The 144,179-nt window shown below is 41.5% G+C and overlaps 6 protein-coding genes, 1 long non-coding RNA gene and 1 other non-coding gene across 10 annotated transcripts; 4 read left to right on the top strand and 4 right to left on the bottom strand.

The window, feature by feature from the left end:
- The first annotated feature begins 12,227 nt into the window (after window positions 1-12,227).
- On the top strand, window positions 12,228-15,310 carry LOC120052165 (NXPE family member 3-like). The gene is made up of 5 exons (XM_038998997.1): window positions 12,228-12,320; window positions 12,764-13,545; window positions 13,693-13,763; window positions 14,050-14,262; window positions 14,382-15,310. Exons 1-5 carry the CDS (start codon window positions 12,228-12,230, stop codon window positions 14,921-14,923), a joined length of 1,701 nt encoding a protein of 566 aa, XP_038854925.1. The 3' UTR covers window positions 14,924-15,310.
- A 13,581-nt stretch (window positions 15,311-28,891) lies between these two features.
- ufsp2 (ufm1-specific peptidase 2) lies at window positions 28,892-46,816 on the top strand. Its single transcript, XM_038998827.1, has 12 exons — window positions 28,892-28,992; window positions 36,485-36,554; window positions 40,321-40,504; window positions 41,311-41,374; window positions 41,573-41,727; window positions 42,120-42,312; window positions 43,440-43,586; window positions 43,669-43,833; window positions 44,352-44,476; window positions 44,659-44,735; window positions 45,130-45,254; window positions 46,532-46,816. The coding sequence occupies exons 1-12, from the start codon at window positions 28,990-28,992 to the stop codon at window positions 46,616-46,618; spliced, it is 1,395 nt and encodes a 464-aa protein (XP_038854755.1). The 5' UTR covers window positions 28,892-28,989; the 3' UTR covers window positions 46,619-46,816.
- A 208-nt stretch (window positions 46,817-47,024) lies between these two features.
- On the bottom strand, window positions 47,025-50,355 carry ankrd37 (ankyrin repeat domain 37). The gene is made up of 4 exons (XM_038999877.1): window positions 50,223-50,355; window positions 49,538-49,687; window positions 48,689-48,780; window positions 47,025-48,333 (listed from the first exon to the last, which is right to left on the bottom strand). The coding sequence occupies exons 1-4, from the start codon at window positions 50,247-50,249 to the stop codon at window positions 48,090-48,092; spliced, it is 513 nt and encodes a 170-aa protein (XP_038855805.1). The 5' UTR covers window positions 50,250-50,355; the 3' UTR covers window positions 47,025-48,089.
- An 11,235-nt stretch (window positions 50,356-61,590) lies between these two features.
- Window positions 61,591-66,281, bottom strand: LOC120051948. Of its 3 annotated transcripts, none has more exons than XM_038998824.1 (8): window positions 66,121-66,281; window positions 65,328-65,450; window positions 63,750-63,869; window positions 63,320-63,539; window positions 62,884-63,098; window positions 62,483-62,627; window positions 62,270-62,379; window positions 61,591-62,163 (listed from the first exon to the last, which is right to left on the bottom strand). In XM_038998824.1, the coding sequence occupies exons 4-8, from the start codon at window positions 63,417-63,419 to the stop codon at window positions 61,894-61,896; spliced, it is 840 nt and encodes a 279-aa protein (XP_038854752.1). In that variant the 5' UTR covers window positions 63,420-63,539; window positions 63,750-63,869; window positions 65,328-65,450; window positions 66,121-66,281; the 3' UTR covers window positions 61,591-61,893. The 3 variants fall into 3 exon arrangements, with proteins under 3 accessions (XP_038854752.1, XP_038854753.1, XP_038854754.1); XM_038998825.1 differs by having other exon boundaries at window positions 63,750-63,862; XM_038998826.1 differs by lacking the exons at window positions 65,328-65,450; window positions 66,121-66,281 and having other exon boundaries at window positions 63,750-63,969.
- Window positions 66,282-67,593: 1,312 nt separating this feature from the next.
- On the top strand, window positions 67,594-68,299 carry LOC120052256. The gene is made up of 3 exons (XR_005477357.1): window positions 67,594-67,671; window positions 67,939-68,050; window positions 68,237-68,299. It is a non-coding gene; the product is annotated as an uncharacterized LOC120052256 (long non-coding RNA).
- Window positions 68,300-74,382: 6,083 nt separating this feature from the next.
- Window positions 74,383-107,102, top strand: cfap97 (cilia and flagella associated protein 97). Its single transcript, XM_038999874.1, has 8 exons — window positions 74,383-74,597; window positions 75,485-75,838; window positions 76,748-76,929; window positions 78,273-78,441; window positions 79,176-79,569; window positions 79,792-80,084; window positions 104,130-104,298; window positions 106,078-107,102. The coding sequence occupies exons 2-8, from the start codon at window positions 75,518-75,520 to the stop codon at window positions 106,206-106,208; spliced, it is 1,659 nt and encodes a 552-aa protein (XP_038855802.1). The 5' UTR covers window positions 74,383-74,597; window positions 75,485-75,517; the 3' UTR covers window positions 106,209-107,102.
- Window positions 83,790-83,881, bottom strand: trnar-ucu. Its single transcript is given in 2 exon segments — window positions 83,790-83,825; window positions 83,845-83,881. It is a non-coding gene; the product is annotated as a tRNA-Arg (tRNA).
- An 849-nt stretch (window positions 107,103-107,951) lies between the features above and the next one.
- Window positions 107,952-110,495, bottom strand: slc25a4 (solute carrier family 25 member 4). The gene is made up of 4 exons (XM_038999875.1): window positions 110,310-110,495; window positions 109,028-109,514; window positions 108,756-108,896; window positions 107,952-108,577 (listed from the first exon to the last, which is right to left on the bottom strand). The coding sequence occupies exons 1-4, from the start codon at window positions 110,418-110,420 to the stop codon at window positions 108,420-108,422; spliced, it is 897 nt and encodes a 298-aa protein (XP_038855803.1). The 5' UTR covers window positions 110,421-110,495; the 3' UTR covers window positions 107,952-108,419.
- Window positions 110,496-144,179: the final 33,684 nt, after the last annotated feature.

Genomic DNA, 144,179 nt, shown 5'->3' with positions numbered 1-144,179 from the left:
CCAAAAGGGTTACTTCACTAGAATTGTTTAACATACTATGAATAGTCAATGTCTCTACCTCGGAACTGCAGCTCAATTTCTTTCTTTCTTTCTTTCTTTCTTTCTTTCTTTCTTTCTTTCTCTCTTTCTCTCTTTCTCTCTCTCTCTCTCTCTCTCTCTCTCACTCACTCACTCACTCACTCACTCACTCACTCACTCACTCACTCACTCACTCACTCACTCACTCACTCACTCACTCACTCACTCACTCACTCACTCACACACACACACTTTACTCACATACTGGAGAGACTTAGGTCACTCTGTTTTCATGAATATATATTCTGGGTCTATAAGTGTTGAACATCCAAAATATTTTCAGAAAATAAGCTCAAGCACCAATGAGATAAGATAGCATGTGTGTTACATAAACTGCATAGTTTATTTACAAAAAATGTAATTGACAAAAAAACACTGCAATTTGACATACAGTTGAAGTCGGAAGTTTATGTACACCTTAGCCAAATACATTTAAACTCAGTTTTTCACAATTCCTGACATTTAATCCTAGTAAAAATTATCTGTTTTAGGTCAGTTCGGATAACCACTTTATTTTAAGAATGTGAAATGTCAGAAAAATAGTGGAGTGATTTATTTCAGCTTTTATTTCTTTCATCACATTCCCAGTGGGTCAGAAATGTACATACACTCAATTAGTATTTGGTAGCATTGCCATTAAATTGTTTAACGTTTCAGGTAGACTTCCACAAGCTTCCCACAATAGGTTGGGTGAATTTTGGCCCATTCCTCCTGAGAGAGCTGGTGTAACTGAATCATGTTTGTTGGTCTCCTTGATTGCACACACTTTTTCAGTTCTGCCCACAAATTTTCTATGGGATTGAGGTCAGGGCTTTGTGATGGCCACTCCAATACCTTTACTTTGTTGTTCTTAATCCATTTTGCCACACCTTTGAAAGTATGCTTGGGGTCATTGTCCATTTTGAAGACCCATTTGCAACCAAGCTTTAACTTCCTGACTGATGTCTTGAGATGTTGCTTCAATATATCCACATAATTTTCCTCCCTCATGATGCCATCTATTTTGTGAAGTGCACCAGTCCCTCCTGCAGCAAAGCAACCCCACAACATGATGCTGCCACCCCCGTGCTTCACTGTTGGGATGGTGTTCTTCGGCTTGCAAGCCTCCCCCTTTTTCCTCCAAACATAATGATGGTCATTATGGCCAAACAGTTATATGTTTGTTTCATCAAACCAGAGGACAATTCTCCAAAAAAGTACGATCTTTGTCCCAATGTGCAGTTGCAAACCGTAGTCTGGCTTTTTTATGCCGGTTTTGGAGCAGTGGCTTCTTCCTTGCTGAGCGGCCTTTCAGGTTATGTCGATATAGGACTCGTTTTACTGTGAATATAGATACTTTTGTACCCGTTTCCTCCAGCATCTTCACAAGGTCCTTTGCTGTTGTTCTGGGATTGATTTGTACTTTTCACACCAAAGTACGTTCATCTCTAGGAGACAGAACGCGTCTCCTTCCTGAGCGGTATGATGGCTGCGTGGTCCCATGGTGTTTATACTTGCGTACTATTGTTTGTACAGATGAACGATGTACCTTCAGGTGTTTGGATAATTGCTCCCAATGATGAACCAGTCTACAATTATTTTTCTGAGGTCTTGGCTACTCAATCAAGGGTTTTTCTGTATTTTTTTTCTTCTGTATTCATATATATATTTCAATGGAGAATTTAAGTGTTCACGTTTCCTCCAAACATTTGTTTTTTTTTGCAAAAAGTTCAACATATTTCAATTATACTGCCAATTTGTTGGCAATTATACACTGAGTTTACCAAAAATTAGGAACAGCCTTTAGAACAGCCTCAATTTGTTGGGACATGGACTCTACAAGGTTTGAAGAGTTCCACAGGGAGGCTGGCCCATGTTGACTCCAATGCTTCCCACAGTTGTGTCAAATTGGCTGGATGTCCTTTGGGTGGTGGACAATTCTTGATGCACATGGGACATAGTCGCGGGAAGTAGCGGTGCTGAAGTAACCCCTGATAATATATATATATATATACATTGTAGCATTCAAAAGTTTCTACACACCTACTCAATCAAGGGTTTTTCTGTATTTTTACTATTTTCTACATTGTAGAATAATAGTAAATACATCAAAACTATGAAATAACACATATGGAACCATGTAGTAACCAAAAAAAGTGTTAAACAGAAATCAAAACATATTTGAGATTCTTCAAAGTAGCCGTCCTTTGCCTTGATGACAGCTTTGCACACTCTTGGCATTCTCTCAACCAGCTTCACTTGGAATGCTTTTCCAACAGTCTTGAAAGAGTTCCAACATATGCTGAGCACTTGTTGGCTGCTTTTCCTTCACTGTGGTCCAACTCATCCCAAACCATCTCAATTGGGTTGAGGTCAGTTGATTGTGGATGCCAGGTCATCTGATGCAGCACTCCATCACTCTCCTTCTTGGTCAAATAGCCCTTACACAGCCTGGTATATGATAGTACCACTAAGCGCAAACTAGATGAGATGGCATATCGCTGCAGAATGCTGTGGTAACCATGCTGGTTAAGTGTGCCTTGAATTCTAAATAAATCACAAGACAGTCACCAGCAAAGCACACCATCACACCTCCTCCTCCATGCTTCACGGTGGGAAACACAAATGCAGAGATCATTCGTTCACCTACTCTGCGTCTCACAAAGACACGGCGGTTGGAACAAAAAATCTCAAATTTGGACTCATCAGACCAAAGGACCGATTTCCACCAGTCTAATGTTCATTGCTCGTGTTTCTTAGCCCAAGCAAGTCTCTTATTATTGGTGTCCTTCAGTGGTGGTTTCTTTGCAGCAATTCAACCATGAAGTCCTGATTCACGCAGTCTCCTCTAAACATTTCTGTTGAGATGTGTCTGTGAAGCATTTATTTGGGCTGCAATTTCTGAGGTAACTTTGGGTCTTCTTGCGACTGCACTTGAAGAAACTTTCAAAGTTCTTGAAATTTTCCGGATTGACTGACCTTCATGTCTTAAAGTAATGATGGACTGTCATTTCTCTTTGCTTATTTGAGCTGCACTTGCCATAATATGGACTTGTTCTTTTACCAAATAGGGCTATCTTCTGTATACCACCCCTACAGTATCTTGTCACAACACAACTGATTGGATCAAACGCATTAAAAACCTCTAGCGAACAGCTAGCGGGACACCTTTCGACAACATCCGTGGAAATTGGAGCTCGCCAAATTTAAATTACAAAATCGGAATATTAAACATTCATGAACATACAAGTGTCTTAAACCACTTGCCAAAACTATAGTTTGTTAACAAGAAATTTGTGGAGTGGTTGAAATATGAGTTTTAACCAGTTTTGGCTGCAGCCCGACGTCGGTACACTTATGACAACATCCAGCTCAAGTGCAGGGCGCGAAATTCAAAAGATATTTTTTTTTAATATTTAACTTTCACACATTAACAAGTCCAATACAGCATATGAAAGGTACACATCTTGTGAATCAAGCCAACATGTCCGATTTTTAAAATGTTTTACAGGGAAGACACAATATGTAAATCTATTAGCTAACCACGTTAGCAAAAGACACCACTTTTCTTACTCCATCAGTTTTTTACTCCATCAGTAGCTATCACAAATTCGACCAAATAAAGATATAAACAGCCACTAACCAAGAAACAACTTCATCAGATGACAGTCTGATAACATATTTATTGTATAGCATATGTTTTGTTAGAAAAATGTGCATATTTCAGGTATAAATCATAGTTTACATTGCAGCTACAGTCAGAAATTGCACCGAAAGCAGACAGAAAAATTACAGACACCAACGCCAAATAACTAAATACTCATCATAAAACATTTCTGAAAAATACATAGTGTACAGCAATTGAAAGACAGGCATCTTGTGATTCCAGACAATATTTCCGATTTATCAAGTGTTTTACAGCGAAAACACAATATAGCGTTATATTAGCGTAGCCACAATAGCCAGAAACACTTGGGCGCCGACGACCAGTTCACATGCACGACAGATATTAGAAATAGCATCATAAAATGTTTCTTACTTTTGGTGATCTTCCGTCAGAATGTTGGACAAGGTGTCCTTTGTCCAGAACAGTCGTTGTTTGGATCTGGAACGGCAAATTTCCCTCTTGATTTAGCATGGGCACTTGCCAAGTGGCACGGATCTCTCCAACGTCAACAAAGTCAGAGAACGGAACACGGCAAAACTCCCGAAAAAATTTCAATAATCTGATTAAACTATATTGAAAAAACATACTTTACGATGATATGGTCACATGTATCAAATAAAATCTAAACCGGAGATGTTAGTCGTCCATAACGACAGCTAAACAGAAGGCAAATCCATGTCCCCTTTCGCGCGCTCCAGAAACAGGAAATGGACGGTCACGTCATACAAAGAGCTTTAATTCCACCTCAGACCAAGATAAACACGAAATTTCTTCTCTCACCGCCTCTTGACAACCAGGGGAAAGTGTATGAAGTGTACGTAGACTCTTACGTATCATGCCCATGTATAGGCAGGAAGTTGAACAGAGCATCGATTTCTGACATTCCACTTCCTGGTCAGGAAATGTGCTGCAGAATGAGTTCTGTTTCACTCAGAGAAATAATTCAAACGGTTTTAGAAACTAGAGAGTGTTTTCTATCCAATAGTAATAATAATATGCATATTGTACGAGCAAGAATTGAGTACGAGGCCGTTTGAAATGGGCACGATTTAACTGGCTACTCAATACTGCCCCTTGCAGCCATAACAGGTTTTAATGACCCCAACCTAAGTGTATGTAAACTTCAGGCTTCAACTGTATCAAGCAGAAATGGACATTAAAAATAATTTGTGCCCATCAATATTACAAATTTACAGTATCATATTTATAATATCTAATAGCAAAGAGAAGTTTTGGAATTGGCCTAATCAAGACCAAATTAAATCTGTGTGACATGATACCCTTTGGATTTATCATTTTAGAATTCAGTGTACTAGTTAGTACACAGTGCAGGTTTTAATCATGACCAGAGGGACCGCCTTAATGCCAAATTATCCTAGTAAGATTTAAAACAGCATAATTCTGCGATTCTGGTGAGAACTGGCAAAATGTTTCACAAACTCATTCATGTTGAGGGAGCGTGCCCTCCTTGACTCAACACTGAGAATTCCGAGGTGACTTAACCTGTCATTAACCATTTTTAACGGCTTTCTTCTGTGGACGAAGGTGAGGACCAAAGCGCAGCGTGGTTAGTGTTCATCATGTTTAATAAAGACAATAAACGTGAACACTACAAAATACAAAACAACAAATGTGAAAAAACCGAAACAGTTCTGTCTGGTGCAGACACACAAAGACAGAAGACAACCACCCACAAAACCCAACACAAAACAGGCTACCTAAATATGGTTCCCAATCAGAGACAATGACTAACACCTGCCTCTGATTGAGAACCATATCAGGCCAAACATAGAAACGGGAAAACTAGACACACAACATAGAATGCCCACTCAGCTCACGTCCTGACCAACACTAAAACAAAGAAAACACAAAAGAACTATGGTCAGAACGTGACACCATTGTTGTCCTAAGGTGGGTTTTAATCCGTTTTAAAGCTGAGAAGCTTCTCTCGCAAGAAGCACTGCTGACTGGTGTAACAACAGAAATCTTACAAAGTCGAAATAGCTCATGGGAGACCTCTTTATAAGGTTCTAGAAACACAACAAAGTCAAGGAGAGTAGACCGTCTCTCCCTTCCACTTTTCTCTCTCCTATCAAGAAGCCACTTGGTTTGATGATCCTCATGTTTGTGGTCCTCTAAATCTGACTCAAAGGTCTGAGCAAAGGCGAACAGAGGCTCCTCATTCAAGAGTGTTGTACTCTTTGGGTTTTGCATTATCTCGCAATTCTTCTTTGAAAAACGCCTCTGCAGCTCAGCTGTAAGACTGTCAAGCACTTGATAAATAATAGCTCTTTGGAAGCTCTCACCATCACTTTGGTCACTTTTTCTGTCCTATAGTGCTCATCATCAATGAGTCATGAAATCTTTAGCTTGTTTTAGGCTGTCTTTTACACACAAATTGAGGCTGTTCTGAGGGCTGTTCCTCATTTTTGGTATACTCAGTGTACAATTGCCAACATATTGGCAGTACAATTGAAATATGTTGAACTTTTTGCAAAAAAAAACAAATGTTTGGAGGAAACGTGAACACTGTTAAATTCTCCATTGAAATATATATATAGATACAGAAGAAAAAAAATACAGAAAAACCCTTGATTGAGTAGGTGTGTACAAACTTTTGACTGGTACAATATATATATAAAAAAGTTTTGATTTGTACACACCTACTCAATCAAGGGTTTTTCTGTATTTTTTTTATTGAGTACTGCCATACTCACACTACTGTACACTCACACTATTTATCTGCCATTTTTAGGTTAATGATTAAGTCACATAGTTGTGCATATCTTTCATGCTCAGAGGGTTGTAAACATAGGGATATGGAAAGATCCTTGTAATGGACGTGTTTATGACAGCATGAGCAGCGCCATTGGGAGCAACTGTATCTCCATTTTGTAGTACAACATTTCTTCTCAATGGCCCTGCCCATGGTAAAACTGTTTTTGTTTCAAGTGCACCCTATATCTACATGTATGGTTATTAAAGACATCTGATTGCTCTTCAAACAGACCGCTTCAAATAACAGTGGACAGGACATTAACTTCGTTAAGTATTTATTCTATACAAAGAGAAAGAGGGACCATACATAAACAGTAAGCCACAATAGCACAACTAACACAATCATTCAGAACAGGAACCACAGGAACATATTTTGCATGTTGGTACAGAGTGCATTTCATTGGTATTTTCCTGCTTCCTCTTACTCCGTTCTTCAATCTCTTCCTGCTCTAAACATCTAAAAGAAGTCAGCAGAGGAGTCGACCAGAGTGAATGTGGAATCAAGGATTGGAAAATATATATTTTATAAGAAATGACAAGTAGTTCGGGCTAGTCTATAATTTTAGCTTTGTCTGTTCCTTGACGGGTTATTGATTTATGTGTTGTTCATCAGTGTTTGCAGTGGCTTGCAGCCAAATGTGTATCAAGGCCATTTTTTTATTTCACAAAACAATATGGAAACAGAAGTAAAAGGCCCACTGTACAAAACATTCTCTAAGATGGTCAACATACGATTTCCAAATTCTGTCAAATGTGTCTGGTTTATGTTTGATTTTATAATTAATAGAGTCTAATGGGATGTAGCTAGATAGTTCAGTCCTCCAGTTTGTTATTGAGGGTGGATATGAGGCTTTCCAATATGGGTCCACATCTTTTTTGTTGCAGCAATTACACCTAGATTACAAAACGTTCTTATATTGATCGACAATATTTACATTTCTCAATGATAGCATATGCATTATCGCAGAATGGTATTTGTCACAGGCAGTGGTGGAACTAGAGATGTATACATGGGGTGGCCAAGGCTACTTCAGGGGGTCCATAGACCATGACAGAAAATGAGTGTGTAACCCTAACCTGGCATCTAAGGAGCATGAATGAATCCTATGATTGCTGATTAGAGGTAGAAGTGATCATTCACTTGACCCGGAGTTCTTCAATGTGGCAGATAGTGTGGTCCAAAAGGGTTACTTCACTAGAATTGTTTAACATACTATGAATAGTCAGTGTCTCTACCTCGGAACTGCAGCTCAATTTCTTTCTTTCTCTCTCTCTCACACACACACACACACTGTACTCACATACTGGAGAGACTTAGGTCACTCTGTTTTCATGAATATATATTCTGGGTCTATAAGTGTTGAACATCCAAAATATTTTCAGAAAATAAGCTCAAGCACCAATGAGATAAGATAGCATGTGTGTTACATAAACTGCATAGTTTATTTACAAAAAATGTAATTGACAAAAAAACACTGCAATTTGACATACAGTTGAAGTCGGAAGTTTATGTACACCTTAGCCAAATACATTTAAACTCAGTTTTTCACAATTCCTGACATTTAATCCTAGTAAAAATTATCTGTTTTAGGTCAGTTCGGATAACCACTTTATTTTAAGAATGTGAAATGTCAGAAAAATAGTAGAGTGATTTATTTCAGCTTTTATTTCTTTCATCACATTCCCAGTGGGTCAGAAATGTACATACACTCAATTAGTATTTGGTAGCATTGCCATTAAATTGTTTAACTCTGGTCAACCGTTTCAGGTAGACTTCCACAAGCTTCCCACAATAGGTTGGGTGAATTTTGGCCCATTCCTCCTGAGAGAGCTGGTGTAACTGAGTCATGTTTGTTGGTCTCCTTGATTGCACACACTTTTTCAGTTCTGCCCACAAATTTTCTATGGGATTGATGTCAGGGCTTTGTGATGGCCACTCCAATACCTTTACTTTGTTGTTCTTAATCCATTTTGCCACAACTTTGAAAGTATGCTTGGGGTCATTGTCCATTTGGAAGACCCATTTGCAACCAAGCTTTAACTTCCTGACTGATGTCTTGAGATGTTGCTTCAATATATCCACATCATTTTCCTCCCTCATGATGCCATCTATTTTGTGAAGTGCACCAGTCCCTCCTGCAGCAAAGCACATGTTACGGCTTTCTTCCTGGGATGAAGGAGAGGACCAAAATGCAGCGCAGTTAGTGTTCAACATGTTTAATTAAACAATAAACGATGAACATTAACAAACATTACAAAACAACAAACGTGAAAGCCGAGACAGTCCTATCTGGTGCAGAACATAAACACAGAGACAGGAAACAACCACCCACAATCCCCAACACAAAACAAGCCACCTTTATATGATTCTCAATCAGGGACAACGATTGACAGCTGTCTCTGATTGAGAACCATATTAGGCTGAACACAGAAACAGACGAACTAGACACACAACATAGAATACCCACCCCAACTCACGCCCTGACCAACTAAACACATACAAAACAACAGAAAACAGATCAGGAACGTGACAGCACCCCCACAACATGATGCTGCCACCCCCGTGCTTCATGGTTGGGATGGTGTTCTTCGGCTTGCAAGCCTCCCCCTTTTTCCTCCAAACATAACGATGGTCATTATGGCCAAACAGTTATATTTTTGTTTCATCAAACCAGAGGACATTTCTCCAAAAAGTACGATCTTTGTCCCAATGTGCAGTTGCAAACCGTAGTCTGGCTTTTTTATGGTGGTTTTGGAGCAGTGGCTTCTTCCTTGCTGAGCGGCCTTTCAGGTTATGTCGATATAGGACTCGTTTTACTGTGAATATAGATACTTTTGTACACGTTTCCTCCAGCATCTTCACAAGGTCCTTTGCTGTTGTTCTGGGATTGATTTGCACTTTTCACACCAAAGTACGTTCATCTCTAGGAGACAGAACGCGTCTTCTTCCTGAGCGGTATGACACCTGCGTGGTCCCATGGTGTTTATACTTGCGTACTATTGTTTGTACAGATGAACAATGTACATTCAGGTGTTTGGAAATTGCTCCCAATGATGAACCAGACTTGTGGTGGTCTACAATTATTTTTCTGAGGTCTTGGCTGATTTCTTTTGACCATGATGTCAAGCAAAGAGGCATCGAGTTTGAAGGTAGGCCTTGAAATACATCCACAGGTACACCTCCAACAAATTATGATAATTAGCCTATCAGAAGCTTCCATGACATAATTTTCTGGAATTTTCCAAGCTGTTTAAAGGTACAATAAACTTAGTGTATGTAAACTTCTGACCCACTGGAATTGTGATACAGTGAATTATAAGTGAAATAATCTGTCTGTAAACAATTGTTGGAAAAATGACTTGTGTCATGCACAAAGTAAATGTCTTAAACCACTTGCCAAAACTATAGTTTGTTAACAAGACATTTGTGGAGTGGTTGAAATATGAGTTTTAATGACCCCAACCTAAGTGTATGTAAACTTCAGGCTTCAACTGTATCAAGCAGAAATTGACATTAAAAATAATTTGTGCCCATCAATATTACAAATTTACAGTATCATATTTATAATATATATTATAAGATATATTATATTATGTTAACTAATAGCAAAGAAAAGTTTTTGAATTGGCCTAATCAAGACCAAATTAAATCTGTGTCACATGATACCCTTTGGATTTATCATTTTAGAATTTAGTGTACTAGTTAGTATACAGTGCAGGTTTTAATCATGACCAGAGGGACCGCCTTAGTGCCAAATTATCCTAGGTAGATTTAAAACAGCATAATTCTGCGGTTCTGGTGAGAACTGGCAAAATGTTTCACAAACTCATTCATGTTGAGGGAGCGTTCCCTCCTTGACTCAACACTGAGAATTGCGAGGTGACTTAACCTGTCATTAACCATTGTTGTCCTAAGGTGGGTTTTAATCCGTTTTAAAGCTGAGAAGCTTCTCTCGCAAGAAGCACTGCTGACTGGTGTAACAACAGAAATCTTACAAAGTCGAAATAGCTCATGGAAGACCTCTTTTTAAGGTTCTAGAAACACAACAAAGTCAAGGAGAGTAGACCGTCTGTCCCTTCCACTTTTCTCTCTCCTATCAAGAAGCCGCTTGGTTTGATGATCCTCATGTTTGTGGTCCTCTAAATCTGACTCAAAGGTCTGAGCAAAGGCGAACAGAGGCTCCTCATTCAAGAGTGTTGTACTCTTTGGGTTTTGCATTATCTCGCAATTCTTCTTTGAAAAACGCCTCTGAAGCTCAGCTGTAAGACTGTCAAGCACTTGATAAATAATAGCTCTTTGGAAGCTCTCACCATCACTTTGGTCATTTTTTCTGTCCTACAGTGCTCATCATCAATGAGTCATGAAATCTTTAGCTTGTTTTAGACTGTCTTTTACAAACAAATTGATACTTTTTGAACCAACACAGGCTTCACAAAAGTCACAAATAGCGTTAAAATAAATCACTTACCTTTGAAGATCTTCCCCTGTTTGCAATCCCAGGGTTCCCAGCTACACAATGAATATTCGATAAAGTCCTTCTTTATATCCAAAAACGTCCGTTTAGTTGGCGCCATTGATTTCAGTAATCCACTCCTTCAACATGCATACAAAGGAATCCAAAAAGCTACAGGTAAACATCATCCAAACAAGTCAAACAATGTTTCTATACAATCCTCAGGTACCCTAATATGTAAACAAATTATAATATTTCAGACGAAAAGAACGGTGTTCAATAGGAAAGGAAAATAACGAAGAGCTCGCCCTCATTCACAAGCGCCAAAAGCCTGAAACCCTGTATAAAGACCGTTGACATCTAGTGGAAGCCATAGTAACTGCAATCTGGGAGCTATCTTTTATATAGCCCATAGGCTTGCATTGAAAAGGCCTGTGACCTCTAAAACAACATTTCCCGGATGGATTTTCCTCGGGTTTTCGCCTGCCATATCAGTTCTGTTCTCCTCACAGACATTATTTTAACGATTTTAGAAACTTCAGAGTGTTTTCTATCCAATGCTACCAATTATATGCATATCCTTGCTTCTGGGCCTGAGTAACAGGCAGTTTATTTTGGGCATGTCAGTCAGCTGGAAATTCAGGATACTGCCCCCTAGCCTTAAGAAGAAGGAAATAAATTCCACAAATTAACTTTTAACAAGGCACACATGTTAATTGAAATGCATTTCAGGTGACTACCTCATGAAGCTGGTTGAAAGAATGTCCGGAGTGTGCAAAGCTGTCATCAAGGAAAAGGTTGGCTACTTTGAAGAATCTCAAATATAAAATATATTTTGATTTGTTTCAATGCTTTTTTTAGTTACTACATGATTCCATGTGTGTTATTTCAACGTTTTGATATCTTCACTATTATTCCACAATGTAGAAAATAGTAAAAATAAAGAACAATCCTGGAATGAGTAGGTGTGTCCAAACTTTTGACTGGTACTCTCTCTCTCTCTCTCTCTCTCTGTCTGTCTCTCTGTCTGTGTGTGTGTGTGTGTGTGTGTATATATATATATATATATATTACTACCCAACTTTAGCAGCCCAATTGTAACTGAACAGGATTTGAACCCAAAGCATCCTGTGCTCCACAAGACTGTTAGCCGCCTAAGCTGAAGTAATGCATATTTTCTAGTTCTGCTCTACTTCTGTACATATGCGAACTGGCAAACTGTTAACAGCTTTTTTGTGTCAACATCAGGGGAATTGACAGAGGACAGCACGATGTGGAGGAGCCTGTCCAAATATGTCTGTGTCTTCTTCCTGCTGTCCCTGTCAGGCCTGTTTTTCCTGTTAAGCATCATCAACGTTCTGGAGGTAAGGGAAGCCATCTGCACTCATAACAAGTCCAACCTCCTTTATTGCCCCCGAGTGGCGCAGCAGTCTAAGGCACAGCATCTCAGTGCGTCTCAGTGCAAGAGGCGTCACTACATTCCCTGGTTCGAATCCAGGCTGTATCACATCTGGCCGTGATTGGGAGTCCCATAGGGCGATGCACAATAGGACCAGCGTCGTCCGGGTAGGCCGTCATTGTAAATAAGAATTTGTTATTAACTGACTTGCCTAGTTAAATAAAAATACAAAATTATAAAAATATTCTTCCCACATTGCTTCCATCACCATCTACCTCCTTTACCTCTCGCCGAGCCGTGCTGTTTAAGCCCAGTTTTCATTGAAATTAATGGGAGCATTGCACGCTCTGCAAAAGTTACACTTTATGCAGCATGCCTGTTAGTGACCTTTACTTTTCTCCTTAGCAGAATCTGAACTGCCAAACAGTGTCAACATTATACCAGCTCCAGAGCAGCATCCACACAGCTTTCTTTTCAGAGGCCCCTTTTCCTCTGGACCGCAACCATAGCTACTGTGGCCTCCTGGGCCAGGAGCCCTCACCCGAGGAGGCTCTGGAAGAGCGTTACCTCCTGCAGTCCATCGCCTGGCCAGAGCCTACGCACCATTCTGAGAGCGTGTCCCTGGACCACACCAGTGATCCTGCACACAGCTTTTTTGTGATCCTGCCAGCAAGGGGCAGGAGTGAGTGGTATGTGGGAGACCAGCTGGAGGCTTTTGTCCAGATGTACGATTTTCAGGGGCATCCCAAGAGCCATGGTGGAGACTTCTTGCTGGCCCGACTGCACTCCTCTGAATTGGAGGCAGGTGTTGCAGGACAGGTGCTGGACCACAGGAATGGGACCTACTCTGCCATTTTCCCATTACTATGGCAAGGGTCTGCACAGGTGGAGATGACACTGGTCCATCCAAGTGAGGCAGTTCATGTTCTACGACGGTTACGAGAGGAACGGCCCGACCGGGTTTTCTTTAAGAGTCTCTTCCGCTCTGGAAAACTGTCCCAGACAACTTTATGTAACTTGTGTCTGCCAACAAGCCAGAAGCCGCTGTGCAATTACACAGACGCCCACACGGAGGAGCCCTGGTACTGCTACAAGCCCAAGCTGCTGAGTTGTGACACACGGATCAACCACGCAAAGGGAGGCTATGTGAAAGATCTGCTCACCAACAAAGAGAAATTGCTCTTCCAGAGGTTAGTAAGGTGTACAGTATGTGAGTGAGTGAGTGTAAAAGTGTGTTTCATTTAATCACAGACTTTGTTTTCCGACGTATCAGATTTCTTGTTGCAGTGTATTTATTTAACATTAACTGCTGTGTATTTATTTTATTTTTTTCTCAGTGGTGTAAACATCAAAGTTCACATTCATCCTTCAGGGTCTGACAGTGTCACTGTGCTGCCTGAGAAAAAAGGTAGGCGAGCAAGGAGATGCTACAGTAAAACTGTGTGTTTATCGGTTTTGTACTTCCTTGCCAGCCTACCTGCTATCCAGCTAGCTGCTATTAACTGCCACGTGGCTGTATACTTCAACCCTGGAGAGGTTCTGCGTGTGCAGGATAGTATTCCATCCCACTACTGCATCTACAGTAATGTAAGGCAGGGAAGCGCCAGCACCTTTGTTTCCATTGTGTTGAGTACCTGCAAAGTGATGATGCTAGCTGGTGCATCATGCTTGTGTTCCTATTTCAGACAAAGCAGACGTGGAGAGAAGCAGCATGAAGATGGAACCTACCAGAATCACTCCTTCCGGGTATTACTTCCAAGGGTCATGGCAAGCGCTGACTGGTGGTGTAATACGCCAGTTTAACGACACCTCTGCCATTACTCAGTGTCTGAAGGGCAAGGTGGTGTACATGTATGGAGACTCTACTGCCAGACAGTGGTTTGAGTACCTCAACGACTTATTACCAGGTGAGTGCTGTAAGTAATGTGACATCTCTCACTCTCTGCTGCCTCAAGTGCTTTCTAACTCTATCTTCTGTCTTTCCCACTCCCAACCCTCCACTCATATCCCTCCATTGTTGTCACAGAGCTGAAGCAGTTTAACCTTCACAGTCCTAAGAATGTGGGGCCCAACATGGCGGTGGACAGCACCCACAACACCCTTCTGAGGTATCGTTGTCACGGTCCTCCAATCCGCTTCACCAATGTCATCGCCAGTGAGATGCGCTATGTAGCTAACGAACTGGATGGCCTGACTGGTGGGTCGAACACTGTGGTGTTTATTAGCATATGGTCCCATTTCAGCACCTTCCCTGTGCCGGTCTACATTCGCCGACTACGCCACATTCGGCGGGCGGTGGTGCGGCTTCTGGACCGGGCTCCGGGGACCATGGTGGTGTTGCGTTCAGCCAACCTCCAGGCCCTGGACCCGGAGGTGAGCCTGTACAATAGTGACTGGTACTCATTGCAGCTAGACGGGGTGCTCAGGGCCATGTTCAGGGGTCTGGATGTCTTGCTGATAGACGCCTGGGAGATGACCCTTGCCCACCACCTCCCCCATGCCCTCCACCCTCCCCCCATCATCATCAAGAACATGATAGATATTATCCTCTCTCGTATCTGCCCATGAAGAGCTAACAGATTCTGGGCTGGATTCTGTATCGCTTAAATATCACGGAAGATCCACGTAAGAATGTTGCCTTAATTTCCGATTGATCTCACATATGCAGTGTTTATTGTGAATGCAGTCTCCGCAACCCTCGGGAACATTGCCATTAATTGTCAGTCGCGCTATAAAGCAGATCTTCAGCGCTACGGATTGAATAGAGCGCTGAGTGAAATGATATGTCAGATTTCTCCATTAGTCAACACGTATACATATAAAAAAATGTCTAGCAATTCAAATTTTACCTAAATCAACGTTCTGTTGATTTATCTTTTTCCATGTCAGGCTGAATGACCTGTTATGAATGTTACTCTCTCAAAATGTGGCTTGGAATGTAAAGAATTACCTGCACATTTGTCTGTGAAGATTTGCCTTATTCTCAACTCCGGAGCATTTAACCAAACTCAAATGTTCAAACATATAACTAAGAGGGAAATCACACAAACGAATAGGTGTGTATCCTGAAACTGAGAAACAATAGAACACAAACTTCCAGACACATAAACACAAAAGTGTACATGTGGACACACACACACACACGTGTGGGCACACACACAGACACAAACCGACACAATAATAATAATAATGTAATGGGAATTTTAATGTTTGTGCTTTTCTTAAAACACATTTCGGTCTTCTATTCATGTGCTGTTCTATTAACCAATTTCTGTGTTCATGCAAGTAGCTGACTGTACAAATCCTCACTATCAGTAGCTGCAATTTGGCAGTACACTCAGACCATGTTTTGAGAACGAACAAAAGATATCTCAGTTTCAAGGTCTCAGCTTAGAGAGAAAGAAGCCTCATGAGGTATTGGTCGGTCACATGAAAGAAACAAAACGGTAATGATTAATTAATTATGCTAAATCATGCAAATATAACTTGTCTGTATATAGCCGTATATAAGACAACTGCTGGGTTTGCCCAGGCAGAGCTCCTGATTGACATGCGTACAATGGTGCATTGAGTTGGTTGGAACCTCTCCAGTACGCTGACAATAAACAGTGATTAATTTAAGATTGACTTTGAGTGTCCTTGTGTAAGAATTTCCATGACAATAATAATAACAACAACAATTTAATACTAATAATATTCATCATCAGTGTTTTAATCAATTTAGCACTAGTATAGAAATAATAAAGAGAGAACAGAAAAGTAAACAAACGGTTTATTTGTTTTGTTGAGTAACCTCTCTCCCCTCAGACACCCCTCTGATTCACTTTGCCCTCCCTTCTTCCCTCCCCCTGACATTCAAGTATACAGTGGGGCAAAAAAGTATTTAGTCAGCCACCAATTGTGCAAGTTCTCCCACTTAAAAATATGAGAGAGGCCTGTAATTTTCATCATAGGTACACTTCAACTATGACAGACAAAATGAGAAAAAAAATCCAGAAAATCACATTGTAGGATTTTTAATGAATTTATTTGCAAATTATGGTGGAAAATAAGTATTTGGTCACCTACAAACAAGCAAGATTTCTGGCTCTCACAGACCTGTAACTTCTTCTTTAAGAGGCTCCTCTGTCCTCCACTCGTTACCTGTATTAATGGCACCTGTTTGAACTTGTTATCAGTATAAAAGACACCTGTCCACAACCTCAAACAGTCACACTCCAAACTCCACTATGGCCAAGACCAAAGAGCTGTCAAAGGACACCAGAAACAAAATTGTAGACCTGCACCAGGCTGGGAAGACTGAATCTGCAATAGGTAAGCAGCTTGGTTTGAAGAAATCAACTGTGGGAGCAATTATTAGGAAATGGAAGACATACAAGACCACTGATAATCTCCCTCGATCTGGGGCTCCACGCAAGATCTCACCCCGTGGGGTCAAAATGATCACAAGAACGGTGAGCAAAAATCCCAGAACCACACGGGGGGACCTAGTGAATGACCTGCAGAGAGCTGGGACCAAAGTAACAAAGCCTACCATCAGTAACACACTACGCCGCCAGGGACTCAAATCCTGCAGTGCTAGACGTGTCCCCCTGCTTAAGCCAGTACATGTCCAGGCCCGTCTGAAGTTTGCTAGATAGCATTTGGATGATCCAAAAGAAGATTGGGAGAATGTCATATGGTCAGATGAAACCAAAATATAACCTTTTGGTAAAAACTCAACTCGTCGTGTTTGGAGGACAAAGAATGCTGAGTTGCATCCAAAGAACACCATACCTACTGTGAAGCATGGGGGTGGAAACATCATGCTTTGGGGCTGTTTTTCTGCAAAGGGACCAGGATGACTGATCCGTGTAAAGGAAAGAATGAATGGGGCCATGTATCGTGAGATTTTGAGTGAAAACCTCCTTCCATCAGCAAGGGCATTGAAGATGAAACGTGGCTGGGTCTTTCAGCATGACAATGATCCCAAACACACCGCCCGGGCAACGAAGGAGTGGCTTCGTAAGAAGCATTTCAAGGTCCTGGAGTGGCCTAGCCAGTCTCCAGATCTCAACCCCATAGAAAATCTTTGGAGGGAGTTGAAAGTCCGTGTTGCCCAGCAACAGCCCCAAAACATCACTGCTCTAGAGGAGATCTGCATGGAGGAATGGGCCAAAATACCAGCAACAGTGTGTGAAAACCTTGTGAAGACTTACAGAAAACGTTTGACCTCTGTCATTGCCAACAAAGGGTATATAACAAAGTATTGAGATAAACTTTTGTTATTGACCAAATACTTATTTTCCACCATAATTTGCAAATAAATTCATTAAAAATCCTACAATGTGATTTTCTGGATTTTTTTTTCTCATTTTGTCTGTCATAGTTGAAGTGTACCTATGATGAAAATTACAGGCCTCTCTCATCTTTTTAAGTGGGAGAACTTGCACAATTGGTGGCTGACTAAATACTTTTTTGCCCCACTGTATCCCAATACTCTAGTCTTTCTTTCCTCATCTTATTTCCTTTTTCACCACTGTTAGATGTGAGAACAGGAAAGAGATCCACCAGTGCATTTCACCTGTCTAGGCCTGTCAGATCAGCTGTTGTGAAGGAAAGGAGACAAAGAAAGGAAACCAATTAAGTGTATTGGAACAAAGCCATCCAGTGGTTTCACAGCATTGAGTTGAGACTAGAGAGAGACCAACCTGTGTGGTGACATTTGCAGGTGTGTCAGTGTCACTGCTTCACCGTTGGTCCAAGAGAACACCACAGACCGACATCATTCTGCTGACATCTGTCTTTTTTAGGTTGTATGATTGTGTCTGTCCGTCACTGTGTACGTGTGGATCTATGTGTCTGTGTGTGATGAATTGTGGTGTGTGTGTCAGAAACCAAGGTTCTTTATGATCCCAAAATCACAAACACTGCTCTACAAGACTGACACCAGCAACACACCTAGGATTGGAACATACATTTTAGGACTTGATATATTCCTAGTATTCACACCCCTTGACCTTTTCCACATTTTGTTGTGGTACAGCCAATTTAAAATTGATTAAATGTAGATTTTGTGTCACTGGCCTACACACAATACCCTATAATGCCAAAGTGGATTCATGTTTTTTGAAATTTCTTGGGTCAGTAAGTATTCAAGCCCTTTGTTATGGCAAGCCTAAATAAGTTCATGAGTAAAAATGTGCTTAACAAGTCACATAATATTTTGTGTGGACTCACTCTGTGTACAACAATAGTGTTTAACATGATTTTTTAATAACTACCTCATCTCTGTACCCGACTCATACAATTATCTGTAAGGTCCCTCAATTGAGCAGTGAATTTCAAACACAGATTCAACCACAAAGACCAGGGAGGTTTTCCAATGCCTCGCAAAGAGCACCTATTGATAGACTGGTAATAAAAAAATAGCAGACATTGAATATCCCTTTGAGCATCCTGGGGGGAAAAATGCATTTGTGTCCTCTACCCGTGAGGTTTTCAACTGTTCCATATCTTTAGAATTTTTAAATAATTGCCCTGACTGTGCTCAGTGGTATATTCAATCGTTTGTGGATCTTCTTGTAGCCATTACCAGATTTATGAAGGTCTACAACCATCTGTCTCTTTTGAACTCCCAGTTCTTTTGTTTTCTTCATGGTGTTGGATGACAAAGGGATATTGCATGTGTGTTACCTCATTTTTATATCCTAGTGAAACCAGAAGTTATGTAATGGCTCAATATAGTTCCTTAAGACTTAGATACATTTAAATAAGTGGAATTTAATTCCTGGTTTAATTTTGGTAGATGCTATTTACACTAATCTTTAAGGTTGCCATTAATTATGAAACCTTGATTTGGAGGACATAGATTTTTTATTAAATCAATAAATGATTTTGGTGGGTTCCATTGAAACATGAATAAAGTACAATATTTCTCACATGTTGGTATTTTGAGTTTATCTCTATAATTAAATTGTTTATGTTTTTAAAGCATTGTTTGTGCATTGCCAGTAAGGATTACCAGTAATTTTGGAGCCCACTGTACATATGAGATGAATAAAGCAGTATGTAACAATTATTAAAGTGACTAGTGTTCCATTATTAATGTGGCCAGTGATTCCATGTCTTTGTATATATGGCAGCAGCCTCTAAGGTGCAGGGTTGAGTAACTGGGTGGTAGCCGACTAGTGATGGCTATTTAACCGTCTGATGGCCTTAAGATAAAAGCTGTTTTTCAGTCTCTCTGTCTCAGCTTTGATGCGACTGTACTGACCTCGCCTTCTGGATGATAGCGAGGTGAACAGGCCATGGCTCGGGTGGTTGATGTCCTAGATTATCTTTTTGACCTTCCTGTGTCATCGGGTGCTGTAGGTGTCCAGGAGGTCAGGCAGTGTGCCCCCCGGTTATGATGGTTTGCACTTTCAGTTTTGCTCGAATGCTGCCATCTATCCACAGTTTCTAGTTTGGGTAGGTTTTAATAGTCACCGTGGGAACAACATCCCCTATACACTTCCTGATGAACTCAGTCACCGTGTCCGTGTTAGCGTCAATGTTATTCTCAGAGGCTACCCGGAACATATCCCAGTTCGCATGATCAACTAAAGTAAAACTGCGACAAATGTGACAAAGAAATGTACTTTGTCGTGAATTCGAGGCGTTATTTTTAAGGCATATCCAACACAACACATTACTGAGTAACACTTTATATTTTAAAGCATGGTGGTGGCTGCATCATTTTATAGGTATGTTTGACATCTGCAAAGACTAGGGAGCTAAGCACAAGGCAACAACCTAGAGGAAAACCTGGTTCAGTCTGCTTTCCAGCAGACACTGGGAGACAAATGCACCTTTCAGCAGGACAAATATACACTGGAGTTGCTTACCAACACGACATTGAATGTTCCTGTGGCCCATTTACAGTTTGGACTTAAATCGTCTTGAAAATCTATGGAAAGACTTGAAAATGGCTGTCTAGCAATGATCAACAACCAACTTGACAGAGCTTGAAGAACTTTTTAAAGAATAATGTGCAAATATTGTACAATCCAGGTGTGCAAAGCTCTTAGAGACTTACCCAGAAAGAATCACAGCTGCAACCGCTGCCAAAGGTGGTTCTAACATGTATGGACTCAGTGGGTTGAATACTTATCACATCAAGATATATTAGTGTTTTATTTTTCATAATTATTTTACAAATGTTAGAATTTTTCTTCCACTTTGACATTAGAGTATTTTTTGTGTAGATAATTGATAAACAATTACAATTAAATCCATTTTAATCCCACTTTAAGCAATAAAATGTTGAAAAATTCAACGGGTGTGATTACATTCTAAAGACACTTTATAATATATATATATATAGCTATTGAGATTAATATAAAGTATTAATGCCTCATGAGCTTAGTTTAACTGTTTTACCCCCCATCAAAACCCAGAATATAAACCATTATCATTGCAAACAAACACTGAATAGCTTCAAAACATGGTTAAAGCTACCATTTTGATCAAATGTATGGTCAGTTCAGGCATCCATAACCCAGTTATGAGTTTGAGAGTGGTTACAGTCTCATCCCTCAGCTGTTTACCTAAAGAAAATGGTGGGGTGAGTGCTTTGATTTGAAAAAAAATCTCATATTTCCGCTGGGTTAAATTAAATTGTCAATCTAAATTCCAACTGTATAATATTTAGTAGGACGATTAAAAGGTAACTGTACTGCCTCTTTCGGTCTTTCTTCTACCTTTACCATTTTGGAAAATGCTTAAACTGGGGGTGGTGTGTTTTGAGTGTGTCATCTCTACCAGGGCCCGGTTTCCCAAAAGCATCTTAAGGCCCAGGACTGTCCATCAGTGTACTGGTATCAGTATAGACGGGTTGATTGTTTAGAAACAAAAGCGATGCGTGTGCAACTATGGGGCAAAACAGACAGGGTTGGCTTAGACTGTTGACAACATGTAAATTATATTTCGAATCCAGATTTTTATTGAAAACATAAATACATTTGCACAATGAGCACTTGTTGTCTCTCAAATACATTGTTACAGTTGTTGGTTAGCTAGCTAGCAAATTTCAGCAATATTAGCATGGACATGACATCTGTCAAAACACCTAAAAACAAGACGTGGTATCAATAACAAGATACAATGAGATGAAACAAACCACCAACGATTCCCCTCATGACAGCTTCTTGTCATTGTTGCTAGCTATCTGATCATTCAGAATCACACCAATGCACGCCTGTAACGGCAGCCTCCCCTCTCTTCATGAGAAGAGGTGTAGCAGGGATTGGACCAAGACGCAGCGTAGCCAGTGCTCAACATGTTTAATTACGACAAATAAACGTGAACACTTACAAAACAAAATAACAAATGTGGCTTACCGATACAGTCCTAGCTGGTGCATAGAAAACACAAAGACAGGAAACAACCACCCACAAATCCCCAACACAAAACAAGCCACCTATATATGATTCCCAATCAGGGACAACGATTGACAGCTGCCTCTGATTGAGAACCATATTAGGCCGAACACAGAAACAGACAAACTAGACACACAACATAGAATGCCCACCCAGCTCACGTCCTGACCAACACTAAAACGAGCACAACACACAAGAACTATGGTCAGAACGTGACAGTACCCCCCTCCTGAGGTGCGGACTCCGAACGCACCCCCTAAAACTCAAGGGGAGGGTCTGGGTGGGCATCTGTCTGCGGTGGCGGCTCCGGCGCAGGACGAGGCCACCACTCCACCATTGTCTTTGTCCCCCTCCTTAGCGTCCTTTGAGTGGCGACCCTCGCCCCCGACCTTGGCCTAGGAATCCTCACCAAGGTCCCCACTAAATTGAGGAGACAGCTCAGGACAGAGAGGTAGCTCAGGACAGAGAGGTAGCTCAGGACAGAGAGGCGGCTCAGGACAGAGAGGCGGCTCAGGACAGAGAGGCGGCTCAGGACAGAGAGGCGGCTCAGGACAGAGAGGCGGCTCAGGACAGAGAGGCGGCTCATGACTGGAGGGCGGCTCATGACTGGCGGGCGGCTCATGACTGGCGGGCGGCTCATGACTGGCGGGCGGCTCATGACTGGCGGGCGGCTCATGACTGGCGGGCGGCTCATGACTGGCGGGCGGCTCATGACTGGCGGGCGGCTCATGACTGGCGGGCGGCTCCTGACTGGCTGGCGGCTCTGGCGGCTCCTGACTGGCTGGCGGCTCTGGCGGCTCCTGACTGGCTGGCGGCTCTGGCGGCTCCTGACTGGCTGGCGGCTCTGGCGGCTCCTGACTGGCTGGCGGCTCTGGCGGCTCCTGACTGGCTGACGGCTCTGGCGGCTCCTGACTGGCTGACGGCTCTGGCGGCTCCTGACTGGCTGGCGGCTTGGCGGCTCCTGACTGGTTGGCGGCTCTGGCGGCTCCTGACTGGCTGGCGGCTCTGGCGGCTCCTGACTGGCTGGCGGCTCCTGACTGGCTGGCGGCTCTGGCGGCTCCTGACTGGCTGGCGGCTCTGGCGGCTCCTGACTGACTGGCGGCTCTGGCGGCTCCTGACTGACTGGCGGCTCTGGCGGTGGTGTAGGCACTGGTGGTGCTGGGGCAGGAAGGTGGCGCCGGATATACCGGACCGTGAAAGCGTACAGGAGCTCTTAAGCACCGAGCCTGCCCAACCTTACCTGTTTTAACTTCTTATGGCTGCAGGGGCAGTATTGAGTAGCCTGGATAAAAGGTGCCCATTTCAAACGGCCTCGTACTCAATTCTTGCTCGTACAATATGCATATTATTATTACTATTGGATAGAAAACACTCTTTAGTTTCTAAAACCGTTTGAATTATATCTGTGAGTAAAACAGAACTCATTTTGCAGCAAACTTCCTGATAGGAAGTGGAAAATCTGAAATCGATGCTCTGTTCTAGGGCCTGCCTATAAATGTCCTTGATATATATGAGTATACATGCACTTCATACGTCTTCCACTAGATGTTGACAGGCAGTGAGAGAAGAAATGGAGTGTATAACTTGATCTGGGGTCGAATAAAAGCTCTTTGTATGACGTGTCACCAGTTTCCTGTTTTCTGGAGAGCGCGTGAAGGGACCTAGTTTTGCCTTCTGTACAGCTGTCGTTATAGACGACTAATATCTCCGGCTTTGATTTCATTTGATACATGTGACAATATCATCGTAAAGTATGTTTTTTCAATATAGTTTTATTCGATTATTGAAATTTTTCCGGGACGTTAGGCGTGTTGCGTTGTCTGCGTTTGTTCACGAAGGAGAGCTTCGCGCCACTTTGCTAGCTTTCCGTGCTAATTGACTGGAGAAGAGGACATTCTAAATCAAAACAACGATTGTTCCCGACAAAGGACCCCTTGTACAACATTCTGATGGAAGATCATCAAAAGTAGGACCCATTTTATGATGTTATTTCATATATCTGTCGGAACATGCCTACTATTAGTTTGCGCCCAGATTTTGGGCACTCTGTCGCTATAACGTAAGCTGGATGTCGTAATGAAGTTATTTTTAGAATTCTAATACAGCGATTGCATTAAGAACTAGTGTATCTATCATTTCCTATACAACATGTATTTTTTAGTAACGTTTATGAATAGTTATTTGGTCAGAATAGCTGAGTTTCAGAAACATATACGGAGATTCTGGGAAAAAGATGCTACGTTAGCACAATGTATAACCACTGATTTCAGCTCTAAATATGCACATTTTCGAACAAAACATAAGTGTATGTATAACCTGATGTTATAGGACTGTCATCTGATGAAGCTTATCAAGGTTAGTCAAAAATTATATATCTTTTGCTGGTTTGTTACGATCGCTAACTTTTGCTGCTGGTAAATGGCTTGTGTTTCTGGCTATTGTGGTAAGCTAATATAATGCTATATTGTGTTTTCGCTGTAAAACACTTAAGAAATCGGAAATATTGGCTGGATTCACAAGATGTTTGTCTTTAATTTGCTGTACACCATGTATTTTTCAGAAATGTTTTATGATGAGTATTTAGGTATTTCACGTTGGTCTCTGTAATTATTCTGGCTGCTTCGGTGCAATTTCTGATTGTAGCTGCAATGTAAACTATGATTTATACCTGAAATATGCACATTTTCGAACAAAACATAGATTTATTGAATAACATGTTATAAGACTGTCATCTGATGAAGTTGTTTCTTGGTTAGTTTGGTTGGTTCTTGGTTAGTTTGGTTGGTTTTGTGCATGCTACCTGTGCTGTGAAAAATGTCTGTCCTTTTTTGTATTTGGTGGTGAGCTAACATAAATATACGTGGTGTTTTCGCTGTAAAACATTTTAAAAATCAGACATGTTGGCTGGATTCACAAGATGTGTATCTTTCATTTGCTTTATTGGACTTGTTAATGTGTGAAAGTTAAATATTTCTAAAAAATATCTTTTGAATTTCGCGCCATGCACTTAGACGGGCTGTTGTCATAAGTGTACCGGCACCGCCCTGCAGCCATAACAAGTTAATGCTCCCCGTAGCCAGGCCAGTGGGCTGTGCTGGCGAACCGGGAACACCATACGTAAGGCTGGTGCCATGTACACCGGCCCGAGGAGACATACTGGAGACCAGATATGTTGAGCCGGCTTCATGACACCTGGCTCAATGCTCAATCTAGCCCGGCCGATACGTGGAGCTGGAATGTACCGCACCGGGCTAAGCACACGTACAGGAGACTCCGTGCGCTCTTCCGCACAACACGGTGTCTGCCCGTACTCTCGCTCTCCACGGTAAGCCCGGGAAGTTGGCGCAGGTCTCCTACCTGACTTCGCCACACTCCCCTTTAGCCTCCCCCCCCCCCAAGAAATTTTTGGGTGAGCCTCTCGGGCTTCCAGCCGCTCTGCCTTGCTAGTGCCTCATAATGCCGCCTCTCCGCTTTTGCTCCCTCCAGCTCCGCTTTGGAGCGGCGACACTCCTCTGGCTCTGCCCAGGGTCCTTTACCGTCCAGAATTTCCTCCCATGTCCATTCCTCCTGGTACCGCTGCTGCTGTCGCTGCTGCCTGCTTGGTCCGAGTTTGGTGGGTGGTTCTGTAACGGCAGCCTTCCCTCTCTTCATGAGAAGAGGAGGTGTAGCAGGGATCGGACCAAGACGCAGCGTAGCCAGTGCTCAACATGTTTATTACGACAAATAAACGTGAACACTTACAAAACAAAATAAAAAATGTGGCTTACCGATACAGTCCTAGCTGGTGCATAGAAAACACAAAGACAGGAAACAACCACCCACAAATCCCCAACACAAAACAAGCCACCTATATATGATTCCCAATCAGGGACAACGATTGACAGCTGCCTCTGATTGAGAACCATATTAGGCCGAACACAGAAACAGACAAACTAGACACACAACATAGAATGCCCACCCAGCTCACGTCCTGACCAACACTAAAACAAGCACAACACACAAGAACTATGGTCAGAACGTGACAACGCCTTCTGGCCACATCGATGCAGGTGCATCATTTTCATGACGTTGTCAGCCAAGCCGTCTATCTGTAGTTGTTGTAATGATTTGATGGACAAAATTACATGTTTTTAACTTACAATAATAAAAGCTTTTGAGCGAGAGTCGAGTGGCTCGTGTCTATTCTCTTCAAATGTTCTTATGATTTTTGGCTGCACCTATTGTCAGGAAACATTTGATACATTCACGCATGGTAAACTTTCATAACTTTCATAACTTTGCATCGCAGTGCTAGCTGCGCCACCAGAGTCTCTGGGTTCGCGCCCAGGCTGGGCTGGGTTTGCGCCCAGGCTCTGTCGCAGCCGGCCGCAACCGGGAGGTCCGTGGGGCGACGCACAATTGGCATAGCGTCGTCCGGGTTAGGGAGGGTTTGGCCGGTAGGGATATCCTTGTCTCAGTATGTAAAATGTAATAAAATGTATGCACTCTACTGTAAGTCGCTCTGGATAAGAGCGTCTGCTAAATGACTAAAATGTAATGTAAATGTAATAATCATATTTAATTAAATAAAAACAGTTGCTTCGACCACATTCATGAGCATCACTGTCCTTGTCCTGAGTGACAGATTCACATTCACTCAAGCACAACACATTTTCGGCCCCTCCTCACATATTCAGAACACTGAACACTGAACACAGAACACTGAATACACGCGGATGCCATCCAGCCGACATTTCCTAAGGCCTAAAGTAAGGACAAACGGGCCATATTCAGAAAGTAGGAGATACTATTTTGGATCAGGTCCTGCCATCCATGTAATTATAGAAATTTTGATCCATAAACCAAAACTGATCCCATATCACCACCATTACCCTGAAACGCTTTATGAATATGGGCCCAGGACTTAATTCATTTGTAGCACTGAGAACCATCAGACTTCTCAACACGCACACACACCAAGTTAGTCTGGGACTGAATAAAGAGTCCTGTTGACATTCTTAACATACTCTTCTTGACTTTTTCATTGTACTTATCATAGACCTATTTTTGACCTTTAACTTGCACTGTACTCATGTAATGTACAGTATTTGCAAGGACCTTGCATACAGAATTGCTATGTAAGATTTTATAGCTTGTGTGGTCTATGGTTCTGTCTGTTAGTGTGATATATAATAATATACAGATGGTCATCTGTGTCAAGATGTGATCAGGAGTAGATTTTTTTGTGGGCCTTTATTTAACCAGGCAAGTCATTGAGAACACATTGTCTTTTACAAAAACACCCTGACCAAGAAGGCGCAATGAACCGTACAGTAAGCAGACTACTGACAATTTACAGACAAAGTAGCTATAGTTTAGATCCCTGTAATATGGATACAAGTGTATAGTACGATGAGCCCAGAAGAGTGTACCACCAGTACATCGAGTCACTATTAGTCAATACTTAATGCTTTCCTTGTACCTATGTTTGTCCTGTGTAACTTCATGCTTTTCTTTGGGTGGTGAAATCTGTTTTCCAATGGAGTAGGAAGTTACAACTTCAAGCGTGCACTACCACTCAATATTTTTTATAAATATCCATTGTTTAACACTTACTGTGTAGGGTGCCATGGGGTAAGACCAATGTCTAATTGATGAAAAAAAAAGCTAAATTTTGAAAATAAATTGTAGGTGGATGATGGCCATGTTTAGGGTAAACAAGCTAAAAATGAAAATTGACAGATTTTTCTTTATTTAATAAAATGCTTTTTTTTAGGAAAGGGGCATTTTGCCCTAACTCCTATTCTGACCCTAACCTAACCCTAAACCATAAACCCTAACCCCTGTTCTGACCCTAACTTAACCCTAACCCCTATTCTAATCCTAACCCTGGCCCCTATTTGAACTCTGAAACCTAACCATAATCCTAATCATGCTGGGGGTTAGCTAGCTTTGCTAGCAGACATTAGCTTATGCTAACCATCTGGCTAGAATTTATTTCATCTCAGACTTTCTGCTTGTGAAGTTGCTAGTTAGCTAACTGGGCTAGCCAGTGCCTAAATTACAGTTAATGATCAACCATAAAGGGGTGGCCCCCTCAAGGGGGTGTATCCTACCTGTGCTTGTTCTGATTGTTATAGTGTTTTCAGTTGAATTTGGAATCTATCGTTTTATTTTTTTATTTTTATGGCATTTTGCCAAAACTAACAAATCTGCCATGCAATGATGTGCTGCTACTTCTCCATTAACAAACAACAGCTAGCTTGTCAGAGGTCACGTAAAATGATAATTTTTATCAAAAACGACAGATTTCAGCACCCAAAGAAAAGCTCATAGTTACACAGGACAAACATAGGTACAAGGAAAGTGTTATTTTAAAGAATGGACATTTTTACAAGTAGGCCTACCAACTGATAGCTACTTGAGTCTTGATGTAGTCGGTGGTGGTACACTCCGTCAACACTCATTGCTACTCAACTCCATTTGGTTGGACATTTAGTTGGAGTTAAGTTTACTAAGCTACAGACAAAGCAGACAATTAGCCTGTTTTAAAATAACTTAACACATTTAGGAAATTTACATATTTACAAAATGGATTTGGTGCAGAATGTGTGCAGGTGTGTCAGTATCTTATTGCACTGCCATCACAAACTTTTAACATTCAATGTGTGAAGTTTGCATTTGAATCAATATATCAATCCTACACACATCTAGTTCCAGTAGGCCTATTAGATTTGAGAAAATTGGCATTAGCCCATATGCATTGCATTTAGCTTTAACATTAGATATTGCAGATGCACTCTACACACACATACATTTTAATGTTGTTATTTTGCTGTATTATTGACTTTGTATTGTACATATGTTATGGTAGAGTAGTGTATAATAATGTGTTGTGTTATTTATTGTTTATTGTATGTAATTCTGATTGGACCCCAGGAAGAGTAGATGCTCCCATGCCAGCAGCTAATGGGGATCCGGGAAATAAATACAAATACAAAAACACTAACCTTAAAATACGACCAATAAACACATGTTTGTATTCATGAAATCTTATGAATTCAACAACAAGGAATAATTTTGACTTTGTGGCTGTAATAAACCACACAGCACGCAGGCGGAGTTATCTTCCTCGAAGATGTCATTGATTGGGCCAAATGATGCGCGTCACATGAAAACAAACATGTCTGACTTCCGTTTTGGAGGGTCTACATAACGAATAAATCATTACATTTTATCGTATTTTAAGCTTGCAGAATGGTAAGTGTTACATGAAAGGATTGTGCATATGTTTGCCATGTTTACATTTGCTAATGTTTTGCTTGCCACGCATCCGATCACACCAAAACATGAAAGTAGCCAGTTAGCGAGCATACGATACGTTCAGTCAGTGGTGGCTAGCTAGCTAACGCGGTAGCTACATAGTTGAAGCTTTTTCCATAAGGAGACCGCGTATTTTCTGACAAAGTCTCTGATTAAGTCCATGAGCCAGATCCCCAAATGTGGGCCAACGATGTCTCATAGTGATTTGTTGGAAAACATGTGAACGGTGCAGCAGTGTTAGCTTTCCCATATGGATTTGACCCTATGACAAACCATGTCAGTATACAACAAGTTATTGCTCGGAAAGCTTAGATTCACAGCTAACGTTATCCATCAAACACATTTTCGGAAAGTTCAGTTCAACATAACTTTGACCTCTAGGGTACATAAGAATTACCTGTACAAATGGCTTTAAAAAGGAAGCCCGGATGCATGTTTTACTTTGTTTAACAACTAGTTATGAAAGGTCATGAAATTACCTTTCAAATTATATATAATATAACCACATTTGAAACGAACAGCTACAACTATTCTAAAAGAAAATTGGCCATATTGTTCCATTTACATTAGAATGTTGGAAGCTTAACCATATAATTCCATGTAATGGGACAGCTGTTTTTGGATTGTAACTTTGGTAATAGAGGCACCAAATTGCACACGCAAAGCTAGAAAAAGGTATGTGTAGATATGTGTAGATACAGGGTCAAAACAGAATGCATGCATTAAACCCACAGAAGCCTTTTTCCAATATGACCACCAAACAACTCAATGGGGTCTTATTGGACAATTTCACATGACCATACCTGTATGAAATATAATTGTAGTATGCCCAAAAATATATAAAAATGTTTATAGTGATGTAGAATACACAACCACATGAGCCAGGTGTGCCAGATATATGAATATGTTAAATTATTCACATAATTGTGGTAAGAATGTGGCCATAAAGCTGTCTGAATTGCTGATTTCTGATCAATAATGTCAATATGTCATCTTCAAACATGTAAAATTGATATGGTACATGTGAATAGTCATGTATGTGAACTGATTAACATTATATACTATGTTATTCTATAAACTGTTTTCATAAAACAGGACTAGAAACTTGTAAAATTCCATAGGATAAGTTTTCACGTGATGATGAGAGCAGCAAACCATTACACGTAGTTACTCTAAATTAAGATGTTTTCTTACTATGGGGCCATAGCAGTAATATAATTTGCTTTAACAGGCCAACACTAGATTTGACTATACTGAACAAAAATATAAACGCAACATGTAAAGTGTTGGTCCCATGTTTCATGAGCTGAAATAAAAGATCCCCGAAATGTTCCATACCCACAAAAAGCTTATTTCTCTCAAATGTTGTGTACACATTTGTTTACATCCCTTTTAGTGAGCATTTATTATTTTCCAAGGTAATCCATCCAGCTGACAGGAGTGGCATATCAATAAGCTGATTAAACAGCATGATCATTACACAGCTGCACCTTGTGCTGGGGACAATAAAAGGCCAATCTAAAATATGCAGTTTTGTCACACAACATAATGCCACAGATATCTCAAGTTTTGCGGGAGCGTGCAATTGGCATGCTGACTGCAGGAATGTCCACCAGAACTGTTGCCAGAGAATTGAATGTTAATTTCTCTACCATAAACTGCCTCCAAAGAGCGTTTTAGAGAATTTTGCAGTACGTTCAACCTGCCTCGCAACCGCAGACCATGTGTAACCACGCCAGCCCAGGACCTCCACATCCAGGCTTCTTCACTTGCGGGATCGTCTGAGACCAGCCACCCAGACAGCTGATGAAACTGAGGTGTATTTATGTCTGCAATAAAGCCCTCTTTGTGGGGAAAAACTAATTCTGATTGGCTGGGCCTGGCTCCCAAGTGGGTGGGCCTATGCCCTCCCAGCCCACCCATTGCTGCGCCCCTGCCCTCCCAGCCCACCCATTGCTGCGCCCCTGCCCATCATGTGAAATCCATAGATTAAGGCCTAATGAATTTATCTAAATTGACTGATTTCCATATATGAACTGTAACTCAGTAAAAACGTTGAAATTGTTGCATGTTGCGTTTTTATATTTTTGTTCAGTATACATTGTAATGGAATGTACAGGGCAGGTTTATATTCTTCATAATGAAAACAGCTACTAGGATAACACTGTATATTATTTTAATCAGCTCACATCATTGACTATTCACATGTACACTACCATTCAAAAGTTTGGGGTCACTTAGAAATGTCCTTGTTTTTGAAAGAAAAGCAAAAAATGGTGTCCATTAAAATAACATCTAATTGTTCAGAAATACAGTGTAAACATTGTTGATGTTGTAAATGACTTTTGTAGCTGGAAACGACTGATTTTTAATGGAATATCTACATAGGCGTACAGGAGGCCCATTATCAGAAACCGTCACTCCAGTTTTCCAATGGCACGTTGTGTTAGCTAATCCAAGTTTATCATTTTAAAAGGCTAATTGATCATTAGAAAACCATTTTGTAATTATGTTAGCACAGCTGAAAATGAAGGTTTCGTATGTAACCACGGTTATGTGAGCTATATGGATCACTCCAATATATTGGTATCAATCTGCAGCGGAGGGATACATCCGAGGTGAGGATTTACAGATTTACTCCTGTGTACACCTGTGTCACGGCTGGTGGTCCGCTCCTATATATATATATAGACCCCATGGCCGCAACACGTTCTCTACATAATTTTGGAGGCACCTCTAGCACCGTAGAGGATTGGAGTGATCCATATAGCTCACATAACCGTGGTTGCATACATAACCTTTATGTTTCACTATATTGGATCACTCCAATATATTGGTATACACGTACCAGATTAGCTGGTGCTATAGGGACCTGGCCAGCCAGCGGCGAAGTTCCAGCGCGGGACCATGATGCAGGGGCCGTCAATGTGGAAGGGGGTCCCGGCACAGTCCCCGGAAGGGGAGGAGACGCCCAGGACCTCTGAACCAACCGCAGATGGAGGTGCCACATTTACCCAATAGTTCCCGAGCAAAAGTGCAAGAGGAAGCCCAGCTGGCTGTAGCACAGATCTCAGCGAGGGGCACTCCTCTCAATAGAGCCCAGGATGCAGCCACACCTCGTGTTGAATGTGCCACCACAGATCCCAGCACTGGCATGCCAGCCAGGCGGTATGCTGTCGTAATTGTGTCCACTATCCAGTGAGAGAGCCTCTGCTTTGATAGCCCAGCCCCAGGACTCTCTCACCATAGCAGACAAAGAGCTGGTCTGTTCTTACTGACCGTGTTCCCTCCACATAGGCAGCCAGTGCCCTCACAGGGCCACCACTGCCGGGGGTCGTAAGCAGACAGGATAAAAGGGATTTTTACATGCCTCTCTGACAGAACCTTCGGGAGGAATGAAGGGTTGCGGTGGAGAGATATACTCCTCCCCCCAGGGTCCACCCGGTAGCACTCAGAACTTACCGAAAGAGCATGGAGCTCATCCACCCTCTAAAACAAAGCCACCTTCATAGAGAAGTGTTTCAGGGAGGCAGACTCCAACGGTTTTAAAGGTTGCTTTGCCAAAGCTGCCAAGACCACATCCAGATCCCAGCTCGCCAGTGAGCGGGTCCTAGCTGGACGCAGGCGACGAACCCCCTTCATAAACCTGGAGACCAAGGGATGGCGCCCCACTGGCCTGTCTATCCACCCCACATGGCAAGCAGATATAGCGGCCAAATACCCTCTCAATGTAGAGGCTGCCAAGCCCTCATCCAAGCGAGACTGCAGGTATTTGAGGACATACTGCACCCCACATGACTTGGGCACAACCTCAATACCAGTGCACCAAGAGCAGAACAACCGCCAGTGCAACTGGTATGCCGCGGTTGTAGCCGGCACCCTTGCGCTCTGCATGGTGTTCATTACACCCTCCTGTAGTCCTAAAATGGATCATTGGTGCTGTTCAGTGGCCAAGTCCACAGACTGAGGAGATGCGGCCTCGGATGCCGCAGAGTTCCCCCCGCGTGAGACAGCAAGTCAGGTCTCGGGGGAAGTTGCCAAGATGTCCCAGACAACAGAGACTGAAGGCTGAACCAGGGTCGTCTGGGCCAGTATGTGCCACCAGAAGCAGACGATGCTCTGCCATCCTGGTCCTGTCCAGCACAGCCTGGAAAAGGGGGAATGCGTAAAGCTCCAGCCCTGTCCAATCGTGAGCCAGAGCATCCAAGCCTGGAGTCCCTGGTGGCGCCGACATGGAGTACCACAAGGGGCAGTGTGCATTGTCCAGGGAGGCAAACAGGTCCACCTGCGCCCTCCCAAACTTGTCCCACAGGTGCTGCATCACCTGGGGATGTAGGCTCCAGTCCCAAGGTGACGGACCCTTCCTCGAGAGCATATCCGCTGCCACACTCAGGAGGTCAGGTACGCTAGACAGCCCTGAGCCCAAAGAAGGAGCTCCCGTGCTATAAGATTGAGGCGGTGGGACCTCAGTCCACCCTGATGGTTGATGTAAGCCAACACTGTGGTGTTGTTCGTTCTCACCAGGACATGTCTTCCTTTCAGATGTGGAAGGAAAGACCGCAGGGCCAGCAGTACAGCTCAAAGCTCTACTGTATTGATGTGCCTGCCGCTCCAAGGGGGTAGCCAACAGCCGCTGTCTAAACTGCCCTTGCTCACACCGACCCAGCCGATCTGGGAGGTGTCTGTGCTGACCAGCTCCCGGCGGCACATCCTCAGCATCTCCACCCAACCTGAGAGAAAAGAGTGACAGCGCCACCTCAACAATGCCCTGAGGCCCTGTGCGGTAACCTGCAGCTGGCGGTGACGGTGGCGCTTTGCAGCCAGTGGGAGTTGAACCACCGTTGAAGAGGCCGGAGATGGAGCAGGGCCAGGGGAATCTGCAACGAGGCCGCTGTCAGCAAGCCCAACAGGCGTTGGCAGTGGTTGAGGCAAGATAAGATCGCCTGAACCCTTCTGGTAGGCAGGCGTGCTCTCATAAGGACTGAGTCCAGTTCCATGCCAATGAAGGCCACCCTCTGGGTGGGCGTCAGATGACTCTTCTTGTCATCTACAGTAATGCCCAGCCCACCGATGTGGGTCAGGAGCATGTCTCTGTCTGACAGGACCTGGGTCCTGGTCGGGGCACAAATCAGCCAACCGTCCAAGTAATGCAGGATCAACAATCCTCGGGACGTGAGAGGTGCCAGGACAGCGTCCATGCACTTTGTGAAAGTGCGGGTTGCCAAGGAGAGGCCGAAGGGAAGAACCATGAATTCGTAAGCCGTCTCTTCGAAAGTGAATCAGAGGTACTGCTAATCAGCTGGGTGAACAGGAACATGGAAGTACGCATCCCTCAGGTCCAGCTCCACAAACCACTGGTCTCTAGACATGGCCTGCAACACGCGGCTGGGGTCAGCATGTGGAACCTCAGTACCTTCAAGTACCCATTGAGGTTGCGGAGGTTCAGAATCGGTCGAAACCCTCCGTCTCTTTTTGCAACCCCAAAGTAAGTGGAGTAGAACCTACCTAGTCGTTCTGATGTCTCGATCGTGCGGATGGCACCCTTGTCCAGGAGTGAGGAGATCTCCAGCCACAGGTGCTGCATCACCTGGGGATGTACAAAAATAAACAAACAAAAAAGGACAAAACCAAAGTCAGGGGGTTGGCCACTGTGGTGACACGAAGGCCCCTGAAGGACGGGGGCTGGCATCGGAATTGGAGTTGGTACCCCTCGAGCATTGTGGACAACACCCAGGGGGATGACACACCTTCCTTCCACTTTGCCCTTTGAGACCTGGAGAAGCGCCGAGGCCAGGAAAGGGTGTGTCAGGAGTCCTGCCAGGGCCCACCTCTCTTCTTGCACCCCGAGCACCTGGGTCTCCCAGGCACGTCCCTATGGCGGTGGCGGTTGACACCATCACACCTCTCACAAAGGGAAGCCTTAAGCTCAACCAAGCCAACAAGCCCACGGAGCAGGGGTCCGACGCCCTGGGAGAGCTTATGTCATGATCCCCTTGGAGGAATAAGAACTCAGTGAGGGATAAATGACCCAGTACCTCTGCAAAAACTGGGGAAGACCAGTATGGGAAGAACAGGCTGTTGCTTCACCGCACGCTGTGTCCCTTCCCGCTGTCGTCCCTTAGCACAAGGCAACTGGATTGGGCCAGCCAGAGATGGCACCGGGAGGTAACCACCTGCACCATGGCATTCTAGGCAGAGTTCCTCTGTCCAGTGTCTGTGTTCTTTTGCCCATCCTAATCTTTTCTTTTTATTGGCCAGTCTGAGATATGGTTCTTTCTTTGCAACTCTGCCTAGAAGGTCAGCATCCCGGAGTCGCCTCTTCACTGTTGACGTTGGAGTTTTGCGGGTACTATTTAATGAAGCTGCCAGTTGAGGACTTGTGAGGCATCTGTTTCTCAAACTAGACACTCTACTGTACTTGTCCTCTTGCTCAGTTGTGCACCGGGGCCTCCCACTCCTCTTTCTATTCTGGTTAGAGCAAGTTTGCTCTGTTCTGTGAAGGGAGTAGTGCACAGCGTTGTACGAGATCTTTAGTTTCTTGGCAATTTCTCGCATGGAATAGCCTTCATTTCTCAGAACAAGAATCGACTGACAAGTTTCAGAAGAAAGGTCTTTGTTTCTGGCCATTTTGAGCCTGTAATCGAACCCACAACTGCTGAAGCTCCAGATACTCAACTAGTCTAAAGAAGGCCAGTTTTATTGCTTCTTTAATCAGGACAACCGTTTCAGCTTTGCTAACATAATTGCAAAAGGGTTTTTCTAATGATCAATTTTTCTAATGATCGCCTTTTAAAATGATAAACTTGGATTAGCTAACACAACGTGCCATTGGAAAACAGGAGTGATGGTTGCTGATAATGGGCCTCTGTACGTCTATGTAGAAAAAATCTGCCGTTTCCAGCTACAATAGTCATTCACCTCATGAACAATGTCTACACTGTATTTCTGATCAATTAGATGTTATTTTAATGGACAAAAAATGTGCCTTTCATTCAAAAACAAGGACATTTCTAAGTGACCCTAAACTTTTGAACGGTAGTGTACATATCCATTTTACATGTTTAAAGAGGAAATATTACAATTATTGATCATAATATGTTCATAAATCAGTGATTCCGCCAGTCTCATGTATTCTACATCACTATGAAAATGTCTGGGCATACTACAATTATATTTCATACAGATATGGTCATGTGAAATTGTCAAATAACAACAACTTAAACATAAACAATGGAGTAGGCCTAATGGCTAAATCCTGTGTGGTCATGATAACAGTAGGCAGTTATACTATCCCATTAATTGAAGTATTCATACGTCATCTCCCCCCAAAACATTAATAGGCTATACTATTTAATGCTTACAAATGACCAATGAGCTTCTGGAAATTATACAGATTCAGCTTTAACTTTCTGACTTTATCATTATGTAGGTTGTCGGAAACATCATCTTACGCTTGAGAGGGTCTCTGGAGTTCAAGTGCCAGTTGGACAGCACAGATGGTATGTACTGTAGAGGGAATTCTGCCTGTGATTTACATTTCCTCTGTTGGTTATGCTCGTAAAGTGTGTGTGTGTGTGTGTGTGTGTGTGTGTGTGTGTGTGTGTGTGTGTGTGTGTGTGTGTGTGAGAGCGAGAGAATCCAGAAACATTAGCCCTGAACTAATGGGTATCTCATTAAACTCAAGTGTAAAAGTCAGAAATGGTAGTTCTAACGTTCATGTTTTCCACTAGCGCATACTGTCGGCTATATAGCTGATTTATACTTTTTATAATTTTTATTTCACCTTTATTTAACCAGGTAGGCCAGTTGAAAACAAGTTCTCATTTACAACTGCGACCTGGCCAAGATAAAGCAAAGCAGTGCGACAAAAAACAACATCACAGAGTTAGACATGGGATAAACAAAAGTACAGTCAATAACAATAGAAAAATCTATATACAGTGTGTGCAAATGGAGTAAGGAGGTAAGGCAATAAATAGGCCATAGTAGCAAAGTAATTACAATTTAGCAAATTAACACTGGAGTGATAGATGTGCAAGTAGAAATACTGGTGCGCAAAAAAAGTAAATAAAAACAATATGGGGATGAGGTAGGTAGTTTGATGGGCTATTTACAGATGGGCTGTGTACAGCTGCAGCGATCGGTGAGCTGCTCAGATAGCTGATGCTTAAAGTTAGTGAGGGTGGTATAAGTCTCCAGCTTCAGCGATTTTTGCAATTCGTTCCAGTCATTGGCAGCAGAGAACTGGAAGGAAAGGGGGCCGAGGGAGGTGTTGGTTTTGGGGATGACCAGTGAGATATACCTGCTGGAGCGCGTGCTACGGGTGGGTGTTGTTATGGTGACCAGTGAGCTGAGATAAAGCGGGGCTTTACCAAGCAAAGACTTACACAGTTGAAGTCGGAAGTTTAAATACACCTTAGCCAAATACATTTCAACTCAGTTTTTCACAATTCCTGACATTTAATCCTAGTAAGAATTCCCGGTCTTAGGTCAGTTAGGATCACAACTTTATTTTAGGAATGTGAAATGTCAGAATAATAGTAGAGAATGATGTATTTCAGCTTTTATTTCATTCATCACATTCCCAGTGGGTCAGAAGTTTACATACACTCAATTAGTATTTGGTAGCACTGCCTTTAAATTGTTTTACTTGGGTCAAATGTTTCGGGTAGCCTTCCACAAGCTTCCCACAATAAGTTGGGTGAATTTTGGCCCATTCCTCCTGACAGAGCTGGTGTAACTGAGTCAGGTTTGTAGGCATCCTTGCTCTCACACACTTTTTCAGTTCTGTCCACACATTTTCCATGGGATTAAGGTCAGGGCTTTGTGATGGCCACTCTAATACCTTGATTTTGTTATCCTTAAGCCATTTTGCCACAACTTTTGAAGTATGCTTAGGGTCATTGTCCATTTGAAGACCCCATTTGCGACCAAGCTTTAACTTCCTGACTGATGTCTTGAGATGTTACTTCAATATATCCACCTAATTTTCCTCCCTCATGATGCCAACTATTTTGTGAAGTGCACCAGTCCCTCCTGCAGCAAAGCACCCCCACAACATGATGCTGCCACCCCCGTGCTTCACGGTTGGGATGGTGTTCTTCGGCTTGCAAGCCTACCCCTTTTTCCTCCAAACATAACGATGGTCATTATGGCCAAACAGTTATATTTTTGTTTCATCAGACCAGAGGATATTTCTCCAAAAAATACGATCTTTGTCCCCATGTGCAGTTGCAAACCGTAGTCTGGCTTTTTTATGTCGGTTTTGGAGCAGTGGCTTCTTCCTTGCTGAGCGGCCTTTCAGGTTATGTCGATTTAGGACTCGTTTTACTGTGGATATAGATACTTTTGTACCCGTTTCCTCCAGCATCTTCACAAGGTCCTTTGCTGTTGTTCTGGGATTGATTTGCACTTTTTGCACCAAAGTACGTTCATCTCTAGGAGACAGAATGCGTCTCATTCCTGAGCGGTATGACGGCTGCGTGGCCCCATGGTGTTTATACTTGCGTACTATTGTTTGTACAGATGAACATGGTACCTTCAGGCGTTTGGAAATTGCTCCTAAGGATTGAACCAGACTTGTGGAGGTCTACAATTTTTTTCTGAGGTCTTGGCTGATTTCTTTTGATTTTCCCATGATGTCAAGCAAAGAGGCACTGAGTTTGAAGGTAGGCCTTGAAATACATCCACAGGTACACCTCCAATTGACTCAAATTATGTCAATTAGCCAATCAGAAGCTTCTAAAGCCATGACATAATTTTCTGGAATTCTCCAAGCTGTTTATAGGCACAGTGAACTTAGTGTATGTAAACTTCTGAGCCACTGGAATTGTGATACAGTGAATTATAAGTCAACAATTGTTGGAAAAATTACCTGTGTCATGCACAAAGTAGATGTCATAACCGACTTGCCAAAACTATAGTTTGTTAACAAGAAATTTGTGGAGTGGTTGTAAAACGAGTTTTAATGACTCCAACCTAAGTGTATGTAAACTTCTGACATCAACTGTATATACATACATACATACATACATACATACATACATACATACATACATACATACATACATACATACATACATACATACATACATACATACACAAACACACCCACTATCGTTCAAAAGTTTGGGGTCACTTAGAAATGTCCTTGTTTTTGAAAGAAAAGCACACAAAAAATTCCATTAAAATAACATCAAATTGATCAGAATTGTGGACATTGTTAATGTTGTAAATTACTTTTGTTGCTGGAAAAGGCTGATTTTTAATGGAATATCTACAAAGGCGTACAGAGGCCCATTATCAGCAACCATCACTCCTGTGTTCCAATGGCACGTTGTGTTAGCTAAATCCAAGTGTATCATTTTAAAAGGCTAATTGATCATTAGAAAAACCCTTTTTCAATTATGTTAGCAAAGCTGAAAACTGTTGTCCTGATTAAAGAAGCAATAAAACTGGCCTTTAGACTAGTTGAGTATCTGGAGCTTCAGCATTTGTGGGTTTGATTGCAGGCTCAAAATGGCCAGAAACAAATAACTTTCTTCTGAAACTCGTCAGTCTATTCTTGTTCTGAGAAATGAAGGCTATTCCATGTGAGAAATTGCCAAGAAACTGAAGATCTGATACAACACTGTGTACTACTCCCTTCACAGAACTGCGCAAAACTTGCTCTAACCAGAATAGAAAGAGGAGTGGGAGGCCTCTGTGCACAACTGAGCAAGCTGACAAGTACATTAGAGTGTCTAGTTTGAGAAGCAGATGCCTCACAAGTCCTCAACTGGCAGCTTCATTAAATAGTACCCGCAAAACACCAGTCTCAACGTCAACAGTGATGAGGCGACTCCGGGATGCTGTGGGAGTTCCTCTGTCCAGTGTCTGTGTTCTTTTAACCATCTTAATTTATTTTTATTGGCCAGTCTGAGATATGGCTTTTTCTTTGCAGCTCTGCAAAGCTTGTTTTCTATTTGGCTGGCTACTCCATGTGCTTGTGGAAAACACTGATTTGGTATCAACAAGTACGTTTGTTATTCAAATCTAAATACTACATGAAGCAGGAGGCCTCCTATAGGACACTAGCCTATAACCAGTCAGTTAGTGTTGGTATCTTTTGAAACCTTTGTGTTTTAAAATATGAGTACTACTTCATGTTTTGTGAAGTATGTATGATGTCTTATCTGTATCTTTATACACATTCACCATTGATTGCAAGGAAATCTGGTATCTCTGTTAATGGTCATATTGATTGTGTCTCTTGTGTCTTTACAGTACCACACGTACAAAAGGTCATCTCGAGGACTTTCGAGGCCCTCGGATCCCAGGTGAAAGCAGAATCGCTTGTTCTCAGTCTCTCTAGCAGTCCAGTTTTTCTTTGGCCTAACAAAGGAGGACATGCAACAGCTGGAGAGATATCTCCGAACAGACCATGTAAAGATCTCCAACAGTTGATCCAGTAAGTCATCATACGTCACAATTTGGACCCTCATGTTCTGGGAAAGTAGATTATAAGTCAAGTTGTTTTAGAGTCCATTATTTACCTGGTGTTGTCTTACATGGTAGTATGGTAATTAGATATTATTACTTAGTAACAGTAAGGTACCAAGTAGTTATGACATTATTTATTTTATTTTTTATTTTAAATTTTTTATCCCATTTTCTCCCCAATTTTCGTGGTATCCAATCGCTAGTAATTACTATCTTGTCTCATCGCTACAACTCCCGTACGGGCTCGGGAGAGACGAAGGTCGAAAGCCATGCGTCCTCCGAAGCACAACCCAACCAAGCCGCACTGCTTCTTAACACAGCGCGCCTCCAACCCGGAAGCCAGCCGCACCAATGTGTCGGAGGAAACACCGTGTACCTGGCCCCCTTGGTTAGCGCGCACTGCGCCCGGCCCGCCACAGGAGTCGCTGGAGCGCGATGAGACAAGGATATCCCTACCGGCCAAACCCTCCCTAACCCGGACGACGCTATGCCAATTGTGCGTCGCCCCACGGACCTCCCGGTCGCGGCCGGCTGCGACAGAGCCTGGGCGCGAACCCAGAGACTCTGGTGGCGCAGTTAGCACTGCGATGCAGTGCCCTAGACCACTGCGCCACCCGGGAGGCCCAGTTACGACTTATTTTGGCAACTTAATGCATCAATTGCCTGCTATCTGTATGTCAGCCAATTACTGTAAGTTATTGCAGGTTTAGTGTCTCACATGATCATTGTGGAATAGAAACCAAAGTAAATGGAAAAACCCTCATCCTGTTTTAGGACAGATGACCAGGAAAGCAGTAGAAAAAAGTCTGCAAAAAAGGACTTAAAGAATCCAACAGCAGTAAGTGTGCTGCTTTTATACCTTAAAAATAGTCTACGGACATGAACTACTTCCTGTAAATCACTTCACCACACATTTTCATGCCACTGTGCCACTTGTTTGTCATTGACAAGATCATTTTTTGGTGAGGTTTTTAGTTTTCCTGTACCTCATATGTATTTTGTTGTCTGTCTGGCTGTCTTGCTTTCTTGCTTGCAGGGTATCATAAACCTGACCCTGATGACCGAGGTGACAGAGCCAGGCGTCCACTCGGCACCCACCCTCCTGAGAGGAAGTAAGAAGCACCACCTCCTGCAAACGACTCTGCCCATGGACTGCGTGGTCAGTGTCCTTTCCAGCGAGAGCATCTCTGTGTATGTCATCCTCAATCACTCTAAAGGAAACAACATGATTTGGTTCCACGCAATTTCAATGAAATTAGACACAGGCTTTAGGAGAATAGAGTACATATTTTTATTATGTCAAACTATATCAAATGTCCAATACCAGAACGCTAAGGTAAACTGATAGATAAGTCAATCAATAACCACCAGAGATGTAGCTAGTTCACAAGACAATACAACCACAAACAGGGTGAAACAAAAGAAACTCAGCCTGATATGATCTCAATTCAAAATTCCTTATTCGCAAGGGACAATTTGGTTGTTTAGTTAACCCAAAAATATTTTTAAGTTTAAACCTGGAAACCAGCTCATAATGTTCAACTGAATCAGGCTCTAAATCTTTTTGTCTGTTGTACATGCAGTGTCTGTGGGACCCTAGTGGGGGCGCTGTGCAGTCAGCTGGGTGACATGGAAAAGGTGGCTCTGCGGCACATGAAAGGGACGGCCCTGCTTATTCCCCAGCCATTTCACTTCCTCCTTCCTGCCCCTGTGGGCCTGGTGACAGTGGTCTACCCAGCGGGTGTGCCCGACAGCCAGCTGGAGACGCGACGCAAGGCAAGGGAAGAATTCCAAACGGACGCCTAGCCCCTACTATGCTACTCCTAGTACTCTACACTTGTGTATATGTGAAATGCTATGATAGGTATTAAGCAATATGGTAGCAGTGGTGTAAAGTACTTAAGTAAAATACTTTAAATATTTTGGGGGGGGTTATCTGTACTTTACTATTTATATTTTTGACAACTTTTACTTCACTACATTCCTAAAGAAAATAGTGCACTCCACACATTTTCCCTGACACCCAAAAGTACTCATTACATTTTGAATGCTTAGCAAAACAGAAAATGGTCCAATTCACACACTTATCAAGAGAGCACCCCTGGTCATCCCTACTGCCTCTGATCTGGCGGACTCACTAAACACAAATGCTTCCTTTGTAAATGATGTCTGAGTGTTGGTGTGCCCTTGGCTATCCATATATTTAAAAATACAAGAAAATTGTGCCTACTGGTTTGCTTAATATAAGGAATTACTTTAATTTTGATACTTAAGTATATTTTAGCAATTACATTGACACTTAAATATATTTAAAACCAAATACTTTTAGACTTTTACTCAAGTAGCATTTTACTGGGTGACTTTTACTTGAGTCATTTTCTATTAAAGTATCTTTACTTTTACTCAAGTATGACAATTGGTTACTTTTTCCTCCACTGTATAGTAAGTAGTAGCTCCACTATTTCCCTTGACAGGCTATGTGGAATATTGCTGTCCACTTATCTCATCTCTACAAAGAGGCAAAATGGACACCTAGCCCGTACCCCTAGACCAGGGTTCTCCAACCCCAGTCCTATTGAGCTTTTGCAGGCTTTCCCTCCAGCCCTGAAGTAATACCTGATTCAGCCTATCATCTGGCCCAGACTGAAGACCATGATTTATTGATTAAGTGTGTTATTGATGGGCTGGAAGAAAATCATGCACATCCAGTTGTTCTCCCAGAGCTGGAGAACCTACGCTACCTACAGTATAGATCTGAAAGGATATGAGGTGTTCGCAAAATGTAAAATAACTATGTGAAATATTATATATTTCTTATTTTGAAATGCTCTGAGTGACTGTCTAGTATTAGAGAAATAAAGTTGTGTACATGTATTTGATATTGCCGTTTTATGTGTGTGTAGGAGCTGCACAGTCTGTTTGAGCTGCCAGACAACCGGCCATATCTGAGAAGAGCCAACGCTCTACATTTTCCTGATGAGCCCTACAAAGATGGCTACCTCCGAAACCCTCATGTCCACCTGAATCACCCCGCCCTGGAGAACGGCAAGGTTGGTCAGCGCAAACACACACACTGTCACACACAGTGTCACACACAATGACATGCTCTTATCTGTTTCTCCCTTGTGCCAGCCTTACTTGGTCCAGGGGGTCTATAGCTACCACCACTATATGCAGGACCGCGTGGACGACAACGGCTGGGGTTGTGCCTACCGCTCCCTCCAGACCATCTGCTCCTGGTTCCAGCAGCAGGGCTACGTGGAGCGGGCTGTGCCCTCCCACAAGGAGATCCAACAGGTAGGACTATAGCCTTGACTCTTGCTCAACCCCAAATTGACCCTTAGCCTCGAACCCCATATGCATTCATGGAGACCTTTGAGTGTTGGATAGGTGGTGTAAGGTCTACAATGTGATTTGGGCAAACTATCCCTTATTATACAGAACTCTCTCTCTTTGGTAAAGCTGTGGCTCTAAACTTGTCTATTGAACATATTCCAATAATGTGAGACTGTGAATTCGAGCCAGCAGGTAGAGCCTGAGTCCATAGTAAATAAGAATTGATAGGTGATTACAATGGGAGTCTCTTTCTCCTTTCCCACAAGTTGGCCTATAACTCATTGACTGGTAGATGGGGCTATTATAAAATGCATTGTTTTTAATCACATTTTTACTACTGTCAATAGGATTCTATAATTCATAGCCATGTCAGCTAATAGTACCATTATTTTTTTGAGTGTATATGAAAAGCACTTTACAATTAAATGATTAAAATACAAATTAATTATTGTTATTTTCTCCCCATCGCTGTCCTACAGGCCCTGGTGGAAGTTGGAGACAAGCAAGTGTCTTTTTTGGGCTCTCGCCAGTGGATCGGCTCCATCGAAGTCGCGGCTGTGCTGGATCAGTTGCTGGGGGTCACCTCCAAGATCATGTTTGTGAGGTGAGATGAGATGAGGTGTGTGCGTATGTGCCTGCATGGATGCATGTGTGTGCTTGTGCGTGTATGCGTCCATGTAAATTCACCAGTCAGGGCAATGCAGAATGTTTCAGGTAGTTGTGTTCCATGTTACATACTTTTTTGCTTAGTTTTCACATCTAGTTGTGCGTTTATGTGTCCTAAAGCCAAGGGTCTGAGCTGGCCTCCAAAGGCAGAGAACTGGCCAACCATTTCCTTTCTGAGGGAACTCCTATTATGATTGGTGAGTGAAAACTGAAACTATGACAATGTAGAGACAATGATGAGAGACTAATATTATGCACAAATTCCTTGTAGTGATTGTACTGCAGATCTGTTCAAATGATAAGGTCTGGGCCCTGTCCGATGAGTACTTGCTACAGTACCACAGTCATACATAGTTTCATATAAACAGCATCTATATTTCTGTGGTCAAATAAATAGCTGAATGCTTTTGGTAAAGATTTTGGTCGACTCCCCTCACACGTAAATACTTCCAGTTTTTAGGTTGTGTGTGCATTGCACAGGCAGTCACATTGTCTAGCTTAAACAAAGTTACTACAAACATTGCTTGAAATTTAATCTGTTAATTTAATCTATGCAGATTTGTAATTTCCTTCTATTTTGCTCCACACCAGGAGGGGGTGTCCTAGCACACACTATCCTCGGTGTGGCGTGGAGCGAGACCACGGGCCAGATCCGCTACCTCATCCTGGACCCACATTACACCGGGGCCGAGGACCTGCAAGTCATCACGGACAAGGTACCGGATGGTGTCATGGAATCCTGGGGCAATATGTATAAACTGTTTCAGAATAGGAGTGCTGATGTAGGATCAGATCCCCTCTGACCATGTAATCATATTAATTGTGATCTAAAAGGCAAAACTGATCCTAAATTAGCACTCCTATGTTGAGGCGCTTGAGACATCCAGGTCCTGGTCCCAGGGCGAGTTAATTAAAATGAAAGTTCAAGCCAAAATGAACGTTTGTCTGATGTTTTCAGACCTCATCTTTTGTGTAGATCCAGCTGGTTACTTCAATCCTGAGTGTGCCTATCTTTCTCATCAACATCTGATACACTACCACTTAAATGTACACTACATGACCAAAAGTATGTGGACATCTGCTCGTCGAACATCTCATATCAACATCATGGGCATTAATATGGAGTTGGTCCAATTCATCCCAAAGGTGTTTGATGGGGTTGAGATCAGGGCTCTGTGCAGGCCAGTTAAGTTCTTCCACACTAATCTCGACAAACCATTACTGTATGGACCTCGCTTTGTGCACAGGGGCATTGTCATGCTGAAACAGGAAAGGGCCTTCCCCAAACTGTTGCCACAAATGTGGAAGCACAGAATTATCTAGAATGTCATTGTATGCTGTTATGCGTTATGATTGCCCTTCACTGGAACTAAGGGGCCTAGTCTGAACCATGAAAAACAGCCCGACCATTATTCCTCGTCCACCAAACTTTACAGTTGGCACTATGCATTCGGGCAGGTAGCGTTGCCTTGCTCCTAGGTGTTTCCACTTCAAAATCACAGCACTTAGGGCAGCTCTAGCAGGGCAGAAATGTGATTAACTGACTTGTTTGAAATCTGTCATCCTGAAAGTCTGAGCTCTTCAGTAAGGCCATTCTACTGCCAATGTTTGTCTATGGAGATTGCATGGCTGTGTGCTCAATTGTATACCTGTCAGCAACGGTTGTGGCTGAAATAGCCAAATCCACTAATTTGAAGGGGGTGCCCATATACTTTTAGTGTATGTCCACAAGCAGTTGTACATGTTTGGTGATGGGACAAATGAACACCCATAGGAAAAGTTGTATTGAACAAAATGCAGGAAGTGGAAGAAAATTATGTAAATCAAACTTAGAGGAAATGTACTTATTTAGTCATAAACTTCAGTATCTAGAAGCGCTGTATAATTGTTACAGTATATATTCTCAAAAACTGCAATCTATTTGCCCTTCTCTACATGTTATGACATTTTGTGTGAGAAAACCCAAAATGGAGGTGTTGTCTTCTTTCCCCAGGGCTGGTGCGGATGGAAGGGCCCAGAGTTTTGGGACCAGAACGCCTACTACAACCTCTGTTTGCCTCAGAGACCAAAGACCATATGAGTGTGTGAAGGTTTCAATGTGTGTTGTGTACAGGCACCTGTCCAACAGTATTACAACAAATATCTGAAAATAAATGTCAAAACATCTGAGGTGAAGAAATGAATGACTTTTTATTTCAGCTTTCATCTGTGACTGTAATGACAGTCGGTATTCTGTTTTTACATAAACATGCCACCATTGTGTCTCATTCATGAAGAAGTGTCTGCTTTTTATTTCATTTAGTCAAACCTATACACACTCCCCTACATAATCTCAGCATTTTGGATTTGAGATAGTACAGAATGTCACTTTTTATTTGAGGGTATTTTCATACATATCTATTTTACCGTTTAGAAATTAAAGCACTTTATGTATTTAGTTCCCCCATTTTGAAGGTGTCATAAGTATTTGGCCAAATTCACTTATAGTGTATTATAGTAGTCAAAAGTTTAGATTTTGGTCCCATATTCCTAACACACAATGACTACATCAAGCATGTGACTACAGACTTGTTGGATGCATTTGCAGTATATTGTGCACAATATAAATTAACGGTAAATAATGCATTGTCATTGGAGTCACTATTGTAAATATATTTTTTTTAATTGACACCTTCAAAATGGGGGGACTAGATGCTTAAATTGCTTTAATTTCTAAACAGTAAAACAGTATGAAAATACCCTCAAATAAAAGGTGACATTCTATACGGTCAAAAATATGATCTCGCATCCAAAATGCTGGAGTATAGAGCCAAATTAAAAGATATAGCTTCACTGTCAATAAATACATAGGGGAGTGTACCTCAAAAGATTTACACTGTAAACAAAGGACTGTGTAAAGTTGATATGTACATCTGAAACTGGTGTCCACAGAATCAGAAGGTCCCATATTGCATCTGAGCATGAAATGCACACAGTGGTTGTTACTTGTGATGGCTAGGCCCGGAGCCTATGCTGAGCACGTGCACACCTCAAGACAGTGGAAAGATTTCAATTGCATACACCTCGCATCATCGTCTCATTCTCAAAACCCATTGGATGAGAGAGCCGGAAGTCCTTCCCCTCTGACCTTCTCCAATGGGTATTGAAAAAGCGGGGAGTAAGCAATTGAGATTCTCCCAGTGTTTAGCCCTCTGAACCAAAGTCTTGGCAATAGCAGCGGGAGCTAACAAGAGTCCTAAGTTCTCAAAGCAAGGTTACTCATCACATGAGCGTAGTTTTCCGAACCATCTCCGCAACACACGTCTGCCTCTGTCACTGCAGGAGAAGGATGCATTCTGCTCATATCCAAGTTAACCACTGACATTATACTTGCCAATCATTGGCACACAAATACATAGGAGACTCACAGACACACCCCAGTAAGTGGTTAGGAACAGAGACAGGTTTGGTGTCAGACACATTAGTGGGGACTTCGTCATGCATGTCCTGTATTGGACTTGGCTGAGAAAGCGTTGTCCTCCTTTTCGAATTCTAGAGGTGCATTGTTAAAATCACCAGTCTCGAGCCCTCTTTCGGTCTTGGGCCCCGGTGGCAATGAGTGCCCTCTTCTGTCCTGCTACCTTACTGCTCTGGGCGCCAGTCAGCGGGCATGCTACGGGCCCGGCAGGCATCAGAGGAGTGCTGCTGCTCGTCAGGAGTCGCGTCATTCGGAGTGTGTTCAGGAATCGTCCGCACTCCTCGAATCCGTATGAACATGCCAAATCTTCAGCGGTTCTGCCCTCGTTGTTGCAAAGTCTGCTCAGGAAAAAACATTGGAAAGGTCACAGATTGTAAAATCAACTGGCTGCATGGAAACAGTTGCCAAAATATAATGGTTTAAACTCATTTGAACCAACTTCAGCTCAGGTAATGCCATCAGTGTGTAGAATTTTATTTACAAAATTAGCATCAGTCCGAAAATAGGTATTTCGCAGCTTAATTGGTAGAGCATGGCGCTTATAACGTCAGGGTTGTGGGTTCAATTCCGAGGACCACCCATATGTAAAATGTATGCACGCATGACTAAGTTGGCTTTGGATAAAAGCATCTGGTAAATATTATATATTAACATCTATGCAACTGTTTAGCGTGTGTGAAAGTTGACACTCACCCAAGTTGGGCATCACTGGCAACGAGTACGCTGATGCATTCCAAACTGCCGGCCTTGGCGGCTTTGTGCATGGGCGTCTCCCCATTGTTGTCCTTCAGCAAATATGAAATAATTTGGGGTAAAGAGAAACAAGTAAATAAAGACTGGTGTTTTGGATCAGTTGAAATGAGAACCTGTAAAATGAGCTTTGCCTCTGTAATTTTCTGGATCTTGAGCAATGGATCTGGTCAATGTGTTTGTGATCCCTTATTGAAGTTACACTGCAGTTACTGTGTCCAAAATATTAGCCTACACTTTACTGCAGTGTCACGTAACATCTTGCAACTATTTTGGGATGAAGAATGATATATCAATTGAAAGCTCACATTTGATGTGTAATGTTGGCCTTTTATTTAGAGAAATATATGCAAAAGCATTGGGCAATCTTATTGTATTGTTGGCCTGTGGACCAATCCCCCTCCCACTCAGTCAGGGTCTCAACTTACTTTTGAGAGTTAGAATTGTAGAATACACAAAGTGCCATTTTGAAATGTGGTTGTGCATCAGCAGTCTAGCCAGCTATTTAAACTTGTAGTAATCATGGTTGAATTGCCAACCATGGGCCCCCATTTCACTCTCACTCAAATATCATATTAAAAACTGCAAACATCTCTCCACCCTATGGCAAAATAAGTAGAATTGCATAAAATGCATATGCCACATGGCAAATAATTTATCTTAGAGCCCCAAAAGGCTTGGGTGAATGTGTGTGTATGTTTGAGAGTATACTGACCCGCGAGCCACTGCGGCCCCCATCCCCATCAAAGTTGCCCATCCCTGCTATAGACAGACAAGTGAAAGTGAATCTACCTGCTGATTGGCATCAGCTCCCGTTTGCAGTAGCCATAGCAAACAAAAGGCTTGTCCGCTGCATGCCGCCAAGTGTGCAGGGGACTGTCCCAACACATTGCTTGAGTTGACAGCATCTCCGCCTTCGAATAAGTTACTAATACAGTCCAGCTGCATAATACAGGAAACAAAGAATAACATAGATTAACGCTAGCTACTAGTATATTACATCTGCGCCTAGTCTGTTATTCAGAAACGTGTGCGTAAAAAATTATTTCCTTTTCATTTGGACCAGTTGGTGTCACATGAACGTGAATTGCGTGATAAATTGCGTTGTAAATAAACATATAGCCTAGATATGATGACTATGCATATAATGTCAGAGTGATTTGTGAAGCAAAAATATGGCCACCTTCTAAACATAGCCTAATTAGAGTTAGCCTTGCCTACAGATAATTCAGCAAATGACAAACCATGTCGAAAACTTGGAAATGCCATTTTTATATAATTATGGCCTACCTTTCCTTACTCTAACTAAACAACAAAAATAACACAGTAATGCAATATTAAATACATTGTATAAACCTGCAATGCCAAAGTTATAGGCTAAATAGTCTATAATGTCAATGTTATAAAACACATAAACAGGGCGGGTTGGGTTAATAAATGCGGAAGACAACTGCCTAGGTATCCCCCTTTCCCCTACCTGTGAGTCGGAATCGAGCAGAAACATTATCAGATCTAAGTATCCCCACTAGAGGTTTTTAACTTGTGCGCACACAGCCGTTCCTTCGATGTAAATAAACCTATACAGTTGGTTGAAAGAACACAAACACGAAAGCAGGCTGCAGCCTATGCTCAACTGACACGTGACATTGATAATTTGTTCATATCCTAGTAGGAACTAGGAAACTCGGAAATGTACGACTTTCTAGCTGGTTGTAGTTATACACGTGCTGTGTTCGGTTAGAAAGTCGGAAATGTCCGAGTTTTCTTGTTCCGACTAGCACTCGAACGCGACATTACCATGCGCGATGAGCATGGATTTAGCCCGGCGCATGTATCCATACAGGCAGGTCTACCAGAGAGGATGAGGTTGTGCGAAACAACACGTACGCACAGGCGGTTGTAAGGGCGGGCTTGCTGGCTCATGTCAATCTGCTGATCTGGGCTCGAGAGCTTTCTGTTTACTCTATATTAATCGGCAAGTCATTTTCAGAAACACTTTCGGGAATTTGACCATTTAATTTTTTTTGAAAATGTAATATTGTTGAATGTTTTGAAAGCAATGTCTATATTATTTAGAAAACGCAGAGGATCAAGGAGTGTGTGTCAAATGTGGAATGAGTTTGTTCCTTTCTCCATTTCTGATGTATTTTAATTTCCCCAATTTGGCATAGGCCATTGCATTAAATTAGTTTACAAAACACGTATGCCCAAGGAATTTGACAATAATTTTTCACGATTTTCCCTGAATGCATTATATCGACTGATAATTCATGTGCTTGCTTCAGTAAGAACAACTGTTTTCCCCAATAATCAGTGGTGGAAAAAGCACCCAATTGTCATAAAGTAAAGATATTTTCTATTAAAGTAACTCAAGTAAAAGTGAAAGTCACCCAGTAAAATACTACTTGAGTAAAAGTCTAAAAGTATTTTGTTTTAAATATACTTAAGTATCAAAAGTAAACATATAAATAATTTCAAATCCCTTGTTTTAAGCAAACCAGACAGCACCATTTTATTTATTTTTATTTACGGATAGCCAGGGGACTCCAACACTCAGACATAATTTACAAATTAAGCATTTGTGCTTAGTGAGTCCGCCAGATCAGAGGCAGTAGAGATGACCAGGGATGTTCTCTTGAAAAGTGCATGCACTAGACCATTTTCCAGTCCTGCTAAGCATTCAACATGTAACGAGTACTTGTGTGTGTCAGGGAAAGTGTATTGAGCAAAAAGTACATTATTTTCATTAGGAATGTAGTGAGGTAAAAGTAGTCAAAAATGAAAATAAATTAAAGTACAGATACTTTAAAGTATTTTTACTTTACACCACTGCCAATAATGTACTGCACTGTAAAGGTGTTACTGTAACTAAACATTTTTTTTAAATACCGTATTTATCCCACAAGGGGGAATGGTGTAGGCAGCAGTGCAAATAGGTAAAACAACATAACAATTAACATATGAAACGATCATAACAACTGCCAAATACCTTTAAAATGTCACCCTGCTCTGCAACTAGGGGCTTGATTCAATCCGTAGCACTGAAGATCTTCGCTACAGTACGATAGAAATGCAAAGGTCATGTTCCCACATTAGCAGAGACTGCATTCACTGTAAACACTGCAGCTCTGTGCTAAATCCGAAATTAGCTTCGCTATAACTCTGAACTTTGGCGATTCGGATTGAATCGAGCCCTAGGTATGCAACTCGTATGGAGACATGTTAATAAGTATTCAACTCGTATGATGGCATGTGTTATGGGCATCAGCAAACAGATGAAGGAACTATCAGTTGTTATGGGCAATGCAGCACGAGTGCCCTACCCCCACAACTACACCTTATTTTAGCAGCCCATACCAATAGCCCTCCTACATCCTGCAATATAGCAGCCTTCATCACCTGGAGCCTACAAGCCCCAACCAAGCCGAAACACTGATACCGGGAGTCAGCCCAACTCACTCCCCGGTGAGACCCTCTACAACCTCCCAAGTTGAACTGACACAGCTGGTTCCAGCTCCTCAAACCGAGTCCCAGTCAATCCAGCCTGTCCGTCCAGCTTCACCGATTGGGCCACTACCAGGTCTAGACCCAGCTCAGCCTGCCCAGTCACCTACACGACCTGGGCCACAGCTACATCTAGACCCAGGACAGCCAGCCCAGTCTATGCCACATCCTGGGCTACAGCTAGCCTTAGACCCAGCTCAGTTTGCCCAGTCACCCTCACGACCCGGGCCACAGTAACCTCGTCCCTAGGCTATTGCGCACAGTGCATATAAGCCTGGGATATCAACCAAAGTTGGCTTTACTGGGAGTGACTATAGAATTATATAGGAGTGACCTGCTGAGTAAAGTATATGTCATTATTTAATTTTTGCGAATCAAGCGACTGCGAGGCGTGGCTCTGTGCTTGTGGTGTGCTAGGGAGAGGGTTAGGGGGAAGGTGTTGTGGGAGATGATTCCTGATGACTCCTTGCTGTCCCCAGTCCACCTGGTCACGCTGCTGTTCCAGTTTTTCTGTTCTGCCTGTGGCTATGGAACCCTGACCCGTTCACTGGATGTGCTACCTTGTCCCAGACCTGCTGTTTTGGACTCTCTCTCTACCGCACCTGCTGTATCTAACTCTGAATGATCGGCTATGAAAAGCCAATTGACATTTACTCCTGAGGTGCTGACCTGTTGCACCCTCTACAACCACTGTGATTATTATTATCTGACCCTGCTGGTCATCTATGAACGTTTGAACATCTTGGCCATGTTCTGTTATAATCTCCACCCGGCACAGCCAGAAGAGGATGGCCACCCCTCAGAGCCTGGTTCCTCTCTAGGTTTCTTCCTAGGTTCTGGCCTTTCTAGGGAGTTTTTCCTAGCCACCGTGCTTCTACACGTGCATTGCTTGCTGTTTGGGGTTTTAGGCTGGGTTTCTGTACAGCACTTTGTGACATCAGCTGATGTAAAAAGGGCTGTATAAATACATTTGATTGAAATTTGATTGATGATTGGTTGGTATATTAAGCCGGTTAAGCCCATGCGCCAGGTGTTTAGAACGGCTCTCTGTAATGGCTAACGAAGGCCAAGTTTGACACGTAGGTCCACCAGACTCTTTTGGGCGGAAGTGTCTGGGACCTTCTGTTTCGTCACTCTGTTTCGTCACTTCCTCTTGAATTTGCAGACGTGTTGCTGTGCGTTTTGTTGCCAACCTTACTTTGCTAGCTGACAACTTTACGTTTGTTTTTTTTTCTTTTTAATTACCGTTTATATTTTTAGTTTTTCCATCACAACTTTTTTCCCTCATTCAACTTTTTCACTCCGGACGCTTTATCTGGACATGGTTCGTCAGCACTTTCAACAGCCGAAGCTAAGTAGTAACATTAACATGATGTCTTTTAATTGCAGTCGCTGTACTCATAATATACAGGAGAACGATCGCCTTACGGCGAGGATAGCTGTGCTGCAAGCCCAGCTTCAGACGCAATCGTTAGGCAAGGGTAATTTCAGTGTAGGAAAGGATGAAACAGCGTCTGTGCCACCAGTAAGTACAGATAGTAACGTTAGTATAAATCCCCCCGCACAGTCCCCGCAGCCGGACAACTTTCTCATGGCTTCTGGAGGGAAATGCTGTAGGAATGCTCAACTGGTGTCGCTCATTCAGCCGACAGAAACTTTCAACCGGTTTTCCCCATTAAGTAGCGAGTCGGAGTCTGAGGCCGAGTTTTCTCTTGTCTCTACTCCTCCCGTTACGGGGTCTGAGACGCCGAAGGCTCCCACCATTAGCTCTGACAAATTGAAAACCCTAGTCATTGGCGACTCCATTACCCGCAGTATTAGACTTAAAACGAATCACCCAGCGATCATACACTGTTTACCAGGGGGCAGGGCTACCGACGTTAAGGCTAATCTGAAGATGGTGCTGGCTAAAGCTAAAACTGGCGAGTGTAGAGAGTATAGAGATATTGTTATCCACGTCGGCACCAACGATGTTAGGATGAAACAGTCAGAGGTCACCAAGCGTAACATAGCTTCAGCGTGTAAATCAGCTAGAAAGATGTGTCGGCATCGAGTAATTGTCTCTGGCCCCCTCCCAGTTAGGGGGAGTGACGAGCTCTACAGCAGTCTCACAACTCAATCGCTGGTTGAAAACTGTTTTCTGCCCCTCCCAAAAGATAGAATTTGTAGATAATTGGCCCTCTTTCTGGGACTCACCCACAAACAGGACCAAGCCTGACCTGCTGAGGAGTGACGGACTCCATCCTAGCTGGAGGGGTGCTCTCATCTTATCTACCAACATAGACAGGGCTCTAACTCCTCTAGCTCCACAATGAAATAGGGTGCAGGCCAGGCAGCAGGCTGTTAGCCAACCTGCCAGCTTAGTGGAGTCTGCCACTAGCATAGTCAGTGTAGTCAGCTCAGCCATCCCCATTGAGACTGTGTCTGTGCCTCGACCTAGGTTGGGCAAAACTAAACATGGCGGTGTTCGCCTTAGCAATCTCATTAGGATAAAGACCTCCTCCATTCCTGCCATTATTGAAAGAGATCGTGATACCTCACATCTCAAAATAGGGTTACTTAATGTTAGATCCCTCACTTCAAAGGCAGTTATAGTCAATGAACTAATCACTGATCACAATCTTGATGTGATTGGCCTGACTGAAACATGGCTTAAGCCTGATGAATTTACTGTGTTAAATGAGGCCTCACCTCCTGGTTACACTAGTGACCATATCCCCCGTGCATCCCGCAAAGGCGGAGGTGTTGCTAACATTTACGATAGCAAATTTCAATTTACAAAAAAGAAAATGACGTTTTCGTCTTTTGAGCTTCTAGTCATGAAATCTATGCAGCCTACTCAATCACTTTTTATAGCTACTGTTTACAGGCCTCCTGGGCCATATACAGCGTTCCTCTCTGAGTTCCCTGAATTCCTATCGGACCTTGTAGTCATAGCAGATAATATTCTAATTTTTGGTGATTTTAATATTCATATGGAAAAGTCCACAGACCCACTCCAAAAGGCTTTCGGAGCCATCATCGACTCAGTGGGTTTTGTCCAACATGTCTCTGGACCTACTCACTGCCACAGTCATACTCTGGACCTAGTTTTGTCCCATGGAATAAATGTTGTAGATCTTAATGTTTTTCCTCATAATCCTGGACTATCGGACCACCATTTTATTACGTTTGAAATCGCAACAAATAATCTGCTCAGACTCCAACCAAGGAGCATCGAAAGTCGTGCTATAAATTCTCAGACAACACAAAAATTCCTTGATGCCCTTACAGACTCCTTCTGTCTACCCAAGGACGTCAGAGGACAAAAATCAGTTAACCACCTAACTGAGGAACTCAATTTAACCTTGCGCAATACCCTAGATGCAGTTGCACCCCTAAAAACGAAAAACATTTGTCATAAGAAACTAGCTCCCTGGTATACAGAAAATACCCGAGCTCTGAAGCAAGCTTCCAGAAAATTGGAACGAAAATGGCGCCACACCAAACTGGAAGTCTTCCGACTAGCTTGGAAAGACAGTACCGTGCAGTATCGAAGAGCCCTCACTGCTGCTCGATCATCCTACTTTTCCAACTTAATTGAGGAAAATAAGAACAATCCTAAATTTATTTTTGATACTGTTGCAAAGCTAACTAAAAAGCAGCATTCCCCAAGAGAGGATGGCTTTCACTTCAGCAGTAATAAATTCATGAACTTCTTTGAGGAAAAGATCATGATCATTAGAAAGCAAATTACGGACTCCTCTTTAAATCTGCGTATTCCTCCAGGGCTTAGCTGTCCTGGATCTGCACAGCTCCGCCAGGGCCTGGGATCGGGAGAGACACTTAAGTGTTTAAGTACTATATCTCTTGACACAATGATGAAAATAATCATGGCCTCTAAACCTTCAAGCTGCATACTGGATCCTATTTCTACTAAACTACTGAAAGAGCTGCTTCCTGTGCTTGGCCCTCCTATGTTGAACATAATAAACGGCTCTCTATCCACCGGATGTGTACCAACCTCACTAAAAGTGGCAGTAATAAAGCCTCTCTTGAAAAAGCCAAACCTTGACCTGGAAAATATAAAAAACTATCGGCCTATATCGAATCTTCCATTCCTCTCAAAAAAATTTGAAAAAGCTGTTGCGCAGCAACTCACTGCCTTCCTGAAGACAAACAATGTATACGAAATGCTTCAGTCTGGTTTTAGACCCCATCATAGCACTGAGACTGCACTTGTGAAGGTGGTAAATGACCTTTTAATGGCGTCAGACCGAGGCTCTGCATCTGTCCTCGTGCTACTAGACCTTAGTGCTGCCTTTGACACCATCGATCACCACATTATTTTGGAGAGACTGGAAACCCAAATTGGTCTACACGGACAAGTTCTGGCCTGGTTTAGATCTTATCTGTCGGAAAGATATCAGTTTGTCTCTGTGAATGGTTTGTCCTCTGACAAATCAACTGTACATTTCGGTGTTCCTCAAGGTTCCGTTTTAGGACCACTATTGTTTTCACTATATATTTTACCTCTTGGGGATGTTATTCGAAAACATAATGTTAACTTTCACTGCTATGCGGATGACACACAACTGTACATTTCAATGAAACATGGTGAAGCCCCAAAATTGCCCTCGCTAGAAGCCTGTGTTTCAGACATAAGGAAGTGGATGGCTGAAAACGTTCTACTTTTAAACTCGGACAAAACAGAGATGCTTGTTCTAGGTCCCAAGAAACAAAGAGATCTTCTGTTAAATCTGACAATTAATCTTGATGGTTGTAAAGTCGTCTCAAATAAAACTGTGAAGGACCTCGGCGTTACTCTGGACCCTGATCTCTCTTTTGACGAACATATCAAGACTGTTTCAAGGACAGCTTTTTTCCATCTACGTAACATTGCAAAAATCTGACATTTTCTGTCCAAAAATGATGCAGAAAAATGTATCCATGCATTTGTTACTTCTAGGTTAGACTACTGCAATGCTCTACTTTCCGGCTACCCGGATAAAGCACTAAATAAACTTCAGTTAGTGCTAAATACGGCTGCTAGAATCCTGACTAGAACCAAGAAATTTGATCATATTACTCCAGTGCTAGCTTCCCTACACTGGCTTCCTGTTAAGGCAAGGGCTGATTTCAAGGTTTTACTGTTAACCTATAAAGCGTTACATGGGCTTGCTCCTACCTATCTTTCCGAGTTGGTCCTGCCGTACAGACCTACACGTACGCTACGGTCACAAGACGCAGGCCTCCTAATTGTCCCTAGAATTTCTAAGCAAACAGCTGGAGGCAGGGCTTTCTCCTATAGATCTCCATTTTTATGGAATGGTCTGCCTACCCATGTGAGAGACGCAGACTCGGTCTCAACCTTTAAGTCTTTACTGAAGACTTATCTCTTCAGTAGGTCATATGATTGAGTGTAGTCTGGCCCAGGAGTGTGAAGGTGAACGGAAAGGCTCTGGAGCAACAAACCGCCCTTGCTGTCTCTGCCTGGCCGGTTCCCCTCCACTGGGATTCTCTACCTCTAACCCTATTACAGGGGCTGAGTCACTGGCTTACTGGTGCTCTTTCATGCCGTCCCTAGGAGGGGTGCGTCACTTGAGTGGGTTGAGTTACTGACATGATCTTCCTGTCTGGGTTGGCGCCCCCCCTTGGTTTGTGCTGTGGTGGAGATCTTTGTGGGCTATACTCGGCCTTGTCTCAGGATTGTAAGTTGGTGGTTGAAGATATCCCTCTAGTGGTGCAGGGGCTGTGCTTTGGCAAAGTGGGTGGGGTTATATCCTTCCTGTTTGGCCCTGTCCGGGGGTATCATCGGCTGGGGCCACAGTGTCTCCTGACCCCTCCTGTCTCAGCCTCCAGTATTTATGCTGCAGTAGTTTGTGTCGGGGGGCTAGGGCCAGTTGGTTATATCTGGAGTACTTCTCCAGTCTTATCCAGTGTCCTGTATGAATTTAAGTATGCTCTCTCTAATTCTCTCCTTCTCTCTTTCTTTCTCTCTCTCGGAGGACCTGAGCCCTAGGACCATACGTCAGGACTACTGGGCATGATGACTCCTTGCTGTCCCCAGTCCACCTGGCCTTGCTGCTGTTCCAGTTTCAACTGTTCTGCCTGCGGCTATGGAACCCTGACCTGTCCACCGGACGTGCTACCTGTCCCAGACCTGCTGTTTTCAACTCTCTAGAGACCGCAGGAGCGGTAGAGATACTCTTAATGATCGGCTATGAAAAGCCAACTGACATTTACTCCTGGGGTGCTGACTTGCTACACCCTCGATAACTACTGTGATTATTATTATTTGACCATGCTGGTCATTTATGAACATTTGAACATCTTGGCCATGTTCTGTTATAATCTCCACCCGGCACAGCCAGAAGAGGACTGGCCACCCCTCATAGCCTGGTTCCTCTCTAGGTTTCTTCCTAGGTTTTGGCCTTTCTAGGGAGTTTTTCCTAGCCACCGTGCTTCTACACCTGCATTGCTTGCTGTTTGGGGTTTTAGGCTGGGTTTCTGTACAGCACTTCGGGATATTAGCTGATGTACGAAGGGCTATATAAAATAAACTTGATTTGATTTGCTTGGGCGAGTTGCTGTGGGGGGTGGAGGGCTGTTGATCGGGGTAGGGGTAGCCAGGTGGAACGCATGGCCAGCCATAGAAAAATGCTTATTGATATTCTCAATTATAGTGGATTTATCGGTGGTGACAGTGTTTCCTAGCCTCAGTGCAGTGGGCAGCTGGGAGGAGGTGCTCTTGGAGCTGTCATGCCCTGATCTGTATCAGCTGTCCTTGTGCTTGTCTCCACCCCCTCCAGGTGTCACCCATCTTCCCCACTTATCCTCTGGGTATTTATACTTGTGTTTTCTGTCTGTCTGTGCCAGTTCGTCTTGTTTGTTAAGCTTACCACTGTTTGTCCTGTCAGCTCCTGTCTTTTCCCAGCATCTCTTTTTCTCGTCCTCCTGGTTTTTGACCCTTGCCTGTCCTGACCCTGTACCTGCCCACCTGACCACTCTGCCTGTCCCTGAGCCTGCCTGCCATCCTGTACCTTTGCTCCACCTCTAGATTACTGAACTCTGCCTGTCCCTGAGCCTGCCTGCCGTCCTGTACGTTTGCTTCTACTCTGGATTATCGACCCCTGCCTGCCTTGACCTGTCGTTTGTCTGCCCCTGTTACAATTAACATTGTTACTTCAGTCTGCACTTGCGTCTTACCTTGATACCTGATAGGAGCTGAGTTTTCCTTTTTGCCTAAAATTTCATTTAAGGTGCTCCAAAGCTTTTTACTGTAATTCTTGATATAATTTATTTTTGTTTCATAGTTTCTTCTTCTTTTTGTTCTGTTTAGCCACATTTTTTCTCAATTTGCAGTAGGTTTTCCAATTGGTTATGCAGCCAGACTTATTTTCCATTCCTTTTCCCTCATCCCTCTCAACCATAAAAATGTGAAATTCCTCATCAATCCACAGGGATTTAACAATTTTTTCAGTCATTTTCTTAATGGGTGCATGTGTTTTAGTAACTGGAGTAAACAATTTCATAAATGTGTCAAGTGCAGAGATTGTTTGCTCTTGATTACACACCACAGACCATCAAATGTTCTTCACATGGATGTAGATTTCATTCCTATGCTGTTTGTAAATACCCTGGTAGCTCGACTGATAACCTGAACTAGGTTGCAGGCACCGTTAAATTTGAAGCTTTTTGAGTGGGCAGCTTGATCAAAGCCAGTCAATATTTAGGTTCCCCAGAAAATATTCTTCTCAGTTGATATCACATACATTATCAAGCACTTCACACATATTATCCAGGTACTAAATGTTAGCACTTGGTGGTCTATAACAGCTTCCCACCAGAATGGGCTATAGGTGAGGTAGATGAACCTGTAGCCATTTTCCTTCCAACAGTATTTGGCATGAGATCCTCTCTAAGCTTTACTGGAATGTTTCTCTGAATATAGACTGCAACACCGACCCCGTTAGCATTGCTGTAGATGTTATAACCATGTATTGCTGCCGCTATGTCATCAAAGGTATTATTGAAGTCAGTTTCAGAGATAGTCAGTATATGAATGTCATCGGTTATTAACGATTTCATGAACCTTGTTTCTTAGGCAACACATGTTAATGTGGGCAATTTATTTGCACTTTTCTGGGATGCTTGATTGTTTTACTGAGCGGCTTATCAGAAGTAGACATCAATCAAATGTATTTATAAAGCCCTTCTTGCATCAGCTGATGTCACAAAGTGCTGTACTGAAACCCAGCCTAAAACCCCAAACAGCAAGCAATGCAGGTGTAGGAGCACGGTGACTCGGAAAAACTCCCTAGAAAGGCCAGAACCTAGGAAGAAACCGAGAGAGGAACCAGGCTATGAGGGGTGGCCAGTCCTCTTCAGGCTATGCCGGGTGGAGACTATAACAGAACATGGCCAAGATGTTCAAATGTTCATAGATGACCAGCAGGTTCAAATAATACACTGCAAAAAGTCAGCTCTCAAAAACAAGAAAAAAAGCAATAAAATGAGGGAAACATTACTTAAAATAAGCAAAATTATCTGCCAACAGAACAGGAAAAGTTTACTTGCCAAAATGTTTTAAACAAGTAAAATTATCTAGTCTCAAAGAACGCAGATATCTTAAACCTAGTGCGTTCAGACTAAAAACAAGTAATTTGTCTGGATACAAAGAAAAGATTTAAGAATCATTTTCTCAATATGTAGGAAAATGTAGCAAATCCTAGTGCCATCATCTTGAAATTCACACCCTGACCGTAGAGATCTTTTTATTCTGTTTGGTTGGTCAGGGTGTGACACGGGTGGGAAACTCTATGTTCTTTGTTTCTATGTTTTGGCTGGGTATGGTTCTCAATCAGAGACAGCTGCCTATCATTGTCTCTGATTGGGAATCATACTTAGGCAGCCTTTTTTCCTTTTGTATTTGTGGGTAGTTGTCTTTGTAAGTGGCATTATAGCCTAAGTAAGCTTCACGGTCGTTTCCTTTGTTCTTTGTTTTGTTGGTGACATTTATCAAAATAAAAGAAATGTACACTCACCATACTGCACCTTGGTCCGGTCATTTCCACAACGACAGCGATCGTGACAGAAATAAGGCTATATGTTTAGTAAATATATCTTAAAACAAGTACAGCTACACTAAAAACAAGTACATTTGTCTGGATACAAAGAAAAGATTTAAGAATTATTTTCTCAATATGTAGGAAAATGTGCTTAAATTTAGAATCCAATGCTATTGCAATCGTCTTGAAATAAAAATAGCATATTGTGCTTAAAATAAGTAATCCTGACTAAGACAAATGTACTTGTACTACTTCTAGAAATGAGATTGGCTTGCTCTAATTTCTTTTCACTTCTTTATTGAGGACTCAGTATATCCAGAGGCTGATACGGGCAGAACAAAGGATGCAAAAACAACAACAAAGGCCATTGGTGGTCAAGGTGAAAATGTAAGACCAATGGGAAGATAACAAACATAAGTGCTTTAAACCTTCTTATAATAAACAACAAACGCCCTGCCTATTTATTAAAGGTTATCGGATCGGTTCTCGGATGGGCCAATACACACAGTTCTGTTATCGGGACTGGAAATTAAAAAATTGTATTGTGCAACCCTAGTCAGTAATTAACTTTTTCCACTCGACCATAGCCTTTTTCTATGAAGAAGTCATGTCCCGGTCATGGATTGCGTCCGAGAGGACTTCTGTCTGCAGCACAGAGAGGAGTGTCGCAATGCACTTGGGATATGTGAGGTGAAAGGCGTAATAACACGCCATGAGATACATCACGCTGGCATAGATGTCCTCTTTTGGGAAGGTCACCACAGGCATGGTTCCAATGGCCAGTACGCAGTTGGTTTCGCAGACATTCACGACAGGGCTGAAGAGTGGTCTCGCCTGAAGAAAGGTGTTGGGCTCTTCTGCAGACTGACACAAACACAAAGAGAAAAACAAATATGACCACAAAGACAATTCACACTCTTTGTATGTTATGGTTAAGTAATAAATTCTAATACATGCACACATTTCTTACCTCAAGGATGTGAAGCATAGCCTCACTTGCATGTCCTAACTTCTTCGGTGGAGCCACAGGTGATGGGAACATATCTGGTAAATCCTTCATCATGGCGATTGAGTGCTTCACTGTTAAAAACAAAAATGGTTTCATTTGATTTACTGCAGCGTTATTTAAACAAAAATTAATCCGTTCATGGAATTCTCCGTTGTCAACAGAGCCAGTAATTACCTTTGTCCAGCAGCGGTGGCTTCATGACCTTTTTGAACACTCCATAAAACTGTGCCTTGTTGTAAAAGGTCCCCCAGCGGGTCTTCAGTTCAGGTATGAAGCGGGAGTTCCCTTGATCGAGGATCCGCCGGAGTTCATCCATAACCTGACACAGACAGACAGACAGTGTAAGACTCTGTCTGTCTATCTAGCTGGAGGCATAGGAAGCATTAGCCTGGTTACTACCAGACCGAATTCTAGCGAGCTCACTGTTTTACATTTGCACGAAGTAGTTTACCCCCGTCCCTGCTTATGGCTTCTCACGCTGCTCAGTTCCCACACCGCATCTCATTTGAGATTCGGTCTAGTGTTAACCAGGCTAAAGAGGCATAGGCCTACTTAAAATTAATACATTTGCTTACATGATCCAGTTCTCTGAAGCAGGGATACGCTTGAAGTATCTTGGTAGGCCTGTCCTGCTCCTTAGTAGCATCAGAGTCGATGAAGGCCCGTCTTGCTTGGAATTCAAGGTCCAGGAGCTGGGAAACATCCTTCTGGTTGGGTCTGGCCTTGGTTTTGTACATCTCCTGTAGAGTTTTATAATGTCTGGTCTGGTTCTGTAGGCTCTCAGTAGTTTCTGATGCCAGAAAACATAACAAACCCGACCAATTAACATTTAAAAATGTAGACTGAAATTCAGACCAGTGATTCCGCTGGTACTACCCCCCCCAAACCTCTCATTCCACAGGAAACACTGACGACTAAACAGTCACTTTGTTTCTAGTCCCTCATTTAGAGTAGTAGTAGAAGTTGCATTTATACAGAAACACTATCCACTATTTAAATTTGTGTACCTACCACCCAACTGTTCAACCTCTGGGGTGCTGCATCTAGATTGTGGGGATCTCTCCAAGATCAGGGTTGAGGAGGTGGATTCATCAGTCTCATCAGTGGACATCTCCTGGCTGCTCTGAAATCTAAGGCTTCGTGGCCTCTTTCTTGAAGGAGTCGCTCCCTACTTCTTTTTGGGGGTTGTCACATTCTGAATCCTTTTCAAAAGCTGCTTCTTCACAGATTCCTAAAAAACAACAAATTGTTTGTGTTATAAATCACATTAAACAAAATCGAATCCAGAAATGAAACGATACAAGCAGACACATGTTGCCCTGATTGATCTGGATGAAGCACATCCCTCCTATTTTGAGTGTCAGATGTTTGCACTTTGGCTGCCAGGTTCCAACAGTGCTGCGTTTAGAAACATGTGTTGAATACCTGAGTAGTGACTTACCCACTCAGCTCCACTGGTTGTAGATCTGTCCCGCAGCATTGGGTAGTACTCTATGAGACGCTTCGCCATTACAGTGAGTTCACGGCTGCATGGATACTGGAAGTCATCCCCTGCTGCTCTCTTAACGGAAATCATGTTTGTTACTAGAGGTCGACCGATTAATCGGAATGGCAGATTAATTAGGGCCGATTTCAAGTTTTCATAACAATCGGAAATTGGTATTTTTGGACACCGATTTGGCCGTTTTTTTTTTTACACCTTTATTTAATCTTTATTTAACTAGGCAAGTCAGTTAAGAACACATTCTTATTTTCAATGACGGCCTAGGAACGGTGGGTTAACTGCCTCGTTCAGGGGCAGAACGACAGATTTTTACCTTGTCAGCTCTGGGGATTCAATCTTGCAACCTTACAGTTAACTAGTCCAACGCTCTAACCACCTGATTACATTGCACTCCACGAGGAGCCTGCCTGTTACGCAAATGCAGTAAGAAGCCAAGTTAAGTTGCTAGCTAGCATTAAACTTATCTTATAAAAAACAATCAATCAATCATAATCACTAGTTAACTACACATGGTTGATGATATTACTAGTTTATCTAGCTTGTCCTGCGTTGCATATAATCGATGCGGTGCGTATCATTGCTCCAACGTGTACCTAACCATAAACATCAATGCCTTTCTTAAAATCAATACACAGAAGTATATATTTTTTAAACCTGCATATTTAGCTAAAAGAAATCCAGGTTAGCAGGCAATATTAACCAAGTGAAATTGTGTCACTTCTCTCAGTGTATATGCAACAGTTTGGGCCGCCTAATTTGCCAGAATTTTACGTAATTATGACATAACATTGAAGGTTGTGCAATGTAACAGGAATATTTAGACTTATGGATGCCACCCGTTAGATAAAATACGGAACGTTCCGTATTTCACTGAAAGAATAAACGTCTTGTTTTCGAGATTATAGTTTCCGGATTCTACCATATTAATGACCTAAGGCTCATATTTCTGTGTGTTATGTTATAACTAAGTCTATGATTTGATAGAGCAGTCTGACTGAGCGGTGGTAGGCAGCAGCACGCTCGTAAGCATTCATTCAAATAGCACTTTCCTGCGGTTTGCCAGAAGCTCTTCGCTGTGCTTCAAGCCTATCAACTCCCGAGATTAGGCTGGTGTAACCGATGTGAAATGGCTAGCTAGTTAGCAGGGTGCGCGCTAATAGCGTTTCAAACGTCACTCGCTCTGAGACTTGGAGTTGTTATTCCCCTTGCTCTGCATGGGTAATGCTGCTTCGAGGGAAGAAGGGGGGGAAGTGGGGCTGAAATCACAGGTCCCAGAGGTGCCTGGTCTACACAGGTCTGATTCTTGACCCTGTACAAGACATACATTTATTCAATGGTAATTATAAATAAAAAAGAACACCACACTGTAACAACAACCTAACAGCAAACACCAAAACAACTACATCTTTAGATGCATGTATTGTAATGATGGCCAGGAAATGCTACTTTGATAAGAGGAAACACTGTCTGCATGGTTAGATGAAATGTCTCCCAAATGTCAAAATCTAACATTACCTCATTTTCACCATGAGTAAATCTCCAAATGGTTCTCCTTCTGAAGAAGTGCTCTGGCCCGAGAAAGATCACAGAAATCCTCCTTAGAGAGGCTGGGCAGCATGCCTGTGCTTATATTAGCAGCTGAAAAACACATTTAACCACATGGTAAATAGTTAAATAATTAGCAACTAAATCATAGTTTATAGACGCAAAGTGTCAGGTTGATATAGGTTATGAGACATTAGCATACTGCCTTCCCTTTCCAGTTAATGCAGGAATGATTTACCAAGCTAGCTAATGTTAGCTAACAAAATTAGACTACCAGTATATCATTAACGTTGACGTCAACTACTTTAATCCAAAAGATAGTGCAAGCTAATGAAACTAACGTTAACGCTAAATTGTCTCCCATATTGAAAATCTTAGGTAGTTAATCTTTGCCTGCCTAGCTAAGATTGTAGACAATGACTGACACCATCGATAATTTAGCTCGCCATCTGACGCCCTTTCTATTTATTTTCTATTGTCAATAGAAAGAGCGCCAAAGCTAAATAATCGAAGGTGTCAGTCATTAGGGCACATTTACACCTCATCAACACTATTTCTGGCAATAAAGCACTCTCAATCTAACCAAAGTTGAAGTTTTTTCAACGAATGGCCGTTCGTGCAATTATTAACTGCTAACAGTCAACGTTACCTAGTTAAAATTAGCATGCTAACTTGGTTTGCCAACTTTCCAATTCAAATGAACGTAAGCTAATGTTAGCTTGCTAAGGAGAAAGGTAGACGGGTATAAACAAATGAACATTACCTTTTAATACTGCGGTTGATATATGATCCATGCCTAGATTTGTGTCATCTTCATTCATGGTGTTGTTAGATGACTCAAAAATTTGGACCGTCTTTTACTTTTTAGTTATAGGCTTCCCTTATTTAGCTAGATAATGTGATGAACGTACGTCCATTAAGCAATATCACACGAGAGGGAGTGCTGAATATCAGCACTGCTGTGATTCGGTCGTAGGTATGAGGCCGCAGATAATAATATTCAGTATAACAGCACGACCTCGAGTGTGATATTGCTTTTATACAACAGTTCTACAAGCGCAATTTATTAGTTAACAGTAATAAGCGACAACAGATTATGATGTGTTTATTTATTTAATAATTTATTTGGTTCGGCCAACACACATAGTTCCACAACTGGACTGGGACACATAGTTCCACAACTGGTCTGGGACTGGACTGTTGCCAAGCACCACATATACATTTTCCTACACACTAGCTTTCTACTGCTACTTTGTGTAGGTCTACACGTTACGGTCCTCTCCTGACGACCATTCATAATTTAACTGAAATGTTATTTGGGGAAATATGTTCATCTTTGCGGTGCGAAGTTTGTTACAATTTAAGATAGATAACGATCGTTAATGTAATTAACGGTTATTAGAACACCTGTAAATCGGAGTGATACATGTATAGTTAAAAGTCCCAGTGCTGTTGTACTCTACTCCAATCAAATTACTGGTCGTATTATAAATACTTGTGAACATCATTTTCAGTTATTTCCGCCCTTTTCATCGAAAGCAGTGGGAATGTTTTACTTGCGTTTGCTTTTAGTAATGTGCTGCCATCCTGTTAGAAGGTAACAGATTATTTTATTACAATAGTTAAAATGGATTGTCATTGTGTTCCATTGTGTTATTCGCCCCCTAGTGGAGCTTTCTGGTACTTAAAGACTGTACGCAAACACGAAGTAGAGAATTCGTTTTGCACGCATAGAAGCAGCTAAAAACAACGCTAGGTCTTTCAGTGTAGTTATTTCTTGTCACGCTTCAGCCTCGGAAAATATTTATTTGTAAATTCAATTCAAGCATTTAGGTAGTGATGATAATCTTGTTATTGATAGAGTTGCTTACATATTAATGTTGGTTGGTTGCATTTACTCACACAAATTGCAATGCCTTTCATGTATGCCGTCAGCTGTATTACTTTGCTCGTGCGTCATGCAAACGAATTGTAAAATATACAATACTGTAGTTGTTACTGTTTCTAGTGTAATATGCTTTGTTATTCTACAGAGATGGTTGTACATTATTAGAGTAATGAAAGGAGTTAGCCAATTACCATATGAGTAACAATTAACTATATGGTTTGGCATCATGCCAGATGTATGGTACCTTAGCACGTGTTTTGTATTCATGCAACTTCAAATGTATAATGTACAGCCTCAGTATGTCGGTGTGAATTGAATTCTAAAGTATATTATTTTCTGTATTTTGCAGTTTCACAACATAAACGTTTTGATTGCACCCGACCAGATTAACAGCTATCGGAGGAAAGCCAAGTACCACCGGAACAAGTAAGTAACGTTAGCTAGTTAGCATTTCTTTTTTGGTTCTCTGGATTTAAAATCAAATATTTAATGAACGGACGATACACGGACCAAAGTCATACTGTCTGTCCATAGGCTATTCGATAATTTTAGCGATAATGACTCTTATGGCTAAAGTTGGGTTAATGTGAAAATAATCAATGATAAATAGGAACAAAACACTTAAATAGCTCTATTGGTGAAACTAAATACAATTTCAAATAATAATCTGTTTCTTTGATGTGTGGTACACAGAACAACATTCAACCCGATCAGCTTCTAGCTAACTCCAGCATCACTGATAAGCAACTCCATACATCTGACTCAGAGGGGCATTGACCAACATGGAGCTGTCACAATGCAACAAGTAAGTTACTCGGTTGGTGGCAATCTACTGAAATTGACCATATTTTAAGTACTTAGATTTACTAATAGCATTCATAGGAGAAGTGGTTGCGAAGACTGACTATCACAAACATTAGACTTGTCATGTACTAGTAATGTCCAGCCCGCACATGTCAGGATACTACATTCAATGTCCATTTTTTTTTAGGATCAGACAACACATGCCACTGCTTTTGTGATAAATGCCAGAGCCAAGCATTGTCTCTCACAGGTAAGATGCTTTTTTCTGAACAGAGCACAGCATTTGGTTTGTTACATTATGCAGAGCATTTTGTAGTGGTTCAGTGATGGTTGAGTTCATTCTCAGTGCTAGGTTATCCACCTTACTATTGTTGATCCCTTATGTTAATGAATATGTCATAAGCAAATCTGAATATCTTAGGTGTACATGGTGTGTTCCAACCTCCATGATTGATGACTTCCCCACCTCTCTCTCTCTCATTTTCAGAAAGGCATGAATGACATTGTTGCTGGGGTACAGAAGTATCAATCATCACTATTGGACAACCTCAGGAAGCAGATGGAGGCAGTGCTAAAGAAGCATTCAGGATGCACATCAGGTCAACTTGAAAAAGATGCAATGGATATATTTGACAATTTCATTGACCCTTTTGCTGGTGTTGCAACAACATTTAGACAGGTCAGTGTTATTAAGAAGCAGTTTAGCTGTTTCGACGCAGAGGAAATTCCAATTGCTCGAACCATATGCAGGATGAAATGTGGAGGATCAAAATACATTTTGATCAAAGATCATAAAATCATTTATGTACCATTAGTCAAAAGTCTAGAACAGTTCTTATCACACCCAAGGATTTTGTCAATGGTTGAAAAGGGAACCCAGATGTGCAGGGAAAGTTTTTTTCATGACATTGTTGATGGTGCTCTTCTAAAATCACATCCCTTATTTTCAGAGAAACCAAAGGCATTGCAGATTGTTCTTTACACGGATGAAATAGAAATTTGTAATCCACTAGGATCCTTTGCATCAAAGAACAAGTTGTTAATGGTGTACTCCACCCTAGGAAATATAAATCCAAAACACAGGTCTAAACTGGCTGCTATCAGGCTACTTGCCATGGCTTAGATCAGCAGACCTCCGTCAATCTGGTGTAGATGTAATATTGAATAGAATCATGGAAGATATGGATGCATTGTACAGTGGGGTTAAAATGCTAACTATTAACAGAGATAACTATATATGGTGCCATGGTCTCTCTGTGGAGACACCCTGGCACAACATGAACTAGCAGGGTTCAAAGAGGGTGTGGGCTTTGCCTACAGTAAGTGCAGACACTGTGAGTGTTCTTTTGAGGACATGCAGTCACACTTCAATGAGGATGCATATACTAAAAGGACATTGGAGAAGCATGTCAGACAGTGTGAAGAAATAGAAAAGGCACAGACGGACTTGCTTCGCAACAGCCTGAGAACAACATATGGGATCAATAGAAGGAGCAAGTTAGTTGAATTCCCAGCCTTTGATATCATACAACAAACTCTGCAAGACAGTATGCATGTCATTCTGGAGGGTATAGCCCCACTGGAAATCAAATGTGTTTTGAATCATCTTGTCGTGTCAGGACAGATTGATCTGGACTCAGTGAATTCTGCTATTCTTGGTTTCCCTTATTCCCCTCTAGATGTTAGCGATCGGCCATTCCCCATTTTCTGTTAGTACATTAACGTCAAGTGATGGTAAACTAAAACAGTCATCTGGGCAAATGCTTGTCCTGCTAAGGATATTGCCATTTGTTTTGGAGAGTTTGGAAGTCAATGCAGATATACAACTGATAATTGAGCTAATAGAGATTGTACAGATAGTATTTGCACCTGTTCTTTCCATTGTGACTGTCTACTCATTGAAAATAATTTGAAGCATTGGAATGGAGCTTTGTCCAGACAGATTTATGTAAATTCCATGAATACTGTATATGTCTATTTTGAGTTTATTGTTTTGATTTGACCTCTTATTACACAACATATAACAAAGTATTGAGAAACTTTTGTTATTAACCAAATACTTATTTTCCACCATAATTTGCAAATAAATTCATTAAAAATCCTACAATGTGATTTTCTGGATTTCTTTTTCTCATTTTGTCTGTCATGGTTGAAGTGTACCTATGATGAAAATTACAGGCTTCTCATCTTTTTAAGTGGGAGAACTTGCACAATTGGTGGCTGACTAAATACTTTTTTGCCCCACTGTATATAAGAGGGTGCAAAATCCGTCGCACACCAGAACATAACTAGCACCAATACATACAACAAACAATCACCGACAAGAACATGAGGGGAAACAGAGGGTTATATACACAACATGTAATTTATGGGATTGGAACCAGGTGTGATGGAAGACGAGACAAAACCAATGGAAAATGGATCAGTGATGGCTAGAAGGTCGGTGCCGTCGACCGCCGAACAAGGAGAGGGACCGACTTCGGCGGAAGTCGTGACAATGATCTTTGCCAAAGTACTGAATGGTAATATGCCAGAATTTGGACTGGTCAAAAACATATTTCTTGTTGATTCTAGGCTTTATTGTTTGGAATATCAACCATTTCAAACTATACGCTTTGATAGAAACGTCATGGCTTATCAAGTTGAGGTCCCACACCTTGCACAGGCCACTGAGTTAGTGGATGCTGAAAAGCTGGTTGATTTGACCTCTTATTACACAATTAGCAACAAGAGCCAAACTTATGTACAAGTCAAATACCATCTTGGGGATGTAATAGAATTGTACAACAGTTCAAATGACTCATAGTGTGTTCCCCAGATATGAAAAGTGTACTGTCTTTGTTCTGTACTGTATTTTGTCTTCATGATTGCTGTGCTGTGTGTAAGATTGACAATAAAACAGTGAATTCCATTTGGTCATTATCTGTTTTTAACATGTGAAGAGATGAAAAGGATAAGATACTTGAAATAAGAAATTCTGACTTTGACAAAGCAGTTTTGTACTTGTCAGTGTTGATCAAACAGCTTTATAATTCTGGTAATTCTAGTTTCGAGCATTAAGTTACTCAGAACCAGTAATACAATCTCAGTAACAAGTTATATTATCTTATTAAGATAATTAAGGACAAAAAAGCTTGAAACAAGTTAAATGCTCCAACATAAAAACTGGCTGATAAGAAGAAATATCTTGTCAGACAAAAAACAAGCATATATTGCCTTGATTTAAGATATTTAATCTTACTTAGATTTAAATTTTTGCAGTGTAATAATCACAGTGGTTGTAGAAGGTGCAACAGGTCAGCACCTCAGGAGTAAATGTCAGTTGGCTTTCATAGCCGATCATTCAGAGTATCTCTACTGCTCCTGCTGTCTCTAGAGAGTTGAAAACAGCAGGTCTGGGACAGGTAGCACGTCCAGTGAACAGGTCAGGGTTCCATAGCCGCAGGCAGAACAGTTGAAACTGGAGCAGCAGCATGACCAGGTGGACTGGAAACAGCAAGGAGTCATCAGGCCAGGTAGTCCTGAGGCATGGTCCTCAAAGAGAAAGAAAGAAAGAGAGAAAAATAGAGAGAGAATTAGAGAGAGCATACTTAAATTCACACAGGACACCGGATAAGACAGGAGAAATACTTCAGATATAACAGACTGACCCTAGCCCCTCGACACATAAACTATTGCAGCATAAATACTGGAGGCTGAGACAGGAGGGGTCGGGGGAAACTGCGGCCCCGTCCGACGATACCCCCGCACAGGGCCAAACAGGCAGGATATAACCCCACCCACTTTGCCAAAGCACAGCCCCCACACCACTAGAGGGATATCTCCAACCACCAATTTACCATCCTGAGACAAGGCAGAGTATAGCGCATGAAGATCTCCCCCACGGCACAACTCAAGGGGGGGCGCCAACCAGGACAGGAAGATCATGTCAGTGACACACCCCTCCTAGGGATGGCATGGAAGAGCACCAGTAAACCAGTGACTCAGCCCCTGTAATAGGGTTTGAGGCAGATAATCCCAGTGGAGAGAGGGGACATGACAGTGATATTTATGTTTGAGCTGATAGTGGAGGGTGAGCTGCACACAGCCAACTTCCTACTAGGGCACACCACCTCAGTGCTAACAGTATAACTCTGGTTCATAGACACATGCTTACTGCATGCAATTGCTATAGGATCAATAGAGGCATTCAAGGGACTTCCAATGCTCTTGGGATTATGTACATTTTCTGCAGAACTACGACAACTCAGCGACACAAAAGTAGGGATTATCTGAGCAGGGCTTGCTTCATTGATAAATCATTGTCTCAACGCAGCCTTGAAATGTGTGGAAAGAGTCCAGGAGCCAAGATGATTTGGATGGACTTTGTCATGCCTGTAGAGCATCTTCTGTTTCCAGAAGGTGTCAAAGTTATCTATAAAAGGTATGCCAACAGAATGGCAGTAGTCTTTAATCCAGATATGAAGTGCTAAGGGCCTCCTGAACCTTTCGTATCCGCGACCCAGCGACGGCACGGGACCAGAGATAATTGGATGCTTTTCAGAGCCTTGGAATGGCAAGCCAGACAAAATTAAACAGGCCTATTTATCTAATGAATATGAATTCGGAGGGCAGAAATATTAAATAGTTCTTTAATAAATATATTTTTATTAAATATTAAAGCATTAGACCTCTCATTAAAGGCTTACATCATACAAAGCTATACTCAAATCCAAACTGTTTCTCTAGCAGATTAGTAAGAATGTCACCCTGTGTTGCAAAGGGCCTTTTTCCCTTTATTCAGATTACAACCTCTCACTTTCGGTATTTGAAAATGAAATGATCTCCAAAATATAGCTATTTTTAAAACAAGCGGATGGGGGATTTCTGTTTAATCCTCCAAAGACAGAACAAATATTACAACAATTTACATTGTCTAATTCTCTGTCTGTTAATAATAATTCATTTTATATTGTAAAGTGGTTTCTTGCATCATACAACACAATACAATGCAATTTACAGTCGCCTATTTGGTACATCATGTTACAGACCAAGTAAAAAAGTATTAATATCAAGCCCTTCATAATGTAAAAACGTTTTTAAAAGTCTCATGCAATGTAGGCCTGCGTTGAACACCACATATAGGCTACTGTAGGCTATATCATAGAAACCAAAAGCTATTTCCATGTGAAAATGTTATGGGATTTGCTCCATTGGTTTTGTTGGTAGGCCTACATTATGCTCAGATAGCCACAATAGCCTATTGGCTACTGTCTAAAACTGTAAGCGTACAGCCTCAGTGTTCATTGTAAATTCTCACAATGTTCAAGTTTCTGCTCACAAGACCTAAAATTTGCTCAGTGCCCCCCAAAATTGTAGGGAGCATTGGTCACAGCTCTATCGCAATTGTCAGCTGTTGTTAGAATGCATTAGATTGACAGTAACAGTCAGTCAGATTAGGCTCCAGATAAAACACTGGTTGATGTTGTCAAGCATATTCAGTTCATATCCATATTGTTAATATTTTTTTAGTGATTTAAATTAAGACCCCATCCCCAGAAGCGTATTCCAGCAGGCTATTGGACAATACAAGCAATTTTTACCTCTAAATAACCTCACTATTCATGTTGAATAAATTAGAATGTCAATTTCAACTAAGCAAATTGCTAAATCGTTCAGTTTACATCTTGCCTAGACTATCTGAAATTAGATGTAGGCCTATCAGGGGCTATAGGCTACCTGCATTTAGCTAAGCAAACCAATGGCAAAGTTGAATTGCAATCATAAACCAAGATTTGAGTCAGTAGCCAATCTAGCAAATAGGCCATTTATAACGGGTTGTATGTAGTCTTAACATCTGGCACTTATTAAGGCACAATTTCCCGAAAAATTGCATAACATTCGTTTTTTAAGTTCTTCCAAGTGTTTCTTGGGTAGAGATTTCGATATCCTCTGTCTAACTTTCATCACTCTAACTCTCCTGTCAAATTTATGCCAAAAGTAGACAGAGTTAAATCGACATCCATTGATAGAAATGATCTGGCCTGAATTATCTTTTCTCTTGCAACATATTCAAATTCCTTTATTACTTTAGCTAACTCGCAATACTTATTATTTTGATGGAAACCCGATCATAACGTCATTACAAGTTACTTAGAAGATATTCCTTCTTAATTTGCTCCATTAATTTATGGAAAAACAGTTTATTGGGTTTAATGTGTCAAGTACTCTCTTGTTGCGCAAAAACAATTGGGATAGTTTTCAGGCCTTGGGTGTAGTTTTAGGGTCATTGGGCTAAAAAATTTGATAACCTGGCAACCCTGCCCACAGTGTCTAGTCTTCCGGAAAGCCACACTAAAAAGAAGACGTTGCTTAGTTACAGTAGCTATTCAACCCACACATATTTAGTCTAGCTTCGTTTCATGTAACGTTAGCAAACTACTTTCAATATGCCATTTAAAGTAACGTTACATGGAGACTGCTTGGTTATAACGGCATAGACTAAAAAACAAAGCTAGCTAATTAACCAACTGATTTGTCTTGAGTCATACATTTAGCGTGCATGCCAGGTAAGGTCGTAAAAAAAACATGGCTAGTGTGCTTTATTGTAGCTAGCTAGCTAGCTAGGTTAGGTGGCTGACGTTAGCAGAGCTTTCTTGATAGGATCAGCCGATGTGATTCGGTCTTTTGTAGGATACTGACTTGATAACGTTACAGTAAAGTTAACTGTCTGTCTTTATGCTAGCTAGCTAACTTCCATTTGAGATGTGGATGTTTTACTTGAGCTAGCTAACGTTACGAGCTTTCCCGTCAATCAAGGCTACACTGAAGCGTTATATGCAGTGTCCTGTAGTCAAATAAATTACTGAATGCAGAATGCCCAAGCAGAATTTCTTGGGTAACGTCACTTTGGGTACTGACTGTAAAAGTGTCAGTCTTTCTACTAGCTAGGTAACGTTAACTACTAGCTAGCTTAACAGTAACGTTAACTAGCTAACGTTAACGTCAGTGATATCAAGGAACTTCCACACCTTGCTAACGTACACCTATTAACTGTTTTACTAGAGTTAGCTAGCTCTTCAATTAGAAATGTGGATGTTTTACGTTGATCAATAAAACTTGCAATTAAGTGCTAGATGCATTGTCCTGTGGTCAAATACAATAGCTAAATGCCTTTGGCATTGGGTACTGTAAAAGTGCTTTTTAGACTTCCTTCACAGTTAGCTAGCTACTGTAGCTGACATTATGTAGGTAGCTAGATTGTGTGTACGAAGCCGTTTGTCAACAAATACAATGCATATAGCCTAAACATTGCTAATGCTGGTTTGATTAAATATGTCAATCATTGATGATTGGAGGGTCACCTACAGGCTACCGTTTCGAATTTAAATGAAGTATTAACCAGCTGAGAGTATCGAATATATATTTTTTTAAATGTCCCCTTATCTCTCTCCAGTTCTCGACCAGAGTGCTGAAGGAGACAACTGTTATGTACAGCCCCAAAGAACTGGAGGGCGAGGTGGATCACTCGTTTTTCGACAGCGACGCTGATTGTGACAGCATCGGCAAAGAGCAAGGGAAGAGTGAAAGAAAGAGTGAAATAAGCTCTGAGGCTAGAAAGGAGCCAGACATCCAGCCGGAGGCTACACAGACAGAGCGGCGTAGTGGTACAGAGAGGTCCGGTGGTGGTACTAGGGACCCTAGTCCTGCAGGAGTAATATTTCAACCGAGGACAGAGGTGAAGGGTCATGGCTTTGAGGCCGAAGACAGGAGGAGCAGGTCTTCTAGCATATCGTCCAATAAATCAGAGGTAGGCATGCTAATGGTGAAGCTATTTGGTGAATGTTCTGTAAGAAAGGCATGAACAAGGATAGTCTGATGAAAATAACCACTGTCATCTTTTACCATTTCCCTTGTGACTTTTCCCAATAACTTTAGCCAGGGTAAAGGTGAAGTCACAAGGAAAGGGCAACAAGTACTTTATTATAAAATCAGAATGCACCCTATCTGTAACCGATTTACAGTGCACATGCAGGCATAACAGCATGCAGGAGTAATAACTTGTAGTAGGCAAGTTGCAGGGCTCCCGAGGGGCGCAGCGGTCTAAGGCACTGCATCTCAGTGCTAGAAGCATTACTACAGACCCTGGTTCGATTCCAGGCTGTATCACAACCAGCCGTGATTGGGAGTCCCATAGGGCTGCGCACAATTGGCCCAGCGTCATCCGGTTTAGGGTTTGGCCGAGAGAGGCCGTTATTGTAAATAAGAATTTGTTCCTAACTGACTTGCCTAGTTAAATAAAGGTTAAATGAAAACATTTTAAAAGTCTGTGGCTTCCTCATTCTACTTTACGCCACAAGGTGGCATTATGTCACTCAATACAACTGCCCAGGCGTGGGGTACATTGGAATTGAGGCCTAATCAAAATCAATGTCAAGGAAGCATAATTATTTGAAAAAAATACATGATTTAATCCTAAAAATGTCCATTAGAATTCCAATTGTTTTTATACAATACAGTACAGATTTAAAAGAAACAGTAGTCAAATCAAATGCAATCCTCATCATTCATGTTCTTAGTGATAATCATTTCAATAACACATCCATCAAAAGCTTGAGAACTGCTCCATGACCAGGGAGCTGAGTAAAACAAATATGTCAAACCATGGTCTGTTGTAATATCTGTAGTAGTTGTAAACTATATTCACTTACCTGTCTAGTCGGAGGTGAAGGACGGCAGCGGTGCAGAGGAGGTATCTAGCATCCACTCCAAGAGCTCCAGCGACATCCGCACGGCGTCATCGGCAGAGGAGCAGGAAGAAGGCGCCGATGATGATGAAGATGGCTATCATCAGAGCCAAGATGAAAGCGAGGAAGAGTCAGGGAGGCCACTGGGTCAAAGGTTCAAATATTTATTTTCCTGATTATTTAGAAATCCCATATTTCCTTCTCAACATTTAAATCAGGCATACAATTTCTTATCTTCGTGTATTTATTATTTTATGTATTTATTATTTATAAGTGACTATTGAGATTATAAATGTCTTTCCCAAAGGAGGCCTGGCCAAGATAGCAGCAAACAAGCATGTAACATTATGCAGGAGTGTCAAACTCATTTCGTGGAGGGCAGTGTCTGCTAGTTTTTGTTATTTCCTTTCAATTTGTGTCCATTTAAGACCTAAACAACCAGGTGAGCGGAGTTCCTAACTAATCAGTAACTTTAACTGCTGGTGCATTTTGGACTTATAACCCCTTTTTAACATTTTTTGTTTGAGCTAAAGACTTCTGAGTTGGACCGTTGGATGTGTTTATTTCGTCTGCATCCGTAGATACCAATACTGAATCAGAGAGGTGCGGGTGGCTGCCTTAGTTGACATCCACATCATCTGCGCCCGGGGAGCAGTTGTTGTTGGGGGTTAACTGCCTTGCTCATTAGTCTGTGATCAACGGAGGCTGAGCTAGAGCAGTGTTTGTGAGACAAGGGTGGATCCTCAAGGAGCCCGGGCCGGGTCTTACAAAAACGTCTGTAGAGTCCTAATGGTTTGAGCTACAAACTATTAAAAGATATCTACTCTGAGACTCTCACGAACATGCACATGTAACATGTTTTGCTTTATGATGTTCACAAGTTACATGAGTTGTTAGGTAAGGGGTTCTTCTACATAGAAGATCATAGGAAATCCCAGGACATAGTGTCTATAATACTGTAATAAGGTCACATAGTTGCTGTCACAAACTCCAAACTCCACACAGTTGTTACTGACTAGTTGGATATTCATTTGCTTCTGAGACTTGTTTTTTTTATTGAAATTTTCAATAAATAAAACTCGTGAATGCAACTGTTTATTTCAAATTGTTTTGTGTTCTACTTGTAGCCCTGGTTGTCCTACAATGGTAAAACACTTCATTATGAGGCAAATCTTAGGGGCTGGACATGCAGATATATGAAAGTTGGATAAATGGATTGGAAATGGAAATGGAGCCAATTTTAGATGGGGCCTCAGGACTGAGGGTTAATTGATCAAGTACAAGGGAGGAGTGAAAACCTGCACACACTTGCCATCCGTGGAATGATTTTGACACCTGTGCATTACAGACATCAAATCAACAGTATAGTGTTCCAATATGCAGGCAAAGCATTTGCATCCTCTGTTTACCAGGTTGTGTTCTTATCTAGACTGTGCCATGTCATTCAGTTGGATGGCTAAGCCTTTGTTTCGTGACTTTATATTTTGTTAACCCAAGGTTGATACCCGGACCTATTGGGACACAACACGGCATTCCCAAGAAGCCTGTCAGGAAGCTCCGCCACAGGAGCTTGTCCCCGTCTTCCACTTCATCCGAGTCGGAGACGGATGAGAGCTACAGCAGTGGGGAGAGCTGCTCCTCCGAGCCCTCTCACTCTGTGGACATGGTAGGATTACAACTTGTTCTTGTCTAACTGCCTTAGGCTAGTAATTCTCAATCCTGCTCCTGGAGAGAGCTGCCGTACTGCCCAGCTTTGTACGCATACCCAATGGTTACTTCAAGGAAGGGACGAAAGCAGGATGCATTTTAAGAGTATTCGCACAGGGTCCAGCTATTTGTCCCAGCTCAGCAGTGAAACACCTGGGTTGAATTCACTACGAACCAAACGGGCTGAAATGGGGAGGGACCTAATTAGAAACACGTTTTTGTAGCAAAATGTTTCGCTACGGTTTGCACTAATGAAGATGAGGAAGGTAAGGGGGTCTTCTATATAGAATATCATAGAATTCCCAGGACATAGTGTCTATAATAAGCTCACATAGTTGCTGTCACAAACTCCACACAGTTGTAACTGACTAGTTGGACATTCATTTGCCACTGAGCCTTATTTTTTTCATAATCTGTTGATAAGTTGAATCAGGTGTGATGGCGCTAAGCTGGGACAAAAACCTGCAGTACTCAACTGGCACAGGAGTACTGAGAATCACTGCTAACTATGTCAATCTGCATAACAGTCTGGAAAAGGGCTTCAGCATCTGCCAAATGACTCAAATGTAAATGTAGGCACTGTTATGGTCGCAGTAAGTTGTTCAGCAGGAGTTAAGACACTCTTAAAATCCAGAATTTATCTCGTTTTAACATTTAAAACAACTACCTGAATGCATCTTATTCTTCCTTCAGGTACATACCGGATGCCCAGAGCCCTCTCCCAAGCCCGGTCTCCCAACCCACCAGACATCCATGCCCTCCTCTCCCAGATGGAGGCCTCCCAGGCTGGGCTCGGCAGCGCCCAGAGAGATGCCTCACACCACCGCCACCCTTGAAGAAGAGGAGGACACCGTGACTGACGTGACCCCACTGTCCACCCCCGACGTCAGCCCGGCTCAGTCCCTGGACCTGGGAGTGGGGAGGGTGGTGGTGGAGGAGGAGGGTGTGGGGCCTGGGAGTGTGGGTGTCAGGCAGCAGCAGCAGCATAGAGGGACAGAGGGGAGCGCTCCCACTGGTAACCTCAGCAGCATACCCCAGGAGGAGGAGGAGGAGGAAGGGGGCTCCTGGAACCCAGATGTAGAAGAAGGTGAGGTGGGGAGACGCAGGGGCTGAGGTGTGTGTGCGGGCGGGCGGGGGGGTCAGTCCAGGAGGACAGGAGCTATCTGAGAAAGTGGCGGTTTACATATGTTTTTATAAATATTTTCATTGACATGCAGATGCTCCATTTGTAACAAATCAGACAGTTAACTAACAAAATGTTTATCTGCTGCTTCCTCCTCTGTCATCTCTCCCTCCTCTCTCTCTGAAGCCTTCCTCAGTCGCCTGGGGAGTGGCCTGGCCATCGACTGTCCCAGTGGAGGCAGGAACAGGAAGAATTACTCCTTTAGCAACGACGAGGTGCGGCAGATTGACCGGGAGAACCAGAGGCTGCTGCGCCAGCTGTCGCCCCATTCGAGACCGGGTAGTACAGGCGGTACCAGCACCACCAGTAGCTCCCGGAGGAGGTCCAACGGAGGAGGAGGGGGTCCGCCCCCTGTCCGCCTCTACCACAGCGCCCTCAACAGGCAGCGCGAGCAGCAGCGCATCGAGAAGGAGAACCTGGTGAGTGTTCTTCTCTTTTTGTGTGTGTAACTTATCTTTTGTCATTGGGTGTTTGGCTTTATTGTTTCAAAGTTACATTGTGTTTATTGGGATTTGTGTTTATTTCAAGCTCAAATGAGTCAAATGAAATCAAATGAGTACGGTACTCAAATGAGTACTCAAATGAGTATTTACCCCCTTTCTGATTTTTCTATATTTTTTAAGCTAAAGGTGGCACAACCAGTTTTTGAGTGTAAGGGGGCAATTACTTTTTCACACAGGGGATTTAGGTGTTGTATAATTTTGTTTATGAAATAAATGAAATAGGTATGTAATTGTTGTGTTATTTGTTCAGTCGGGTTCCCTTTATCTAATATTAGGATTTGGTTGAAGATCTGATAACGTTAGCATCAAACATATACAACAGTAGAGAAAATTAGAAAGTGGGCATATACTTTTTCACAGCACTGTAGCTGCGCCATCAGGGGCATATTATTGTATATTATGGTTAGAAAATCGCTATGAACTTGGCGCTTGGCTTCACCCTGTGATGTACGTTGCTGCAGCAAAAGCATTTTGAAAAACTAACTCTTTACTGCCCAGAACTGTTCCATGTTATGTACAGACTAAAAGTTATACGTCCTTAAATGAGGCCTTGCTGGCTAAACCCAAAGCCCCAAACAATCCTTCAAAGGACAATATTTCTGTGAATTTTCCAGAAAACATATGTAATGGACATTTTGGTTCCATTTTCACACAAACTGCTGCCTGCGTGCACACACTTTTAGTCCGAAAACTATAATCCTCTACTTGTGAGGCAGTGGAGGCTCCTCAGAGGATGAAGGGAGGACCATCCTCCTCAGTGAATTTCATAAAAATATTAATGGTAAAACATTAAATAAGTTATCCTTTTTAGATTAAACTATACTAAATATAATCACGTCACAAAATAATTGATTAAAACATACTATTTTCCAAAGAAGGTCTACATTAGCCTCAACAGCACTCTGTAGGGTAGCAACATGATGTAGCTGGAGAACAGCTGACATGTTGTCAACCCGATCAGAGAATTAATCTAGTACTGAAAGCATAAGCTACAGCTAGCTAGCACTGCAGTGTATAACATGTGGTGAGTAATTGACTCAGAGAGAGAGAAAGACAATAGTTTAACAGTTTTGAACAAATACATTTCTTCCAAACTGAAGGAGAAGCAAGAGAGGAATATACAGTGCATTTGGAAAGTATTCAGACCCCTTCACTTTTTCCACATTTGGTTACGTTACAGCATTATTCTAACATTGATTAAATTATTGTTTCCCCTCCTCAATCTACACACAATCCTACATAATGACAAAGCGAAAGCAGGTTTTTAGAATTTTTTACAAATGTATTACAAAAAAAACTGAAATACATTATTTACAGTATTCAGAACCTTTGCTATGAGACTCGGAATTGAGCTCAGGTGCATCCTGTTTCCATTTATCATCCTTGAGATGTTTTGACAACTTGATTGGAGTCCACCTGAGGTAAATTCAATTGATTGAACATGATTTGGAAAGGCACACACCTGTCTATATAATGTTCCACAGTTCACAGTGCATGTCAGAGCAAAAACCAAGCCATGAGTTCGAAGGAATTGTCTGTAGAGGTCCGAGACAGGATTGTGTCGAGGCACAGATCTCGGGGAAGGGTACCAAAAAATGTCTGCAGCATTGAAGGTCCCCAAAAACACAGTGGCCTCCATCACTATCTTAATGGAAGAAGTTTTTGGAACCCCCAAGACTCTTCCTAGAGCTGGCCGCCCAGCCAAACTGAGCAACCGGGGGAGAAGGGCCTTGGTCAGGGAGGTCACCAAGAACCCGATAGTCACTGTGACAGAGCTCTAGTGTTCCTCTGTGGTGAGGACTCCACCAATCAGGCCTTTATGGTAGAGTGGCCAGACGGAAGCCACTCAGAAAAAGGCACATGACAGCCTGCTTGGAGTTCGCCAAAGGCACCTAAAGGACTCTCAAACAAGGTTCTCTGGTCTGATAAAACCAATATTGAACTCTTTGGCTGGAATGCCAAGCGTCACGTCTGGAGGAAACCTGGCACCATCCCTATCGTGAAGCATGGTGTTGGCAGCATCATGCTGTGAGGATGTTTTTCACCGGCAGGGACTGGGAGACTAATCAGGATCGAGGCGAAGATGAACAGAGCAAAGTACCAAGAGATCCTTAATGAAAACCTGCTCCAGAGGTTCACCTTCCAACAGGACAACGACCCTAAGAACACAGCCAAGACAATGCAGGAGTGGCTTCGAAACAAGTCTCTGGATGTGCTTGAGGGGCCCAGCGAGAGCCCGAACTTGAACCCAATCTAACTTCTCTGGAGAGACCTGAAAATAGCTGTGCAGAGACACTCCCCATCCAACCTGACAGAGCTTGAGAGGATCTGCAGAGAAGAATGGGAGAAACTCCCCAAATACAGGTGTGCCGAGCTTGTAGCTTCATACCCAAGAAGACTCAAGGCTGTAATCACTGCCAAATGTGCTTCAACGAGTACTGAGTAATAAGTCTGAATACTTATTTAAATGTCATACTTTATTTATTTATTTTTGCAAATATTTCTAAAAACCTGTTTTTGCTTTGTCATTATGTGTACTGTGTGAAGATTGATGAGGGGGGAAAAACAATTGAATCCATTTCAGAATAAGGCTGTAACGTAACAATGTGGAAAAAGTCAAGGGTTCTGAATACTTTTCGAATGCATATAGCCTACTTCTTATCCTTGGTAATTCTGTTTTCCAAGACAGGATTGTATCAAGGCACAGATCTGGGGAAGGGTACTAAAAAAATGTCTGCAGCATTGAAGGTCCCCAAGAACAGTGGCCTCCATCATTCTTAAATGGGTGGAAGTTTGGAACCACCAAGACTCTTCCTAGAGCTGACTGCCCGTCCATACTGAGCAATCGGGGGAGAAGGGCCTTGGTCAGGGAGGTGACTAAGAACCCAATGGTCACTCTGACAGAGCTCCAGAGTTCCTCTGGAGGTGGGAGAACCTTCCAGAAGGACAACCATCTCCGCAGCACTCCACCAATCAAGTGGCCAGATGGAAGCCACTCCTCAGTAAAAGGCACGACAGCCCGCTTGGAGTTTGCCAAAAGGCACCTAAAGAAACAAGATTCTCTGGTCTGATAAAACCAATATTGAACTCTTTGGTCTGAATGCCAAGCGTCACATCTGGAGGAAACCTGGCACCATCCCTACGGTGAAGCATGGTGGTGGCAGCATCATGCTGTGGGGAGGTTTTTCAGCGGCACGTACTGGGAGGATCTAGGTAAAGATTTCAAAGGTGCTTCAACAAAGTACTGAGTAAAGGGTCTGAATACTTTTTATTTTTAATACATTTGCAAAAAAAAGTTTTGCCTGTTTTGGCTTGTCATTATGTGGTATTGTGTGTATATTGATGAGGGGGAAAAAACAATTTAATCAATTTTAGAATAAGGCTGTAACAATGTTTTAAAAAGTCACTATGTTAAATTTAGCTCACAAAAATACGTGTTTTAGTAGATCGTTGAGAAATATTATATGTATTTAGCCAAAGACACATATCAGAATTTTGCCTTACTCAAGTCTCTTTCGAAATGCTATACTACTTTTAACAAAAAAAATTTGCTAAAAGAGTTACTAAGATAATTTTGTCTTCCTTTATCATATTTTACTGTATCCATTTTTTTTTAAAGTGCGACTCCGGTGGGACTCGAACCCACAACCTTTGAATCACCTCACATTCACAAGCCTAGAAGTCCAATGCGCTATCCATTGCGCCACGGAGCCACCTGTTGCACGTGTGTGAAACTGAATCTTTTGAAGTGTGTGTATGTGTGTGTGTGTGTGTGTGTGTGTGTGTGTGTGTGTGTGTGTAGAGCCTATTCAGGGAGAATTGCCAGGGCTGTGTATGCTGTCTGAGAGCACAGGCCGGTCAGTGAAAGCAGACACAGTACGGCCATAGAGAGACGGTAGCAGGTGGCAGTGGACACAACAGTGGTGGCAGCACAGATTGACATTATATAGAGTTCAAGGCCAACCCCAACCTCTACTCCAACAGCCCTGCACTAAGAGAGATTTGTATTAGTATTTATTATAGATCCCCATTAGCTGCTGCCATTGCAGCAGCTACTCTTCCTGGGGTCCAGCAAAATTAAGGCAGTTTATACAATGAGAATTGGTTTAAACACTGTAAATGTTTAATTTAAAGGTTTTATGGCACAGATATACTATATTTAAAATAGGAGAGTCACGCCTATTCCTTCCTAGCGCTCATACAATTTTTGGGTTGGATCTTGTCTTAAACTGGTTTAGCACCTAATCTGCTGCTCTCCATACTTTATTTGAAGTATGGAAATATTAAACACAATCATGCACTGAGACATAAAAAAGGCATTCCATTAAAATAATCATTGCTTAGGTGGTCACTGGTCACTAATGGAAAGTACAATCTAGTAAACCTCACATAGGGTGACGTGTCGATGCAGAAAGGGGCATCTTCACAATTGCACTGTTCAATAATATGGATTTGGTGTAATTGAGGGATTTAAGTATTGGGAGCAGCATAGTCTCTCTTGACTCTAGCACCGCTTTTAAAGGGATAGTTAAACTAATTTACATATTTAGATACAATGCCTTCAGATAGTATTAATAGCCCTTGACTTATTCCATATTTTGTTGTTAGTTTGAATTCAAAATGTATTAAATAGCTTTTTTTTCTCACCCATCTACACACAATACCCCGTGATGAAAAAGTGAAAACATGTTTAATTTTTTTTTGCTTTACATAAGTAATCACACCCCTGAGTTAATACATGTTAGAATCCCCTTTGGCAGTGATTACAGCTGTGAGTCTTTCTGGGTAAGTATCTAAGACCTTTGCACACCTGGATTGTACAATATTTGCCCATTTATTCTTTTCAAAATTCTTTAAACTCAAATTGGTTGTTGATCATTGCTAGACAACCATTTTCAAGTCTTGCCATAGATTTTCAAGCAGATTTAAGTCAGAAACATAGTTAGGTCCATAAATATTTGGACATTGACCAAGTTATTATTTTTTTAGCTGTCTATCACAGCACATTGGAGTTGAAATTAAATAATGAATATGAGCTGAAAGTGCAGACTTTCAGCTTTAATTTTAGGGTATATACACTGCTCAAAAAAATAAAGGGAACACTTAAACAACACAATGTAACTCCAAGTCAATCACACTTCTGAAGAAGTGTGATTGACTTGGAGTTACATTGTGTTGTTTAAGTGTTCCCTTTATTTTTTTGAGCAGTGTACATCCAAATCGGGTGAACGGTGTAGGAATTACAGTACTTTTATATGTGGACCAAAAGTAATTGGACAATTGGCTGCTCATCTGTTCCATTGCTAGGTGTGTGTTATTCCCTCATTAGTTCATTTACAAGTTAGCAGGTAAAAAGTCTAGAGATTTTAAGTGTGACATTTGCCTTTGGAATCTGTTGCTGTTAACCCTCAGTAAAAGGTCCAAAGAGATGTCACTGCCAGTGAAGCAAGCCATCATAAGGCTGAAAAATCTAAACAAACCCATCAGAGAGATACCAAAAACGTGGCAAATCAACTATTTGGTACATTCTTTTAAAAAAAGAACGCACTGGTGAGCTCAGGAACACCAAGAGGCCCGGAAGACCTTTCCCTGATGAAGAAAATACCCTTCACAACAGTTGGCCAGATCAAGAACACCCTTGGGTAGGCGTATCTGTGTCAAAGGCAACAATCAAGAGAAGACTTCACCAGAGTAAATACAGATGGTTTACCACAAGACGTAAACCTCAAAACAGCAAGACCAGATTAGAGTTTGCCAAAAAACATCTAAAAAAGCCTGTACAGTTCTGGAACAACATCCCATGGACAGATGAGACAAAGATCAACTTGTACCAGAATGATGAGAAGAGTATGGAGAAGGGAAGTAACTGCTCATGATCCGAAGCATACCACCTCATCTGTGAATCAAGGTGGAGGTAGTGTTATGGCGTGGGCATGTAGACAGGAAACCCATGGAGCGGCGCACAATTGGGCTGGGCGCAATGCACGCTGACACGGTCGCCAGGTGTACGGTGTTTGCTTCGACACATTGGTGCGGCTGACTTCCGGGTTAAGCAGGCATTGTGTCAAGAAGAAGTGCGGCTTGGCTAGGTTGTGTTTCGGAGGACGCACGGGTCTCGACCTTCGCCTCTCCCGAGTCCGTATGGGAGTTGCAGCGATGGGACAAGACTGTAACTACCAATTGGATACCATGAAAAAGGGGTAAAAGTAATAAAGAATATATTTTAAAAATCTATAAGATAAAGTCAAAACGCTGCAATAACAAGCAGGAACTGAAGACAGCTGCAGCAAAGGCCTGGCAGAGCATCACAAGGGAAGACACCCAGCATCTGGATATGTCTATGGGTTCCAGACTTCAGGGAGTCATTGACTGCAAAGGATTTGCAGTATTAAAACATCCCAATTTAATTTATGATTGTTAGTTTGTCCAATTACTTTTGTGCCCCTAAAATTGGGGGGCTATGTATAAAAATGGTTGTAATTCGTACACGGTTCATCCAAAACCCTTAATTAATGCTGAAAGTCTACACTTGACGCACATTGTGATTGTTACCTTTCAAATCCATTGTGGTGGCATACAGAGCCAAAATTATGGAAGTTGTGTCACTGTCCAAATACTTATGGACCTGACTGTACACTGACTTCTTGGTAAGCAACTCCAGTGTGGATTTGACCTTCTGTTTTAGGTTATTGTCCTGCTGAAAGGTGATCCAGGTTTTCCTTTAGGATTTTGCCTGTGCTCCGCTCTATTCCGTAGAATATTTTTATGCTGAAATACTCCCCAGTCCTTAAGGATTACTGGCATACCCATAACATGATGCAGCCACCACTATGCTTAAAAATATGGAGAGTGGTACTCAGTAATGTGTTGTATTGGATTTGCCCCAAACATAGCACTTTGTATTCAGGACAAAAAGTGAAATCACTTTGCCACATTTTTTGCAGTATTACTTTAGTGCCTTGTTGCAAACATGTTTTGGGGTATTTTTTATTCTGTACAGGCTTCTTTCTTTTCCCTCTGTCAATTAGGTTAGTATTTTTGGAGTAACTACAATGTTGTTAATCCATCTGCAGTTTTCTCCTGTCACAGCCATTAAACTCTAACTGGCCTGGTTTCCTTCCTCTCGGCAACAAAGTTAGGAAGGACGCCTGTATCTTTGTAGTGACTGGGTTTATTGATACACCATCCAAAGTGTAAATAATAACTTCACCATGCTCAAAAGTATATTCAAATCTAAATTAAATTGTATTTGTCACATTGAATTGAATTTATTTTGGGAAACAGACATATACAACAAAATGGACAATGTGGACCCAGAGGATATCACTTGAAAGTATTAATTAAAACACTTGTTTCCAAAGTGGTTCTCAATGGTAAAAACGAAAATGTATATAATGATTCAAAAGGCAAGACAAAATTACAAACAACCATAAATACATTAATTTATATTGACATCCTGAAAAGTGGCACTATTCACTGCACTTCTCCCTAACCTTAAAAATCAACCATATTCATTTCACACTAAAACAATCTATTAATTGCAAATCATACCGATCCTTCAAATAAATACATCTGACCAGCAGTAGGGGGCACAAGGGGCAGTGTAGTGTTTTTTTCTTACTTAGACAATGTCCAAATGAAAACCTTTGCCTGCTTTTTAAAGCTATTTTTACTTTTTCTTTGCTTGATCTCCAAGGGAAGGCTATTCCATAGACAAATGCCTCGCATTACTGTTTACTCTTGGGATTTTACAAGACATAAGACTAGATCTGGTATTGTGACTGTGTTGGTTATAGAGTAGACCATATCAATGTGGTTTTTCATGTAACCTGGGGCACATTTTAATAAGATGTCAAACATATGATTAAGTTTAAGTTGGTCCACTCTGGACTCGAAAGGCAACAAGCCCACCTCCCGGAACTCCTGTACCCCCATGTGGGTCCTAGGAGGGACATTCAGCATATACCTGATAACATTATTTTGCATGACCTGCATATTTTTTTTATTTTTTTTGATAGCCCACTATACCAAGCAGAGCAGGCATAATCAAAATGACACTGAATCAAGGTTGAGACAAGCAGTTTCTTAACTTTAGTGTTAAAATATCTAGTGTTACGATATAAACATTTCAATTTGTTCACCATTTTAGAAAGGATTTTAGCAGCAATCAGGTCTCTAGAAAGGGATTGATCTAGGGACACACCAAGATAAGATACTTGTTTTAGATTCAATCTCCTTGCCTGCACAGTTTACCGTTATCTTGTCAACCCTAAGCAATCTACGTTTTGTTACAAACAAAATCGATTCAGTTTTTCCCAAATGTAGTGACAATTTGTTGTCAGACCACCAATCTCTAACAAAATGTAATTCTTTACTCAGGGTCTCCTCAATGTAAACTGTATCCTTCCCTGATACCAGTATGGCTGAATCATCAGCATAAAGCAAGAGTTTGCACGTTACTGTATCTGGCATATCATTAACGTATATAAAAAAAATAAGAGAGGCCCTAAAATTGATCCCTGCGGTACTCCACAGGATATTTCTTTGGCCTCTGACAGAACATCACCAACATTACATACTTATGTTCTGTTGGTCAGATAAGACTGAAACCAATTCACTGCTACATAATTTAGACCCGTGCATTTCAGTTTCATCAGGAGAATATCATGGTCCACAGTGTCAAAAGCTTTCTACAAGTCTAACATGACCATACCTGTATAGGTCCCCTTCTCACTTTCCTGCTTAATGTGGTCAAAAAGGTGGATAAGTATCAGTGGAATGAGCTGTTCTAAAACCAGATTGTAGTTCATAAAGAAGTTTGTGCTCAAGAAGGTATCCCTCAAGTTGATTAAAAACTTATCTCTCAACAACTTTGTATAAGGTTTTGAGGATTGACACAGGCCTGTAAGTTATTACATTTGTTTTACTGCTCTTCTTGTGGAGTGGAACCACCCGGGCTGTTTTGAGATCCTTGGGAAATGTACCACTACTAATAGAAAGGTTTACAAAATGCGTTATCATTTTAGCGGTGACACAAGCACTATCCTTTATGAATCTTGCACGGAGGTTATCCAGCCCAGTTGCGTTGTTTGTGCTCATTAAGCATAGTAGATTGGAAACTTTGTCCTCTGTTACCATGCACAGCTCAAACAAATAATTTGTGATACCTCTGCTATGGTAAAATTTGTTAATGAAAGACTAGCCATAGTGTCCAGAGCAGGTGTGTAACTTCTTAACCAGAGATGAGGCTATAGTGGTAAAAAAAATGGTCTGGTCATGACATAAAATATCATCAATATCCAGGCCAATACTACAGGATTTTACCTTATGGGGAAGTTTTGAGCCAATGTCCTTTAAAATTTTCCACAGTTTACGAGGCTGATGTAAGTTGTCATTAACGACGTCTATATAATGTTGGGATTTGGCCTTATCCATTTTGTATCTTGCCTGGTTTCTGCAGTTAATATAACCATCATAATCTTTTTGTAGAGTTGTCCTTCTGCATCTGAATCTGGACCCTTTTCTTTATGAGGTCTAAGATCTCAGAAGTGATCCATTTCCCTGACTACTGTTTGATTTGAATTTGTTTCATCGGAGCCAGAGAGTCTAGTGCAGACAGAAACAGGTCTTTAAAAAGATGCCAAGCTTGATCAACATCATCACAGTTTAGTACATGAGACATTCTCTTGATCTGATACAATAATCAAATCCAAAGTTGATTTACTGTCAGTACAACCCTGGGTTGGCTCAACAATCAGTTGTTTTAGTCCAAATAACTGATTAGTTATACAGGGCATTTACTAGTGTACTTCTCTGGGGTGATAACTAGAGGTCGACCGATTATGATTTTTCAATACTGATACCGATTATTGGAGGACCAAAAAAGCCGATTTTTATTTTATTTTATTTATTTGTAATAATGACAATTACAACAATACTGAATGAACACTTATTTTAACTTAATATAATACATCAATAAAATCAATTTAGCCTCAAATAAATAATGAAACATGTTCAATTTGGTTTAAATAATGCAAAAACAAAGTGTTGGAGAAGAAAGTAAAAGTGCAATATGTGCCATATAAGAAAGCTAACGTTTAAGTTAAGTCTAAATATTCCTGTTACATTGCACAACCTTCAATGTTATGTCATAATTACGTAAAATTCTGGCAAATTAGTTCGCAATGAGCCAGGCGGCCCAAACTGTTGCATATACCCTGACTCTGTGTGCAATGAAAGCAAGAGAAGTGACACAATTTCACCTGGTTAATATTGCCTGCTAACCTGGATTTCTTTTAGCTAAATATGCAGGTTTAAAAATATATACTTCTGTGTATTGATTTTAAGAAAGGCATTGATGTTTATGGTTAGGTACACGTTGGAGTAACAACAGTCCTTTTTCGCGAATGCGCACTGCATCGATTATATGCAATGCAGGACACGCTAGATAAACTAGAAATATCATCAACCATGTGTAGTTATAACTAGTGATTATGATTGATTGATTGTTTTTTATTAGATAAGTTTAATGCTAGCTAGCAACTTACCATGGCTTCTTACTGCATTCGCGTAACAGGCAGGCTCCTCGTGAGGCAGGTGGTTAGAGCGTTGGACTAGTTAACCGTAAGGTTGCAAGATTGAATCCCTGAGCTGACAAGGTAAAAATCTGTCGTTCTGCCCCTGAACAAGGCAGTTAACCCACCGTTCCTATGCCGTCATTGAAAATAAGAATGTGTTCTTAACTGACTTGCCTCGTTAAATAAAGGTGTAATTTTTTATTTATTTTTTAAATCGGCGTCCAAAATTACCGATTTCCGATTGTTATGAAAACTTGAAATCGGCCCTAATTAATCGGCCATTCCGATTAATCGGTCGACCTCTAGTGATAACTGCACATTTGTATTAAAATCACCAAGCAGAATACATTCTCTATCAGCAAATACAGTGTGATCACAGCAATTCGATTCAAGTAAATCATATAAATGATTCTGCTTAGGAGGCCGATAGCACACACCAAAAAGTATAGGACGACATTTAGGAAGAAGTATATCTACCTATGCAACCTCAAACCCATCCATTTTCAGATCTGAACGAGGGTTAAAAGGCACATCATTCCTAGTAAAAAACACCGTTTCTTTTTCCGTCAATTCTATGAATGCTATAACCTGGTAACTCAACCTCATCGTCCTCAATTGACCCACCGAGCCATGTCTGTCACAGCGACTACTGCAGCCTGTGTGTTAGAAGCAAGGAGTTTTAGTTCCTCTAATTTCGGCAGAAGGCTCCGTGCGTTCACGTGGATAAAAAGTCCTCTCTGATTGAAACAGTCAAACATGTCATTTTCTGTGCCCACTGCTAAAACATCGACTATCTCATCTAGATTGCACTCATCATCCCTGCTTGTGTCCAGCATCCCAATGTTTGGCACCGCATTTAAACAGCATACAATTGCACACAAGCGAAATGTTACTTTGAGACTTTACAGCTTCATCATATGACAAGGGGTTGATAGCGCCACACTTTATGTGAACAAACAAATTACAAATATCACAAGCCACCGCTTTTGAATTCTTCTTTACGGTCTTACCATAGTTTTGGCATAGTTGTTTAGCTTGCTTTGTGGTGTTTGGGCGTACATCGTCACAGAGTAGCAGGCTGAAGGTAACAACCAGCTTGTTGGAGTTAACACCGGTCTCAGTGGTGCTGCAGTGTTTCCTGTGTACCTTCCCCCAAGCGGCTCAGCTGTTCCCGTTGGGAAGGTGATATCAGGTGCCGGTAAAGTTGTTCATGGCCGAAGTTCACAATATGAAAGGGGAGATTTCCATCCACGTCTTTCGGTGTAGGTGGAACGGGAGTTTGGGATAATCTCCATGTTTGAATTGTAGAATAAATCATAAATGCCAAAGCAAAACTTCTGGCTAGAGCCATAATAGTGTTGCTGTGATAAGATATTGTGTAAAATATTTAATTTGAAGAATTTATATGCACTGTATGTTTGTTAGCTAGCTAGTCAACCAGTTTTAGAGAAATTATTCCATAATTTGAAACAACTGCCAATGTGCCAACATTTCATTTAAACAATGCATGCAATCCACAGCCATGGCAATCCATGGCTAAAATCAGTTGATGAAAAGACCTAGACAAGTTGAATACAACAGGTAGACCTTGCCGTTAAATGCTTACTAGCCGTTAACCAACAATGCAGTTCAAGAAATAGAGTTAATTAATAAAATGTTTACTAAATAAACTAAAGTAAAAAATAAAATAAAGTAGCACAATAAAATAACAATACCGAGGCTATATACAGGGGGTACCGGTACCGAGTCAATGTGCAGGGGTACAGTTTAGTCGAGGTAATTTGTACATGTAGGTAGAGGTTAAGTGACTATTTATAGATAATAAACAGCGAGTAGCAGTAGTAAAACAAAGGGGGGGGGGGTCAATTAGAGGTCGACCGATTAATCGGAATGGCCGATTAATCGGGGCTGATTTCAAGTTTTCATAACAATCGGAAATCGGTATTTTTGGGCGCCGATTTGCCGATTTTTTTTTTTTTTTTTTGACACCTTATTTTAATCTTTATTTAACTAGGCAAGTCAGTTAAGAACACATTATTATCTTCAATGACGGCCTAGGAAACGAGGCAGAACGACAGATTTTTAACCTTGTCAGCTCGGGGGATCCAATCTTGCATTGATTACATTGCACTCCACGAGGAGCCTGCCTGTTAGCGAATGCAGTAAGCTAAGGTAAGTTGCTAGCTAGCATTAAACTTATCTTATAAAAAACAATCAATCAATGACTGTCATTGCTCCAATGTGTACTTAACCATAAACATCAATGCCTTTCTTAAAATCAATACACAAGTATATATTTTTAAACCTGCATATTTAGCTAAAAGAAATCCAGGTTAGCAGGCAATATTAACCAGGTGAAATTGTGTCACTTCTCTTGCGTTCATTGCACGCAGAGTCAGGGTATATGCAACAGTTTGGGCCGCCTGGCTCTTTGCGAACTAATTTGCCAGAACTTTACGTAATTATGACAACATTGAAGGTTGTGCAATGTAACAGGAATATTTAGACTCATGGATGCCACCCGTTAGATAAAATACGGAATAAACGTTTTGTTTTCGAGGTGATAGTTTCCGGATTAGTCAAAGGTATATGGTTTAGAGAGAAATAGTCGACGCGTTATAATTCCTGTAATAACTTGCGGCTGAATTTGAAAGGGGTTCCTTCGTTATTTTACCGTTCATGTCTTCCATAGAGAATGTCTTGATCTACTTCAAATAAGGTCTGTGTTTCGTGCCGCCTCGACGTTTTGATAACCGTGTAAATCTCACTAGGATAAGGTAACGTTTGTCAACATATTTTCATAAATCCACTCTACAATTTTTTTTATCTTCGCTTATATTTAGCCAATATTGATCAGAGTTACCTTGTCCTGTGGATATCTACACAGTTATAAAATTGGCACTGTGATGTAAGCCTACACGAAACACAGACCTTATTTTAAGTGAATCTAAAAATATCCTATGGAATAAATGAAGGAACCGCTTTTCAGATTTTGCTAGGTGTCATGGGAATTATGACTCGCACTTTGGTTGTCAATTCTTACCATGCCCATTATTAAAATAGGATTTCCTGCATATAGAAATTAAAGTTTTTGTTTTCAACATTCATCACAGGTAACTTAAACTCTCTTTTTATTCAAACAGTTGAGAGTATTTATCTCCTAAGCAGACTTCAGTATCATTGTCACTTCAGAGCTGTGTGCGTGTGTGTATTTATGTATTATATTAAGTTAAAATAAAAGTGTTCATTGTTCATTCAGTATTGTTGCAATTGTCATTATTACAAAAATGTGTGTGTGTGTATGATATATATATCTTTTTTTTAAATGTTTTTTTAATTAATCGGTATCGGCTTTTTTTGTCCTCCAATAATCGGTATCGGCATTGAAAAATCATAATCGGTCGACCTCTAGTGTCAATGTAAATAGTCCTTGTGGCTATTTGATTAATTGTTCAGTAGTCTTATGGCTTGAGGGTAGAAGCTGTTAAGGAGCCTTTTGGACCTAGACTTGATGCTCAGGTACCGTTTGCCGTTCGGGAGCAGAGAGAACACTCTATGACTTGGGTGACTGGAGTCTTTGAAAATGTTTTGGATCCTGGACTTCCAGACGGGCTGCCCCCTGGTGGTGAGGGTAGGTAGTAAAACATCCGCCATGCTGATCCTCAACACAGTGGCCCCTCAGGGGTGCATGCTCAGTCCCCTCCTGTACTCCCTGTTCACTCATGACTGCACGGCCAGGCACGACTCCAACACCATCATTAAGCTTGCCGATGACACAACAGTGTCACCAACAACAACGAGACAGCCTATAAAGAGGAGGTCAGAGACCTGGCCATGTGGGGCCAGTTCAACAACTTCTCCCTCAACGTGATCAAGACAAAGGAGATGATTGTAGACTACAGGAAAAAGAGGTCCGAGCATGCCCCCATTCTCATCGATTGGGCTGGAGTGGAGCAGGTTGAGAGCTTCAGGTTCCTTGGTGTCCACTTCACCAACGAACTAACATGGTCCAAGCACACCAAGACAGTCATGAAGAGGGCACGACAAAGCCTATTCCCCCTCAGGAAACTGAAAAGATTTGGCATGGGTCCTCAGATCCTCAAAAGGTTTTACAGCTACAGCTGCACCATCGAGAGGATCCTGACTTGACCACGCAGTTGTGGGTGAACAGTGAGTACAGGAGGGGACTGAGCACGCTGATGATCAGCGTGGCAGATGTGTTGTTGCCTACCCTTACCACCTGGGAGGCGGCCCGTCAGGAAGTCCAGGGTCCAGATGCAGAGGGAGGTTTTTAGTCCCAGGGTCCTTAGCTTAGTGATGAGCTTTGTGGGCACTGTGATGTTGAACGCTGAGCTGTAGTCAATGAACAGCATTCTCACATAGGTGTTCCTTTTGTCCATGTGGGAAAGGGCAGTGTGGAGTGCGATTGAAATTGTGTCATCTGTGGCTCTGTTGGGGCGGTATGCGAATTGGAGTGGGTCTAGTGTTTCCGTAATGATGGTGTTGATGTGAGCCATGACCAGCCTTTCAAAGCACTTCATGGCTACCGACGTGAGTGCTACAGGGCGGGAGTAATTTTAGGCAGGGTTACCTTTGCTTTCTTGGGCACAGGGACTATGATGGTCTGCTTGAAACATGTTGGGATTACAGACTTGGTCAGGGAGAGTTTGAAAATGTCAGTGAAGACACTTGCCAGTTGGTCCACGCATGCTCTGAGTACACGTCCAGGTATTCAGTGGCCCCACGGCCTTGTGAATGTTGACCTGTTTAAAGGTCTTGCTCACATCGGCTACGGAGAGCATGATCATACAGTCTTCCAGAACAGCTGGTGCTCTCATGCATGCTTCAGTGTTGCTTGTTTGCTAGTTTGCAAGCCCTGCCACATTATATATTTTTATTTTTACCCGTCTACCAATAGGTGCTGTTCTTTGCGAGGCTTTGGAAAACCTCCCTGGTCTTTGTGATCGACTCCGTTTTTAAAATTCACTGCTCAACTGAGGGACTTTACAGATAATTGCATGTGTGGGGTACAGATATGACGTAGTCATTAAAAAACCACGTCAAACACTATTATTGCACACACAGTGAGACCATGCAACTTATTATGTGACTCCTGAACTTATTTAGGCTTGCCATAGCAAAGGGTCTGAATACTTAATGACTGAAGACATTTCAGCTTAAATTTTTTTATTCATTTGTAAAAAATATTCTGGAATTTATCCCAAAATGCTCATTGTTTGCAGTGATTAGATAAAGTTTGTCATCCTATATGTCAGAAAGTCACCCTTTTATCTCCAAAACTCGCACTGTTATTGTGCAATGAGCAGTGCTGGCTGGGACAGGATGTACAGTACTGTAGCTGTCTTGCAGTGCTCCCTTTCGCTCTTTCTTGCTCTCTCTCTCTTAACTCATCAAGAGGGGGAGGAGAGTTTCTCTCCCTCACCCTCTCCCTCCCTCTATTCTTAGTGTTGTAATTGAATATACCGTGTGATGTATATACACCTCTCACATAAACTCACTCACACACACACACTCACACACACACACACACACACACACACACACACACTCTGTCTCTCCATTGACAGATGGAACATTTGGATGGAACACTCATTGTACACAATATAGTTTGAGAGAAGGTATCACTTTATGTGTAGAATCCCAAGTAGATGGTTTGTAGATGTTCAATTACCATCAACAACATTTCAACTAACAATCCACTAACAATAGCAGTAACCCTGACCTTAACCTAACCCTTATTCTAACCCTAGCTTTAGCAAGCAGTTGCATATCAACAGATAGTTTGACCATCTGTAGATCATAACTTGGGACTATCCAAAGTGTGACCTGAGAGAAATATGAATACCTTGTTCTTACCTGGCTCTGCATATTTTATGATATTGTTATACACACTGTCTGAGAGATTGTATTGGTTTACACAAAACATTTTATATATATTTTCTAGCAAGGGGTTTAGATATAGTACAGGTCAGTTCTGCCTCCGATGAAATATGGGGGACCATTCTTAACCTTTCCCCTATTTCCATTCCTAGTTCTTCCTGACGGTCTCACTTACTGAGATTTCCTCTCCATAGGGTTTGTTGGTGGGAGTGTGACTGCATGTGACATTTTGAGCTGCTGGCTGAGCACTGGTTATTTTTACTCTCAATGGGCCACGTTTTTACCTCTGCTTTTCAGGGCTCACTATCCTCTCCCAGTTTCATTAAGGTCTCTGGTGGTAATGGCCTTGGAAACGTTTCTGTTTCTACATGAACTGTCTACTCACAGTGTATGAGAAGTCATATTAGATAGTTGAAATGTATATAAAAATGCCATATGATCTTGCCACAATGACCCATTTTTTTTTGTTTTGGTAATGTGTTTGGCTAATACTTTAGTTTAATTTCCACTTTTATTTATCCAGTTTCTCATTGAAATAAAATATTTTTGCACTCATTGAAATAAAATCTATTTGCAAGAGATCTAGCTATTGAACATGATCGGAGGGGTCAAGTAGTTTTAATTAGTGTGGACTGTGTCTAAGGAAGAGTTCATGTGAACTCATGCCATGTACTTCCAATAAGGTCAAGGTCATGGCTAAGGGCCAACCAACCAGTTAAATTAGGGAGAGGGGCCCAAAGCCTCATAAGTCAGCAAAGCGTTTCTCTTGTGTAATGTCACAAGGAATGGTAAAGGGGTGTGGGGGTTGGTTGGGGGAGGGGGTTATGACATCATAGAACCTCATCTGCATGCTCATCTTATTGACTGGATTTAACCAAATCCATCTCTGAATGAACTACTGCGCAGCATAAGTTGAATAGTACTCTCTCTCTTTCTCTTACTCACTCACTCACTGACTCACTCACTCACACACATACAAAAGCTGTGCAGTAGACATACGGTGTTCACAGTTAATGTACATATGTTGTGTTTTTAACTAACTACCAGCGCACATACTTTGCGGCTGTCGCAAATCAAAACATGTCCAGATACCGTCATCTTTTGTCAATCGTGTGTTACAGGTAGAGTCAGCGATATGACGTAGATGCAGAAAGTAAACAGCATAGTGGTTCAATTTCCGCAACAACTTAGCGCGTTGAAGCGCGAGGATCAACTTCGCCGCTGTTTTGGTGCCCTGGCTCATCTCAATATCTGCAGTGCTGCTCGTGGCAACATCATTTCGCTGAGTCTGCCTTTAAAGGGGTAATCAACAGTTGCTATATCCATTTTTTGACTTATAGCGCATTTGGAAAGTATTCAGACACCTTGACTATTTCCACATTTTGTTACGTTACAGCCTTATTTTAAAATTCTCATCAATCTACACATAGTACCCCAAAATGACAAAGGAAATACAGGTTTTTAGAAATTTTTGCAAATGTATAAAAAAAGAAAGAAATATCACACCTGTATTTGGGGAGTTTCTCCCAATTTTATCTGCAGATCCTCTCAAACTCTGTCAGCTATTTTTAGGTCTCTCCAGAGATGTTGGATCGGGTTCAAGTCCGGGCTCTGGCTGGGCCAAACAAGGACATTCAGAGACTTGTCCCGAAGCCACTCCTGCGCTGTCTTGGCTGTTTGCTTAGGGTCGTTGTCCTATTGGAAGATGAAGCTTCATCCCAGTCTGAGGTCCTGAGTGCTCTGGAGCAGGTTTTCATCAAGGATCTCTCTGTACTTTGCTCCTTTCATCTTTCCCTCGATCTTGACAGTCCCGGGTGCTGAAAAACCACCACCATGCTTCACTGTAGGGATGGTGCCAGGTTTCTTCCAGACGTGATGCTTGGCATTCAGGCCAAAGAGTTTAATCTTGGTTTCATCAGACCAGAGAATCTTGTTTCTCATGGTCGGAGTGTCCTTTAGGTGCCTTTTGAAAAACTCCAAGCGGGCTGTCATGTGCCTTTTACTGAAAAGTGGCTTCCGTCTGGCCACTCTACCATAAAGGCCTGATTGGTATAGTGCTGCAGAGATGGTTGTCCTTCTGGAAGGTTCTCCCATCTGCACAGAGGAACTCTGGAGCTCTGTCAGAGTGACCATCGGGTTCTTGGTCATCTCCCTGACCACGGCCCTTCTGCCCCAATTGCTCAGTTTGGTCAGGCGGTCAGCTTTAGGAAGTGTCTTGCTCGTTCCAAACTTCTTCCATTTAAGAATGATGGTGGATACTGTGTTCTTGGGGACCTTCAATGCTGCATTGACATTTTTTGATACCTTTCCCCAGATCTGTGCATCAACAGAATCCTGTCTCGGAGCTCTATGGACAATTCCGTTTTTGCTCTGACATGCACTGTCAACTGTTGGACCTTATATAGACAGATGTGTGCCTTTTACAAATAATGTCTAATCAGTTGAATTTACCACCGTTGGATTCCAAGTTGTAGAAACATCTCAAGGATGATCAATGGAAACAGGATGCACCTGAGCTCAATTTCGAGTCTCATAGCAAATGGTCTGAATACTTAAATAAGGTATTTCTGCTTTTAGTTTTTTTTATACATTTGCAAAAGAAAATCTGAACCTGTTTTCACTTTTTCATTGTGGGGTATTGTGTGTAGATTGAGGGGAAACAATAATTTAATACATTTTAGAATAAGGCTGTAACATAACAAATTGTGGAAAAAGTCAAGGGGTCTGAATACTTACCGAAGGCACTGTATATACCCATTAATTCTTGAAGAATATTACTTATATTTGCCTCATGAGCTTAGTTCAACTTTCATACCCCATCAGAACCCTAAATATGGGCCTCCCGAGTGGTGCAGTGTTCTAAGGCCACTAGAGATTGGTTCGAGTCCAGGCTCGATCACAGCCGGCCGCGACCTGGAGACCCATGGGGCGGCGCGCAATTGGCCTAGCGTCGACCGGGTTAGGGGAGGGTTTGGCCGGCAGGGATGTTCTTGTCCCATAGCACACTAGCAACTCCTGTGGCGGGCCGGGTGCAATGCATGTTGACACGGTCGCCAGGTGTACGGTGTTTCCTCCGACACATTGGTGCGGCTGGCTTCCGGGTTAAGCGGGCGTTATGTCATTATGTTATGTGTTTCGGAGGACGCACAGCTCTCGACCTTCGCCTCTCCCGAGTCCGTACGAAGCCAAAATATAAGCTTGTTTTACTCCAGTGTTTGTAAACAAAGTAAATGTTAACAAACACTGTTTTGCATTAAAAAAAACATGTTTAAAACTATACGTTTTGTATCAAGATGGTCAGTCCTTGCATCCGTAACTCTGTCTTTGAATTTGAGAGTGGTTATTTCTACAGCCAATTCATGAACATGCACCTGTGGAACGGTCGTTAAGACACGAACAGCTTACAGATGGTAGGCAATTAAGGTCACAGTTATGAAAACTTAGGACACTAAAAAGGCCTTTCTACTGACTCTGAAAAACACCAAAAGAAAGATGGCCAGGGTCCCTGCTCATCTGCGTGAACGTGCCTTAGGCATGCTGCAAGGAGGCATGAGGACTGCAGATGTGGCCAGGGCAATAAATTGCAATGTCTGTACTGTGAGACGCCTAAGACAGCGCTACAGGGAGACAGGACAGACAGCTGATCATCCTCGCAGTGGCAGACCACATGTAACAGCACCTGCACAGGATCGGTACATCCGAACATCACACCTGTGGGTCAGGTACAGGATGGCAACAACAACTACCCGAGTTACACCAGGAACGGACAATCCCACCATCAGTGCTGACTGTCCACAATAGGCTGAGAGAGGCTGGACTGAGGGCTTGTAGGCCTGTTGTAAGGCATGTCCTCACCAGACATCACCGGCAACAACGTTGCCTATGGGCACAAACCCACCATCGCTGGACCAGACAGGACTGGCAAAAAGTGCTCTTCACTGACGAGTTGCGGTTTTGTCTCACCAGGGGTGATGGTCAGATTCGCGTTTATCGTCGAAGGAATGAGCGTTACATCGAGGCCTGTATTCTGGAGCGGGATTGATTTGGAGGTGGAGGGCCCGTCATGGTCTGGGGCGGTGTGTCACAGCATCATTGGACTGAGCTTGTTGTCATTGCAGGCAATCTCAACGCTGTGCGTTATAGGGGAGACATCCTCCTCCCTCATGTGGTACCCTTCCTGCAGGCTCATCCTGACATGACCCTCCAGCATGACAATGCCACCAGCCATACTGCTCGTTCTGTGCGTGATTTCCTGCATGACAGGAATGTCAGTGTTCTGCCATGGCCAGCGAAGAGCCCGGATCTCAATCCCAAAGAGCATGTCTGGACCTGTTGGATCGGAGGTTGAGGGCTAGGGCCATGCCTTCCAGAAATGTCTGGGAACTTGCTGGTGCCTTGGTGGAAGAGTGGGGTAACATCTCACAGCAAGAACTGGCAAATCTGGTGCAGTCCATGAGGAGGAGATGCACTGGAGTACTTAATGCAGCTGGTGGCCACACCAGATACTGACTGTTACTTTTGATTTTGACCCCCCTTTGTTCAGGGATACTTTATTCCATTTCTGTTAGTCACATGTCTGTGGAACTTTTTTAGTTTATATCTCAGTTGTTGAATCTTGTTATGTTCATACAAATATTTACACGTTAAGTGTGCTGAAAATAAACGCAGTTGACAGCGAGAGGACGTTTCTTTTTTTGCTGAGTTTATAATAGTAATGGCTCATGTCCAGTGGATTTGTAAGGCTTGTTCCCTTTGACACTGTTGACAGATCCATTTTGTTTAACTGAAGTGGGCTAATGATATTACGGGTGTGCAGCATGCCTGCAGCTGCCTACTCTATCAATGACACTGGGCTGGCATAATCGAAATAGACAAAGTGGTCTGTATGTCATTTTTAGTGCACAATTTCACAATATTTACCTTTTTGAAACACTATTAGCTTATACTGTACATTCGTGGCCAAAAGTTTTGAGAATGACACAAATATAAATTTTCACAAAGTCTGCTGCCTCAGTTTGTATGATGGCAATTTGCATATACTCCAGAATGTTATGAAGAGTGATCAGATGAATTGCAATTAATTGCAAAGTCCCTCTGCCATGCAAATGAACTGAATCCACAAAAAACATTTCCACTGCATTTCAGCCCTGCCACAAAAGTACCAGCTGACATCATGTCAGTGATTCGCTCGTTAACACAGGTGTGAGTGTTGACGAGGACAAGGCTGGAGATCACTCTGTCATGCTGATTAAGTTCAAATAACAGACTGGAAGCTTCAAAAGGAGACTGGTGCTTGGAATCATTGTTCTTCCTCTGTCAACCATGGTTACCTGCGAGGAAACACGTGCCGTCATCATTGCTTTGCACAAAAACGGCTTCACAGGCAAGGTCATTGCTGCCGGTAAGATTGCACCTAAATCAACCATTTATCGGATCAGCAAGAACTTCAAGGAGAGCGGTTCAATTGTTGTGAAGAAGGCTTCAGGGCGCCCAAGAAAGTCCAGCAAGCACCAGGACCATCTCCTAAAGTTGATTCAGCTGCGGGATCGGGGCACCACCAGTACAGAGCTTGCTCAGGAATGGCAGCAGGCAGGTGTGAGTGCATCTGCACGCACAGTGAGGCAAAGACTTTTGGAGGATGGCCTGGTGTCAAGAAGGGCAGCAAAGAAGCCACTTCTCTCCAGGAAAAATATCAAGGACAGACTGATATTCTGCAAAAGGTACAGGGATTGGACTGCTAAGGACTGGGGTAAAGTCATTTTCTCTGATTGTTTGGGGCATCCGGAAAAAGCTTGTCCGGAGAAGACAAGGTGAGCGCTACCATCAGTCCTGTGTCATGCCAACAGTAAAGCATCCTGAGAACATTCTGGGGTGGGGTTGCTTCTCAGCCAAGGGAGTGGGCTCACTCACAATTTTGCCTTAGAACACAGCCATGAATAAAGAAGGGTACCAACACATCCTCCGAGAGCAACTTCTCCCAACCATCCAGGAACAGTTTGGTGACGAACAATGTATTTTCCAGCATGATGGAGCACCTTGCCATAAGGCAAAAGTGATAACTAAGTGGCTTGGGGAACAAAACATTGATATTTTGGATCCATGGCCAGGAAACTCCCCAGACCTTAATCCCATTGAGAACTTGTGGTCAATCCTCAAGAGGTGTGTGGACAAACAAAAACCCACAAATTCTGACAAACTCCAAGCATTGATTATGCAAGAATGGGCTGCCATCAGTCAGGATGTGGCCCAGAAGTTAATTGACAGCATTCCAGGGCGGATTGCAGAAGTCTTGAAAAAGAAGGGTATTGACTCGGCATCAACTTCATGTAATTGTCAATAAAAGCCTTTGACACTTATGAAATGCTTGTAAATATACTTCAGTGTTCCATAGTAACATCTGACAAAAATATCTAAAGACTCTGAAGCAGCAAACTTTGTGGAAATTAATATTTGTGTCATTCTCAAAACTTTTGGCCACGACTGTATACCATTCGGTACCAGATAGTTACCAATGGTGTTGAATTCTTTGCAGTACCTAAAGGTATTCATTGTTAGACACACAATTATATTATGATTTTCAGGTCAAATCTGGAAAAAGAATGTAAAATAGTGTTTTATGCTCTGCCAGTGTTTGAAAATGTTGATGGGCACCTACATAATGGCTTCATAACCCTCACCGTATTAATAGAGCAGTTAATAGGCATTTCATAGTTGCATACGTCACCTTATGACAACGACCGCAAGTTTCAAATCAAATTTTATTTGTCACATACACATGGTTAGCAGATGTTAATGCGAGTGTAGCGAAATGCTTGTGCTTCTAGTTCCGACAATGCAGTAATAACCAACAAGTAATCTAACCTAACAATTCCACAACTACTACCTTATACACACAAGTGTAAAGGGATAAAGAATATGTACATAAAGATATATGAATGAGTGATGGTACAGAACGGCATAGGCAAGATGCAGTAGATGGTATAGAGTACAGTATATACATATGAGATGAGTAATGTAGGGTATGTAAACATAAAGTGGCATAGTTTAAAGTGGCTAGTGATACATGTATTACATAAAGATGGCAAGATGCAGTAGATGATATAGAGTACAGTATATACATATACATATGAGATGAGTAATGTAGGGTATGTAAACATTATATTAAGTGGCATTGTTTAAAGTGGCTAGTGGTACATTTTTACATAATTTCCATCAATTCCCATTATTAAAGTGGCTGGAGTTGAGTCAGTATGTTGGCAGCGGCCGCCAAATGTTAGTGGTGGCTGTTTAACAGTCTGATGGCCTTGAGATAGAAGCTGTTTTTCAGTCTCTCGGTCCCTGCTTTGATGCACCTGTTAATATTAATATTGTAGTTATGTCTTGCAATTGGTGTATGCACTGCGATATGTATAGGTTATGAATGTCTTAGTATGACATTATACAGGTACCTTTCATGGAAATTGTTACCACCATTTCTCACCAGGCTTTCCTGCGGAGGCTAGAGTCAGTGAGGCCCACCCGGGGCATGAAGAGGGCAGAGCAGCTGGCAGACTACCAGCGCCAGGCCGGATACCTGGGCATCGCCACCTCGCTCTCAGCCATGGACAGATCGCCCTCCAAGATGGAGCGGTCCTCCAGCAGAACGTCACCAGGTCACCTCTGAAGAACTGATGCTCAATAGCTCTCAATAGCCCAAAGACAGTACTTATTTCTGTCATTCATTAAGAGAGACTGAATTGGCATATTTTATTTTTGTTCTTTTAAAGGATCACTTTACTCAAAACATATTTTGGTATTTTTTCCATTAGTCCACTGTTAATATAATCCCTTTTTTTTTAGCATGTAATGTTTTCGAGATCATAAGCACTGAGCACTTCCACTGTAGCCAGGGCAAACTAATTTTCATGATTTCAAAAATAAATCATAGCATTCAGTAGTTTTTACATGATGAAGTAGAATCATGATGAGAAATAATATTAAAATGTATATTCCTAAAACATTAGTTGGAAATGATACTGTTGCTGCTTCCTGTATTTTTTATATATACTGTAGCCGAGTGTCACCGGTTTTAAATGTCCAAATTCATAATCAATATGCTGAAATAAGTTGTGATATGTTGAAGACCAAAACATACATATTACTCCCTACTGTATGCACACGTGTCACACTTGTGTTCAGATTACTTGTATTTTGCTAAATTAGTAACTGCTCACGCATAGGGCTGTGGCGTCACAAAATTGTCAGCCGGTGATTGTCAAGCAAATAACTGCCGGTCTCACGGTAATTGACCATTAATTAACGTAAACACATGTAGCATCTTCTGGCTTCAACACATAAGCCTGCAAGCCACTGATGCAGACCTTTGGAGCATCTACATTTTATAGAGTCTAATAAATCCATGTAATATAGCCTACACCATCACAATAAATCCATTATTTATTTTAGACAGGTCTAAAGAAACATGATATGAAGAAAATGTAGTCTATTTCAGAAGAACAGAATAGCATACTCTGAGTTGTCCTTATGTTTGGTACTGATCTGGCTATGCCATATGGCTGTGGGCTACACTAGTTCATTTAGCAGACAAGTTTTGCTTAGAATTCCATGGAATTATTTTATAGAATTTTATGGTATTAAGAATACAATTGAATAAAATAAATATTTTCTCCAAACGATTTGAGTGACTGCGCACATGTGGCAATTCTGTGGTGAGCGGTTAACAAAGAAACAGGTACTCCTGCTTAATTTAGAGTTTTATTTATGTAACTTTAGTTGTGATACAAGCGTTGGGCTGTATGTTTTGATTTTTAATACTTTCTAAGGCTACATGATGCGACTCTAATGATGATTTGAAAAAAGTTGCATGAAAGGCATGAGCTCTGCTTAGTTTTTTGTGCAGGCTCTACACACTTTATCAGTCTCTCATTCGCAATTTGACAAGCACTTGATAATGCCTCAAATTTCCCGGTGGCATCCCCTTTGTGTGGCCGTACTGTACTGAAAGTGGCTGCTGATATGCACACTTTTTTTTATGAACAAATATTAAAATATAGTTTTTGAGTGATCTATCTGTGTTTAAAATGCACAAAATTATAACAAATGCTCACAGCTGTTTTTTTGTTTCCCTTTTTCCCACCCCACAAATGTCAAATGTGATGTACTGTTGTACTCGAATGTACATAACCCATATATTTTTACATTGAGGGAGTTAAATTTGGGAGAAGGTAGTACATCATATGTGTAGTATAGTAATACTAGTATGTAATTAATGTAGTAGCAATAGTATGTAAATCAGTAGTACTATTGACACATGTTGTCTTGTTGTTTCATCATATGTGTAGTATAGTAATACTAGCATATAATTAATGTAGTAGGAATAGTATGTAAATCAGTAGTAGTATTGACCCCTGTTGTCTTGTTTTTTTCTTCAGGAAAGAGCCCCAGGCCTGGCAGTACGAACCACAACCACCATAGTGCCAGGGCATCATCTGCCATCGCTACCACCTCCACACCCCTACCCAGGCACGCCAGTACGGCAGCGTCCCGAGCAGCATGGTCCTGAGAGCTGTGCTCAGGGAGGAGCCCCATTCCCCAACTCCCCCACCCCTTCCAAGTCCTTACCTATAAGGCAATAGTTGCCCCTAAACACTGATCCAAGGTCAGTTTGACATTCTTCCCCCAGATGGTTAAGTTGAGGTTGTTAGGAGTGTCCTACACAATTAAGGATCTGTGTCAGAGATGTGCGAAGCCAGAAATTGGTCACACTTTGTCCAAACTAAATCTCCATTGTGCTCTGATCATGCACTTGTCCAGTGATTCTGTTTTAGCCCTCAATACTAATAAATAAAGGGATCTGACACTGATTGTCTGTTTCCCAGATTTAGACTAAGCCTAAAATAACTTTCAATTTAGTTTTTTCCTTGGAGCATACTTTTTAGCCAGGAGTAGTAGGCTTCATTTAGGTCCGGAAAACCAGTCCTAAATGATGTAAGAATGATATTGTGTTGCCGTTATACAACCATTCTCATAAAACTGCTTCACTATTGCTTCCCAGGACCAAGGCTAGCTGCTATAAAGTATTGTGAACTGTGCTTCTGTTGTAATGGAAGATATAGCCTGGCTATAGCCTGGATATAGGTAATATGGTTCAGCTATAAAAAAAAACATTCCTTTGTCAGCTTAGCAGGTGGTGCTTATCAATATGCTTAGTGAATAGAGTAAGCACAAAGTATTCCATGCTGTATTTGCACTCTTGTGAAATATGTTCAAGTGGAACTTTTCTGCAATTTTTCTGTAATTGTTCTTACATTATGATGAATAATGAGAGAGATGTATCTTTGTGGTCTAGTAAAGCTTTTTTAGAATATTATGGGAGAATTAGTCATATATATTTTTTATTGTGATCCTGTGCAAATTTCTTGACGTTTTCCAATAAAGCTGCTTGTTGCGCGCCCCACTCATGTCTGTCCGTGGTCAAATGAGCTCAAACAATGTCCACAGGACTTTTCCACTTGTGGCAGCTGTCTTTTGTAGGCCAGTTAGCTACATACCATCCACGTAGCAACAAAGACTGCCAATGCAGACACACTTAACAGGCAGCAAATCTGGCATGTTGTGGACATGAATAATTATCACCCACAATGACATAATGTCACACACGCACACACGATGGCTACAACAGCGGCAGGGGAAATAGGCCAGTGATTGGCTGTGTCATGGTCAGAAGTCCAACACGTGAGTGACATGTTAGCTGCCAGGGATGACTGACCCAGCACTATAAGTCATCAACAGAGAAAAGAACAAGGAAAATATTAACTTGTAGTTAATTAGTACTATAAGCTTACTCAAATAAATTGGTTTATGAGGGTTGGCACAGGAAAAGTTATACATTTGTATGTTGGTATTGCAAACATCAAGTTTGTTGGCCTTTTTTATGTAATTTATAGTAATGTGTATGTATAGCCTAGTAAAACCTGAAGTTTGAGAAAATGGGAGTAATATTACATTTGTATTGTATCTGTTATGTACATAGCAAATACTATGAAGCATGGCAGCTGATGAGACACTGATATGATTCCCATCTAGGCTGGCTCCCAATAGAAGGATCTCTATAGCAGCCCAAGAAAATGGGATGGATGATATTTCTAACCCTATAATAGACCAAGTCAGAGCCTGAAACTAGTAACCCTTGCCTAAATGTTTTGATGTATTATGTTATACTGTATATTATGTTATATATTGTATACATTACAATATTTCAATAAAACAAATATGAATGACAAAGGAATGCACCAAAGCAGAGGGCTTAGTAGGTATTTTCATCTTTATTCTTATTAAAATAATGTTTATTGTGGGACATGAGATATGACACAACACAGGAACGTAAGGCCCTTGGAAGACAGCAGCTGCTGTGAAGAGTACATTCATTTGACTTACTATGAGAGAAAGAAATAACTGAGGAGAGTGGATGAATCTTTGTTTGCAGTAGGCATGTAATTAAATGGAAAAATCCCTTTTCTGGACCAGTTTGACAGTCAACTGGCAGGCCTGGATGTGCGTTTTTCTGTACATCTTGGGTAAGATATATACAGGTTTCAGAGTCGGTGCGTTGCTCACGTGAACAAATACACTGTGGCGAGAAGGATAACTAGCAACCAACTCCTGGGCTGGCTCAATAGAATACACATCTACCCCGATAATTCACCCAAGCTGTTATCATTATGTGATCCAATTAAGACATGTGGTGAAGGGTTTCCTAGGGAGTTGTGAATGTTTATGTGTACTTCTTGATCTCGTCGTAGAGCACCAAGACGAAGGCGCCGCCCATGCCTCGGATCACGTTGGACCAGGCCCCCTTGAAGAAGGCTTTGCCTCCCTCGTTCTTGGCGATCTTCTTCCAGCAGTCGATTGTGCCAGTGTACATGATGTCCGCTATTGAAATCGACACATTGATCATTAAAATGCGAAATAAAACCAATGGAATATTTCCATGGATCATTTTTTTTTTTTACCTTTATTTAACTAGGCAAGTCAGTTAAGAACATATTCTTATTTACAATGACGGTCATTCATTGATATGATTCAACGAGTAGGCCTACAACTAGCTCACCTGATTTGCGTCCTGACTGCATCATCATACGACGTCTGACGGTGTCAAATGGGTATGAAATAATACCGGCGACTGCGGTGACGCTCTGGGCAATCATCCAGCTGACGAAGATGTGCGTGTTCTTGGGGTCGGGCAGCATACCTAGACGATGACATAGAGCAACATAATTGGGATTCTGCGCCTATTTTTTGTAAAATACAATACTTTAAACAACGTCCCAATTGCAAACAGCTACTTAGATTTATGATTTGACTTTAGCTCATGCTCCTCACCCTTGGCTGTGTCATAGACTCCAAAGTAAGCAGCTCTGTAGATGATGATGCCCTGGACAGACACGTTGAATCCCTGGTACAGGCCCTTGATACCGTCGGCTTTGTAGATTTTGCTGAGACAGCTGCCAAGACCGCTGAACTCTCTCTCAGCTCCGCTTTTTCCGATGTCGGCCGCGAGCCTGGTTCTGGCGAAGTCAAGTGGGTAAACGAAGCAAAGAGAGGTGGCACCGGCCGCGCCACCGGATGCCAGGTTACCGGCGAACCAACGCCAGAACTGTGTCTTCTGGTCCACTCCTCCAAGGAAGATCTTCTTGTACTTGTCCTTGAAAGCGAAGTTGAGGGCTTGGGTGGGGAAGTAACGAATCACATTGGCCAGGTTGCCTCTCCAGAAGGAGATAAAGCCTTGCTCTTTGGGAATCCTCCTGACGCAGTCCATGATCCCTTTGTACTGCATTTCCTTTGTGATTTGTTGGCTGGCATGTTGGACCTGGAGAGCAGAACAACAGAAGACAATACATTTTTCAATTTAGCCTCAATTCAGTAAGCCCCCCAAAAAAGCATGTCAATCGGATTTTATCATTGTACTTTAGGCCTACTTTGTGTTACGCAACTGAAGTTTGTCTTATAGCAAGAGCGTAACAATATTGAGTTTGTTGTTGGGACAAATTCCTAATTCACTTTAGTTCAATGATACTCACGGGTTTGTAGGAATGCATGTGTGCAATTTCTGTTATAATGAGCTATTCTCAGCGCTGTTGTATACTGGCCATTGCTTCATGTCACTTGAGCACAGTCTGTGTGTATTGGGTTGCATGCGTCTGGATAAATTTAGCTGTAGCCTAAACCAAATATCGCCGCTCTTATATTCAAACGAGTATCGACATTTTGGCCTAATTAATTATCATCCTATTAATCGAAACATAGCATTACGTGTACTTGAAATCAACATTGAAATATAAGAACGCATCAAATAAATTAACTTTATGTTATTCAAAATTCATTTTTCTTTTATGACCTGAAATTCATATGATTCGGTTTCTGTTCTGAACGAAAGGCCAAATCCTGAGTCCTATCGAATCCAATTAGAAAGCTCAATACCACCTTGGACAGCGACAAGTCATGTGCGTAAGAAACGTCTCCAAAGCGCTTTTCGCATGTCTTTCTTCATGAAAACCATTTGCCAAATGAATCTAATTGTATTACAATCTTACTCAATGGATAACCAATAATATATTAACTTTATGACAGAGACTGGATAACAATTATTCTCACTCAGTCTTACCTGGAGCAACAACTTTACTCTCTCAATTGGAGCAACAGCTGTCTTGGAGATGGCAGCAGCAATGCCACCAGCCAAAAAGTCCTTAATGAAGCTAACCACCGCGTCCGACATGTTTTCAAGTTCCTCCTCGTGGAGTAGAGGTCAGACCCTAAATGTTCCAGACAGTCCTCACCAAGACACCCTCAAAGAAACCCAACGCCCCTCCAAGTGGACGAAGCGCCCCCATCCCGCCTAATATATCTGGGCTATATATCGCGAGAATTTGGGGGTGATGGATATGCAGACGGTCGAACAGATTGGCGAGGCTAAATAAATATCCTAGGTTAAGGTTCGAATCTTAGCCATGTCTATTAAATAAAGTGTAATAGAACACTTCGGGGCTTTTAAAGGGCAAATTCAAGTAATTTTCCAATTACACAGTGGTGTTAGATAATAATTCGTATTCTGCTATTTAATAACATCACAACATCACAGCTATTTATCATTATTTATGCACTATTTATTCTTTAGGCCAAAGTTTTATCGCAGTTTAGGGTGGGCACCATGATACAGTGTGCAATTAACACATGGGTAGGCTAGCTTAGCTTTTTTATGTATCTTCATAATTCAATATAGGTCTTATTGTTCTGATAAAATGTGATTTAAGAGGTTAGGCCTGGCAATTAGGCCATCAAAATGCACACATTAACAGCGAGGGCGAGAGGGTGACATTGTTGCTGGTATGCATGCGACTTTAAATACTTTAACTTAGCTTGCCAACTTTTTAACATTGTGATGTTATTAATGATGTGGTGAGGATTTGCTTCATAGCCTGACCTGTAGCCTATGATGCGTTTTGAAGAGCCGGAAGCGCGCGCGTCTCCATTTAACAGAATGTCAATGTGACCTACAGCGCAGAAGTAGGTTATATGTGCTGATTATGGCCTTCTTTGTAATTATCATTAATTGTCAATGGAATTGTATTTTTCATATCTTCAGGCCTGTTCCTGCTAACAACGTTGGCTATTTAGGACAAGCTTTCACCCCTGGAACGAATGTATTCCTCCGTTTTGTATGCATTAGGCCAAAACCTTCAGCAAAACATGTTACAGTAGATTCGTCGTTTTGACCATTTCTAACCTGTTGTTCCAGCTTTGAAAACAGACTCATATTCTTGCATTTCTCACACACAGGAAAGCATGTTTGATCGTTGCTTGGATACAGCCGAATCTAGTCTCTTGCAGAACATTATGTAGCTTGTGACTTAACCAACACAATAGTAACCTATGAAAACAAAACATAAGCCCTGTAATTAAATGTACAAAAGGACCTGGAGTTGCTGCCAAAGACCCGCGTTGCGCCCACACCATTCACTCTCCACTTGGTTGCTGAGACAGTAACAGTCGAATTCAATCAAACTCTATTTTATTGGTATTTCTGGATGTCAAAACACAATCATTCTGTTTGCACAACAATAATGCATCAATAATGTACCTAAAATACTAATGTTTTGAACCAAAGAGATGTTAACGTATACACCTATAGCCTACTTGCTGTCTATAGTCTGTACTGTGTGGGAAGAATATAGCCTACTATTTTACTATAGGGTTTTCCTATACTTACAACCCTGATTACCGGGTTAATTATAAAATATCTGCACCAAGACCATTGCTTTGCCCTTTCACCTGTGACAAATACTAATGTAGGTGAATTCCAGCCGGATCCCATTGATAACTAATAAGCTAATGAGTCTGTGTGGTTATAGAAGCCCACCTTGTTTCAAATTCCAGGCACAACGTTAATAGCCTATACATGCTCCCCGTGTCAGCCTTTCCATGAGACCTATGGCTGCAGCGCGGAGATCAAGAGATCCTGCACGAATAGGTCATGTGTGCGCGCAGGGGGCGTTAATTAGCCTACAAATGCGTCGCTCCGTCCTCGACGTGCATAGGAGCTTGACTTGTGCCCTGTTGGAATGGGACCAAATCCTACGCGCACGTGCCAGCACATTGCAATAGGCTAATTGCGCAAATTACGCAAATGGGTGGTGGGATTTATTATCACTATATGACTACAGTTATACAACGAGTAATGCGAGTAATGCTCTCACATTTCCCTGGTTTTGCTGCACATTGATTTTAGCAGTTGTTTGCAGGCTGCATAGCAACTGCGATCAGTGCATTGCATTTTGACAGGCAGCAATAAATATAATAGGCTATTGAAACCCACTCAAATAACTTTAAATGGGGCGAATGCTATAGGCCTACTTTAAAACAAGTATAATTAAGGTTGCATGTAGGTTACATTTCCCACAGTTCGGAAAATGTGTCTTACAAAAATGAAATACCCTTACATTGATGACTTTTTGGAAATCCAACCAGTTTTCCACGTTGATTCAACTTCATCACATTGCATTTATTTTTATTTTTAGAAATGACATGTAAACAACGTTGATTCAACCAGCTTTTGCGCAGTGGGGTATTTCAGCTGTGAGACTATCAATTTGTCAAGTTGCACACATAAAAATACCACATAAAACCAAGAACAACACCATTGTTCTTTGAGTTGACAACTCCACCCCACCATTTACCACCGCATCAAATAAACTTTGGTGGAGAGGGCTGGAGTGCTTTCTGTTGTCTGTAGCAACCGCGCACCTATAGCCTATTCTGCAAAACCAATTCGAGTTGGAGACGAGGCACAAAAAGTTGACCTTTGCCGTCGTACGCAGTGAAGGAACTTCAGCATTAGAGTAGCATAAGCTAGCAGAGGAAGCATTAATAACGAATAGGCTGACGAAATAATAACGAATATAATTAAATAGGATTATTTTATGCTATCATCACCATGTGACATTTGCTACCGTTTTTATCCTGAAGTATGACAGATACAATGTCTAGACTGTCCTCGGTTGCTTCTCTTCGACTACCAGCCATTCAGCACCCGTTATCAAGACTCAGAGACCCAGAAACCCTCTCTCTCAGAGGCTACTCCAGAGATTACGCTGGGAGTGACGAAGTTGTACCGCCGCTGTTGCGGGATGGGGGCCTCGACTTTGTTTTCCGAGGTCAAAACACAAGAAGAACCACAGGTTATCCGTATGACAATTCTCCGCCGAAGCAGAGCCGTTTCAGCCTGGTCTCGCAGCCAATCCCCGAAGGAGTCGAAGTCTCAGTAGCCCTTGATCCGGTTAAACCACGGCTGCCCATCTTTGGTGAGTAGCCTATTGCAATGTGATCTCTAGCTAAACGAATAATACGATGGAGAAATACTGCGCAACAAAGTTGAATAGTCTCTCTCTCTCTCACACACACACACACACACACACACACACACACACACACACACACACACACACACACACACACACACACACACACACACACACACACACACACACACACACACACACACGTGCGCGAATTCCTTTCAGTACCATAAACAGCACCAGACCAGTTTCTCTGGTCCAAATCTCCACGTGGTGGCGCCCTTCTACAAAAAAATGTGCGACGTTTGGCCAGGTGCTTCTGCTATTGGAGTTGGTAATTGTTGATTATCTTGGGAGGAATTTATTTTTTAAAAAGTGGATATGATCAGTGGTGGAAAAAGTACTCCGTTTTCATACTTGAGTAAAAGTAAAGATACCTTAATAGAAAATAACTAAAGTAAAAGTGAAAGTCAACCAGTAAAGTACAACTTGAGTAAAAGTCTAAAAGTATTTGGTTTTAAATATACTTAAGTATCAAAAGTAAATGGATTTGCTGAAATGTACTTTAGCATCAAAAGTACAAGTAAAATTATTAACCATTTCAAATTCCTTATATTAAGCAAACCAGATGGCACAATTATATATATATATATATATTTACTGATAGCCAGGGACACACCCAACACTAAGACATCATTTACAAACAAAGCATTTGTGTTTAGTAAGTCTGCCAGATCAGAGGCGTAGGGATGACCAGAGATGTTCTCTTGATAAGTTTGGGAATTGGACCATTTTCCTGTCAAAATGTAACGAGTACTTTTGGGTGTCAGGGAAAATGTATGGAGTAAAAAGTACATTATTTTCTTTAGGAATGTAGGGAAGTAAAAGTAAAAGTTGGCAAAAATCTAAATAGCTAAGTAAAGAACAGATACCCCAAAAAAACAACTTAAGTAGTGCTTTAAAGTATTTTTACTTAAGTACTTTTTACACCACTAGATATGATAGACTACTAGGTCTAATCTCTTCGAATATGGCAAATGTAAAGTAAAACTCAATGTCTAGTGTTATTACAAATTCCATGAACTGCTGGATTGCAGGATTGGGATAAAGTTCCATTTCAATAATAGGAAAAAAGGGCAACTATTTTCAATAACTTCTCAATAAACTGAAAGGAATAGTAGAATATATTCATAAATTCAAATTACTTCCTGAACTGACTTCAAAATGGTAGATTTTTTACACCTATCCCATCAGATCGACTAGCCTAAATGCAATACACAATGACTTTGTGACTGTGTGCACTAAACAGGAGAATGCCGATACCCAGAAATAATTATAATGAATGTGTTTAAATTAGGACTGGTGAACTGCAATGCAATTAAACAGAGTTTGCACTTATCAGGAGTGGTCATGATCCTGGTATGCTGTGAATGTGGTTGTGCTTTGGATAGGTCAGCGGGTGGCACCAGAGAGCAGGGGGAGCCGAGTCACCAGCATAACCAGTACCAGCATCACCAGTCAAACCAGTACCATCAGCCAAACCAATACCAGCAGAACCAGTATCCTTACCAGAACTACTACCGCAGCCTCCTGCCCCGAGGCCCAGCTCAGGATCCAAGTGGACCAGGTACTGTCCATCCCTCTTTCCGCCTCTCTCCTTTCATCTGTTTTTTGGTCTCTTTTCTCCCTCTTTTCACTACATTTCACTCCATCTGACATCTCCTATTCAACTTCTCTCCATTTTTCAAGGGTGCTTATTCCTGTTCAACACTCAACGGAATGCTTGATTTAGGTCTAAGTCTGACCATTTGATCCGTATTATATATTCCAAGACCACAGACAGCTTCTTAGCTATGAGCTCGACAACAGCAGGATTGTGCAGGAAGTCAGACAGTGTTCCTCTCCTTCCACATCAAAGTCAGTCTCGTTCTTAGTTTAAATAACAGACACAGATATGATGTGGAGTTGGGGTCCGGAGTAACGAAAGGGGGTTCAGTGGGGTCCTTGGACCATGCTGAGGGAAAACCCATAGGTACCCAGAGAACCTCATCCCCATTGGTCAAGAATGGTTAACACAGCATACCCAGGGAGGGGAGGCGGGAGAGGTAGAGATTAGCATTTTGAGTGTGAGTGTGTTATGGCTGAGATCTGCAGATGTCAGACAGGCATAGCTGACCAGGTTTAGCTCTGTCTGGAACCAAGTGTTTTTCTTTATTTTTACTATTTTCTACATTGTAGAATAATAGTGAAGACAAAGCACAAATGCGCCCACGTAGGCATGCAAGTGCGCACACACACACATACAGTTCAGTCGTACATAATATGCTGTACACTCATGCACAATGCAGTGTTCAGAGTACACCTACTGTGTGCACACATAGAGACACACACACCAAGGCAAACATAAAAATGCACAGACAGTCAGGGATACTGCCTGTCAAAAGGGATCCACAACAGTTACCTTAATACCCAAACCCCCTCCCTTGCTCTTCCTTAGATCAGAAGAAGTCCCTTGATAATAGAGACGATGAACGTCAGTCAAAGTCCTAACCTACCAGCAGGAAGGGCTAGCCTGCCTATGACATCAGCATAGTTCCTAGTGGACGTCACTTAGCTTCCTCTGTTGGATGTGAGATGTTGAGTCATTATTGTTTTGACATGGTCAAAGCTGTCAAAATGAATTTTTACGAAATGTTTCATGTTCTGATGGTTAATTGGTGTATTGAATGAACTAACAAAGTGAATGAACAACTGACCAAATGAATTAACAAATGAATGCACTGAATAGACTGAGGGAGCTATAGTTACTGCATTGATATCTTTGTGTTCTACCTCCAGCTTGAGCACGAGCTAAGGCAGAACATTCAATTGTTAGGACACTTGAACCTTCAACGAATGTTCAAGAACAACCATCCGGATGGAAAAGCACTGGCCAACAGGTTAAGCTTTGACTAACACGCATGCGTACACACACACACACACACACACACACACACACACACACACACACACACACACACACACACACACACACACACACACACACACACACACACACACACACACACACACACACACCACACACACACACTTAAAACAATTATATTACCTACACAAAATCTTCTCCCTATACATTAACACCTACAGACACACAGCTACAGGATGTCCTTTATCCTATATGGTTTCTTGATCCCTCCCCTCTCTCTTGTCTATGCTCACAGAGATGTGTTGCTGATGATCCTCACCAAGTTTCTGGGCAGATTCATCACACTGCAGCAGTACAGCCAGTTGCTGCTCCGGTTAGTACATCAACCAAACTTAATAAATATCACATTTTAATAATATAGTGCATTCAAATGCATTTGTTGCAAAGTGCTGGGTAAAAGGGTCAGCGAGGTTGACAGTATAAAGAACAAACATAATAGAAGTCTTGACTCTATAGGGCGGCAGGTAGCCTAGCGGGTAGAGCTTTGGGGAAGTAACCGAAAGTTCGCTGGTTCGAATACCCGAGCTGACACGGTGGAAAATGTGTCGATGTGCCTTTGAGAAAGGCACTTGACTCTAATTTGCTCCCTTACAGAAAGAAACAATAAACTCCTACTATGGCTGACTGTTTGAAACGACACATTTCACTGTACCTATCTGGTAGTACCAGTCAAAAGTTTGGACACACCTACTCATTCAAGTGTTTTTCTTTATTTTTACTATTTTCTACATTGTAGAATAATAGTGAAGACATCATAACTATGAAATAACACATATGGAAACATGTAGTAACCAAATAAGTGTTAAACAAATCAAAACATATATAATTAGCTGTTCTTGCCATAATATGGATTTGGTCTTTTACCAAATAGGGCATTTATTTTAAATTGCATTTATTTGGGCTGCAATTTCTGAAGCTGGTAACTCTAATGAACTTATCCTCTGCAGCAGAAGTAACTCTAGTTCTTCCTTTCCTGTGGTTTATGGTTTTTGCGACTGCACTTGAAGAAACTTTCAAAGTTCTTGAAATGTTCTGTGTTGACTGACCTTCATGTCTCAAAGTAATGATGGACTGTCGTTTCTCTTTGCTTATTTGAACTGTTCTTGACATAATATGGACTTGGTCTTTTACCAAATAGGTCTATCTTCTGTATACCACCCCTACCTTGTCACAACACAACTGATTGGCTCAAATGCATTAAGAAGGGAAGAAATTCCACATATTAACTGTTAACAAGGCACACCTGTTAATTGAAATGCATTCCAGGTGACTATCTCATGAAGCTGGTTGACAGAATGCCAAGAGTGTGCAAGGCTGTCATCAAGGCAAAGGGTGGCTACTTTGAAGAATCTCAAATATAAAATATATTTTGATTTGTTTAACACTTTTTTTGGTTACTACATGATTCAATATGTGTTATTTCATAGTTTTGATGTCTTTACTATTATTCTATGTAGAAAATAGTAAAAAAAAAAAAAAAAAAACTTGAATGAGTAGGTGTGTCCAAACTTTTGACTGGTACTATATATATATATTTGTTTTGTCTAGCACACTCCTTTTCTAAAATCTGACCATGTGTAACGGATGTGAAATGGCTAGCTAGTTAGCGGGTACGCGCTACTAGCGTTTCAATCAGTTACGTCACTTGCTCTGAAACCTAGAAGTAGTGTTGCACCTTGCTCTGCAAGGGCCGTGGCTTTTGTGGAGCGATGGGTAACGACGCTTCGTGGGTGTCAGTTGTTGATGTGTGCAGAGGGTCCCTGGTTCGCGCCCTGGTCGGGGCGAGGGGACGACGTAAAGTTATACTGTTACATTGATGCTGTTGACCCGGATCACTGGTTGCTGCGGAAAAGGAGGAGGTTGAAAGGGGGGTGAGTGTAACGGATGTGAAATGGCTAGCTAGTTAGCGGGTACGCGCTACTAGCGTTTCAATCAGTTACGTCACTTGCTCTGAAACCTAGAAGTAGTGTTGCACCTTGCTCTGCAAGGGCCGCGGCTTTTGTGGAGCGATGGGTAACGACGCTTCGTGGGTGTCAGTTGTTGATGTGTGCAGAGGGTCCCTGGTTCGCGCCCGTGTCGGGGCGAGGGGACGGTTTAAAGTTATACTGTTACACATGTGTGATGATGTTTGGTTTGATTCACTGAAACAAAACATGAACTAGCCTACAATGAACTTGCCATGTGTAATAGAGTCATCTAAAAACAAAACCAATGAACCTGGGTTGTGGTCAATTCAATTTCAAATAAATTCATAACTCAAAACTCCTCATAGAAAACCATGAATAATTCTTAAATTTGATCAAATCTAAAATAATCTCAATTCATCCCTGCAGTTAACTCCATCACTGGACTGAACCATACAGTAAAACATAACCTTTTTGAATCCTCCAGACTGCATTTGTCGAAGAAGGCAGCGATTAGCTTTGAGGAGCTGTGGGAGGCCATAAGAGAGTCTGGAGCAGGTGGACCAGCCGCTTGGTTTAACCCCACCCAGGACCCCAGCACAGCCCCTCCCCTTGCTCCAGCTAAAGTCACAGCCTCCCAGACCCTATCCCTATTGCGGGGACAGGCCCAGAACAGGTAAGTCTGGATTGAGGACACCCATCCCCTAAGTATTGTGAAACAATGCCGGATTCAAAACTTTGAATTTTCCAATTTAAATGATTATCCAAAATTCTTGCAACCAATATAATGTTATATATATGGGGGATACAACCATCCCAGCTCTGAAGATTTTGCTGTGAAGAGACAGAATCATTCGAATATTTGTTTTGGTACTGTCCATATGTAGCTTGTTTTTGGTTGCAGGTTCAGGAATGGCTGAAGAATTGCAACATTTACCTGGAGCTTACTCTGCAAATAGCAATGCTGGGGGATTTGAAAAGTCATAGTCAATTGATCAACAATATAATAATACTTTTAGAAAAACATTTTATCTTTCATTTACAATCTGTAGAGGCTATGAGAATAGAAAGGTAAAATGTATATAGTATGTAAAAGATGGAAGTAGAAGCCTAACTGTTGTTGTCCATTAGTTTACTCCATTAGGGGAGGGGTGGTAGGGTTAGGAGAACATAATAAAGGAAAATGTATAAATACATTTTATATTCTAAAATTGATGAAATTATGTTTTTTTCCCTCACCAATCTAAACACAATGCCCCATAATAACATAACAAAAACAGGTTTTTAGAAATAAAAAAACGGAAATACCTTATTTACATAAGTATTCAGACCCTTTGCCACGAGACTCGAAATTGAGCTCAGGTGCATCCTGTTTCCATTGATCATCCTTGAGATGTTTCCACAACTTGATTGGAGTCCACCTGAGGTAAATTCATTAGATTGGATTTGGAAAGGCACACACCTGTCTATATAAGGTCACACAGTTGACAGGGCATGTCAGAGCAGAAACCAAGCCATGAGGTCGAAGGAATTGTCCGTAGAGCTCCGAGACAGGATTGTGTCGAGGCACAGATCTGGGGAAAGGTACCAAAAAATGTCTGCAGCATTGAAGGTCGCCATGAACACAGCGGCCGCCATCATTCTTAAATGGAAGAAGTTTGGAACCACCAAGACTCTTCCTAGAGCTGGCCGTCCGGCCAAACTGAGCAATTGGGGACAAGGGCCGTGGTCAGGGAGGTGACCAAGAACCCGATGGTCACTCTGACAGAGCTCCAGAGTTCCTTTGTGGAGGAGGGACAACCTTCCAGAAGGACCATCTCTGCAGCACTCCACCAATCAGGCCTTTATGGTATAGTGGCCAGACGGAAGCCACTCCTCAGTAAAAGGCACGTGACGGCTGCTTGGAGTTTGCCAAAAGGCACCCAAAGGACACTCAGACCATGAGAAACAAGATTCTCTGGTCTGATGAAACCAAGATTGAAATCTTTGGCTTGAATGCCAAGCGTTACGTCTAGAGGAAAACAGGCACCGCTCATCACCTGGCCAATACCATCTCTACGGTGAAGCATGGTGGTGGCAGCATCATGCTGTGGGATGTTTTTCAGCGCAGGGACTGGAAGACTAGTCAGGATTGAGGGAAAGATGAATGGTGCTCCACAGCGCTCACAGCGCTTAGGACCTCAAACTGGTGTGACGCTCCCCATCCAACCTGACAGATCTTGAGATGATCTGCAGAGAAGAATGAGAGAAATTCCCCAAATACAGGTGGGCCAAGCCTGTAGTGTTGTACCCAAGAAGACTTGAGGTGTAAAGGGTGCGTGCTGGTGGCAGGGAAGTCAGGCGCAGGAGAGTGAACTTGGTATAAACGGAGCAGTTTAATAAAAATTCAAAAACTCCGGAAACCAACATATATAAAATAAAAGAAGAGGGTGCAAAACCCGTCACACACCAGAAAATTACTAGCACCAATACATACAACAAACAATCACCGACAAGGACATGAGGGGAAACAGAGGGTTAAATACACAACATGTAATTTATGGGATTGGAACCAGGTGTGATGGAAGACAAGACAAAACCAATGGAAAATGAAAAATGGATCAGTGATGGCTAGAAGGTCGGTGACGTCAACCGCCGAACACCGCCCGAACAAGGAGATGGACCGACTTCGGCGGAAGTTGTGACATGAGGCTGTAATCGCTGCCAAAGGTATTTCCACAAACTACTGAGTAAACAGTCTGAATACTTATGTAAATGTCATATTTCAGTTTTTTATTTTGAATACATTTGCAAACATTTAAAAAATCTTGTTACTTTGTCATTACGGGGTATTCTGTGTAGATTGATGAGGGGAAAAAACAATTTCATAAATTTTAGAATAAGGTTGTAACGTAACAAAATGTGGAAAAGGTCTAGGGTTCTAAATACTTTCCAAATGCACTGATATATATACTGTATATATATATATATATACAAAAAAAGATATGTTTACAAAAAATATATATGGGGATTGGAAATTATGCAGACAATTACATTGATGGAAGCTACAATCTAAATGAAATGTTAAAGGTGATCTATCCCCCGATTTTTGGGTTTGTTTTATAAGTATGAATATTGTAAGTCATGCTATGGTTGTGCCAGGGTTGTACTTCAGACTTTAAGGAAAGTGTGAGTGTGTTATGGCTGAGATCTGCAAGTGTCAGACAGGTAGAGCGGATGGTTAAGTTAGCATCTCTATTGCCTTCTGTGAGTGAAGTACTGTCGCCCCCCAGCCTAGAAATGCCTTGGCAATGCAGTGTCTAAATTCCAACATAGTGAAATCGTGATATTGGTTGTGACAGATACTGTACCACAACCCCAAAAACTACATTACTAGACCATCAGTTCTGAAATCTCTGGGTCAAAGAAGGCTGGGGATTGACTAACCCTGGAAAGATAACTCTAGACAAAAGGCAGGCTTAGGGTGAGTTAGCTACAAAGCTTTCGGGAAACTCACCCCCTGGATAGTTAGATTCAAACAATGCAGAGCCAAAACGGCCCTTTCTGTTTTAAGTTAATGCTGACGCAATTCTCTCGCTTTAGAGCAATCTCAGTTCAAACTTGGTAGGATGCTTTAAACACTGGGCACATTCATACTCCCTTTCTATCGACAGAGGAGCCCAAAACCACAGGACTCAGGGGAAAGGAGATTATTTAAGTATTTACCTCTTCTCTTTGGTGCCATTGTCGGGGTGTCAAATGGTGTGTGTGTGTATATGTGTGAGTGTGTGTGGATGGGTGTGGGCGCATACGCAAGAGACAGTTTGTCATCAGCAGCTCTCGACCGGGGAGGTATGTGTCTCCCCTGTCAGGGCAAACTGGCAAACCGGCTGTGGTGGACAGACAGACAAACACACAGACACACACATAAACACATTCCAGCGGAGGCTGAGAAGGCCTGAGAGCCACCAGTTCAGAAATCCCCGTGACCAATTAGGAAGACCTGGAGACTCCTAGTCAGTTGGAGCAAAGAGAAGGGGAGAGGGGGAGAGAGACAGGGGGTGGGTGGGAGAGGGAGAGAAAGAGGGAAGAGTGAGGGAAAGAGAGCAGGAGGGGATTGAAAGGCAGGGAATACAAGAGAAAGAGGGACCAAAAAAAGAACAGCATGAAAAAGAGTCAGTCGTGTAAAGTAACTAAGTAGTAACTAAGTACTACTTAAGTCATTTTTGGGAATAAGTGTACTCTACTTTACTATTTACATTTTTGACCACTTTTACTTTTACTCCAACAAATTAGAAAAAAATATATGTAATTTTGCTCCCATACATTTTCCCTGACACCCGAAAGTACCAGTTACATATCAAATGGTCAGGCAGGACAGCAATATGGTCCAATTTAAAAACCTATCAATATAACACGTTGTCATCCCTACTGACTCTGATCTGGCAGACTCACTAATCAGAAATAAGGTGCTTGTAAATTATGTCTGAGTGTTGGAGTGTGCCCCTGGCTGTCCTTACATTTAAAAAACAAGAAAAATGTGCAGTCTGGTTTGCTTAATAAAAGGAATTTTATTTACTTTCACCTTTTACTTTTACTCAAGTATGACAATTGAGTACTTTTTCCACCACTGTACTTAAGTACATTTAAAACCAGATACGTTTAGACTTTTACACAAGTAGTATTTTACTGTGACTTTCACACAATTTTACTTGAGTCATCTTTACTTGAGGTATCTTTACTTATATTCAAGAATGACAATTGAGTACATTTTCCACCACTGAAAGGAGGAGAGAGAAAGTAAGAGGGTGGAGAGAAATGGAACTCAGGAATAGAGAGGAGTTAGAGGGACAGATAAAACGGTGAGAGCAAGAGAAAAGGGTGAGGGAGAGAAAGAAAGAAAAACTCAGGAAAAGAGAGGAGTGAGAAGCACAGAAAGGACGAGAGAGAGAGAGAAAAGAAAGAGAGAGGGAGGGAGAGTCAAATGGTTGTGAACTCTTTAATCCCATTACCCCTTACTGATGTGTCTGATTGACAGGACTTTTTGCTCGCTTTCCATAAGGCGTTCACCCGCAGGCGTCCTAGTATTGTTATCTTTTGAAAACGTCTGTTAGTCAGTCACACTAGCAACCACCCTGTGGACACTAGGCTACATTTATAAAGTAAGTAAAAGTAACTAGCCTTGCACAAGCCTAGGCATTTGTGCGAGCCAGAATGGCTCATTGGAAATGGAAACTATCTGTTTATGTAGCGTGAGGCAGCTTGATGTACAAGTACACCCCCTGGACAGGACACTAGTCTATCGCAGGGCCTTACCCCCAATATATCTCCTTAACATTTACAAAGTATTAGTGTCAAATTTCCCCAAAATCTACTTTTTGGTCACCACATATGAAGTCTATGCAAGTCTAAAAATGATTGAATATTTGGATATGACTACTTAATTGCAGTGACATTTGGAAAACAAAGAAGCAGTCTTTGTTAATAGAGATCGTACTGTATATCTGCAATATGAATGCAACCAAGAATCTGCAATGTTTGGTGCCTAAATAGTCATCATGAATCCAAACACATACACACACACACAGTATGTACAGTGGGGCAAAAAAGTATTTAGTCAGCCACCAATTGTGTAAGTTCTCCCCCTTAAAAAGATGAAAGAGGCCTGTAATTTTCATCATAGGTACACTTCAACTATGACAGACAAAATGAGGGAAAAAAATCCAGAAAATCACATTGTAGGATTTTTAATGAATTTATTTGCAAATTATGGTGGAAAATAAGTATTTGGTCAATAACAAAAGTTTATCTCAATACTTTGTTATATACCCTTTGTTGGCAATGACAGAGGTCAAACGTTTTCTGTAAGTCTTCACAAGGTTTTCACACACTGTTGCTGGTATTTTGGCCCATTCCTCCATGCAGATCTCCTCTAGAGCAGTGATGTTTTGGGGCTGTTGCTGGGCAACACGGACTTTCAACTCCCTCCAAAGATTTTCTATGGGGTTCAGATCTGGAGACTGGCTAGGCCCACTCCAGGTCCTTGAAATGCTTCTTACGAAGCCACTCCTTCGTTGCCCGGGCGGTGTGTTTGGGATCATTGTCATGCTGAAAGACCCAGCCACGTTTCATCTTCAATGCCCTTGCTGATGGAAGGAGGTTTTCACTCAAAATCTCACGATACATGGCCCCATTCATACTTTTTTTTTTTGTTTTTTTGTTTTTGGGGTGGATCAGCTTAATATTGCGGAAAGAATGTTGCTTCCAATGTAATTGTCTGCATCATTTCCAATCCCCCATATTTTTTTGGGTAAATATATATATCCATACACGCATGCATACATATATACATATATACATACACATACCTATATAGACATACATACTTTTTTAAAGAATATACCTTTATTATTATTCCCCGCAACCCTACCACCGCTCCCCCAATTGGAGTAAACTAATAAACACTTCTGCTTTTACCTTCAATTTATACATCTTATACCTATTTTACAGACACAGACTACTTTATAATAGTTCTCTCTTGTTTGTTCTTAGTCCTTCCTCTATTTCTGTTGTCCATCCAATTTTATTTCCACTTGTAACTGTGCTATTTCACAAAAGCTCCGCACCTATACACATTTCACAGATCCCGTATGCCCTACATTGTTTATCTTGTTATTAGTCCCACCCTTCAGTTCCACTCAACCCTTCCCATCTATCTTCCAACATCATCCATTTCGGATTTTTATTTGCCATATATTTTTCAACTGTGCTGTGATGCTTCACAAAAGATTTGAACCTTCCTATTCTCATAGCTTCTACAGATTGTAAATTAAAAATAAACATTTTTGCTAAAATAATTATTATATTATTGATTGATTGACTATGGCTTTTCAAATCCCCCAGTATTGCTATCTGTAGCGTTAGTTCTAGGCAAATGTTGCAATTCTTCAGCCATTCCTGGACCTGTGACCAAAAACGAGCTACATATGGACAATACCAAAATAAATGATCTAATGACTCTGCCTCCTCACAACAGAATCTGCAGAGCTGGGAAGATTGTATACCCCATATATATAACATTCTATTAGTTGCAAGAATTTTGTACAGTAATTTAAATTGAAAAATTCGAAGTTTTGAATCCGGCGTTGTTTTGCGTATCAATTCATAAACCATGTGCCATGGAATGGGTACATCGAAAATCTCTTCCCAACTATTTTGCAATTTATATGGCACAGCTGTCAGTTTTTTGGTCCTTAAATGAAATTGGTATATGTTTTTATTTATCACACTTTTCTTTAACCATTTATGTTCTTTAATACAGGGCCGACATACAAGTTCCTTACTTTTTTCCCCTTCTACTTGCCTCTTCCATTTTTGTGGTAATGCTGCAATTAATTGGTTGTAATTTTGGGTAGAGCAGACATTTCCATATGTCTGTGTTAGCTGCATGTGTGACATAACTCCACCAGTCCTATTTATGATATCATTCACAAAAATTATACCTTTTTTAAACATTTCTTCGATAAATACAGTTTTTTTATCAATTACTATATTTGAATTTAACCACAATATTTGTTGTACTATTTGTTCCGTCCTTTCAGGTGGATTAAACTGAAATTGCAACCAACTTTCTAAGGCTTGTTTAAAAAATAAGGATATTTTGGAGATTATTTCCTTTTCAAACAACCGAAAGTGAGCAGGTGTAATCTGAATAAAGGGAAAAAGGCCCTTCTTGAACATAGGATGAGACATTCGTACCAATTTACTAGAGAACCAGTTTGGATTTAAGTATAACTTTTGTATGACTGATGCCTTTAGTGAGAGGTCTAATGCTTTAATATTTAATAATTTCTGCCCTCCGAATTCATATTCGTTATATAAATAGGCCCTTTTAATTTTATCTGGCTTGCCGTTCCAAATAAAATGGAATATTTTTTGTTCATATAATTTAAAAAGCAGGTCACTAGGTGTAGGCAAAACCATAAGCAAATAGGTAAACTGTGATATGACTAAAGAGTTAATCAGGGTGATTTTTCCACAAATAGACAAGTATTTTCCTTTCCATGGTAGCAAGATCTTATCTATTTTTGCTAACTTTCTATAAAAATTTATTGGAGTGAGATCATTTCTTTCTTTTGGGATTTTTATACCGAGTATGTCCACATCTCCGTCAGACCATTTAATTGGTAAACTACATGGCAATATAAAATGTGTATTTTTTAGTGATCCAATACGTAATATGGTACATTTATCATAATTTGGTTTTAATCCAGAGAGGATAGCAAAGGTATCTAGATCCTCTATGAGGCCGTGGAGAGACTCTAGTTGTGGTTTTAAAAGAAAACATGAATCATCAGCGTACAATGACACCTTAGTTTTTAAGCCACGGATTTCTAATCCATTAATATTAATGTTTGATCTAATTTTAACAGCTAACATTTCGATGGCAATAATAAATAGATATGCCGATAGTGGACAACCTTGTTTTACTCCTCTAGATAGTTTAAAACTTTCTGAGATGTAGCCATTATTTACTATTTTACACCTAGGGTTACTATACATAATTTTAACCCATTTTATAAGAGATTCCCCAAAATTGAAATATTCTAGGCATTTATATATAAACTCCAGTCGTACTTTATCAAAAGCCTTTTCAAAATCAGCTATGAAAACCAGACCTGGTGTCCCCGATATTTCATAGTGTTCTATTGTTTCCAGTACTTGCCTTATATTATCTCCAATGTATCGTCCATGTAAAAAACCTGTCTGATTAGGATGAATAATATCTGACAAAACTTTTTTTATTCTATGCGCCAAGCATTTTGCTAGGATTTTTGCATCACAACACTGAAGTGTAAGAGGTCTCCAATTTTTTAATTGGACTGGATCTTTATATATACCACTTGGGTCCTGTTTCAGTAATAACGATATCAGACCTTCTTGTTGCGTGTCTGATAATCTACCATTTATATAGGAGTGGTTAAAACAAGCTAATAATGGTCCTTTGAGTATATCAAAAAAAGTTTTGTATACTTCCACTGGTATGCCATCCAGCCCTGGAGTTTTCCCATCCTTAAAGGCCCCAATTGCATCAAGCAGTTCCTCCTCTGTAATTTGGCCTTCACATGAGTCTTTCTGTACAGATGTTAATTTTACATTATTAATAGGAAAAAAATCCATACAATTAGTTTCAGTTAGTGGAGATGGAGGAGCCTGAAACGAAAACATATTCTTAAAGTACTTTACTTCCTCTTTCAAAATATCATTTGGTGAATCATGCGTGATTCCATCATTTGTAACAAGTTTTAATACATTTTTTTTGGTAGCATTTCTATATTGAAGATTGAAAAAGAATTTGGTGCATTTTTCCCCATATTCCATCCAGTTCGCTTTATTTTTATAATATATTACACTGGATCTTTCTTGAATAAGTTCCTCCATTTCTTTTTGTTTTTCCTCTAACTTATTCTGTGCCTCTATGGTACCGTTTTTATTGCTATCTAACTGTACTGTTAGTCCTTCAATTTCCTTTGTTAATATGGACTCTTTTGATCTAAATTCCCTTTGTTTTATAGATGAGTACTGAATTGTATGGCCTCTAAAGGCACACTTAAAAGTGTCCCATACAATAAGGGGATCTGCTGTACCTATGTTATGTCTGAAAAAGTCAGTTATAAAATCTTCTGTCCTAGTTCTAAACAATTTATCATCTAGTAGACTTTGATTAAATTTCCAATATCCTCGCCCACGTGGAAATTCTGTAAGAGAAATATATATGCCAATTATGTGATGATCCGACCGCATTCTGTCCCCTATCAACACTTTTTTAACTTTTGGTGCCAGAGAGAATGGTATAAGAAAGTAGTCAAGACGACTAGCTTGATTCAGCCTCCGCCATGTATATCTCACTAAATCAGGGTATTTAAGTCTCCATATATCCACTAATTCCAATATATCCATGACATTCATGATTTCCTTAAGTGCCTGAGGGTGATAGTTTGTAGTGTGATTTCCTTTCCGGTCTATAGAGGTATTTAAGACCGTATTAAAATCTCCCACTATAATAATAGAGTCTAGTGTTGCTTGTAGAGTTGATAAATTCTTATATATATTTTCAAAGAAGCTTGGATCATCATTATTCGGACCGTATAGGTTAACAAGCCATATTTGTTTATTGTCCAATAACATATTTAAAATAATCCATCTACCTTGAGGATCTGTTTGGACAATTTGCACATTTGGATCAAAATTATTGTTAATTAAAACCATCACCCCTTTTGAATTTCTTTGCCCATGGGAGAAATATATTTTGCCCCCCCAGTTCTTTTTCCACAAAACTTCATCTAAAACTGTTGAATGGGTTTCCTGTAAACAATAGATATTATAATCCTTCTCTTTTAGCCAGGTAAATACTGATCGTCTTTTCTTATTATCTGCTAAGCCATTACAATTGTAACTGGCTATACTTATTTCACCACTTACCATAATGAGACACACCTTTCATTCTTTTAATCAGAATATATTTTTGTAAACGTACTATTAAAAAGTAACATAATGATTGAGTGTCTATATAGTTGTACCATGATATTTGCATTTCTACTAAGTAAACCTCCAATTGGTCCCTACTATTCCACCCGCTAAAAGGCCTCATCTCGAGATGGCTTGTCATCCCAATGCCCGGTAGACCACCCTCGACCCCCTGTATCCCATAGCCCTGAACCGACTGGGATCCATTCTTTGAAAAGAGCATACAGTGCCATTTACCGAATTGAAGAAGATCAATTACCATATGCATTTCCATTGCCCTCACCTCGATTTGTATTATATATATCTGTGGATCATCCTCTATTGTCCCTAACATCTTTTACTTCTTCCTTCGCAACAGTTGTGGGATACACACATACACCCACACACACTCAGCCCTTACCCCCACACAACCATAAGCTCACTTTCTCAACAATTGCACCATCCCAGAGCCCAACTCAAGATGGGTCATGATTTACAAATGCACTTGCAGTTGCAGCTGCATGAGAAGGCCTGCAAGACCGCACAAAAAATTAGCAAAAATTGAGAGATTTATTTACCATTGTCATATCCTAGATAATGGAGGTCAAATGTACACCTTATTCCTGAAACACCCACAATACGGCCACCCGTCATGACCATGTCCCCACGCATCTCCATGCAGTCCGACTTTGATTTTGTGCCGCCAGGGCCACAATAATATACCCCCTCTCTGAATGTCCGAGTGTGACCCCCTCCCCATGGGTTACTGCAGCTAGTGTTGCCAGCACTGCCACTGCCTGGGTGGGGGCACCCCACCGGAATCCCCACCGGCTAGGTACAAGGTCGTCAAGGTTCTCATTAGCAGCTTTGAGAATTTCCTTGTATATTATGCTCTCCCTTTATGGGGCTTTGGCTTTGCAGGACCAACCCTGCCAAGCAGGCTCAGAATCTTGAGGGGGCAGTGCTGCTCTTGGTCTCTGACCTCATTTTAGCTGCATACAGACCGCTTACAGCGGGCACATAAAACAGTTAGGGACTTCTCCTTAGTATCTGGGTCATTCAGGTGGGTGTCTAGGGTATAGTGCCATGGACCGTACCATTAAAATAGGATAATAAATAATTAGATATAATTTATAAAAAAATAAATAAAAAATGTAGTTCTCCATGATAGGACAATAAATAAATAAGACGTATAATTCATTATAAAAGTATATCCATCATCTGAACAACATTGAAAGCCCTCTCATACCCGGCTCACAGCAATACATTGGCTCTGGGATATGCAACCATTTCATTACTCACTCACTCAACTTTCCAAACATAACAAATAAAATAAAAAATAAACACAAACCATACCATCCACACATACTGTGCCTTCTGTTTACTTAGTTTTTATCTTCACTATGTTGAATTAGTGCTTGTGTGTTCAATTAGTTATATGTGAAGATTTATAGAAAAGCTATATTTTTTATTGTATTGTTACAATCAGTAACCGGGCTTGAATTGTGTTTATTTCCCTCGTCTATGAGAACTTTGTAATTTTTAAAATAACCATGGAGTAGTCTTTGTGTCTCTGAACAACTGGTTATCAATATATAGTTTATCAACGACGAGAGCTACTCGTTTCGCTTTTAATCTATTTTCTTTGAAAATTGGATACAGAACTTTGCGCCGTTCTGCAATTTCCTTCGGAAACTGATCATTCATGCCAATTTTGGTCCCAGCAAGTCTTTTACCCAGGCTTTTAACCATTATTTTATCTTTAAATGAAGCAAATTTGGCAACGATTGGGCGTTCGTACCTCTGCCCTCTCTGTCCGAAGCGGTGAACGCGTTCAAGTTGGATTTTATCGATAACTTCGCGTGGAATCTGAAGCGCTGTAAGGAGGAACTCTCTAACTATAGATTCAGGAACTTCTCCTTCTTTTTCTTGGATACCTGTAAGTACCAAATTCTCTCTCATGGATCTAGTTTGTATGTCCAGTAAGGTTTCCTTCAGAACGGTGTTCTCCTTTTTAATTCCATTCATTTCGGTTTCAATCTTATTGACTGTCCCTTTTAGCGCGTGTGTTTGCTTCTCCAATGTCGCAGCTTTTTCATCACTCATCTCTAGGCTTGCCTTCAACTCTTTTATATCCTTACTAACTAATTCAAGTATACCCAGTTTGTCATTTATTGATTTTAACAGATCGGTTTCGACCTTTACCATTCCCGGTGGTGAGAATATTAAATCATCAGTGTCTGTAGAAGAGTCACGTTTTCGTTTTGTAATCGGTTCCCCTGTCTTACTCTCCGTCATGTTTGGTTGTTGCCTGTTTTCGTAATATTTGTCGATAAATGTCTCTAGTTTTAGGATTTGTTTTGTGTTATTGTCCAGATTGAAGGTTATCACTCACCAGATTAAGTAGTGCTAATATTTTAGTCTAATTTAGCAGATATTTCGAATATTATGTTTTATCTTGAGGTGCTCTACATAAATCCCTTCAGTCCGCCATTACCCTTACGTTACCTTTACGTCATACGTCAGCAACGGCACCAGTCTTTGCTGGTGGAATGCTTCTTGGATATTAGCCCCATTCATTCTTTCCTTTACACGGATCAGTCGTCCTGGTCCCTTTGCAGAAAAACAGCCTCAAAGCATGATGTTTCCACCCCCATGCTTCACAGTAGGTATGGTGTTCTTTGGATGCAACTCAGCATTCTTTGTCCTCCAAACACGACGAGTTGAGTTTTTACCAAAAAGTTCTATTTTGGTTTCATCTGACCATATGACATTCTCCCAATCTTCTTCTGGATCATCCAAATGCTCTCTAGCAAACTTCAGACGGGCCTGGACATGTACTGGCTTAAGCAGGGGGACACGTCTGGCACTGCAGGATTTGAGTCCCTGGCGGCGTAGTGTGTTACTGATGGTAGGCTTTGTTACTTTGGTCCCAGCTCTCTGCAGGTCATTCACTAGGTCCCCCCGTGTGGTTCTGGGATTTTTGCTCACCGTTCTTGTGATCATTTTGACCCCACGGGGTGAGATCTTGCGTGGAGCCCCAGATCGACGGAGATTATCAGTGGTCTTGTATGTCTTCCATTTCCTAATAATTGCTCCTACAGTTGATTTCTTCAAACCAAGCTGCTTACCTATTGCAGATTCAGTCTTCCCAGCCTGGTGCAGGTCTACAATTTTGTTTCTGGTGTCCTTTGACAGCTCTTTGGTCTTGGCCATAGTGGAGTTTGGAGTGTGACTGTTTGAGGTTGTGGACAGGTGTCTTTTATACTGATAACAAGTTCAAACAGGTGCCATTAATACAGGTAACGAGTGGAGGACAGAGGAGCTTCTTAAAGAAGAAGTTACAGGTCTGTGAGAGCCAGAAATCTTGCTTGTTTGTAGGTGACCAAATACTTATTTTCCACCATAATTTGCAAATAAATTCATTAAAAATCCTACAATGTGATTTTCTGGATTTTTTTTTCTCATTTTGTCTGTCATAGTTGAAGTGTACCTATGATGAAAATTACAGGCCTCTCTCATCTTTTTAAGTGGGAAAACTTGCACAATTGGTGGCTGACTAAATACTTTTTTGCCCCACTGTATATGTATCTGAATGTCACAGAAACATTTTCACTTTCCTTAGCTGAAATCTAGACCAAAGATAGCTAGACAAGAGCATCTGCTTACAGCTGACTAAAATGTAAATGATGTGGTTCTCCCCACCACAGGTTCCTGGAGGTCATAGAGTCACGTCCCACAGAGCTAGACCTACAGAGGACCAGTTTGATTGTAGCTCCAGAGCTGAAGAGATGTCTTGCACAGTTGGGCCTCAACTTAGAGGACCGGGAGTTTGAGAAGCTTTGGAAGAAGTGTGTTTTCCCCCTCAAAATCTCTCTCTATATATGTATAAGTAATTTATGAATAATACGATGTGGTACATAAGTAAAGTATGATGATTTTTGAAACGTTAAACATTATATACTGCATTTTCTGCATTTAAGTATGTGCATCAGAGTTGGAGTCAAATCAAATTGAAGTCAAATCAAATTTCCCTAAAAAAGCTGAAAAGGTGAAGTAATTTATTGAAAATGTAAAAAAAAAAATATATACGGTTGAAGTCGGGAGTTTACATACACCTTAGCCAAATACATTTAAACTCAGTTTTTCACAATTCCTGACATTTAATCCTCGTAAAAATTCCCTGTCTTAGGTCAGTTAGGATCACCACTTTATTTTAAGAATGTGAAATGTCAGAATAATAGTAGAGAGAATGATTTATTTCAGCTTTCATTTCTTTCATCACATTCCCAGTGGGTCAGAAGTTTACATACACTCAATTAGTATTTGGTAGCATTTCTTTTAAATTGTTTAACTTGGGTCAAACATTTTGGGTAGCCTTCTACAAGCTTCCCACGAAGCTTGTAGAAGTTGGGTGAATTTTGGCCCATTCCTCCTGACAGAGCTGGTGTAACTGAGTCAGGTTTGTAGGCTTCCTTGCTCGCACATGCTTTTCCAGTTCTGCCCACACATCTTCTATGGGATTGAGATCAGGGCTTTGTGATGGCCACTCCAATATCTTGACTTTGTTGTCCTTAAGCCATTTTGCCATAACTTTGTAAGTATACTTGGGGTCATTGTCCATTTGGAAGACCCATTTGCGACCAAGCTTTAACTTCCCGACTGATGTCTTGAGATGTTGCTTCAATATATCCACATACTTTTCCTCCCTCATGATGCCATCTATTTTGTGAAGTGCACCAGTCCCTCCTACAGCAAAGCAACCCCACAACATGATGTTGCCTCCCCTGTGCTTCACGGTTGGGATGGTGTTCTTCGGCTTGCAAGACTCCCCCTTTTTCCTCCAAACATAACGATGGTCATTATGGCCAAACAATTATATTCTTGTTTCATCAGACCAGAGGACATTTCTCAAAAATGTACAATCTTTGTCCCCATGTGCAGTTGCAAACCGTAGTCTGGCTTTTTTACGATGGTTTTGGAGCAGTGGCTTCTTCCTTGCTGAGCGGCCTTTCAGATTATGTACATATAGGACTCGTTTTACTGTGGATATAGATACTTTTGTACCCGTTTCCTCCAGCATCTTCACAAGGTCCTTTGCTGTTGTTCTGGGATTGATTTGCACTTTTTGCACCAAAGTACATTAATCTCTAGGAGACAGAACGCGTCTCCTTCCTGAGAAGTATGACGGCTGTGTGGTTCCATGGTGTTTATACTTGCGTACTATTGTTTGTACAGATGAACGTGGTACCTTCAGGCGTTCGGAAATTGCTCCCAAGGATCAACCAGACTTGTCGATTTCTACAATTTTTTTCTGAGGTCTTGGATGATTTCTTTTGATTTTCCCATGATGTCAAGCAAATAGGCACTGAGTTTGAAGGTAGGCCTGGAAATAAATCCACAGGTACACTTCCAATTGACTCAAATTATGTCAATTAGCCCATCAGAAGCTTCTAAAGTCATGACATTATTTTCTGGAATTTTCCAAGCTGTTTAAATTCACAGTCTACTTAGTGTATGTAAACTTCTGACCCACTGGAATTGTGATACCGTGAATTATAAGTGAAATAATCTGTCTGTAAACAATTGTTGGAAAAATTACTTGTTTCATGCACAAAGTAGATGTCCTAACCGACTTACCAAAACTATAGTTTGTTAAGACATTTGTGGAGTGGTTGAAAAATGAGTTTTAATGTCTCCAACATAAGTGTATGTAAACTTTCGACTTTAACTGTATATACAGTACCAGTCAAAAGTTTGGTCCCACCTACTTATTCTAGTTTTTTTATCATGTACTTTTTCTACAGTGTAGAATATATATTTGAGATTCTTCAACGTAGCCACCCTTTGCCTTGATGACAGCTTTGCACACTCCTGGCATTCTCTCAACCAGCTTAATGAGGTAGTCACCTGGAATGCATTTCAATTAACAGGTGTGCCATGTTAAAAGTTAATTTGTGGAATTTCTTTCCTTCTTAATGCGTTTGAGTCAATCAGTTGTGTTGTGACAAGGTACTGTAGGGGTGGTATACAGAAGATAGCCCTATTTGGTAAAAGACCAAGTCCATATTATGGCAAGAACAGCTCAAATAAGCAAAGAGGAACATAAGTCCATCATTACTTTAAGACATGAAGGTCAGTCAATCCGGAACATTTCAAGAACTTTGAAAGTTTCTTCAAGTGCAGTGGCAAAAACCATAAAGTGCTATTATGAAACTGGCTCACATGAGGACCGTCACAGGAAAGGAAGACCTAGAGTTACCTCTGCTGCAGAGGATAAGTTCATTAGAGTTTCCAGCTTCAGAAATTGCAGCCCAAATAAATGCTTCATGGAGTTCAAGTAACAGACACCTCAACATCAACTGTTTAGAGGAGACTGCGTGAATTAGGTCTTCATGGTCGAATTGCTGCAAAGAAACCACTATTAAAGGACACCAATAATAAGAAGAGACTTGATTGGGCCAAGAAACACCAGCAATGGACATTAGACAGGTGGAAATCTGTCCTTTATTTTTGATGAGTCCAAATTTGAGATTTTTGGTTCCAACCGCCGTGTCTTTGTGAGACGCAGAGTAGGTGAATGGATGATCGCCGCATGTGTGGTTCCCACCGTGAAGCATGGAGGAGGAGGTGGGATGGTGGGGGGTGCTTTGCTGGTGACACTGTCTGTGATTTATTTACAATTCAAGGCACACTTAATCAGCATGGCTACCACAGCATTCTGCAGCAATACGCCATCCCATCTGGTTTGCACTTAGTGGGACTATCATTTGTTTTTCAACAGGACAATGACCCAACACACTTCATGCTGTATAAGAGCTATTTGACCAAGAAGGAGATTGATGGAGCGCTGCATCAGATGACCTGGCCTCCTTAATCACCTGACCTCAACCCATTTAAGAGGGTTTGGGATGAGTTGAACCGCAGAGTGAAGGAAAAGCAGCCAACAAGTGCTCAGAATATGTGCGAACTCCTTCAAGAGTGTTGGAAAAGCTTTCCAGGTGAAGATAGTTTAGATAATGCCAAGAGTGTGCAAAGCTGTCATCAAGGCAAAGGGTGGCTACTTTGAAGAATTTAAAATCTAAACTATTTTTTTTATTTGTTTAACACTTTTTTGGTTACTACATGATTCAATATGAGTTATTTCATAGTTTTGATGTCTTCACTATTATTCTACAATGTAGAAAATAGTAAAAATAAAGAAAAACCCTTGAATGAGTAGGTGTGTCCCAACTTTTGACTGGTACTGTATATATTCAAACCACTTCATATACTGAGTGACTTCAATTCCAATGTTCACCATATACATGTATGCATGTTCAGTATTTCCTTTATGTATTCATGTACTGTCTGTGTGCATTGTATGAGGAAAACTGTAGTGGTACACCTCATTGTATGATTTTAGAAAAATATGTTGATGAACAGATTTGACAGCGAAGGACTTGGAGCCGTGAAAGTGAGAGGTTTGCTAAGGAAACTTGGACTGAGCCAGAGAAAGACCTCAGACACCAACGATAATAATGATCATCAAGTTTCATCTTCTATCAATGGTGAAGACACCAAAGGTAAGAACAAAGGAAAGACATTCTGCATCTCTTCATATTTCATCAGAAACGGTATGAGTCAAAAGATGTGATGCTGTTCACCACATTTGGTAATGTCTCTTACTTTGTTGTTACTTAAACTTCAGTATTTACTAAAGTTTTGACTCAAGTATTACGTTTTTGCATATCCTTAAAGATGCAGTCCGGGATCTTAAGCACAACAAATTCGTAACATATTTTACTAATTGAATTCATGACATATCATATGAATTGCACACACACTATTTTTTTTTTGTAGGACGTAACATATCAGACGAAATGGATTACATTGTACACAATTGGATGACGTAGTACACAAAAAACGGGAACCCGTTTTGGCTCGTGAGCACCACTTTCAAAACTGCTGTCTGAAATTATACAAAAGTTCTGGAGCATCACTTTAAGTATTATGTTTTTAATTAAGTATTAACTATTGCATGTACAAACATCTGTCAACGTTTCAGTGGGTTGAAGCATGGCTCTTGCAACACCAGGGTTGTGCCTTTGAATCCCGTAGTGTAACACACTTAATGTAGGTGTCCCTTTCGTATGTTGCATGGATAGAAGCATCTGCTAAATGACCATGTTATCAGTACTATTATCAAACATTACATCGAGAGACAAAAACAGTTAGTGATTGCTGTGACCAAGAGTTACCTATAGAGGGCACTGTAGTATCATACCAGTCAAAGGCACCTCACCCTTATAAAATACTGCACAGTTCTACATTTTTAATCCATTCAAAGTCCCCTAAATTAATATGTATCATTTTAAGTGATTGATGTTGGATATTCTTCTAATCTGAGTACCTCATAACCCCTATGATATTGAAGCTGTTACTCTCCAAGGTATGACTGGGTTAATATGCAATCGACAGTTGGGAAATAAGGGGCAATTTCCCCTGAAATTAAAGGTGCAATCTGTAGGTTTTCCACATGCAAACAAGCCTTATTGTCTTAAATAATTATTAATTAATAAATTCTTAAATTAATTTATTAGTTAAGTTTAGGTACATGTAAATTCTTCAAATTTCGGGGGCCATGTGTCCGTAGCTGAAATTATCATTTATGCGTGCCAGTGGGGCATTTTACAGTTTGCTCATTGATACTAAACCACTCTTTTTCCTTTACCCATCATGGCCTTATGCTTTCAGCCAGACCCAGGGCCCTGTCGAAGTCGGAGGAGGAGCGTGGGGTATCCATCGCCATGGAGAAGTGGCTGAAGGACAAGTTTAGGGAGGGCGTCCAGAGAATGAAATCCCAGTTTGACCAACTGGATCCAGACCAGACCTGCAAGGTGAGTCTGTTGACAGCTAGGGATTGGAGACAGGTGAAGATTCAATATTGTTTCACTTTTAGTCAAACTATTGGCCTGGTATTGAACTGAAGAAAGAAATAAAGAAATTCAAACTATTTAAACTAGGTCTGTGTGTTTGCCGGGACATTTGTCTAGGTGGGCCTGGAGGAGTTTCTGCAGGTGCTGAAGACCTTTGGCCTGAATCTAAAAAAGGAGCATGTGGGCTTGTTTTTGGCTCGCTGTGGCCTGGGACTCAACAAGACAGGTGTGATCCATTACCCAGAGTTCCTCCGCATGTTTCAGGACCGCAGCGAGGAAGGGGTCACACACAGGATCCTATCCAACCCTCAACACAGGTCAGAGGTCACAGCCAGACAGTGACAATCCAATGGGCAAAACTGGTTGTATCCTTGAAGTTTTTTTGTGACATTGTTGTCCAGTTGTAAACTGTTTTTTATTTATTTAACTAGGCAAGTCAGTTAAGAACAAATTCTTATTTACAATGACGACCTACACCGGCCAAACCCGGACGACTGGGCCAGTTGTGCACCGCCCTATGGGTCTCCCAATCACAGCCGGTTGTCATACAGCCTGGATTCAAACCAGGGGGGCTGTAGTGACACCTTTAGCACTGAGATGCAGTGCCTTAGACCACTGCGCCACTCGGGAGCCCCAATACTTCACGTACAGTCGTGGCCAAAACTTTTGAGAATGACACAAATATTAATTTTCACAAAGTCTGCTGCCTCAGTTTGTATGATGGCAATTTGCATATACTCCAGAATGTTATGAGGAGTGATCAGATGAATTGCAATTAATTGCAAAGTCCCTCTTTGCCATGCAAATGAACTAAATCCCCCAAAACATTTCCACTGCATTTCAGCCCTGCCACAATAGGACCAGCTGACATCATGTCAGTGATTATCTCGTTAACACAGGTGTGAGTGTTGACGAGGACAAGGCTGGAGATCACTCTGTCATGCTGATTGAGTTCGAACAACAGACTGGAAGCTTCAAAAGGAGGGTGGTGCTTGGAATCATTGTTCTTCCTCTGTCAACCATGGTTACCTACAAGGAAACACGTGCCGTCATCATTGCTTTGCACAAAAGGCTTCACCGGCAAGGATATTGCTGCCAGTAAGATTGCACCTAAATCAACCATTTATCGGATCATCAAGAACTTCAAGGAGAGCGGTTCAATTGTTGTGAAGAAGGCTTCAGGGCGCCCATGAAAGTCCAGCAAGCGCCAGGACTGTCTCCTAAAGTTGATTCAGCTGCGGGATCGGGGCACCACCAGTACAGAGCTTGCTCAGGAATGGCAGCAGGCAGGTGTGAGTGCATCTGTACGCACAGTGAGGCGAAGACTTTTGGAGGATGGCCTGGTGTCAAGAAGGGCAGCAAAGAAGCCACTTCTCTCCAGGAAAAACATCAGGGACAGACTGATATTCTGTAAAAGGTACAGGGATTGGACTGCTGAGGACTGGGGTAAAGTCATTTTCTCTGATGAATCCCCTTTCAGATTGTTTGGGGCATCCGGAAAAAAGCTTGTCCGGAGAAGACAAGGTGAGCGCTACCATCAGTCCTGTGTCATGCCAACAGTAAAGCATCCTGAGACCATTCATCTGTGGGGTTGCTTCTCAGCCAAGGGAGTGGGCTCACTCACAATTTTGCCTAAGAACACAGCCATGAATAAAGAATGGTACCAACACATCCTCCGAGAGCAACTTCTCCCAACCATCCAGGAACAGTTTGGTGACGAACAATGCCTTTTCCAGCATGATGGAGCACCTTGCCTTAAGGCAAAAGTGATAACTAAGTGGCTCTGGGAACAAACATCGATATTTTGGGTCCATGGCCAGGAAATTCCAAAGACCTTAATCCCATTGAGAACTTGTGGTCAATCCTCAAGAGGTGGGTGGACAAACAAAACCCCACAAATTCTGACAAACTCCAAGCATTGATTATGCAAGCATGGGCTGCCATCAGTCAGGATGTGGCCCAGAAGTTAATTGACAGCATGCCAGGGCGGATTGCAGAGGTCTTGAAAAAGAAGGGTCAAAATATGTTGGGTGCAAATATTGCAAATATTGACTCTGCATCAACTTCATGTAATTGTCAATAAAAGCCTTTAACACTTATGAAATGCTTGTAATTATACTTCAGTGTTCCATAGTAACATCTGACAAAAATATCTAAAGACACTGAAGCAGCAAACTTTGTGGAAATTAATATTTGTGTCATTCTCAAAACTTTTGGCCACGACTGTATTATTAGCGACCACAGAATGTCTTTACCTGGTTGCAATCTGTTTATGTGACATCTCATTATCCAGAAAACCAGTTTACACCCTTCAGTGATGTCATTATTAGGCTACGCACTCACGCACTGACTGGTTCAATGGAACTGGTTTGTTCTTGTTTGTGGATGTGTGATTTGATTTTGTATTTCGTCCTAATGCCCTGAGGGGACTTAATCAAAGTTACAGATTGTATCTTTTACATGTAGTTTAGAGTTCGAGTTACGAAGGCTTCTGGAAGTGCACCCTTGAGCTGCGACTCTTAACATGTTACAGTAACACGTGCCCAGAGTACTCCCGCTCACATCTAGCCTTCCTCTGTGCCACACTTATCAATTTATGCTTAAATGTTTAAAAGGCAGCAGAGGTTTACACTATGCTAGCTAGTAGGGTATTCAGAGGCTAATGTATTACTTTCCTGATTAAGGACCCTAAATTGGATAAAGTGGGACCAGCAAACATTAGCACAGATTAACTTAGTTTAGTTTACAGTCCCTTTCCCGGGGATGAGTTACCACGACGATAGCATACAGAAGTCAGCCGTCCTATGTCGGAGGTTATCTCTACCCAGATTAAGCGAAGTGTGTGTGTGCGTGCGTGTGTATGTGTGTGTTTGGGGGGCTGCTTGACATAAGACTTGCGAACAGGACTTGATGGGTGGGTTTTACATATCATTGTGTACTTTGGGCTTTGGGGTATTTACGTTGGGTTGTTGAACCCTGTAAACTGGAGTTAGGGATCTATGGTCACAACACAAGTACACTGAATAGAAACATAAACGCAACATGCAACAATTTCAAAAATGTTACTGAGCTACAGTTCATATAAGGAAATCTATCTTGTGTGACCACCATTTGCCTCATGCAGTGTGACACACCTCCTTCGCATAGAGTTGATCAGGCTGTTGATAGGGGCCTGTGATAGTGGCCCGGACATTTTCAGCTTCCAGGAAATGTGTACAGATCCTTGCATTATCATGCTGAAACATGAGGTGATGGCGGCATATAAATGGCACGACAATGGGCCTCAGGATCTCGTCATGGTATCGCTGTCCAATCAAATTGCCATCGATAAAAGGCAATTGTGTTTGTTGTCCGTAACTTATTTACATTTTAGTCATTTAGCAGATGCTCTTACCCAGAGCAACTTACAGGCGCAATTAGGGTTAAGTGCCTTGCTCAAGAGAACATCGACAGATTTTTCACCTAGTCGCAACGTTGACATCAGCAAACCACTCGCCCATACGACGCCATCTACAGTTGACACCGGAATTTAAACTCGTGAAGAGCACACTTCGATGCCAGTGGCCATCGAAGGTGATCGTTTGCCCACTGACGTCGGTTACAATGCCGAACTGCAGTCAGGCCAAGACCCTGGTGAGGACAACGAGAACGCAGATGAGTTTCCATGAGATGGTTTCTAACAGTTTGTACAGAAATTCTTTGATTGTGCAAACCCACAGTTTCATCAGCTGTCTGGGTTGCTGGTGTCAGACGATGTGGAGGTCCCGGGCTGGCGTGGTTACACGTGGTCTGCGGTTGTCGGCCCGGTTGGACATAGTGGCAAATTCTCTAAAATTACGTTGGAGAAGGCTTATGGTAGATAAATTAATATTCAATTATCTGGCAACAGCTCTGATGGACATTCCTGCAGTTAGCATGCCAATTGCATGCTCCCTCAACTTGAGACATCTATGGCATTGTGTTGTGTGACAAAACTGCATATTTCATAGTGACCTTTTATTGTCCCCAGCACAAGGTGTACCTGTGTAATGATCAGCTTCTTGATATGCCACACCTTTCAGGTGGATGGATTATCTTGGCAAAGGATACATGTTCACTAACAGGGATGTAAACAAATTTGTGTACACCATTTGAGAGACATAAGCTTTTTGTGCATATGGAACATTTCTGGGATATTTTATTTCAGCTCATGAAACATGGGACCAACACTTTACATGTTGCATTTATATTTTTGTTCAGTATAGTTTGTCATCATGTTTCATTGGCACATTAACCCTGCAGGTGTGCCTTTATGCTGCATTTGAGTACAGCCATCAGGCTACTGAACAGTGGGAACTAGTGACAATACATAGAGAACAACTCTGTATATGACGAGATGTATTGAAGTTATGTGTGTTAAGATGTGTTGTATGCCATGAACATGTGTCAAATGATGTTGTGTTTGTCTTAGTCCTGTAACTAGTGTGCCCACTATCTTGTGTTGAATATTGCATCGTGTATCGCATCATATCGGATATCATATTGTATATCCCATACCATAAACTGGGTAGTTTGGGTCCTGGTTGCTGATTGGCTGAAAGAGCATTTTTTTTCAGCTGTGTGTATATCAGACAATATACCACGGTTATGATGCAAAAGTACTTCTATACTGTTCTTTTTATGTCAGTAACCAGTTTATAAAAGCAATAAGGCACCTTGGAGGTTTGTGGTAGTATGTGGCAAAGAGGAGTGCCTGGATACTACTGTAGGAGTGCCTGGATCCAGGAGTGCCTGGATACTACTGGCACTCCATTTGTTCATTTTGGTACAGTGCGTCACCTTCTCTGATTATCAGCTGTTTTCAAACACAAAGCATACCGGTATTACATTTTTGAAATGTCATAAACTATAAAACATATTTTTGCAGAACCAAAATGCCGTACTGTTTATGCAAGAACGGGTATTCAGACAAGGCCAATGTCTTCTTCTTAACACAGGTTTCATCATATCCAGGGGAGCATCAGCCACGCGTCCACAGTCACCATGGTGGAGGCTAAACTCGCTCGACTCTTCCAGTCAGAGTACCTCGCTCTGTTAGAAATGTTTCAGTAAGTATAGAGTCACATGGTGACTCAACAAATAGCAAATATGAGCATATTGTAGCAGCTAGATACATTACATGACTAAAAGTATGTGGACACCTGCTCGTTGAACATCTCATTCCAAAATCATGGACATTAGTATGGAGTTTGCTGTTATAACAGCCTCCAGTCTTCTGGGAAGACCTTCCAATAGATGTTGGAACATTGCCGCGGGGACCATTCAGTCACAAGAGCATTAGTGCGTTCAGACACTGATGTTGGCAGATTAGGCCTGGCTTGCAGTCATTCATCATTCATTCAAAGGTGTTCGTTGGGGTTTAGGTCAGGGCTCAATCAGTCAAGACAGTCAAGTTCTTCCACACCGATCTTAACAAACCATTTCGGTATGGATCTCGCTTTGTGCACAGGGGCATTATCATGCTGAAACAGGAAAAGGCCTTCCCCAAACTATTGCCACAAAGTTGGAAGCATAGAATTGTCTAGAATGTCATTGTATGCTTTAGCGTTAAGCTTTCCCTTCGCTGGAACTACGGGGCCTAGCCCGACCCATGAAAAACAGCCCGAGGTAGGGTTGTGGCTGTCACAAATGTTCGTCAGCTGGTGATTTTCAAGAAAATAACTGTTGGTCTCACGGTAATTGACAGTTAATTAATATAAACACATTTAGCATCTGGATGCTTCCACACATAGCCTACAAGCCACTGATGCAGACCTTTGGAACATCTACATTTCAAAAAGTCTAATAAATCCATGCTATATAGCCTACACCTTCACAATAAATCCATTATTTATTTTAGACAGGTCTAAAGAAGCATGATATGAAGAAAATGTATTCTATTTCAGAAGTACAGAATAGCATACTCTGAGCTGTCCTTATGTTAGGTCCTGGGGCCGGATACACAAAACCTTCTTAAGAAGAAATTTCTTCTTACATGACATTTTTTCCTTAACTATAGTCTTAACTTCTTTGGGCTGCAGGGGCAGTATTGAGTAGCCTGGATAAAAGGTGCCCATTTCAAACGGCCTCGTACTCAATTCTTGCTCATACAATATGCATATTATTATTACTATTGGATAGAAAACACTCTCTAGTTTCTAAAACCATTTGAATTATATCTGTGAGTAAAACAGAACTCATTTTGCAGCAAACTTCCTGACAGGAAGTGGAAAATCTGAAATCGATGCTCTGTTCTAGGGCCTGCCTATAAATGTGCTTGATATGTATTAGTATACATGCACTTCATACGCCTTCCACTAGATGTCAACAGGCAGTGAGAGAAGAAATGGAGTGTATAACATGATCTGAGGT

Source organism: Salvelinus namaycush, chromosome 8, assembly GCF_016432855.1.
Source record: "Salvelinus namaycush isolate Seneca chromosome 8, SaNama_1.0, whole genome shotgun sequence".
Classification (NCBI taxonomy): Eukaryota; Metazoa; Chordata; class Actinopteri; order Salmoniformes; family Salmonidae; genus Salvelinus; species Salvelinus namaycush.
Note: the sequence above shows the minus strand (reverse complement) of the source record. Positions and strands in the feature narration are given on the sequence as shown.

Bases quoted from the DNA above. Each gene is read 5' to 3' on its own strand.
- LOC120052165 (XM_038998997.1), top strand. From the start codon at position 12,228: ATGTGGAGGAGCCTGTCCAAATATGTCTGTGTCTTCTTCCTGCTGTCC. The intron at 12,321-12,763 runs GTAAGGGAAGCC...TCTCCTTAGCAG, and splicing joins GCATCATCAACGTTCTGGAG to AATCTGAACTGCCAAACAGT. The intron at 13,546-13,692 runs GTTAGTAAGGTG...TTTTTTTCTCAG, and splicing joins GAGAAATTGCTCTTCCAGAG to TGGTGTAAACATCAAAGTTC.
- ankrd37 (XM_038999877.1), bottom strand. From the start codon at position 50,249: ATGTTTCTGCTCGATTCCGACTCACAG. The intron at 49,688-50,222 runs GTAGGGGAAAGG...TGTATTATGCAG, and splicing joins TGCTCGATTCCGACTCACAG to CTGGACTGTATTAGTAACTT. The intron at 48,781-49,537 runs GTAGATTCACTT...TATTTGCTGAAG, and splicing joins GAGCTGATGCCAATCAGCAG to GACAACAATGGGGAGACGCC.
- slc25a4 (XM_038999875.1), bottom strand. From the start codon at position 110,420: ATGTCGGACGCGGTGGTTAGCTTCATTAAGGACTTTTTGGCTGGTGGC. The intron at 109,515-110,309 runs GTAAGACTGAGT...TCTGCTCTCCAG, and splicing joins GAGTAAAGTTGTTGCTCCAG to GTCCAACATGCCAGCCAACA. The intron at 108,578-108,755 runs GTGAGCTAGTTG...CGATTTCAATAG, and splicing joins GCAGTCAGGACGCAAATCAG to CGGACATCATGTACACTGGC.
- LOC120051948 (XM_038998824.1), bottom strand. From the start codon at position 63,419: ATGTCCACTGATGAGACTGATGAATCCACCTCCTCAACCCTGATCTTG. The intron at 63,099-63,319 runs GTAGGTACACAA...TTCTGGCATCAG, and splicing joins AGAGGTTGAACAGTTGGGTG to AAACTACTGAGAGCCTACAG. The intron at 62,164-62,269 runs GTAAGAAATGTG...TGTTTGTGTCAG, and splicing joins CTATGCTTCACATCCTTGAG to TCTGCAGAAGAGCCCAACAC.
- cfap97 (XM_038999874.1), top strand. From the start codon at position 75,518: ATGTACAGCCCCAAAGAACTGGAGGGCGAGGTGGATCACTCGTTTTTC. The intron at 75,839-76,747 runs GTAGGCATGCTA...TTACCTGTCTAG, and splicing joins TATCGTCCAATAAATCAGAG to TCGGAGGTGAAGGACGGCAG. The intron at 76,930-78,272 runs GTTCAAATATTT...TGTTAACCCAAG, and splicing joins GGGAGGCCACTGGGTCAAAG to GTTGATACCCGGACCTATTG.
- ufsp2 (XM_038998827.1), top strand. The intron at 43,587-43,668 runs GTTGGTCAGCGC...CCCTTGTGCCAG, and splicing joins CCGCCCTGGAGAACGGCAAG to CCTTACTTGGTCCAGGGGGT. The intron at 44,736-45,129 runs GTGAGTGAAAAC...GCTCCACACCAG, and splicing joins GGGAACTCCTATTATGATTG to GAGGGGGTGTCCTAGCACAC.